This window comes from Centropristis striata, chromosome 5 (genome assembly GCF_030273125.1).
Source record: "Centropristis striata isolate RG_2023a ecotype Rhode Island chromosome 5, C.striata_1.0, whole genome shotgun sequence".
Classification (NCBI taxonomy): Eukaryota; Metazoa; Chordata; class Actinopteri; order Perciformes; family Serranidae; genus Centropristis; species Centropristis striata.
The window spans coordinates 23,497,721-23,641,899 of record NC_081521.1 but is presented as its reverse complement, the minus strand read 5'-3'; the positions used below and the strand labels follow the sequence as shown (position 1 = coordinate 23,641,899).

The 144,179-nt window shown below is 39.2% G+C and overlaps 3 protein-coding genes across 3 annotated transcripts; 2 read left to right on the top strand and 1 right to left on the bottom strand.

The window, feature by feature from the left end:
• Window positions 1–2,450: 2,450 nt before the first annotated feature.
• On the bottom strand, window positions 2,451–40,568 carry LOC131972015 (neural cell adhesion molecule L1-like protein). The gene is made up of 30 exons (XM_059333732.1): window positions 40,444–40,568; window positions 37,626–37,800; window positions 36,951–37,059; window positions 36,629–36,816; window positions 36,381–36,503; window positions 33,703–33,873; window positions 33,405–33,443; window positions 33,088–33,199; window positions 32,822–33,003; window positions 32,580–32,714; window positions 31,702–31,842; window positions 30,881–30,992; window positions 30,210–30,373; window positions 29,402–29,567; window positions 28,223–28,347; window positions 27,518–27,622; window positions 25,097–25,294; window positions 24,651–24,721; window positions 24,321–24,543; window positions 24,072–24,107; window positions 23,248–23,363; window positions 20,938–21,142; window positions 19,946–20,068; window positions 17,964–18,155; window positions 11,157–11,195; window positions 10,127–10,240; window positions 9,659–9,820; window positions 9,137–9,316; window positions 7,291–7,363; window positions 2,451–2,995 (listed from the first exon to the last, which is right to left on the bottom strand). Exons 2-30 carry the CDS (start codon window positions 37,705–37,707, stop codon window positions 2,788–2,790), a joined length of 3,894 nt encoding a protein of 1,297 aa, XP_059189715.1. The 5' UTR covers window positions 37,708–37,800; window positions 40,444–40,568; the 3' UTR covers window positions 2,451–2,787.
• Window positions 40,569–77,336: 36,768 nt separating this feature from the next.
• On the top strand, window positions 77,337–122,186 carry cntn3a.2 (contactin 3a, tandem duplicate 2). Its single transcript, XM_059333224.1, has 23 exons — window positions 77,337–77,729; window positions 80,239–80,376; window positions 80,986–81,121; window positions 84,834–85,009; window positions 87,289–87,384; window positions 89,365–89,568; window positions 90,439–90,541; window positions 91,227–91,411; window positions 94,158–94,294; window positions 96,973–97,102; window positions 97,636–97,786; window positions 98,143–98,270; window positions 100,585–100,754; window positions 102,119–102,236; window positions 110,602–110,760; window positions 114,427–114,576; window positions 114,709–114,779; window positions 115,449–115,683; window positions 116,193–116,302; window positions 118,513–118,699; window positions 118,907–119,019; window positions 119,202–119,370; window positions 121,181–122,186. The coding sequence occupies exons 2-23, from the start codon at window positions 80,322–80,324 to the stop codon at window positions 121,276–121,278; spliced, it is 3,081 nt and encodes a 1,026-aa protein (XP_059189207.1). The 5' UTR covers window positions 77,337–77,729; window positions 80,239–80,321; the 3' UTR covers window positions 121,279–122,186.
• Window positions 122,187–127,820: 5,634 nt separating this feature from the next.
• exosc10 (exosome component 10) lies at window positions 127,821–143,781 on the top strand. The gene is made up of 25 exons (XM_059334007.1): window positions 127,821–127,988; window positions 129,864–130,000; window positions 130,776–130,899; window positions 130,985–131,089; window positions 131,275–131,434; window positions 131,524–131,632; window positions 131,719–131,794; window positions 132,159–132,269; window positions 132,491–132,634; window positions 134,547–134,737; window positions 135,596–135,752; window positions 135,948–136,096; window positions 136,267–136,317; window positions 137,075–137,186; window positions 137,324–137,371; window positions 137,480–137,555; window positions 137,649–137,758; window positions 137,849–137,941; window positions 138,033–138,101; window positions 139,368–139,473; window positions 139,561–139,634; window positions 142,946–143,126; window positions 143,220–143,284; window positions 143,363–143,439; window positions 143,537–143,781. The coding sequence occupies exons 1-25, from the start codon at window positions 127,866–127,868 to the stop codon at window positions 143,565–143,567; spliced, it is 2,679 nt and encodes an 892-aa protein (XP_059189990.1). The 5' UTR covers window positions 127,821–127,865; the 3' UTR covers window positions 143,568–143,781.
• Window positions 143,782–144,179: the final 398 nt, after the last annotated feature.

The window sequence follows — 144,179 nt, the reverse complement described above, 5'->3', positions numbered from 1 at the left end:
GTTTCAGATAATTGGAGCCATGGGACCTGACTCCAATTATCTGAACCAAGTAATGGAAAAGAGATTGACTACAATGTTGACTATATTTCATAGCCAAGCTTTTTTCTGCATGACCACTTTAGTTCTTTTTGGTTTGAAGTAAAAAACTATTGTCGACTATTGTTTTCTCGTGCTCTTTACTCCGTGGGAGAATCTTCAAAGGAATTCATACAACATGTCGTTTGGTTATTAAAGTTTCTTGGGTTTGCCTTTTTTTAGACCAAATGTCCTCTTACATGTGTTCAAATATGAGTATAGTCCACTGTGATTTAACAAAGTTATACATCTAGCTGGTTTTGAAGAATCTTCTTTGTTTTTATAGAGCTGTTTGTTTCTTAAACAAGCTCAATGGTGAATCTTAAAAGATAAAAAAAAAGAAGCCTACGGCCATTAAAACATTTAGTACTTTGTAGCCAGCTCTGCTGCTGTATCCTGTTTTATTACTATTTAAGTAAGATTGTTGAATTGGACAAATTTCAACTTTACTTATATCCTTGATGAATATTTTAGCAACATGCATTATGCATGTGTGGATTCACTGCATGTATTCAGAGATAACGGGGGAACAGACGTTTGGGATTTGCAATGTATTTGACCTTTGAGAATATCAAGTTTGATTCAGCCATGTTTGTATCATTCTGATGTTGCTATGTGCTTAGTTAGTGAACAAAATTTGCTGTATAATTTTGTAAATAGCACCAAAGAAGGATATTTTTCTTTTAATGTATTCACATTCTACATTCAGTGGAAGGCCATCTCAGCTTGAAAGTGAACTTACCATATAAGTGGGTGCCTTTTAAATTGCAGAAAAGGAACACCACATAGAAACGAATGAATCGTTGCATCGAGTTAAAAAAAAAAAAAAAAAACTGGAAAGGAAGTACCCAACCTTAATAATTTCCAGATTTTAAAAGGCTGAGCTGCCTGATAATTTTAAAGAAATGTAGAGTGATTCATACCCTGATATCCAGCAGAATAAAGGCACATGATTAAAAAAGTCCAAACCAAATAGGAGTGTGACAAATTGCTTGAGGTTTAAAACTTCCTCTTCATTAGTGGGGTCTTTATGTAAAAACTTAATTTGGAGCTTTGACAAGTTCCTCAAATAAATGTACTCATGATTCCATTCCGGAGATAAATGCAGCAGTACACTTATTACTTTAACCTTCTTGCTAAACAACTTATTTATAGATTCTGTAAATACCTGTACCAACCGGGGAGATGGGTGAGGAAATTTTATACTTTAATTTATGCTTTTTTTGTTGTCCTCTCGAAGTTTGATATGATGATATGAAAGGTGCTGTGTGCATTTTAAAGATAAACAAATGATCAGCTTTCACACATTTGCATATTTACATGAATATTAAAGCAACTACAATGAACTTTCATTTTGTGATGAGCTTAACGGCCTGTGTGGACAAAGGCAAGTGCTTCCATGAGCACCAGACTCCCTTTAGAAAACCTCTAATTTTACCACAGTCAGCCCTGCTCAGTCCTGGTTCTGGTTTCTTCATGCTGTTTTTCTCTCAGCCTCCAGCAGCACCTTCCAGCATCCCAGGAAGTGGGTGGAGTGGCCGTGGGAAGCTCTGTGTCTGGCCGTGGGAGAGGCCGCTGCTGCTGGGCACAGCGCCCTCGATCTCCTGCTGGAGCGAGGCGTTGGAACTGCAGGTTGAAGGCGGCAGCAGAGCCTGATCTGGGTCTGTCTGCCACAGGCTGGTCACTGCAGGAGGCCAGAGGAGCTAAGAGAGATTTTGGTAAACTGTATGATTTCATTTGATTTCATCAGAATCTGACCTGGTGGCTCAGAAAAAAAAAAATAACTTTATAGAAATAGCCAATCTTCTCACTAATGGTCCTGTTTGCTTATGTAGGTCACATATTGCAGCTGGATTAAATTGAGACCGTCTCATAACCAGTTAAAAGTTCCTTGTAGTTGCTTTAACATAAGCAAGAAACATATACATGTAAATAAAAGACAAAATATATATATCTATAGAAAAATAAAACACCATGTAATAAATGAATGAACTCAGGCTGCATATGTAGTTCTACTGTATGTGTTATTTTCTTATCCACTGTGTAAAAAAAATACACATATGCTACATTTTCAGTATACAGTCATGGAAAAAATCATTGGACCACCCTTTTTCTTCAAGTTCTTGTTAATTTTGATGCCTGGTACAACTACAGGTACATTTGTTTGGACAAATATAATGATAACAACATCATAGCTCTTAAGTGTTTAATTTAAGAGCTGATTTCTAGCTGATTTCTAGCCATTTTTCATGGTTTTCTTGATAATAACCAAAATCAGGATCAAGAAAACCAATTAAACACATGCACCTTTAGTTGTTCAAGGCATTAAAATGAACAAGAAATTGAAAAAGGGTGGTCCAAAAATTTTCCCATGACTGTATATAACTGCCTGTTTTGAAAGAAGGCAGTCAATATACAAAGCTGAAGATTGTAGCTGATAGGTACAAAAACACTTTATTATCAATAATAAAATCTTGAAAAACTCAAATGATACAGGTCATTCTCTTATACAGTATGTACAAAGACTGATTTGAATGGTGGTTGGTGTTTTCTTTTCTTTCCGTTTCAGTTCCTGGCCAAGACTTCTGCACATTTGAGTCATTTTTATTCCCCTATATTTGGCTATTCAGGCTATATTTAATGCCAAGGAAGCTGAATTTAAAAAGTATCTTGAAAGGATTTGAAGTAGACTGTTTCAACTGGAGCCTGGCTTTATGCAGTGACTGGTTTGGGTCCGCTGGGCTCGCTAACAGAGCCTCCGCGCCTGCGATCGGAATATTCTCCGATAAATGAACCGTCCTCATTGAATTCTCCTCCACCGTCGGTGTAGTCGACCAGGCTGTCTCTGCTGATGCCGTCCCCCAGCGCGTCATTCAGGGAACACAGGCTGCTGCCCTTTAGTGGCTTCTCTTCGCTGTCACTGCCATCAACAACGACAGAGAAGGATAGTTAGGGTCAGTGGTGCAGTGCATATTTTCACAAGCAACACTCACGGCACTAAGAGGGTGACACATAAGCAAACATACCCACACAATGTACATACACAGAACATTGGCATACAGAGCCTGCTTATACTTTTAAATGCTAGGCTGCACTAACACACACACGCTCCCGGTCACAAAGCGAGTTCTTATGGTTTCGATACATCACTACGGGTGGTAAGCAGGGGTGGATGCGGCTGCACAGCAGGAAAGGGAGCACAAGGGAGGCGGGGAGGGCTTGCCACAATCACTTCACTAATTGCTAATTGCCAAGGCTTCAGGACCAAAGGCAATTTCAAATCTCTTTAGAACCAGCGATGGAAATTGCCAGAGTGCAGTGAGAAAGAAGACGAGTGGGAGGTGTGTGTGTATATGTGTGTGTGTGTGTGTGTGTGTATAAGGGGAGGTGGGGGGCCTGAGATTGAGAAAAGGAGAAGGGGAAGAGGTGGGGCATATGCAATCCCAGACAAACAGCCTGTCATTCCTGGTATTCCCGAGAGGCCCACACCCGGGCCGAGGAGATTAGATGCCAATTTAAGGCTGGGCAACTGGCCAACTCGCAGGTGTCTCACTACAAGACGCAGGGTCACCTCAAAACACTGAGGATATTTTTCCTCCCTGTCCTCTTTTCTAATTCCCTAAACCATCCATGTTTGGTTACACCCCCCTCTCTCCCTCCCCCCCGGTTTAGTATTCATAACACAGATTGTGTGTGTTCAGAGACGCCGCTCAGGTGGCTGGTATATGATAGCGCCATTTGAGGCGTACTGTAGTTGACACCTGTGTCAAATACAAGCTCAACATTTTCAGCAGCATTTTAGAGCAGTTCAAGAGATTACAAATCGGGTCTCCTCCACAGGGATTTTTTAATAACCAATCTTATCTATCCTATTTCATGAGGCAGTTTACCATGCAAGCCACATAAGGTCCGCATTTCAACTCTTATCAAACCTTCTTTCTCTGAAGACTCTAGAGCGCTGAAGATAAGTGGCTGTTATCTAAAAGCAGTGGAATGCTGTAGCCGCCGCCGCAGCCCGCCCACAGTGACTATGAATACGGTGACAAAATGGGGCTAAGGGGTTTGGAGCCCCAGCTCTCATTCAGGACCTTGGTCGGGCTTCAGCTCAGTCTCAGCTGTTGCTGTGAAAAGGCTTTCCTTAAGTCTCACAAACAGGTGAGAGACTGAGGCACATCACCAGGCAGAAGGTAATTAAATTTGTCTTGCCATTGACCCATGCTGACTTGGTTTCGGGGCAGCACATAAACGTCAGGTGGAAGGAGGATTTTTTTTTTTCTCCCTCTTTGCACCTGAAGTTATATTTATTCTAGTTTAAAGGTGTCTGGAGGAAAACTTTGCCACATCTTCTGCCATCTCCCTAATTGCACATGGAAATGAAGATGATCAAAAGAAGCATGGGTAAGAAAAATAAAATAAATAACACATAAACTAGCTGTAAAAATAAAAATAAAAAATCGCACCACACTGTTGGCTAACAGCATATTCCAGCTATGACACCTGCTGTTCTTGCAGTGGACAGAGGGGCAAGGCAGAGGAGGGCTGTCTCCAAAGAGAAATCGTCTGAAGCATAATTACCACTTGTCAGCTCCCCAGACTCGTGGCATACCAGTGGGTGGTCTATTGCCATCAGAGATTCAAAGGGCACAAGAGAGCCCTGAATCCAGCTTTAAAGCCAGCAAAACAACATCACAGTAAGGCTAAGGGCACTCTGGGGGGACAGTAGTCAGCCTCATGAAACTAACCATGAGAGGCATTCTAAACAGGTAGTTGCAGCCCAGCATCTGCATTGACTCACAAACTCAAATTAGCATAGCTTCTTCTGCCTCATGAGCTCTGATGTGAACTTGGCACCAGAGCTACAATCACTTTTTAGATATTTATTAATTTTGACAGCAGAATTTTGTGCTTTCCTAGGTCTTCCATCAGTGTTAAAATATATTTTAGCCACCCAAAAAAAGGCCCAACTAACAAAATCATCATCAGATGAAGTGTGTATTATTTTTAGAGTACTTTTACCACTTAAATTTGCTGCCTGACAGGCTTTTAAGACGGCAGCTAAAGTCATTATCTATGACCTCTTTAAGCACTCCAGACTCCATTGACAAAAACAGTAATTTTACCATTTAACACAAGAGTTGGTGGCCTACCACTGCGTTGACTACTGAGTTGTAGTTTTTTTGAGGTACTGTTAACACAAAAAAACTGACCAGTCGAGGCAGTGGTAGACTAGCAACTCTTGTGTTCTCTCACATTAAATTACTGTTTTTTGGTCTGGTGGTTTTGAAGAGAGTGCAGATGGATATAACAGCATCAGTTCCCGTCGGAAAGGGCCATCTGACAGCAAAGTAAAGCTGTGAAAATATTCTTAATATAACAAATTAATTATTTTTTTAGGTGGCTAAAATACTTTTTGCTGCTTCCCCATATCCACAACAGTACATTGCTGGTACTCCTGTCTGCTTCTACCAAAGTAGAGATAATATACTGATAAGTACCTTCAAACAACACAAATCATCTCTTTAAAGTGTGTTTGGAAACCACCCCAGTATCTGCACAGCAATCACTGAGGCGTTGATGTCAATCAACAACAGTCTCCATTCACAAAAAATAGTCATCTCAAGCTATACGACAATAAAAAGTACTTATTACATTTTGAGCTCCATAATATATAAACAGGGCTGTAGACGATGCATTCTTTCCTCTTCAAGAGAATTATAGTCTTGGCAAGAATTGCAGGAATACAATTGGCAGCAACCACGCAGTTGTGAGTAATCATGTTCTGAATAATATGATGACGAGCAGAATCAAAGCGGACAGAAGAGGCTATTTTAGGTGATTTTCTGTTGCGTGTGCACAAACAAACACACCATTGTCACACAGTTGCTGCAGTGCTGTCAAGCAAAATAGGTTTCGTCCAATTTTCCTTAAACTGTCACCGTAGCAGTTAAACAATGCAAACAATAGAAATTCAACAGCTATTATAAAGTACAACAGCTGTCTGCTTCAGGCTTAAAGGCTCTGTTTTCCCACCCATTTCCCATGCCTGTTTCACTGCATGAAAGATATTTTTCGATCAGCAATTACAATACAACTAGAATCAGCATGTCTGCACTGTAGGGTTTTAAGGCAATTAAAAACGTGGTTTGCATTGAAGACATTCCAAAGCATTCATCTTAATTCCGGGTTTAAAGGTAAATCTACATCTTACAGGACACCAGGTAAGCAGAGACACTGTAGGCAGCAGCTTTTCATGTTTCACTAACATCCAGGCTCTTCAAATACATCTTTCTACATTAGAGGTGTTTAAACCTTAATAGGTTCAGTAGACAGCTGATATAAGAGCTTAAATAATTAATAGCATTACAGCTGTTGTCTAAGAAACGTTTTGCAAAGCGAGGTCAAACTAACACCGCCCATCCTGCTGTGCACTTCAATGAAAAGCCCATGCAACACCTTAATATAAAGACAGGTTTTGATTTGGTGCAAGCTCCAGCCCCGCCAGGAAAGACTTGGACAATAAAGCTAGTAACAAAGTAACTAACTCACTAAACTTGCATGTCAAAGTTCATTTTTTTGTCAGTATTGACCTGCAAATGTAGCCACTTCTGAGCATGAAAGAGTTTCAAAATTGAGGGTAAAAAGTGGGGTATTAAGTGACATATTTTATGTGGTAGAGCAAAATTAATTTGTTAAGTTATTATCTGATTTAAAGTGTGCAGCACTATGTATTGGCTTGTCTTCCACACACACACACACACACACACACACACACACACACACACACACACACACAGCAACACAGCAACACACAAAATAAGCGACCGATGCCTACAGGATCAAGCTGACTCACACACTTGGATCAGAATCTCACAACAAAATAAAAGTACATAATTCCAACTAAAGGGGAGCAAAGCACAAGCTGTTTTTACCCACTACACCATGTTTACCATTACCTAGCCCAATAAATGACGAGAACAATGGCTTCTAGGTTGATCCTGGTAAAGCTCATGAATGCATGGTTTTCTTTGGGGATGGGAGAGAAAAGTATTACTGTGATACATGACAAATGAGTTTCCCGGACAGAAAATACTTAACATATGGTCTTTAGATTAATATTGCTACAACACAATGCATTGCAAGGAGATAAAAAACTGTCATTTCCTCAGCACACTTTGCCACTGCAGCTCTCCTCTGCAGAGCAGGAGCACAGCTCACCTGTATTCACAGAAGGTGTCATCATTCATTTCTTGTGACTCGACATCAGGGTGGAGGTCCTCCTTTTCTTTCACTGCAGCGGGGGCAGGACAGACATTTCAGCACCATTGTTAAAGAGCATCACAGATGCAGTCACATATTACTTGTGCTGCTGGGACCCATCATTATTTGTATTGCTTCAAATTCAGATAAAACTCAAGGATGGTGTCTATAACATTTTCTAAACGGAAATCACTCAAACAGAACATTCCTTCTTTTGTTAATTTTAATCATCCTCAGTGACTTTCTGTCAGACGATTCCTGGAAAGCACAGCAACAGCAAACTCAACATTAATGCTTCGTAAGTGTGCAGGAATAAATGATCTGAACTTTTACATCACAGTGTTTTTAGGAGTTGAATTTCAAAAAGCCTTGACCGAAAGCTTTTGAGAAGAACTAAATATGACGGTGTAAACATTCTATCAAGTCGGCACACTGAAAGCCTCTTTTCTGTTTGTCAGCCCAAAGTGCTACACAGCAGCTCTTTGTATAAATATGCTTTAAAAAATACCAGTTGCTTTCAAGAGAGACAAAAGAGGGGTTTCATGAAAAGAGCCGGATGGACAAAGGGGGAATCCAAAGGAGCTGATGAAATATTCAGTGCTTCATGTCAAAAGCTACTGCAGGCAAAGAGGTGGAATAGTGGGGAGAAGATGGGAAAACAGGTTGAGAGGAAAGAAACTGAGTGAGGAGACACTCTGCAGGTAGGTAACACGGTGAGATTGAATTTGGCTCTGATACAAGTCGGCACAAAGGTGCAGGAGGACAGCCAGGAAGGTCTGCACAGGTGAGGGGTGGGGAGGTGTGGAACAAAGCCAGCTGGTCCCCACACCAATGGCTTGACAAGATATGTAATCAGAAGTACCGAGCAGAACTAACAGGGCCAAACAAATTATTTCACAATGCAGTAAACCTACGGTAGCTGCATGCAGTCGGGGTTAATGATATTGGGCTTGGCAGGGGTAGCATGCATAGTTGTCCAACATGCATGCATAATGCATTTCCAAACAGGGAGTAAGGGTTGAGGCCCATTGCACATTTTCAGGCTTTCAGGATGTCAACCAAAATTGCATAAAAAGACAAATCAAAGCATTGTATTCTTGAACTGGTGATGTTTAAAGATTTTAGAGATCGTAAAACTGCTCATAACCAGCTCAGATTGGAGTCTCCTGTTTCAGGAATACTCAAACTTGAATTGCCCAAGTGCCACGTTTGGCTTAATAAACAAACACAAATAATATTTATCAGATCACTTGAATAAAATTAACTGACTTTTTAACTAAAAATTTAAATCTAAATCTAAAAATCTTGGCACAAGGATTGACACTACTCCATATCACAGATTAGATTAGATATTTTACTGCATATAATAGCTTCAACTGTATTTAAGTTGAAAACTAAAACTAAAGTGAAAAGTCTTCTGCCATGCAATCACTCAGATGTTTGAATGATTTATAAATATAAACCACAAACATAAGCCGCTCCTACCAGGGACAGAATAAATCGTATATTTATGCTCGTTTAGTGTGAAATTCGCATTTATTGGATCAGCAGTTTTTTTATGCACACTGGCACCTCATTATTTACATTAAAATGCCCCAAAAATTCCTGGTGTGAATCAATTTATTTTTATTGTGATTCAAAAATGGTCGGCATGCCACTCCGCACCCTATAACGGGCCAGATTTGGCCCACAGGCAATAAGATGAGTATCATTGTTCCTCCATATACTTTAATGAGTTGAATTCTGGTTCACTTCCTGAAGCGAGACGACAAGGGGACCCAACCCTGGTCAAAGACTAACTGACCTTTTTCCATGGAGAACATGTCTTGTCGCTGGGTCGGCGGCGGCGTACCTGCATACTTGCCACCTTTGTTTCGCCGCACAAAGCAGGCCATGAGTGCAACAAGGGTGAGGAGTGCCACAGCACACATGGTCCCAATGAACCAGCCCTGGGTTGAAAAGTCACTCCGCTTACTCACAGCACCTGCGAACAAAAGCAGCAGAGAGACACAAAGCTCAAGAATCCACTTCACATATTGGTCTATTTGAGTACAATGGTCCCCCCCAGGGGCTCAAACAACTTTATCATTGACTGAAAAATATGATGGATTTTAGCTTGAGAGGATGTTCTCACGTCGTATTTGACTCTCATTACCTTCAGCTATAACATTTTACCTCCTTTGAGAGAAAAAAAGAGAGGAAAAATAAAAAATGCACAGAAATGCAACAAAAGCACACGTTCACGACAGCCAATATCAAGTGTTATGGCAGGTTAGACCTCAAGTCACTAAACTCTATCGACTGCGACACCTTTCTCTCCTCTCACCTTTGGCTCGGGTCTCGATAACATCTTCGAAAATGCTAGCGTTATCAAGCAGCCTCTTGGCCATGAGGCGTACAGTGTACACCGTCCCAGGTTTGAGCCCATCAATTATGTGGAAACTTTGAGAAGCGTTTATGGCCTCTGAAATCCGCCAGTAACCATCACCTACACAGCCAAGCACAAGAAGTCCACAAGCAGCAAGACTTTTAGCATTCATGCTATGGGAAAGAAGATAGGATGAGCTATTGCCTAGTGAAATATTTGTTGTACTAAAATAACTTTAAATACATTTTAATACACTAATAGAAACGGAGGAAAATAATAGAAACGATGGATGTAGCCGTGCAGACACAAGGCTTATGAAACATTTTTAGATGTTTATTTAAAACATTCCTAGTTGCACCTACACATGATGCCACGTTAAAATTCCTATGAATACTTCTCAAGGCGGGGACAGGAAAAGTAGCTTACGGTTATTCATATAAGCCACATAAAGCTCCGAGTCCTGCTGCTCTTCTCTGGCAGTCCAGCTGATTTTGGCAAAGGTGTCACTCACATACGAGCTTATGTTCAACAGGGCTGGAACTGATAAAGAGAGAAGAAAAAGGAGGAGGAAAATAAGGAGGAAAGAAAACACAGACAGGCACAGAGAAAAGGAGAAAAGAAGGCAGGAAAAGAGGATTAGCAGAGGCAAATAGGTTCCCCCGCAGCTCAAGAACAGTGCAGCTAGCAGAAACCCTTCAAGACGACAGTTCAAAAGGCAATGCCGGGCTCCAGACTTAATTGAGTGGAGCTGGATTTTGGCTCATAAAGGGTAGATATAGAGATCGTGGGCGGGAGTGACATCTAGTCTTCACTCTCTTAAGCAAAGCTGACATTTCTTGACGCCTCCCTCCCCCACCATGAGCGAATATCAGAATAGATTGAAACGACACCATGTTTCGAATGCCATTGTTAGTTGAAAGTTGAAGGTACATCAAGATGAGATCACAGGGATATCATTGGCTGTACATGTGTGAGTGTGAGCTATATACCTAAAGGAGGATGAGTAGAATTGCTGGGGATAGAACGGGGAAAGGAGAGAGAGCAGTTGTGGCCTGAAATGAAAGAGAAGCCTCAGATGTTAGATTTGTGCAGCAACGCTGTCGGGACTAATACGATATATTGTGCAACAAGCGGGCTCTATAGACTACATGAAGGGAGGATTGTTAGAGCAACTGGGAAAACTGTATTAATGGAAGTAACTGCCGAGTGTAGTGCAACTGATAGTAAACACACCGTAACTGCAGTAGGGTTTGGGTCTACATAACAAATGCAAACTGCAAATGTTTGTCATAATGTCAGGAATTACCCAAACTATATCTGCACAACTATAAAGGACCAATCTTTACTGAGGCTATACGGCCAACTAATCGCTACAGCAACACAACTATAACCTTGTGCATCTCTACCGCTGTTTCTATGTTAGTGCGCTGCAGCGGCTGCAGGCAGTGATACATACTGCTCTGAACAGGGGCCACAGCTGGAGTCGGGGACAAATCTTCAGAGGGATAAAAAGAAAATGAAATACAGCAGAAGATTACAGATATATGGAAAGCCAGCTTTAAGGTTTATAGACCAGGCACAAACACACCACACACACACACATATGCATGGAAATCAACACACAAATACGTGGGCGGTGCATCCTCAAAACTGTACGCAGGTGGATGCCCACATGATGCCCGCTATCCGTTTGTTACCTCCGCCAAGGAATTCAAGTTTTCGGCTTGATTTGTTTGTTTGTTTGTTGGATTTTCAGCTGGAATATGGAATAACAACTGGTGCAATTTCCATGAAACTTGATGCAAAGGTGAAGCATAGGTCAATGAAGAAACCATACAATTTTGGAGCAGATCCAAGTCACGGGGGCGGATACACAAATAATTTTTTACTTTTGTTACCATTGCATTGGGTATTTGTGGGACCATTGAGGTGCCATCAGAATAATCAGAAAATAAATTCCTGACTGGGAAATTTGTTGTTCCGTCAAGCTGGAACAACAAGTTGTCAAAAGTTTTGGGACTTACCTGATCCACTTTGATCTTTGTTGTCACACAAACATTGGAAACTACTTTGAGTTACTTAAACACTGAGAAAAAAAAATACAAAAAAATGTCTATGTCATGCCCATATTGTTTCCACTAAAAGCTCAGAAAACGTTAAAAGAATGACTTCCAAACTCAGGAAATGGAACCATCCAAGGAGCACATGAATGCACCATTGAACCTTGGCGGAGGTGTTTTCGGATTTTGGACTGATGGAGAACTGAACTACCAGAGGGCACTTTGGAGACAGTAGATCACCACATTTTGGGTGTAAATTAAGAGATTGGTGAAAGTGAGCTACTACTTCTAAACAGCTGAAACGATTTAAAGCTCCAAAAGCAGAGTGGAAGTGCAGATTCAGGTAACTATTCTCTGTCCGTTCATCACTACGAGCAACCTCCTTTGTATCGTCACATTGTTTTCTCTTTTTTTAATACTTTATTGCAGTAGTTAAAATAAATTTGCATTTGTTTACATATCATGCTTTTCATACTTGAAGCATTCTAGCAAGTTTATATATTCTTATACTGAGTAACGTGCAATTGTAAAATTACAATCAACAATAAGATACATAAGTAGATAAATGAATAAAGAAAATCATAGTAAGGTTAAAAAAAAGTAGACTAGTATAATGATGTACGTAAATATATACACTTACTCTACATAGGCAAGACAATCCCATATATATACATACCTACATAAATCAAGATCTGCACACTGCATCTTAAAAAATTGAAATTTCAGGGCTATATACCGTAATATTATTTAATTATTATTCTCATATCAAATCCATTTATTCCATGGCTTCAAATATTATTTTTCAAATATATTGTTTTCTCTTTGTCATTTCAAACATTGCTATTATAAAAAATATTGATCATAGCAGCTTGAAATTAATATCCTGCTGCCAAACAGTACAACATGATTCCGCAGTAGTCATATTCAGATATGTACTTTAAGTAAAAACAGTTTGGAACCTTGTGAGTGAACATTGAATAATTTTGGTATTATTTTGGAATAGGTTTGGATTAGCTTATGGGAGTTTTGTCACATAGTTAATTGTTTAAGTTTTCAGTATGATGGAATTTGTCTGATAATTGGTTTTGGTATTATAATTACTGCTGTACATGGACACACTCTACCCTTCTCTGACTGTCCAATACTGAAGTGACTTCAGAGACGATGAATCAGCTCTTGATTATCATGTTTGTAACTAAGTTTTTTCAAACATTAAGTTCAAACCATTTGCAAATATGTCAACAATACCAATGTGTGTTCAAATGCTATACCAGGGAGCAAATAATTTAATCTCTGGAGGAGCTGGTTATTTTTGTGTGACTTAAGAGGTATACGCTCCTCTGTGCTTGTCATGTTTGCAGTCCACTTTATCTCTGCTGCTTTGTTATCTCATGAGACCTGATGGAGAAAAATAGATATTTTTCCTCTGTCTACCACAGTCTTCTGCTACGGCTATTAGCTGTTCCCTCTCAGTTTTCTCTGCTCCTCTTTCTCACAGATGCTTCACCCCATCCTTCTGTGGATTTTTTTTTCTCTTCTGTTTCTCACTTCAGCCACTCTCTTTTCATTACAAGCCTTTCAGAAACAGACACGTGGACACACATCTGCTGCTACTCCTGAATGTTTTTTGTTCTGGTATGTCAGTCTGTTTGTCCACACAATTTTAAGCGGCTGTTTATCCCGACTACATGGTCGTAAGCATTTAAAGCTCATTCAGTCACAAAGGTGAAATCTGAAAGGAGCACTTTACAGCCTGGGAGATGCATTAATTTTTTTCTCTGTCACTCCATCACTCCCCATCAACGACTCTAAATTCATGGAGCCCCTGCTCCGTGCTATTGGCATCTATAAATCTGCTCTGCTGCATTGTGACTAACATGCCCCGAGGACAGCGCTCCCAAACAGAACCATTTTCATCTCCCCACCGAGCCTCTACTCAAGCATATTTACAAACAATGCATCTAATGGCTCTCAGGCTGGACATCCACCTACAGCATGCAAAGCCTCTCAATGGAAGTATAAAAGCCAGAGAGGAATGAATAACTTTTATTAAAGAATTCAGAGAAAGTGGAAACACAAATTCTCATGCGACCGTTTTTCTTGCTTGCCAAGTACTCGAGGGAGGAGTTTGAAATTCAAGAAATCATATTCACCATTTTACTGAAAAACACCTGCAAAGCGCAGGTGTTGTCAATCTACATGTTAAAGTGTAAATTTATTGGAACAAACAAATAAAAGGGAGACCACATCTGCATGGCTGTGCTTTATGTAAGATACAAATTAAAGCCACTATGTGTGTAGAATTTGAACATTTTGGGCTTTGGCACCCCCTAGTGGTAGAATGCATAGGCTGAAAGCACCAGATACAGCAGACTGCACCATTTTTAACCAGGATTGTCTTATTTTTCTAGAAGAGAAGAGAATAAATGTGCCATTAAAGTTATTTAAATGATGGTATAATCACATAACCTTTGATACATATTAGCCTTATTAAAATTGATGTTCTAACAAAGAAGGATCTGTATGTAATGGCTCCAAACGGATGGTGAATCTGTCAGTGTAATCTACAACTTTTTACCATTCAGAATAGGATCACAGAGGCTACAGCAGAAGTTTTGTTCTCTGAACTTGTCAGCTCATTAATTCACTCAGCGAGACAGAGCCTTTGGTCGAAATGGATGACACCCTGAACAACAACCTGATGAACACTCAAGGTCTTTAAAGGGTTGTGTGACAGGACATCACCATGATTTATAAACTCTATTCAAGTGCTAAAGAGATCACGCAGAGCCACTGACAGGCAATGCAGAATAGCTAAACTGGATGTCAATGTTCGAACATGTGCTGCAATGTGTAATATATGGCCAGAATTTTAGTTTGAAACATTCAAAAAAATGAACTCAAAATCGAAACAGAATGTGGAAAAGTAACAGTTTTGAAACACAATGTTGGCTGCAGCTCTTGGCAAGCGATTGTTTTTCACAACCACCTGCTCGCTAGAAGGAACTACGTTTAGCTGCAAAGAAGAGAAGTGACATTAAAAAAAGCAAAACAAGAGTAAACATTGGCCTGGCTTTCCACCACTGGAAACAGCACTTGGGGAGTAGAGATGAGGGAGGAAGTGAAATGCTTCCCTTATTAGTTTGAGCATATGTCCAGGTGTTACACGATGCACCTTCAATTAATAAGAGCCCCAATCTACCTATACTAAAGCTGTATGCACTGAGAGTCTTTTTCTCAAAGATAATCAGAGAAAACAGTGGGAGATTTAAGTTTTTATTCTCTAATGTAGATCAGCTGTAAAACATTTTTTTTAAAAGATGGAAGTAAAGGTAGGTAAAGATTAGAGAAAGATCATGGTTTGGGCTATAATGAGATGCGATAATTTGAAATACTTACAGGCTAACATATTTATACTCATTATACCCGTCATAATTACTACAGCCACTAGAGGTCTCTGCCTTACGTAAATATGTGCCATAATAAGCCGCTTTCACAAATGACCTATACAGATGTTTTTTGGATTAGGAGGTTCTTTCTGCTGTTATATGGCTGTTGATCCAAACCCTGAACAATAAGGTTTTCAAGCAACTTCAAAAAGTTATTTCAAATTAACAGCTTTCTGAAATCAAATACATTGATACATTCATTTTGTGCATAAATCTCTGGGTGTAAATCTCTCCATAATCTCCCACCTCCATAGCTATGCATGTTGTTAAGCAAGAAGCACTTCTTTGATCTAATGCACAATCTTCACTTTTTATGCCTCCTTTAGGTGATGCATGTAATGTCAATATTCAAAGCTATGCAGATGACGCACGATAATACATATTGATAAGTCAAATAAACAAAATGTCTTAATCTCACTCGAATCCTGTCTTTCTGCAATCTAAAAACTAAATGATTAAAATAAAGAGCTCAAAGAGAGAACAAAAAAAAGAACTCCAACTAGGCCTTAAGGCTAAAGAGATGCACCATCCAAGGGTCTTGGATCTCTGGTTCCTTAGATTGAATCAGAAGTCATACTTTAAGCCTTTGTCTTTGAATCTGAACTAAGCTTTAAATCACACAGCAGCAGAATGGCCAAAATAACATTCTTTCATCTTATCAAGCTTACGTATCGGCTATCATCTCATACAAAGTGAGAAATGCTGCAGGGGGACAGGCACTCCTAAGCTAGCCAGATGCCACAAAGCTAATTCATGCTTTCATCTCAAACAGACTATTGTAACTTTTCACTGGTCCTCTTTAAAATGGTGTTTACTGGAAGATAAAAAATATTCACGATTCTGCTGCTCGACTTCAAAACAAAACTATAAAGAGAAAGCATAGCACTTCAGTTTTTAGATTGGCTTCACTAGCTCCTGGTATCTTTTAGAAAATATCTGAAAGAAAGTCCTTTGGCTTTTATACAGAGCTCTAAATGGCTCAGGCCCAGCCTAAACTGCAGACCCCCTGGTGTTTAATGTGACTTCAGTTTCACTTGGATCCTCTGCTGCCGGTCTGTTACACCTTCACAACCACTGTCTTATGAAAACTGGATATGCTTTTTATATGCAGACTGGAAAGTATTCAAAGGGATATTAGGAAGGCAATCTCACTGAGCATTTTAAAGCAACATCTTGAAATATAATTTATATATTTCAGTTAGTTCCTTTCTGTAATAGTGTCTTATCTAATTAGGGCTTGTTATTGTTTAGCCATTTTCTTGTTTCTATTCTCATTGGCTCCTCTCATTGTACGGCAATTAAAGCTTTATTTGTGTGAAGGGAATAATTGAAAGACTTGAAATATCATTTCAAGAAAACTGTTTTGTGCTTTTATCTGTTTTGACAAGTGGGAACTGCTGCAAAGACCAATCTCTTTACTTCAGATGACACTAGAATTACCACCTTGCAGTTGTGGGCCTCCAGCAATCAGCAAAGTTCCAGTTTACATCCATTTCTCTATAACAATAGACAATGTTTCAAATATATATACTGCTGCAAAGAAGCAAAAAGAAGCAACAAATTGTTAAATGTGGATGCTTCACACATATTCAACCCGGCAGCACTGAAGATCTTAACAATTACCACAATTCGATCCGACCAAATGTCGCCCCTTCTGGTTTAACATTATGAGCTCACAGTGAAGTTGATCTTTGACCTTTTGGATACAAAATTCCATAATTTTATCCTTTTAGACCTCTGCCTGAAATCTCGTCATAATTAGCCTATGAGTTATGCCAAAAATGTATTTTGTGAGACCACATGGATCTTGACCTTTGACTTTCAAAATCTGATCGGCTCACCCTCGGAGTCCAACTAGAGGTTTGCACCAAATTTGAAGAAATTCCCTCAAGGCTTTCTCAAGATATCGTTTTCACAAGAAATGGACATGTGAGGTCAGTGACCTTGACCTTTGACTTTTGTAAACCAAAATCTTATTGGTTCATCCTTGAGTAAAATGGAGGTTCGTGCTAAATCTGAAGAAATTCCCTTCAGATATCGCGTTCAGGAGAATGAGATGGACAACCTCGGAAAATAAAGACTTCGGTCACAGCTGTCCTCGCAAAAGCATTAACATATTCTGACTTTTTTCAATGCAGGTACTGGTCCTGCAGTTCCCACAATGCAGGTGAAAAGAGTATTTCCATTTAACCTTCTATGCCTTGTAAACACCCACTCCACGTCACAAGTTTTTCAAATGCTGATATAAAGGTCTTTTTATACATGGCAATCAATTATTAGTATAAGCTCTGTACGAATGAATATAACTACATTGTCTGTAGTGCGGGGTTACACGGTGGTGTAGTGGTTTGCCTCACAGCAACAGGGTTGCCGGTTCGACTCCGGCCTTCAGCTCTTCTGTGTGGAGTTTGTATGTCAGCGTGGGTTCTCACCGGGTACTCCGGCTTCCTCCCACAGTCCAAAAACATGCAGCTTAGGTTAAATTGGTGACTCTAAATTGCCCGTAGGAGTGAATGAGAGCGCGATTGTCTGTCTCTATGTGTAAGGCCTCTGATAGTCTGGAGACCTGTCCAGGGTGAAACCCGCCTCTCGCCCACTGTCAACTGGGATCGGCTCCAGCGTGCGGATAGGCGGTTAAGGATAATGAATGAATGAATGTCTGTAGTTCAAGTCAAAAAGTGGTGCGGCCAAAACCAATGCAAGTGTCTTTTTAGTAACACGACCATGACAGGAACACTGTTCTCATCCACTCACGTTCTGTGCGTCCATGGACCCTTGGACGGCTCTCCTGGGCCAATGGAGGTCCGCAACCTGCTCGAGTGCAGGCCTTGATGTCGAAGCGGTAGAGGCTGCCCTCCTGTAAGCCCTGAAGCTTCCACTGAGTAGTGTCAGCCCCAGTGATGTGAATCTCCTGAGAGTCAACCACCTCCAGTGTGGTCTCATTAACTATAGAGGAAGGAGAAAGATGTCAGGTCAGTTCACGAGGCATGAGTGAGCCTACGACGGTAGACACCAGAAAAAGTCATCACCACTGGCTCATGTTGCATGTTAATGGGACACAACTATAATGAGGGTCAATGGCTGAGGGAGGGGGAAGATGAAGAGATGTCATGCCAGCTCATGCAGAAAGTGAATGTAGCAGATACGTGTCGTGACAGGTGAGCTGAGGAGGAATACATTATGAAGAGATGAAAGAAGGAGATGGAGTGCTCAAGAGGAGCTGGAGGGGGGTGTGTAAACAAGTGGCAATGGATGAAAAGAGGAGGCGGAGGGAAGGAGAAAAAATATAGGCGGCGGAGGAAATGGAGGAGCTGTGATGGAGGAATAGAAGAAAGACACGTGTTAACGGATGAAAAAAAATTACAAGAGCAGTTGGGAATAAACAGAAAGAATATGAAGAGACAAAAGAAAAAAAATTAAACATAAGGCAGAAGCCGTGGAAGGAAATCAGAGGAGTGGCAATCACAAGCAGCATAATGTATCACCAAACTTGCATTATAGATCAAAGTACAGTATGTGTGCAGACTTAAGAATCAACACTTCTCCTGAAACCCCCCACGTAGATGTCATTACTATGCCAATGTTGAAATGCAGGTGAGAAACGAATATGTGCCAAGCCTGCAGCGCTGCTTTGGAAAATTATGCTTGTTTGCAGCACAGAAAACTGTATATTTAATGTGTTTGAGACCATCACAAATATTCTTTGACTAATTATACAGCGGTTTCATGACTCAACTGGATGTGTACGTATCATTATATGACATATACAAACTGAATCAGAAAACTAATTTTGAAAAATACGCTTAAGTTACATGGTGAATCAATTCAGCCGAAAAACCTTCAACACCCACGGGCTGCATTGTGTGGGAATATCTGTGTAAAGTCTGACATCTGATATTGGGAGGAAAAAAAAGCAGAGAGGAGAGGGGGACGAAGTGTATTGAAGAGCTGGCCAGACTCCGTGGGTGCTGGTGGAGGCGGCAAAGGGCTGTCTCTGCCTTCACATTTTACACAAAAGATTTCAGAAATGTCAGCCAACGAGAGTGTAGGCTTTGAAAGAAGAGAGCGTAATGAAAGCCCCTCACTCACTTCTTCACCATAACTCTTCTCGAAGCATAAAGGTGGGTTGTTTTTGTTACGGGATGAAATGCTTCTGAGTGATAAATGCCAAAGAAATGTGTATAGGAGGCACAAACAGCGCTGACTTAAATGATCTTATTTTGGAAAAGTATCTGCAGTCCAGGAGATAAGAAATAGTGAGGAAACTGTCAAACCATAATCTGAAGTGGCCTGCACATTCGGGATGTTGCACACCACTGTGGGGAGTTCAGTGTTAAACAGTGCAACCTAGTGTCTGGTATTATAAGACAAGAGGAGGGGAGAAAGGTGTGGATAACTGTGTGTATAGTATATCTTCAGGTTTATGAAATGCAAAGTAAATCTGCCAACTCAAAGACAAACTGTCGTATCATAGATCCACCCACTCCACACTTCCTCCCCTCCGACCTGATCTTTTCTCACCTACTCTCCCTGCAGCAACACTCCTGCTTTCACTTCGCCCACAGCACCTCACACTACAGACAAAGCACCGAGCTACAGCAGAAAGAAATCTATTAATGAAAAACCTCATATCGAGCCAAAGGTCCACACGGTGTAAGTCAATGAGTAATTAGTCAAACAACATTAGTGCATGCGTGTGTGTGTGTGTGTGTGTGTGTGTGTGTTTGTGTGCATACTGAGTTGGTACTGCAGGAGATAACCAGCGAGGATGCCGTTTGCCTCCAGCGGTGGACCCCATACCAGCAAAATGGAGTCTTCCTGGGCATTGGAGGCAGTCAGGATGGGTACTTGTGAAGGAACTATAAACATGACAGTGATGTTAATGCATTTGCTGTATAGACATGTTTCTCTATACAGCTTGTTGTCTAATTGGAGATGATTAAACATCACATCAAAGTGCCATCCTGATTTAGTGTTAAAAATATTTTTTCAGCCACGTCCAAACGAGTTAATGTTACCCTCACACATGTCAACAGTCTTTTCATGCTTGATATTTTTATGTGCTTTCTTTTTTTCTCTTTTCAGATGAGAAACACACTGATGGCGGCATCTTTGCCTTTTCACAAGGCTGTAACATTGAGTAGCCTTTAACAAGTATTATTTTGTACCTTGCATTATTTTATTAATTGCCTTTGAGGACTTTTTTTTGTCTGCTGTTCTTAAAGCTGATCATTGTATTGTAGCTACCTTATGTCAGACATAATTTGAAACATACACGGTCGCCCATAAAGTTGGAATTATTTTGTTTTCAGACATAATCCCCTGTTAATTATGGTTTCACTTTCATTGTGATATGTTTGGAAGAGATTATATATAGAATAAATATATCAGAGAAGATTCACACTTTATCTGTCAAGAATAAAACACATTGTCACAATCGTTTCATGGAAAGAGCTAAAAAAAAATGTATTCCAACTTTCTTAGCAGCTGTGTATAAAAAACAATTAAATGGCAATTTCGCTTATTAAAAATCCAGAAGATATGATATGAATATGTAAATGTTTTTGTTTTGAAGCATAATACAAACACATTTGCTCTTATTTTGTTAGTGCCCGATGTTTTCTTATTTTTGCTCAAAAAATGAGTTGCCGAGAGCTGTTACTTTGCAAAAACATTTATAAGTGTGTGAGGAGCATCCATACTGGATGTTGTGTGTTGTACAACTCACCTCCCTCTGGAGTGCTAAAGGTGACCGGGTCACTGTGGGGCCCATTGCCCTTCTTGTTGTAAACATTGACAGTGAGTCTGTACTCTGAAAAAGGTTCGAGGCCCGGCACGATCACGTGACTCCTCTTCCCAGGAAAAGTCATGGACTGGCGCTCATCTAAAGTCTTGTTTGGATTCATCCAACTCAGTCTCCTCAACCACTGAACCTGTGAGAGTGAAGTAATAGAAGAATGGTGGTGAGGAACAAGTCTGAACAGAGAGCACAAAGAGGAGGGAGGAAGAAGAAACACAGGGAGGAAGACAGAACAGTGGAATAGAAACTGTTTTGGAGCAGCACTTAAAGCCTGATTTCTATTTTAATGAGGCAGATATCTGAAATCAGACATCCTGAAGATGTAGTTTTTTTTAACACTGTGTGTGAGAAGGTAGCTACTTCACATTGTCCTTGTCATTCTATTAACGACCATAACGCCCTCATACCTTAACTGACAACACAGTGGAAAATGTGCATAAACCACATTTTTACAGGTACTTATCATATTAACACATTTGAGTGTACCTTTTATCTTAAGACTTGAAAAGTATTTAATTAAATTATACAGTCATGGAAAAAATAATTAGACTGCCCTTGTTTTCTTCAATTTCTTGTTCATTTTAATGCCTGGTATAATTAAAGGTACATTTGTTTGGACAAATATAATGATAACAACAAAAATAGCTCATAAGAGTTTAATTTGGAAACTGTGGAAAATGTCTAGATATCTGCTCTTAAATTAAACTCTTATGAGCTATTTTTGTTGTTATTATCATATTTGTCCAAACAAATGTATCTTTAGTTGTACCAGGCATTAAAATGAACAAGAAAATTGAAGAAAAGGGTGGTCTAATCATTTTTTTCCATGACTGTACATTAATAATTTACACAACAAATTAACGGGTCTCTGCAGGTTTCAACAAGTCAAATTTAAGACTTTTTTAGACTTTTAAAAGACATAATGAATACAACTTAAGACCCATTTCACATCCATATTGGCAAAAAAGACATAAAAGAAAAGGTACTTAGTTCTGTTTTGTAGTTATGTTATAGTGTCCTCAAAAATCGAAACATTTGAAAACGAGACTAAAGTTTATGCATTTGTTTTAAATAAAAGTATTAAAACCGTTTAAAATCTTTTTAATTTTAAATTTTATGAAATTTTAATATCATTTTAGACATTTTAAGGCCTGGTGTAATTCTTGAAATGTCCCTGTTGTGGGATTTATAAAGGAAATCTTAATCTCAATCTAAAATTATTGGATATTAGACATTTTAAGACCTTTTTAAGAGCCTGCCGCTACCCTGATTAAAGATAAAAGATCAAAAATATCTTTTTACATTCCTACAACTATTCATTTTAAACAGAGAAGCCTCTGAGATCACATGCAGATATCTGATGGTTGAGTTCATCAGGTGGTGCGCTGCTGTTTCTTAGCTAACTAATGGCAACCAGAAAAAGAAGCAGCATTTAGAAAAAGAGCCATTAAGGGAAAAACAGATAGTGAAATACATCTAGTTGGGTGAAACTCACAAAATGTTACACTTTCAGGGAAGATTTTTTCTCTGTGTGGTCATTACTGTAATGACTGTCTCACTACTAGATGTGAATTTGTCACATTTAACTGACACATGCCATTATTTTTAGAAAGCTGTGAGTTTTGTGCTTCACAAGCAATATCAATGTGTCACTGCGAATGCCCTGTTTGACTGTTTAATGAGTGTAACATAGTCACACTATTATGGAAGCTTTACTTTTAACATATCTTACACTATTGGGATTCAGCACCTAAAAACACACAATGAACATTTTTGATATTTTGCCATATCCTGCCTATTAAAACATTTATTTTCACTTACTATTGTATGGCAAACACAATTGCCCAATATATCAAATTATGACTTTGTAATGATAAATGTCGGGGTTGTCATAGCTGCCCAAATGATGCTCAGATTATGGAAAAGCACATCCTCTCTAGATATTAAAAGACAAAACAGTAAAAGTGAGTGGCTGAAGACTGATGAGTGAGGGGTAAAGACTGGAAATATCTATTGTAATGAGATCTAAAATAAAGATCTAACTGCAAAATGCGATCCGAGACTTTGACTCTAATTACCCCTTTGCATCTATCTCTAACCCTAACTCCAAGTAATTACTGTATCGCAAACTACTGCAAAGTGCTACGAAAGTAGTGCAGTTTAGAGTTCCTCTGTTGCCATTAAAAGTCTTCAGTTATAAAACGTAGTCTGAAAGATTGGAGGACCATGAAAACTTACATCGTAGCCTCCTAAATGACCTCTCACTGTGGCAGGTGGAGCCGGGGTCCAGCTAACTCTCAAAACAGTCGTGTTGATCACCTCCACTGCCACGTCCCGTGGTGCTGCAGTCGGGACTAAAGAACACATAGAGGAAGGTCACGAATACAAACATACTGCAAACAACAGGCTGCCTTGGCAGAAAATCTAACACTACCTCAAAACACGTGTAAAGAAAGAAAAAAAATGAAACAATGGTTGCAGGTAAAGCCATTGTAACAATACAATAACTCTTTTATACAAAAATAGCCTAATTTGAAGGTCTGAGCTGTTATGTTCAAGGCAGAACAGGTTATATTTTGGTTTGTGCTGTGCAGAAATGATCTGGTGCTGTCTTGCTGGGAGATTAGCTAAAATGTGCACAAATACATACACAGTTGGACACAAACTGAATGATGCAGCTTTTTTTTTGTTCTTCATTTCAGCAGGAATACATACAACACCAAACATGGAATTAAATCACTCTCAATATTTCTGCTCTACATTACTGAACTGGAAGTAGGAAAGGATAGAAGCACAGCAGCCACTAGAGAGAGAAGCAGTTATTGTGCTTCAGTAGGCCTACAGCAAAAAGTGTGTCGTGATCTGTCAAATCTCCCACAGCTTCTGAGACAGAAGTGGAAATTTGACATCCCTCTGCTCTACAAAGGTTATCTGCCACCTGCTGGATTTGGCAAAGGTGTTTTTTCTTTTTTTTTTTCACAGGGAAGGAAAAGTCACATCTACTGCACACCTGCGCGGGGGTTAAAAACCATGGGCAAGAGGAAAAAAGGAAAGAACTTAACCTGACACATTTTCCCGCAGACAATGCCAAAAGACGACTGAAGACAGGGTGGGATACGATAACACAAAAAGTTAACGGTAAGTCACAAGTAAAACAACAGCTACATGTGTTAGTTCAGCCTGAGGGTGTGTTTTAATGAAACAAGCACAGCTGCAATAAGGTTGCACACAGATGTATTGAAATGTACAATATATAAATGACTTTAATGTATACAGTTAAGAAGAAAGTGTGAATACAATTTGACACTCACCATCTTCTCCAGAGTACCCCGTAGCGATTTTAGGATCTGGTCCCCAACCATGGCTGTTCCTGCTCTGAATTTTTATCTCATAGGGGACAAAAGTGGACGTGTTCCTCACGACAAAAGAGTGCCTTTTGACCAGATGCTCCCTCCAGACATCTTCCACCTCCAGCTTTCTGTAGCTCACCTTGTATTCAAGGCCTGGGCCATTGTGTTCAATTGGCAGCAGTGGCTGCGATAGAAAAAATGTACGAATGACTTGGAAAGCTTCAAAATTGCTTCCATACTATAATGGTCTCTAGTGTACAATTTTATCGATCAACATGCTCTCTCTCTTACCTCCCAGCTAATGTCCATTTGATGAGGAAGATGGCCTTGAATTTTTATGTTTTCTGGGTTCCTCTCAGGAGCTTTGGAGAGAATATAACACAATTAACTGTAATCTTTCACTGTTTAAAATGCAAATGTATTTCCATACTGTTCAACTAAAAACAGATTATTTGGTAACTGCTGTACAACTATCCTTATTTCACACATAAAAATATTCAAATGAGAGCCACAATTAAGCAGCAACATGGGCTGGAGCTCATACTTGGCGACTTTGAGGGCTTCTGAGATACAAAAATATCTGCACCCCCTACTGCTTCAAAGTCCTGTGGCCAAAGTCTGGCTCTTCCACGCAACAACACACTGCACATTTCAAAAGAAATGTTAAAACTTTCATTGCTCCCACAATCAACAGATAACCGAAGCATAACATGTTAATTAAAGGGAGCCGGTCTCACCAGCAGGGGGTGTTTTGTATCTCTCAGTGGGCTCACTGGGGGGTCCAGGTCCAACAGTGTTCACAGCATACACTCTGAACTGGTAGTTAAGGTGTCCATGTAGTGCCAGCTCGGCTGTTGCCTGGTTACCGGGAACTTTCTGTAGCTCCTTCCACCTGCCGGGCTCCCATTGGTTCTCCTCGTACTCCACTATAAATTCTGTGCTCATAAAGGAGACAAGAGACACACACATTCAGTTATCACCGCACAACTGATAGTCATAAAAGAATGAATGGTTGTACGAATTGGTGTAAATATTCCTTAATGTTGTGAAAGTTTGCACACAGGCTTCTACTGTTAAAATTAATAATTAATAGTTTGTGATCTGTCACGATGGTCTTGCTGAACTGTTCATCTGTGTAACAGCAGCAGCCGTCATTAATGTTAAATAAGTTATTTTCCAGGTGCTGAGAAAGCATGAGACTCCTTTTATTTGTTTCGTGTTCTGCAGAGTCCACTATACATTATTGATCCACCGTAGACAGTGGAGAATGTTTTAACATTCTGATAAAAATGTTGCTTTCACAGGTTCGAGAGTCAGAGGTAAATCTGCTACAAAGAGGATGGTGGGCAGAATTTTAAAACGAATAAGGCCGACTGTTTCTCACTGCTTCCAGTATTTATGCTAAGCTAGGCTAATTTTCTGCTGACCCCAGCTTCATACTTTACATACAGATATGAGAATGGCATCGTCCTCATCAAACTCCTGAGAAAAAAAATACAAATCAAAGCTCTAAACTCACTTGTTTAGATGAGCCTTTTCTGTTTGACCTTGCCATCCTCACTTCTGCTCTGTTTGTTGTTTTTATGGAGTTGTTTGTTTTTATGTAACTGATTGTGTTCTTGTTTTTATTTAATGTTTTTTGCTGTGTTTGTAAGGTCACCTTGAATTTTTTAAAAAGCGAAACTCCTAAAATGTACAATTTCGATTCAACATGTAACTTAAAAATTCAATATTGGCTGTAAGTTTAAACAAACTACAACTACTGTTTGCCATAATTGCATTTAATGCAATTGTTCCTGAAATGGCAGATCTGTAAATCCATGATGCCACTACACCTTAGTTGAAAACTATGATTATTCCTAAGCGACAATCTCGATAAACAACTTGCTAGGAGTACCTGATGAATGTTTACCATGCAGGGAATAATAAATGAGTAAACAAGCAAGTGATTTCAGACACAGCCATAGCTTTTGGCAGCTTCCATGCCACGTTAGTTTAATGAAATTAAAATTTCGACACACACTTCCACCTGGTGCTGAGCCAAACTGATTCACGGATATCATTTAGGAGAGAGTTGGCTTCACAACTGATGTCTGTTGCGCTAGGATGTTTAATTAAACAAATAAAAGGAGTTCACATTTCAGCAAGACAAAGCTCCTTCTCCAGGCATGACTATTCTAATTTCTGTTCATAGATAACATATCTGAAAGCTAATAAACACTACAAGGATACGTTTATCAATTGATAGAAATTCTCATCAACGCTAAATTCCAAAAATAAATCCCTTTTTGAAGCATAAATGAGACACAAGCTTCCCTGCCAGGTACATCGCCACATCACAGCTATTTGCAGCCATTGCTTGTTAAGGAACTTTAGTTAGCACTCAGCAGTGATCATAGCAGCAGAATCTGTTAACTCTCAGAGAGGACATGACATGTTTTGTGATGTATAATAACTTGCATAAAAGAGCAATTCTAATCAAGTTTCGGCTGCAGTTTTTAGGTGATAAAGTTCAACTTATTTCTGTGTAAAAGATGTTTCACTAAACAAAGTCAGCTGAAAACCAGGTTCCTGAACAGTGTGTTTGCATGGAAATAGTTTGTTTATGAGCTATTATCCACATTATATTATGTTGTTTACAGAAAAAATCCCAATATTTGTTTATAATAACTTCCAGGTAGGAAACTACTGCGCAATATGGAGCAGAAGAAAACAGACATATTCTCAATTTTCATTCATTTGAAAATAGATGTTTGATGCTTTCATATGCCATTATAATAACAACACTTTCACAACTGCCAGTTGTCCAACCAGCTGTTGTGTGACATCACAGTGATTCAGGTGAAGAAAAACGTCCAGCTTCCATCTATTCTATTGTTTTATTAGATTTGTTCAGTCGGGGTGTGTCTTAGGGTTGGCCAGAGTTGGCAAAGGCCTACGCGCATAATTTCCTCACTGTTATTATATTGAAATAACACCATAATTACCTAGTAATTGTATCATTATGTAGGCTTTAAAATGTTGTTGTTGTTGTTTTAACACCTGACACAACGGTACACACAGTATGCACAGTTATTTCACTTTTTCATTTTTGAAAATTTGTTTGCTCCATAACCACTTATTTTCAGATTTCAGACTTCTTCTACATGAGCACGTACCTGTTACAGAGCTGTTGTGATCACTCCCGGGTACCCAAGACAGACGCACATTTCTTGGACTCTTGAGTTCAGATATTTTTAAATGAATTGGAGCATCTGGAACATCTGCAACACAAAATACATAAATTAGATGCTCAGTAGCAACATTTAAAGGTACAATGAGTAGGATTTGTCTGTTGCAGTATATGCAGATTTAAGCCCCTCCCACCCGGCTCAATAACTCAATTCACCAAAGTGTGATATCTGTGTTCTCTCCTGTCTTTTATTTTGTATTTTCATTTTGTCATTTCTGTTTGTACACACATTGTCCCTCGTTTCAAGTCTCTTCTTGCCCTCGTGTTTTTCCCGCCTCAAGCAATTTTCGGAGCTTCAGAGACTGATTACAGTGTCAACTGGGCCACACCCCAAAATTACACAAACAGCGAAATGAGAAAAGAGAAAATTTAGGTAGAGAGCAGGTCTCTGCAGATACTGACACTGCCACACAGGTATTGGTTGAGAATAATTATTTTTGTATGAGTCTATAAAAACATTTTTAATAGGAAAATCCTTTTCATCGTGCCTTTAGTATCAAAAACATATGGAGCTCTTAAACATGATAATGACGTAGTGCTACACGCTGTTTAAAATTGTTCACATAACTGTCTGTTTATTCTAAGTCATTTCAAATAATCCACACTTTTTTTATTTAGAAAGCCATCTTACCCAGCACGGTGAGTAGTGCAGTGGCGTTGTCCTCATCCAGGCTGGTTCTAGCAATGCATGTGTATAATCCCTGATCACTCAGGTTCACATTCATGATCTGCAGCATTTCATCATCCACAATGTATCTGAACATATAAACACATTAGTTAGTATATAGCTGTAATCAGTGGTGGGATGTAACTAAGTACAATTACTCAAGTACTGTACTTTTGAGGTATGTGTACTTTACTTGAGTATTACCATTTTATGTGACTTTGTACTTCTACTTTACTACATTTTGAGGCAAATATTGTACATATCACTCCACTACATTTAGCCGACATCTTTAGTTACATTTCAGGTCAAGATTTAACATTAAAAACATGGTCAGTTTAAAGTGATTAGACATTAAATTAAATTAAATTAAATTAAATTAAACCACATAGCCCTGGCTTGAGAAAATAAACCACTGCTTACATAATTGCATCAATAACAATAATCTAATAATATATTTGAAATATATTTGATAACCTGAGTGGGGCCATTCTGCATAATGAGTACTTACTACTATACTTTTGATACTTTAAGTACATTTTGATGCTGATACTTTTGTACTTTTACTTAAGTAAGTTTTGAGTGCAGGACTTTTACTTGTAGTGGAGTAATATCACATTGTAGTTTTAGTACTTTTACTCAAGTAAGGGATCTGAATACTTTTTCCACCACTGGCTGTAATATAAATTCAATCAATCAAGTACTCAGCGAGCAAAGTGAGCAAAACTGCACATCTCACAGGATCTTCATCAAAATGCACATCATGATAGACAATCATGGATTAAATGCACCAGATTTTTTTTTCATTCATGTAAGCACGGTAGTTTGTGCTATGGCCTAACTTTTTGACAACTGCTACTAAAACTGAAGCACTTTTGTAGATAACAAAGAATGTAATAACCAGGCAAACAAAATATAATCTCTTTGGCAGAGGTAATTAGTCAATTCATTAAGCAGACAAAGGATCAGCAAAATCCCCTGTCTTTGACCCTCTACTGAGCAGGATAAGGCACAACGCTTTAGGGACTTTTCATGCTTTTTTTCTGACCAAGCATTAGCATAGAGATAAAGACACTGATCGAAGCCATTTTAAGCAAAAACACACCTGACAACTAATGGAAACACTATCAAACCACACAAACCTACCTGGAATTTTCCTCAAGGGCAAGTGGGATCTCCTCACCATCCTTCCTCCATACCATGTCGAATGAGCCCTGCAGGCTTTTGTCATATTCTGCCTGACATGCCAGCTGGGCTGTGGTCCCGCTGACAATCTGCACATCCTGAGGTGGATGTACTATTTTTGTAGGGTCTGAAGATTAAAGAAAAAGGCCAGGGAGAAAAAGCACATACAAGAAAGGATAAGATAGTGATATTTGTCTTGTTACGCTGCAGTCAGACAAAATATATATCTTTAATTCCTGCATGCTTTAAATAATGTGTGAATATCTGAAGTCGAGCCAAATTACTTAATAAATGAGTCTCTCTCGCAGTAACTGCCTGTTTGATTTGTGCAATAAGTAATCTCAATGGAAATGTCTTGATTTTGCTCAGTAAATTTCCATGGTGATTTGCATTCACAAAATGTCCAGAAAAATATGTTTCTCAATATGTTTCACCACATTATTATTTATGCTGCATCTCTTTCTCACATCAATTGAAGATGAATATTAAATCAAGATGTTAAGAGTTTTATTGGCTTTTCAGTAAAAGCAAATAATCAATCACAGCAGAGTATGTTGGAAAAACTAAAGGATTCTACCTTCCAGATGTTAAACTTTTTACCAAACGGACAAAAAAAAACTTTTGCTCCACCCTTAGTCTGGCCAAGCAGATAAAAACATCTGAAAACTGTTGTCATGTGGGTGAGCTGGCCCTTGAATAATGAATGATTGTGTGCAGTGACTGCTATTATTCCTGCTTAAAGAAAGCACTAATCATGTTGCCGAGATACCTTTCACACCCAGCACAGCAGTGACAGCTGACTTGCCCTCCGTGTTAGAGGCGACACACACATATTCCCCACTGTCGTTTTTTTCTGCACTGATGATTTGCAAAGATCCGTTCAGAGGAAAGATACGTTCTGCATCAATGGTTTCTGGAGTCTCAACTTTGGCCCTAGGAGAGAAAGTTTTCATACCTCTATTAGAGCGCAAATCGTAAACACAGGTGCAACAATTTCTACCCAGATTTCAGCCTTGTAATCCATGTCTATTTCATTTTTATGTATTTATGTTTTTCCTTTCAATTTTTACTGTTGAAATGTTTAATATGATCCAAATAGAATCAGTTGAAGTATCCAGGATATTTGTAAAGTAGGAGTATTTTGTGAACTATTCACAGATTGAATTAGCCCATTTTCAAGGAATGGAAGAGGATTAATCATCAAATAAACAAAGTGTCAACATGTACGTCATACAGACACCTGAAGCAGTGTGGGATTACTAGCATGACTAACTGCAGGGTCACCATATGCTCTCTTGTTTATTCTTAAGCACAGTCTCTGTTGACTGTTACCTGAATAAAACATGTTAAATTAAGGTGTGAAATTCTTGTTTCTTAACACTTTGTGTGCGTCAAAATGTTCCAAGAGTTATGTACCTAGTCCTCATGTTAATCGCTTACCAGTAGATGGAGGGTGGCGGAGAGCCGAAAACACTGCAGTTCATGACGATGTCCCCTCCTAGTACTACAGCATACTCTTGGTGTTCCCTTGTCAGTATCCGAGGAGCCATATCTAAGAGCAAAGGGAGGGAGGAGAGATTACAGCTGCTCAAATGTCAAGTTATTGCCCTTGAGAATTTTTTCCCGGCAAGAAATGGAAACAGAAGACTGAAAACACAGATATGGTTCACAAGTATCACAGCTTTTGTAACACTTCGAAATATATAAGATTGCTTAAAGAGAGTTGAAGTGGTGGAGAAAAAAACCTTGTTCAAAGTCCCATAGACATTTGTACTGCAATTAGCTAAACATCTCTATATATAAACTGGCTCAACAGTACAGTATTTGATGGTTATATATAACTGATTGGACAAAACAACAACAATCCAAATATATAAACATGGAATCTAGTCAATTGTGATGGGCTTTTTTGCTTATTTATTTATTTTAACCACGAAAATTAGTTAAAATGAGTTACTCATCCATGAGGAGACACTTCCTTCTGCATGGTGATACTGTTAACATGTATAATAGTTCCTACATGAACCTGCTCACGACAAGATTATCTTGAATAACCAGGCCATGATTTCTGAAAGGAGACAGTGCTTCAATTTTTTTTTGTACTTTGAGTGCCATCTACTTCCAATACATTCAAGAGAAGTCAGACATCTCTATGGTTAATATCTCCAAAGGCCAGCTCGTTATTAAAAAGCTTTACAGGTAAGAGGGAAAATATGTATTTTGTGGTGAACTCTCCCTGTAAGTTTTGCTGTAAAACTCACTCATGACCATGATGTTACTGTTGGCCATTATAGTGCCATGACTGTTGGAGGCTTCACACTGGTAGACCCCGCTGTCCTCTGTTCTGGCGTTGTGGAGCACCACAATGTCATCAAGCACCTCCCTGTTGCTCTGCGGATCATCTGACAAAAAAACATGACATCAAAATCGTTTTAAGTACAACCAACATTTTTTTAGGCTTACACTGATTTAAAGAGTCATATAACTACTGTTACTGTTTACTTTAAGTGTTAGAAATGTCTTGTTCTGTGTTCACCTTGGGATAGTAAGAAACATAATTTCGATTCCTTTGCATGTCTGCTACATGTGAAGAAATTGACAATAAAGCTGACTTTGACTTTGATAAAAAAAAATGACAGCTGAAACAATAAGTTGATTGATCAGTTCAGCATATCAAAGAAAATTGACAGCAATTGTGATATCCAATCAATGGTATGACTCCTTTTTCGAGTAAAAATGAAAAACATTCTTTAAACGTGAGATGTACTCCTTTTCTCTAGAAAATGTTGTCAAATTCCCTGCACAGAAATGTAATAATAATTGTAATAAATCATTCTTATCCACACATTTCTGCAACAAGACATTGTAAAAAACAAAACAAAAATCCACATTCAAATGTATTTATAATCAGTAGAGCGAAGAAAACCATTATTTTTAAATCACAAGCATGTGCTTTGTGTAGTCTGTATTCGAAATTGTAAAAATGTACCAGTTATAAGCTTTGAAGGACACTTAGCAGAACAGCTGCATGTCGCCTTGAACTTGTGTGGTTGAAGTTTTGTGTAGCTGCACGCTGCACTGTCCTCCTGCCCGGTGGCAAAAGATGTATGAAACCACAGCAAGAAGTATTCCCACTCACCTCTGAAAAATTCTCCATTCCTCCTCCATGTTATGACCGGCGGTGGTGTTCCACTAACCGAGCACTTGATGTAAACATCAGTCCCAATCACAGTCAGCTGGCTCTGAGGAGGCTCTGTCTGCCACTTTGGCGGCTCTGGGAGATGTTAAGAAGACGCGTGTTTGAGTAAAAAAAAAAAAAACCTGCCACCTCTGTGAATCAAAAACAAAGCACCCACAAATACATGCATAATTAGTTCCTACCTTCCACTATTACATCAAAGTAGTGGACAGCCTTTCCAGCTGAGTTTTGGGCTTCGCATGTGTATCTCCCAGCATCCTTCTCATTTACAGCATGTATGGAAAACAGCTTTTCATAGTTGGTATATTTGGTCCGTGGAGGCAGCTTGTCTCCCATTTTCATCCATCTCATTTTCGGAGTGGGACTATGACATAAAACAACATGTTATGACCCGCAAAGGCAGATAAATATGCCATTATATAGAGTGATAATGTGATGATATACATACTATCCCTCTGGTATACACTCAAGGTGCAGATCCTCTCCCTTCAACAGCACCTTCACTGACTGAACACCAGAGGGCAGCAGCAGGCTGGGTATCCTCGCTGGGGGGGCTTCAGCTGTGGTGAACATAGAGAACGGTCTTATTCAGTCATATCTGTAATTATAATCAATTGTCCAAAAACAATCTACACACATAATTTATAGTCAAGCTGTTACCTGCAGCTTTTTGCAACCTGCAAACATATTATGCTGCCTGTTCGCATGTTGTGAAATGTGTTTTGATTTACACTATGGAGGCTTTGATGTGTGAATATTACTCACTGGCATTGCCGCTGTCAGCAGATCCATTGCCAGGTTTCACTGGAACAAAAACAAAATACTGTGAGAGTGATAATGGTGATGATGGCTTCTCTCGTATTGCTCAATTCAGTGTCATGACTTTCTTTGAACACAAGCGTGACAAGGCAAGCCCTGCTTCTTAGTAAAAACACAATTATATGTTTATATAAACATTTTCTTATCACTTCTCAGGGATTTGTCTTTGGTTTTATGATTTACAAGTGAGCTACAGTACTACAGCTGGCTGTATTTTTGGTTAAAGACACATTTTTAAACCTACATCTCTTGACCACGACAGCCATGGCGGTTTTCTGGACGATGGTGCGTATTCTGGAGAAGGAGGCAAAGCAACAGTAGTCCTCACGACTGTCACTCTGTAAGGCATTAGAGAAGTACAGGTTGCCATCAATGCCCATAGAAACCCTCTCATCCTGCTCAATGTGCTCGAGACCTGGAAAAGATTGGACAGAACATCTCAAATATATCCGTTGGTTACACAAGAGGGGCAGAACAAAAGGTCATAATTATCTCACGATAAGAAGACTCAGGTTACACGATAGTAAATTTCAACACAGTGCAGCCTCATATACACTAGACGTTAATGGAAATGCCCTGAAGAGTTTCCTTGTATGGAGCCGGTGGACTCATAAGTGCTCTGTGGCAGCATATTTGGTTTACACAGAGCCATTATTTAAGTCATGGGTCAGTGACGCTCTGTGTCACTCCTTGATCAGCCCATTCGCAGTACTTAACAGCTTTAAGTCATAGCCCTAAGTCATTGGTTGTTTAGTCAATGTTCGAGACAAAAAAAAAGATTGGTTTGGTTCTTTATTATTACATGGCACTTATAGGAAATGAACAATGTTTCCCACCACTGCATGCATGCAGAGAGCACACTGATTTGCTTGGAGTGCAGATGCACACCATCGCTCTTTGAGTTGTGTTTTTGATATTTCCGACATCAAAGACTCTTTTATCATGTGCTAAGTATCGATTGTTGTGTCATCCCTGTAAAATTAAATATATGCAGCTATGACTTAGAGTAAAACAACAAAGATTTTAAACAAAATTTAAGACCAGGATTGTTCACAAGTGTTTGCATTCACTCCGCTCCATGCCTCGAGGCCTTGAGCACCTTAAAAACTGTTTTTCATTTTGACATCAGTCAGTTTTGTTGGAGGCGTCTGAGGAGCTCTCAAGGGGTTGGACAGAAAACACAGCCCCTATTGACAAAGCACTTCAGACAGAACTGAGGTGACTTTTACACAGTAAATCACATTCTTTGGCAGTGGTGGGAAGAAACGTGTGGGCCTCAAGTGTGTACCTTTCCCTGACTGTCCTTCTAATTGTCACTGCTAAATTTTCTGATGGCCAGTAGAGGGTGAGGACAACCCATGTGCTGCTTCAAAAGCACAGGGTGTCACCAGTTATTTCTTTTCATCTGTGAGATACTTGAGGAAGGTGTGGCACAAACAAACCCTCACACGATCCACATTATCCCACTCGAGATCCCAGCATGGCGCTTGTGCAAAAAAAAAAAAAACCCTTTCAGACTGTGTCCGCATGTACAGTCATGGAAAAAACTATTAGACCACCCTTGTTTTCTCCTTGCTTTCTTTTTCATTTTAATGCCTGGTACAACTAAAGGTACATTTGTTTGGACGAATATAATGATAACAGCAAAAATAGCTCATAAGAGTTTAATTTAAGAGCTGATATCTAGACATTTTCCATGGTTTTCTTGATAATGATATTGGTTATTATCAAGAAAACCATAGAAAATAGCTAGATATCAGTTTTTAAATTAAACTCTTATGAGCTATTTTTGTTGAAAATAATTCGATTACTGTCGGACTCAAGTGAGAGGCGTGTTTCTGATGATACGTCACATATTTTCCGTCCTGCCGGCTCTGCAGGTTCAGATTGATCCCGCCTCGAATAGTCTTGCCAATTTTACTCCTCTGTTACTACCTCCGAAGGCGCACTTGACTCACTCAGATCACTTGATCCTCACATCACACCTCTGGTGCATTCAGAATGCAGGCGAAAAGCCACAGAGGTGTAAATATCATGTCTTGAAACGGCAATCTGAAAGACTGCATTGATAAACGAGTGTTTTGTCCCTTCCACCCCTGCACCACAAGTGTAATAAAAGTGAAACATAACTGAAAGCGATGCAGGGGCTAGAAGAGTCTTTATATATATACTTATATACTGGTCTCAATTGTGTTGTTTATTTATTTAATTCATTCATCCATCATTTGGTAATGATCAGATACATATTCATTCGACTTTTTAAGAATATTGGAAACAAAACACACTTTAAAACCTGCTCTCCTGTCAGTCTCTCTTTCACCTCATCTCATGACAGCTCCATGTCTGACTTTCCCTCAATCATTTTTAACACAATCTTTTTTGCCTCACTGCTCTGTTTCCTCAAGTATGGAAAATGGTTGAAAATGAGAAAAGTACAAACCGATGTCCCCCACAAAGGACAGGCTGTATTTTTGAAAGACTTAAAATGTATATACACTTCTAAAATCTTAATCTAATATCGCAAAGACTCATATAAATAAAAACAGCATTCTTATAAAGAACAGACACAATATATATTTTTATAAATGTCATCACTTCACCACCTTACTGCCATGAAATGTGGTTGCTGCAGTTCCCATTTTGAAAAGACAGAAGATGTTTTCAGCGGTTGCGCTACATTGTTAAATCACTAGAAAGCCTTGGATGGTCTTTTCACAGTACATTAAGAATCATGCAGAAAGGCTGAAGTGATGGTGTATGAAATAATGACCTCAGTGTTATGTCCCCCGAAGAGGTAATAAACGAACAGAGGATAGACTTTTATTTTAAGAAAACTGACGTTTGTCTGTCTTTTGGTTCAATCAATCAACAGACATATCCACTTCATACATTACAAGCATAAACAGTTGCTTCTTGGCTTACCAATAGACATCCAGTAGATCTGACGTGGGGCCACGCCTTCTGGTGGGTTACACTCCAGGATGATTGGCTCTCCCTCCTTCACAACAATGGGGAAATTGATCTCCTTGGGGAACTTGGGAACACCTAATCAAAAGCAGACATAAACAAAAAGAAATCCTTACGATGAAAACCTCAAAAGGAAATTCACCTATATCGTGAAAGTCAACCGGTTTACCAATAGATAAGCTTCTTCAGTAAAGGTAACTCACTGGGAACTATTAGTTCTATCTCCTCCGTCATGGCGGTTCCCAGCCTGTTGGAAGCGTAGCATCGGTATTTACCCTGAAACTGGACATGGTTCTTTTTGTAAAGCACAAAGGTGCCATCTTGGTGGTCTGTTCTGCTTGTCATTACATGGGGAGGGACAAATTCTTCTCCATCTTTTGTCCATCTGTATCTGTTGGAGCAAAATATACAGTAGGTTTCCATCAATCTATACATTATGTACAGAATGCTTTGATCTTTTGTCACACTTTATCTTTAGTCAGTGACTTTTGTTATTATGACAGAGATCCTGGTGATGTCACTTACTGTGGTGGTGGGTTGCCTCTGGCTTCACAACTGATAGCAATGTTGATGTCAAAAGGAAGGGCAATAATGGGACCAGGTGTGTGTTTTATTATGGTTGGAGGCTGCTCCACTATAACATGAAGACAGACACGCAAAATGAATACACACGTGTTCTCAACATTGGTGATTTAGTTTCTCTTCTGAGATCTCACTGCTATGCTAAATTACATCTGTTTTGTATCTTTCCCTACTGTTTCCTATACTTTCCTACTGCTCTGTATGAAGCAGAGAAGTTGTCAGCCAACTACACTATAATCTGGACAAATAAGGTGTCTTGGATAGAGACTGAACTAAAACAGCACACAGGGAGTGGATTGCAAAGCCTCCATAGCCCTAAATAAAGTAACCTCTGCTGCAACACTTGTGATTTAAACAATTTACTCTAAGTTGTTATTTGTTAGTCGTAATTTTGAAAAGCTGCAAACATTTACCCCTCAAGCAGGATGGGCTGCTAAATATATGAACACACACAAACACAGAAGCAAGAGAGAGTTTAAATGAAAGATGATTTAGCAACCAGTTCATTTTGCGGTTCAGATAATAATGATTTTGCCTTCCGTGTCAGTCAAACCCTGTAAATCAACTTGTATTTATTTACTTGAAGCATGACCTTTAATGGTATCATGGCACTCTTACCTTCCAGAGGGATGTTCAGGCCTGTGGATGTGGAGATCAAGGCCAAAAGCAGAACAAGCTGCAGGCTCCCCACCAACCTCATCACCCTCCACTGGTTAATGGAGACAGTAGAGATCAGGAGAATGTGTTGATGCAGATCAACTGGTGTCACTTGGATTTGTAAGGCACAGAGGACCTGAGGAGGAGGAGTGAGAATATGTTGTTTTTTTAGGCAAAAATAAAACCCACCTCAAGGAAGCGTTGAAAAGTTTTAACACAATTAATTACATTTAATCAAATTCAAAAAGGTACAAGAAGTAGATTAAATGAAGGAATAGGTAATTATAAAATAAAATAGTTCACAGGTACAAAAGTATTAATACTAGTAACATCAACAGGCAGAGGAAACGATAACTATCAATGGTGGCTAAGCAAGACCAAAGAGGAATTCAAACAGGTATTTCTTTTCAACGATATTCTATCACATTATCTCCAACAAGCATCTGTTCTAATGACAGAGACATGTGCCTTAAATGTCAAGTTTGTAGGGATTAGTGGCATCTAGCAGTGAGTGTGCAGATTGCAACCACCTGAATGGGCACCACCCCCCCTCCCTTTCCAAGCAGAACCACAGTGGCCTTCACATAATAAGCCTGTGTGGTTTGTGCATTCTGGGCTACTATTGAATCAAGGTGGTGCAAGATATGGAAGAGGACTCCCTATGTAGATATGAAGGGCTCATTCTAAGCTAATGAAAATACAAAAAAATCGTTTAACACAATAATGAAAACAAAATTGTGAATATTATTTTCCATTTCTGCCCATAGATCCCTCCTAGACACTGCTCCTTTAAGGCAGCATTGTTGAAAACAGAACACTTTATAGCGTGGCTGCCTGCCAAGTGAAAGTAAAGAACCAGGAGGCAAATACATAAAGATCCAACAACATAAAAACCTGTCAAACCCACATACTTTGCAGTGTTTTTTCTATAATAATCACAATTAAAAAATATTAAATATTCCTTCTTTTCTGTTTTGATAAGTTCCTTTCAAAGATGCTGTGCCTTAGGGTAAGAATAATGTTCATCATGATGTTTCACAAGTAAATGTAGAATACCTAAAGGGCATTATTGAATGGATTTGAAGGCTTAGTGCTTAAAGGCAGAACAAACACAAAGGAGTAGTGGAGAGCAATGGACTGAATAATTTAAATTAAACAATAAAAAACCCTTCTTTATTTTAACTTTAATTGGAATAAACAAACTACAGCAGTTTGCACATTAAAATTGTTTTCCTTGTAAAAAAAAAAAAATTGAAGAAACTTTAAATTCCGTAATTAGGCCCATTTAAAGAAACTGTGCCTGATGTATGCAAAACATCCCATTGAGGAGACTCGCTATTTAATGTAGGATGTCCTTCATTGTTTGATGTCGTAGCACAACACAGCACAGCACTTGTCTGGAGATTACCCTTTGAACTGTCAAGCCTGGCTGGTGGCATCGCATGCCATGCTTACAGTAAACCCGACTGGCACAAAGCTCCTGTCTGCTACGATCGCTAGATCCAAGATGGCAGACTATAAATTGGTTTAAGCCTGTCAGTATTTCACGGCTTAGTTCTCACAGTACTGAGACGGTGGCGGCGGCACTGGCAATGCCAAATGGGTTCACCCTCTAGCTAATCCTGCTATCAGGAGAATGAAGGCGGGGGCTCCAGCAGTCATACAGTACGCTGCTTAACAATGACTGAGTGCTACTCAGGGTTCTTCTAAGGACTCAAAGCTGCATGTGTTGTCCCTTCTTAGTGAGAAAGGTTAATGTGGTAATTGTTATAGACTAGATGCAGGATTAAGCTGCTTGACTTTAGAATCAATTAAACAAATTGAGAGATTGCGGCAGAGTATTATTTGCAATAAGGACTTTTTGTGATTATCTTCCACCGGATTGAGTAGTAAACAAAGCTGGTTAGATGTTTGTTCCAGTGGAGTAAACATACATTTTCATCTTGTAATAAAGCTGTAAGACACACACACATGCCCACATGTGCACGCCTGCACACACAGATACAGCTTTGCATTGGAAACCACCTACAGTACTCGTAAAACTTAAGTGACAGTGTTGTGATTTAAATCACAGACAGAAAAACAAATAAGCCTAGCGGAGCATGCAGAATCCTTGTTAGGTAGGAGGCCCACAGTCCACCAGTGACACGAGAAGTGGGACCTTTTATCTAGATTTGTATTGATCCTGGTAAACAGAAACAATCAAAAATGCAACTTTCATCCATGCGCAGCAAATCCACTGCCGGTTGCACACCCGAGGAACCTTGTGGGTGAGGCAGATTACTACGTTTTATATGCACGTGGAGATCAGCAAACCTGCCACTTTAATGATAACTCAAACAAAGGTGACAGAGTCCGTTTAAAAGGGCAAATCAATAGAGCGTAAAATTGGGTGGAGTCCCTATGTAAACAGACTACAAAGCATTTGTTTTGGGAGCAGAGGGATCTATTACCTGAACACATGGCAGATCACAGCCACAAATCCACAGGGATTGTGATCCTAAGCCAATACTTGGCCAGGGGACTAAAAGTGTGACTACTACATGACTAATCCTTGCCAACACACCCTGTATACAATGACCCCCTCCCTTTATTTGAACTCAAACTTAGTTCAACCTCCCTTAGACAGACCAGCACCCCTCCAGACTATAAATGTGTAGCAAGTCAAACCGCAAATTAATGTAGAAAGTATCTGTACACACGCTTTTCTACTTAAATTCATATAACTAGAAAAAGGGACTAATGACAGCAAACTTTTTCTAAAAGACCCAATACTTACAGTTTTTGTGAGTCATTCTACATCTTAAGTCCACCTCCAGCAGAGGCCCAAGGCAGCTGCACTACAAGTCCATAAAAAGGTACGGGACAGGACCATCAAGGGATCATTCCAACAACTCTCTCTGAACCAACATCTCTGACATGTCCTTCCCATTCAACCTCACGTTGTTCCCCTCCTGGTGCACAGGCACGCCTCCCTGCCCGCCCCTCCACTCAAGCGGCTAAAGGAGCGACAGGAGACTCACTGAAGTGACATATGTCGCCAAAGCCTCTCACTTGGCAAAGAGGCTCTCTAAGCCTGTGACAATGACCGGGACAAAGCCTGCACCGCGGGGCTACTCAGTGAGCATTAAAGAATGGGTGGAGAGGAAGTATAGGCATGTCTCTCCCTCTCTTTCTCTCACTCTTTTTCTCTCTCCCTTCGTTTTTCCCTGGATCCCTCCATCCTGCCTTCCACAAACTGAGCACGCCCATTTACACCCAGCTCCCTTTCAATGATTTTAATGCAATGTGTCTTAGCTCCATTGAAAAGAGAAGGAGTCATCTACTCTCAGAGGACCAGAGCTTTTGTGTACTTTCATTTCCACGCACTGCTCCGGGGTATTGATAGATAGAGGCAAGGGAGAACAAGCCTGAAATAGACATGTTGTTGTTGATAGCAGGCTATTAGGAATTTTATTTTGCTGATCCTTTCCATTTTCTTTCTTGTAAGGATTTTGATCGTGCAAGCAAAGTTTCTGGTTTAGTTTCATATTCAAACAAGTTCAATAACACTTTTAGCAGGTTTCTGGGTGTTATCTATCTGTAATTTTCTCAATAGGCCCATTTATATTCCAGTGGCTCAACAGACATCTTTCTGAGTTTAAAGTGCTTTTCAGATCTGCATTATATTTAGGAATAATGGAGATTGTATCTCTCGACATAATTCTTTTAAACCTAATGGAGACCTAATGACCGTACGAATAGAGTAAGCAATGCCCCCGTCGCCCTGCAGGGTAATCCAACCAGCAGGAAAATGAGTTGACATTCACAGCCCAGTACATTAAAGGCTGATATTCAGTAGTGCAAGCTCCCTTCTAGTTTAACCCTGAGATAAACTACTTTTAAGAGAAGAAAACTCTTTGATGAGCCGTTCTTCTTAAATGTATGTACTTTGCCTAAAAAAGATATTAAAAGTGTCTTCGAAAATCAAATTTTGCTTTATTGTTTATTTACTTGCTGATAAAAAACAAAACAACATTAACTAAGAACAGCCTTTACACTGTCCTAATTTTTTTTTAGACCAGTGACTGATTCAGACTTGCCTGCAATTCACTAAAGTCAAAGGCAGTGCTGAATAGTTGGACATAATTATGTAGTCCATTTGAGAGAGTTGTCATCACTTCAAATGGACCTCTTCCATTTTTAAGAGAGCACGGCTTCTGTAAACACAGACAAACTAACCTCAGAGGCAAAGCCTAACCAACTTGCATGTCCATTCAAAGCTTGACATGTGGTGTGTGTAGACATGGGAGCATGTGCACAAAAGATTAACATACATCTAAAGAGAATAGCTTTACCATGGTCAAACATGCATTTTCTAGTCTAAGTAGATATATGCAGAGACACCTGGCTGTATGTTGTGGGAACAAGTTAGTGCTGAATGGAAAGGATATTGAAAATACAACACAACAGATTGATGCTTCACTTATCTTTCTCAATATATATTTTATGATAACATACAGTATTTCACTCATTTTTTATATGATATAATATAATATAATAACCATATTAGGTGATTAATTGATCAGCTGATCAGCTGATCAGCAGACAACAGTTGTTTTTCAAAAACAAAAATGCTGAACCTTTGCTGGCCCTTACTTTTTCATATATAAGATTTTCTATTTTTGTCTGTTTAATGTAATTAAAAACATAATATTTTGCGGTGTTGGTGCAACAAAACAACACGTTTGAACATGCCCCCTTGTACTCTTGGGGAATGTGATAAAAAAAAATTTGATTTTTGCTTGGCTTTTCCTATGATATGTTCTATGTTTAGTCTTTGATATTTATTTACAAGAATTCTAATATCCGAAGATTTTTATTTAAATGAACCATTTTCCATCACCAAGAACTGATCGGTCAACCAAAAAAGGCAGGCGGAGCTCAGTCAACTGCAATTACTGCATATTACCATAGGGGTCGGCAAGGAAAACAAAATTAAGATTTCTTTTCGAGACTGTAACTTTAACCTTACAATACAGTACACAACATGACCAAGAGAAGCCATACCACATGTATCAGGGCCAAGTATTTAATATTTAATGGTGCTAATAAAACAGGTTTTAAAATATACATATAAAATACATATATTAACATATTTCAGATTCACAGTATCATCGTCCTAATTACGACTCACAGCTGACTGGTGACAATTACACTCACACAAGAAACTTAACAAGAGAGAATGAACAGGACTTTGCCAAGTGTTTTCAGGGTCTTTACTCATGACCAGTTTCATTGTTCTTGTTAAATAAACGTGAACATTAAAACAAACGAGACAACGTCATTTGTGAATTCCGAAAATTCACGTCTCCACCGAAATCTCAATCCCCTGTGGTGACTAACTGAAAAGGTTGCCCTGCCCCAGGCATTTGTCATGATGCATTTCCACAGTCCTTGCCTGTGGTGCTTCCTGCTAATTACATGTCTCTTGCTTCTGTTTGCAAAGCTGAAATACACACAGCAATTAGAAAATACCTTCCAAGAAAACTTACGAAAAGCTCAGCATACTGCAACATAAGATGACTGGGTGAAATATCTGTAAACAGGTATGTGCGTGCGTGTAATAAGTATAATCAAAGAAAGGACAGAAGATCACCGAGACACACCTAAGTATGTACTGTAAACCTATTACAACGGAAACTAAAGTTGTGACCCATTCATGACACTCAAACAATGTCTGGAGTTTGAATGGAAAAGATTTCTTTGAGTGTTTAACCACATAAACAAGATGTGTAGACACTCCAACACGCAGACATATGATTACCGACACAAAGGATATACATGGCGACAAGCTTTGCTGTCAACGAAGACAATGACTGACAAGGTTTCATACAGTAAAACCTGACTACCTGACAGAGAGAAACCCAGCCTTCAGACAAACTCATCTCATGAACAAATACTAGAGTATGAAAAAAACCTTCCCCTTGTTTACTTTCATTTTAGTAAAGTACACTATTTAAACTCAATGGGTTGGGCCACTTAAGGTCTTCCAGGATGCCAAACAAACGTGATAGTAAAGAAAGTGTAATGTGCACGTTTACCGGCTACCTCAGGAAACCTCTCACGCAGGTGGTTAATGCAACTGAGTCATGCAGTAAAAACTCGATCTACAGAAGAGCAAATGTCAGTGTTTGTGAATGTTTGTACCATTGATGTTGTCTGTATCTTTGCCAAATATTATATGAATGACACAAATCGTTACATCTCCGTAGATGTTTACCGATTCCTTTTCATGAGCCAAATGCCACGTCTTCATCTATGCTTGTTATCTAGGCTTCTTTGACAATGCTTTGTGATTGCCAGCTTATCAGTAGATGAAAGAAGTGTCACCTGCTTTAATCATATTTACACAAAGATTAACAACAATGGATGCACTGAACTAATGCAACATCAGACAAATTCCTGGAGTGCAGTTTGTACCTGAATGATTAGAAAACTGTCACTCTCATTCAGGACAGTAATCAGTTCTTTATCAGTATTTGTCTAGAACAAACAGAACCATTTCCACTGAACTTTTGACTGTTTAAAGAAATTCTCAAAACAAGTTTAATATATACAATATAAACCTCGCCGACATACCATCAACAGCTCAACAGCTTATAGCCATGTTTTCCTCTAAACACATCAAGGTTTTAAGCTCTTCAAGGTCATAAACAACACCTCCCCTCTCCTTACCTCCAGGTCACCGCGTCTTCATCATTAATGGTAACAGTCCCCCGAGCACTTCAACAAGCTAGTAATCATGTAAGTCTGGAATTCACACAAACAGCTCTCCGACACATCAAACACATCCACATCAAACCTGTGCTTCCAGTATTATGTAAAGAGCAGCAGCTCGACACTTTTACATTGTATACAAGCAAAACAGGTTTAAGAGAACGCGTGTCACAGCTCATGTTGCAAAACCTTAAAGACGCAACGACAAAAACATTGCAAACCACGTCGCACTGACCCTGCTGTAACTTTTTATTTCATAGTCCAAAACGCAAACTGGTTGATACTCGTTGATACCTGTGAGCAATCCCTACAGCAGATTTGGTTTGAAAATGCAAACACCACATACAGTCATGGGAAAAAATGCCTGGTACAACTAAAGGTACATTTGTTTGGACAAATATAATGAAACAACAAAAAAAATCCATTTTCTCTGGTTGTCTTGATAATGATTTTGGTTATTATTAAGAAAACCATGGAAAATGGCTAGATATTAAATTAAATTCTTATTATAGCTTTTTTGTTGTTGTTATCGTTAATTGTCCAAACAGGCATTAAAATGAAGAAGAAAGTGAAGAAAACAATGGTCTAATATTTTTTTCCATGACTGTAGGTTTTCAGGTCATTAAGCCATGCGAATTCAGCTCTCACCACTAATGTCAGAATAGGGGTTTCATTCACCCATCCGTGAATGTTACTGTTGCAGAACACATGTGCTGTGTGGAAGTTTGTTGAGGTGCGACGCTCATTTTAAGTGCCACTAAGCTTTAAGTGGCTTCTGTGCTGGCACATAGCACTTTGAGGAATGTCATGCAAAGCGTCTCCTACATCAACAGGAGCCAGTTTGGCACACAAACTGTTATTACAGCAGTAAATACCTGATAGCAAAACACAGATCATAGGTTGTGCATTTCCCGCACAAAGAAAGAATCCCTCCTCCTCTACTGTTTGAGCTGCTTCCGAAAAATACTCCCCACTCACAGTAAACACTGAAATATCAGCATGAATTATCACAAACAACTGAATTTTCATTGGAAAACAACAACATTCTATTGAGTGACACAAGCTAGGAAACAACATGAATCACTATAGAAACACGTCCCTAGAAGAAGTGAAGAGTGACAAAGAGCTGCATTCAGGAGCTTAATCAGTTTGCCACAGCTAGCAGCACAGGGAGAGACAGTGTGGAGACTACCAGTCACACTCAGTTTCCTCCCTTCAAACACTGAAGACCTCTTCACACCTTCCTTAACCCTGACACATTGTTCATCGCTGTTGCACGGAGCCAGATAAGGGTGCAGTGCTGTGCTCTATGGCCTGAACTAATCTGGTAATTAGTTTATGGGATAAACTTGAAGGCCTAAAGTGGTATTTAGTTGGGTTGGTGAAGTCTTTTTAGGTCCAGAAATATAGAAGAAATGTTGCTTTAAATCCTGTCCCTGTATAGTATGTACAGTTCCAATCCTTCAGTGTTTTGATCAAAGCTAAGGTTGGCCCTATCATTAGCATAATGCTACGGCTAAAATACCAGGAGGAGGAGGAGAAGCAAGGTGTTGCTGTTTTCAAAGAAATGGACTAACTACACTTACTATTTCTGAACTCTTAACACCCTACACATCAGTCCATACTTTGAGATCCTCGGGCAGAGGTCTCCTGAGGCTCTGGAATAGCCTGCCAGAGGAAATAAGGTTGGCTGAGTCAGTGATCTCTTTTAAGTCTCTTCTTAAAACATACTTTTATCTGACAGCCTTTCCTGATTTTACCTGAATTTAACTTCCCTTGAACTATCTTTTAATTGCATTACTTTTATCTATCTGTCTTTGTAACATGTGTTTGAAAAGTGCTCTATTAATAGGGATTATTATTTTTTTTATATTACTATTTTGATACGTCTGCTAGTCACAATTTTGGTTCAGAACAAGCTGTATGACTGAATCTCACCAGTGTTTCTTCTAGGAGGAAGGAAGGAGAAAATAGACCAGACACTAAAACTATTGCGTTCTACAGCCCAAATAAACACCGAAAGTAAGCGGGCAGCACTTACCGGCTTCTTCCTGCTCTCTGAACCTGGCATAACACTAACCACCTTGTTACACACTGCTCTGTCACTGGTCAACCTCGTACAAGAATATTTAAATGTGTTCACATTGTCACACAATGTGTCTTAGGGGAGGTTTGTTTTACCTTTTTTTTTTTTAACATTTTATGTGGGAAACCATGTTATAAAAGAGTATTTTAACATACTTTAAAATGTGTCAATCAACCCCATCTATAGACGAGTGGAATGACATCATCTAAAAAATCATGAAATATGGATCATAATGCCTATTATCATAACGGTGATGACTGTGTAATGTGCTATTGAAATGTGATTCCAAATAAAGACAAAATTTAAAAAACTTAAATTTAAAAAAAAAAAAAAACGTGTCAATCAGAAGACTTTAAAAGCTGTCATTGCTTTCAACTCCTGTGTTTTGAACTTTAATGGTGTGGAGACAAGGACTCTGTCTAAAATTTACTTTAACAATAATTCCTGTGTGTTTAGTTGCTCAGGGACGATGACCTATAAATACAGTGCTGGCACCATGTGTGTTTCTATTTATGTGCAGGATTAGCTCCAATGACACGAGACTCTAGAAGTTAGATTTCAGTTTTTCAACACAATGCATTCCTGAAATGTGTGTGAAGTTGTGTACATGTTTTTCATTCTTTAGCCATTTATTTTTTTGTTGCATGGATCAAGTGGGTGTAGCTCTGCTTGTGTGCGAATACATAAAGAAATTCTTGCATTCATTAATCATATATGCTAACCGCTCTACAGACATTGGTGAAGCTAAAACAATGTGTACAATGTAACAAGAAACAGTACATATCCACCCAGTACAAATTCTTGTCTCTATGTGTAATTGTAGTACATTCTTGTTTCCAGGTGAGACAAAGGACAGTGAATACACCTGTTGACACACTTAGCTCCTCTACTCTATAATTTAATTGATGGTAAAAAAGAAAAGAACTGACAATAAAAGCCACCCATGAAGCTTCAGAGATTTCCATGTACATAGTGACAAGTGATAAATGCATTTTTATGATGTTTAGAAATAACAGCTGTTGTTCCATCCTGGGGATTAGCCTTCATCTCCAAAAGCACTCAGACACAGAAAGTAATGAAGCCTCACCTCAGGGTGAGGCCTGCCTGGTCTTGTAGCATATATACACACTATTGTGAACACTCTCACTCTCCCACATGTCCTCTCCCACCCTTCCTTTTAAACACCGAAAACATTGTTTGTGGATGTCATTACTCAAGCTTTAGGTAGATTAACAGAAAAGGAAAAAAAGAAAAGAGCGATTTTCTTGTCATTTTCAAAACACGCATTTGGGCATTTCTTCAATCGTCTCGCACCTGCAGCTTAGTTTCGTCTCAAACTTTACAGAAAAGGATGGAAGCATTACTTCTCCATTAAGGTCTGTTTGTGTGGATAAGAAGAGTGTGAGCCAAAAATGCAATCCCATAAGTGTGTGTGGCATTAAGAGGTATCACATATAATCTGTGCAGATTTAAAATATGATATATATATATATATATATATATGGCATATGTGGTAGTGATAAAACACAATATAAAGCATTATATCATTGTACAAGAAATACATAAGAGTGAAATATTTTTAGACGTTTTGGCAGTTAACTCTCAGTTAAATTCTAACATTAATCACAAGCTTCTGGGAAAAGTTTAAAAAAAAAATCTGAAGTAAATTGCTTATCCACTTACTCATGATGTGCTGGCAGTCAATGAGTTATGAAGAGTTATGAGTTATCTGCTGCAACATGTCAAAAGGTTCACCTCCCCCAAGTGCCCCATTAAAGGTGTTCCTTAAACATCATTACAAATGAAGCAAGCTCTGACAAGGACTCAAACACATAGCAATCCAATAAGTACAGCCGTTTTTCAAAAATGAAATGTCATGAAGAATAATAGAGCACTGATCCTTGATGTGTGAGTCATATTATCTCAACCAGTGATTAAAGTCAACTAAAACACAATCAGGGACATTCTAATGAAAAAAAAGAGTGACCGATGGTGGATAAAATGGGCCACTATTACAGCACGAAAGGCAGCCGAGGCATCTCATGAGCTGTTTCTGAAATTTCCAATTTCAGCTTGTTTTAACCCTTTTTGCCCTTAATCTGTTACATCAATGCTCTGGCTCCGAGCCAGTGGCGCTTGAGGAGACTCATCAGCTTGATCGGCCTAAATTACTCTTGGGACAGGAAACATAGGAGTTGTACCTTGCATCACCCTGTGAGAGTGATAGCCTCACTGCTGTCTAACACAGGCCCATGACAGGGGTACCCCTGTGAAAGTGTCAGGCCCTTGCTTCATTAGCATTTCTGGAACACCATGAATGAAACTGTTTGTTCTTGTCTGCATGCTCAATTGAAAGGGTCCATTAAAGAGTGTTTTAGGGGTTCCACTGTGTTGGGACGGAAGTTTAGGAGCTGGTGTACGGAGGAAAGTGCCAGAGCAATGAAAAAATGTGAAGGACATGGTGGCCTGGATCAATCTGTATGCAGATGACACACTGCTTGATGTCTTTCAGCATGTGAACAGGTGGGCCACATAACAATATCTGTCAGGTTAATAAATACTTCACCACATACACAAAGCTTGTTGGCAGGTTGTGATTATGGAGGCTGGTCTCACATTCGGAGCCAAGTATCAACTGAATCCTGTTTACTGTAAGTCAGAGATTGCAACATCCCCCCTGGCAACTTTGCTGCTTAACAACTACCGAATGCCTTGTTTTCTCACACAAGGGTAGGCTAGGAGTAAGTAGGACATTGTACAGTTATAATGCACTGTAACAAACCAATGAAAAGGAAACATGCGTAAGGGCTGCACAATTCTTAAAGAATGGAAATTCTCTTTTGAAAACTTTGTCTGTAGTTGGCTTGTCACTAAACCGTGTCACTCTGAACCAACCGGATTGTCATTCTGCTTGACTGTCTGTGGTGCTCGATCCTTATAACTCTATGTACTGAGCTGGGTTTCCTTTATCAGGTAATAGCCAGTTTTTGTCCGGGAAATTCTGTTTACATCTGGTATATTTCAATCTCCCCAGTCAATGTCCGGTATAAATAATTCCCTCAGCTGGCACTTCATTACTGCAAGCATAACAAAGTAAAATGATATGAGCCAGTAATAGTTTATTATTAATGTCATTATTATGGTTTAAGGTTTTATTCTCCTTTATTTAACTCAGAAACGCTGCACACCGTGCTGTTATGAGCCAGATAGGCAGCTGGATAGTGGACCAGCACCCACGGAAACCCTGCTACTACGTTTGTTTGGTGTTTCACTGAACATCCAACATGCAACTGTTGGTTAAGGAGTTAATACTGAAATACTACAATAGTCAGAAATTCAAGTCATCTGCAAACAAATATTTATCTGACGTAATTTTCAAGCCTCATTTAATCATTGGAGAGAGCATTTCAGACAAGCAGGGAGATAGATGCTGATTTGCCTGAACCTCCACATGACCTGATGTCAATGTAGATGCATATTACCACCTGCAGTAGAGGTAGGACTGCATTGAAGAAACTTGTGTGAGATTACTGTGTGCAGGATTATAACCCTGCAAATGCATGTAAGTTAGTGAGCACAAGAGAGACAAGAACAGACAGAAAGCGAGAGGGGGGAGGCTGAGAGTTTTGGGAGTGATATCTACAGCACAGGAGAGAGAAATCCATGGGAATTCATCTAATTTGCATATGAATCAAATTCCAGCAGCAGGAAAAGACAGACATTCAGCACACAGCCCCTTGTTAGGAATAGCAGCAGTGGATGAGCAAAATCATTGGGCTGAAAGGTGCAAGGGTCAAAGTTAATCCTCCCATAGTGTGTTACAAAAGTAGAGCCTAGGATTTCAGAGGCCTGGGGAAAATATGATGAAGATAAAACAACATACGTATATCTCCATGACACACAAGCCTGTACAACACTTGCGCAACATGCTCACCACAGACATGAAACTGAGCATTTAGGAGGCTGCTGCTTCTAAAGGTTATAAAAGAAACTTAGAAGATAATAATTACAACAAAAAATGCATGACTTCCCTAACTGCTCTTTAGTTTGACAATCGGTCAAAAATGGCAAATATTTGCTTCTTACACCTTTTAAAATGTTGAAGATCTCATTAATGTGAAAATATAACAACGTGACTGGGATGGCTTGTAGCAATGAACCCACAGAGAATTATCTGTAGGTGTGCGTTATTGCAGATATAAGTCAACTTGGAGGTAATTGTCTTTTGAACAGCTATAGTTACTATTTACTCTGTAGATTAAAGCCCAATCCCCACTGGACACATTTTTAGAAGTGTTTCAAGTCTATCTTTGTTGGGTTTAGTGATGCATTTTTTTTGCATAGATAGCTGCTCAAATCACACATACTGTATATCCTGCTGTATATGTGTTTTCAATGTATAAACCTCATCTACGTTTGTTGATCAAGACTCCCAGTTTGTTTCTGTTCCTGTTTCACTACACGCAGAATCCCCTCACTTGCTACAGTGGATGGAGATATAAAAACAATCAGTCAAAACATACATACTGTACACACATTGTTGATTTCTTCCCATGAAGTCGACATGAAAACTCTTAGGTAAATCTTTAAATTTCAGCAAATTTCTTCTGTCAGTCAGTCTGGTAAAGGCAGGTTAGCCAGCTGCTGCAATTAGCTGTCTGTCTGCTGCTTACTGCCCAGTCAGGGGAAGCCCAGAGACAGACTTGATTAACCAGCGACTCCACTGGTTGCAAAAAGACATTACATTTTATAGATGTCTATGAGAAACTAACCCTACTTCTCGCTTGATTTATTACCTAAATAGACATTTTCCAAATGAGATTTTGGTCTCAAAAAATGTTTTGTGTCTTCTTCAATACAGCATAATGTTTACTTTTGAAATGATGGTTCCATTAAGAGTAACACAGATGATAGAGCAGGGTATGTTTTATGGTATCATAATGCTACTTTCACTTAGAGGTGGGCGATATATATCGTCTTCAATAATATTGTTAACGTTGTTTTGACGATATGCAATTTTACATTATCGAGTATTTATAATAGCTCAAAAAGAAAACAAACTGAAGTTAACCCATTTAAAATCCCCACATTGAAGTTTAACTGGGATTCTCTTTAATGCTTACGTTTAAAGACAATAAACAAGAGCTGTTGTTCTGAAACATTGTCTCCATCCAAAGATGTCCTGGTAAGCAAGAATAATTTTAACAGACTTTTTTTGGTAAAGAAATCCAATTTCAAAGGATATTAGGATTATTATTATTTAAAAAAATAATTGAGCTACAGCTCCATGTCGAAGTATCCTTGAGCAAGATACTGAACCCCAAATTGCTGCGTTCATCGGTGTGTGAATGAATGAATTCCCAATGGTGGCAGGTGGCACCAGTGTGCCCTGGTAGCCTTGGCCACCAGTATGAATGTGTGTGTGAATGGGTGAATGAGCGTAGTGTGTAGTGTAAAGCGCTTTGGATAAAAGAGCTATACAAGTGCACCCCCATTTACCCCATTTACCCCATATAAATATTTATTCCACAACTGTCCACTTTATATGTTACTGAAAACCAAAGAATGCACTGGAATGAAATGCTACGAGAAAAAATAAATGGACATGTTTTGAGCCTACTATTAGTCTCTCATCTGTTGTGACTCATGTAGATACTCCCCGCCTTAAAGCAGCGAAACATGTATGAACGTGAAACCTGTGCGTCATAGCTGAATGCTTCTCTCCTGTCAAACACAGAAGCCCTCCTGCCTTTATGTTTCTACGCACATATGCCTGCTGTAGAGCCAGATTTAGTGTTGATTGTGTGACATGTCTTGATTTTGAACAAGCCTATCTAAAGTTGCTCCCTCTCGACAGGTTCCAGGAGCAAAACAAAACAAAGTTTGCGATGATTCACTCAGAAATCTGCAGGAGGTGACCACACGCGGAGAGGATGTTTACTTCATAGTCTGGCAACGGGGACGCGCTGTCACTGTCAACAAGACGATGTGCTGTATATGTCACAACTTATTCATGTATTTCAATCTCAAAGTGAGCGTTTGTCTCGAAAGAGGGGTCTTAACAGAGAGGGCACTGTTCAAAAGCAAGAGTCCATATGAATGCCGTGAAGAGCGTTTCAAGTGCCAGCAAACCATGTTCCTCACTTGCTAGGAGGAATGCAGCCTATTGTCTATTGAAGTTGTACAAAAGCTCCTGAAAGTGCAGCATGGGGGGTAGAGGGAGGCTGAGGACAACATACGTGACTGCCCTCAGAGACAGATCATCCCCGTTCTCTTGTGCTCTCTGGAGAAACTTCAGTTGCTCCAATTCAGATGGGGTGCAAAGTTATTTGTGCCCCCTGTGTGAGGCGTTGATTTCACCAAACAGTTGTCGGCTGGAGCGGTCATGACCTTTGCTCTCGGTTGTTAGGAACTGCCAGAGCTGGGAGGCAGAAAGCCAGACACCATGGTAACAAGACTGCTGGTATCTACGCTGGAAAGATTTACTAAGAATTTTAAAGACATTTCCACACAAGATACAAGCTTAAACCTTTGACGGGGGAGAGTTTGATGCTCACAAAATCTGTCATTAAATGTGAAAAGGCAGACAGGATCAACAGGCTGAAGACACAATCAGTTTCTGACAGTGATCCCTCTATTTTAAACCACAGTGTTGACGGCCGCAGTTCCTGTGTCAGTGACTCCTGTAAATATTTCACAAGCATTCCAAATGTGGACTGGCCGTCCTCAGCGGAGGGCAATAAATTCCCTCACCGAATACACACATCAGTGCTCAACTCGGTTAGTTTCTCTTTCATGGTCATCTTCTAAATCAAAGCCAAAAAAGAATTCTTAAATCATTGAGCGAGGAGTGTGGAAGGATGTCCTTTTATGGCAGAGAAGCAGAGAGTTACTAGAAAATAATACTCACAGCAGAGCCACCTGCCATTCTTTATCAAATATAAAAACTGGCCTTGAGATTCTTTTTATGCATTAGTTTTGAATTGAGTGGCTGGTAGATGATGGATCGCACTGTGGCACTAAAGCCTGGACCTAATACAAAAAGACGCAGTTAAGCCAATTTCAATTTTGACTTCATAAAGATCAATTATGACACTATGTCTGTGACAGCTGTTATCTTACATTCTCAAGTACACAGCCTGCTAAATTTATTCATGTATGCAGCATTCTCAGATTATCTTCTTAAACAGTACTTAAACAGTTAATCCTCATGAACGCTTTCTCCGAGGCCATTGATATGTAAAATATGCGATTCTCTAGAAAAGCAAACACAATCACGTTTTCTTTCAAATTCCTTCATTGCGTCAGGAATGAGAGGTATTTTTGCTGCCTTAAAGCGCACTTTACATTTTGTTTTCCACAGACAATTTTGGTGAATTCATTACAGCAATAAATGAATAAAATGAAGGTGAAATTGGTCTGTCTTATTCAAAATATGTTCATTTACATTTCAATGTTGTTCGAACTGCAATTAGAGAGATTTATACACGGAGTAATTTAGTTTCTTATGCTGGTTTTAAGACTTTTATATTTTGAAGGGATGAGAAGCCTTTAATTGCTTTATACTAAGTGATTGTCTTGTGTGTTCACCTCCATTCCTATACTTTCTAATTAAGAAAACCCCCAACTGTGTCTGCCTCGTCAATAACGTTGCAACACAGAAATCAATTCCTAGTGTCTGTCAGAATTTAATAACAACAAACACGCACATTTAACCATCTGAAATCCCCCAGGAAGCCGTTTGCTGTCTAGACGGTTTATTCCATGACTAAATTAGATTATTGGGTTATGTTATATTCTGCATGTTGACAGCCCAGTGTTGTTGACTGGCATGGAGTTTTACTCTCTTTCCAGCACGTCACTGATTAAGTGGCTGAAAAACTCACCCCCTGCCTGGTAAGGCTCTTACTCCGCACTAGCAGCTACAAATGGATAACAATGAGCTGTTCAGATGCTGACAGCAGCTAAATATACTCTGTTCTGTCACGACACATTTGGCAGCATTTCAAACCCATTTGGTCCATTATAAGAGAATGTTGCGTTAATATGCTACACGCAGTATTTCATCATCAAACAATAATAATATCACAATTATGTCAGCAGATTTCATTTTTTTGTGTCCATTTATCCTTCCAGTAAAGCCAGGGATTTACCTTAAACTGCAGTACTGAGTACATATAGTAAAACGCCTCTGACAGGCTCCAATTATACAATTACAGAGGTTGCTGACAAGCTATTATCTCCTCTTTTTCTCTGGAAGGCAAAGTAGAAAGGTGGAGACAGCATGCCTAGCATGTGGCAACACATGCTGGACATACCTGTCTCAGGGTGACAGTGTGCACAACCTCTGAAAAAACACAGGAAGTAATTTACCGGGACACTTTAACATTTATGTTCTGTTATTGTTGCCACTGGGGAGCTATTTGCCTCAGAAAGTTTTGATTTCCATTTCACGGTGTCAAAGCATTATGACATTTCCAGCGTGAATCCCCTGTCAGTTTCCATTCAATTGCCTGCTCGGTAAGAAGTGCACTCAGACAAACCACTCACCATCTGACATTTAGAATTTATCGTCGTTTCTCTGCCTCTAATAAAGCAGAAAATGCTGGTGAGCCATGGATTTGGAAGGTTCAATTCATATTTGTAGAGAATCCTTTAGTCAAAACAGTGTTTCTTAGAGAGAAGGGTAAAAAATGTTAAATTGTTTACACTAAAGAAAGCAGCTAAAAATGTGTAAGTGGAATGTTGTTAGTAGAGCTGTAACATAAATTTAATCAGCAGCTATTTTGCAAAAAATGCCAAATGTTTTTCTGGTTCCAATTCCTCATGTATGAGGTTTTGATGCTTTTCTTTTTGGTTATTCACACTCAGGGAAACTGTGAGTGGCATTTTTCACATTTTCCCCCACATTTTACTGAAAAAATTGTGATTGCTCATAGGACTATCTATCTATCTATCTATCTATCTATCTATCTATCTATCGTTGTATTATATTAACAGTAAGAAGCTCAAACTGAAAGCTGTTGCTGTTTAGTCCTCTAATCATCTCTAATCTCTAATCTAGCTGAAGATAAAAAAAAATCTGTTGTCTGTTATCATGCGTACAGTTACATCTAAAGCTTAGCTGTAATATTAAGGTGCAGCTGAGGCTGATGGGAATTCTGTCCTGTCAGGAAGTATTAGATCCACAGGGGATTGTCAGGTACCGTTTTGTCGCCTCCAGTTGACATTTTGGCCACTGAAATCTTGGACATATATGGATTTAATTAGCTTTCAAGAACTGAAAACACACTATGAAAAGGTTTAAGGTTAAGATGAAAACACTGACGGGACTTGAACCGGACAACCCTATGGTAGCAACTTGTCATCAACCAGTTAGTTACGTCCTAATTTGTACTGTCCTTTATCGTCTTGTTGAGTCCAAATGGGAGCCAGTTTAATAAATGTCAGTCTGTATTGAACAAGACTAGCGATTGAGACCATATACTTGTTAGGAAAATGTGTACTGAGGTAATACATTAAGTAAGGAGTATAGCCATTCATCCCCTGCTGGCCATTGGAAAGCATGCAGGTTAGGCACTTCTGCATTGCCTTCATTTCTCAGGCCCGGAGCTTGCCCTTTGGTTAAACCTGTGGAAATTTCTGTGTGTTTGTGGCACTACAAGACCAACGGACCGACACCACATGACACAATCTGAGCGAGATCACACCATGCCTGAGTGAACAGATATCTGGATGTTTTTCAGCGCTGGCCTGTTTCTCATGCAACAACTTGTTGTACTGTAAACGAATTTATTGGCCCCGAATATCGCCGCAGGGAGTGAGGATCCCAGGATTCCCCAATTACCACATTTCAGTCAAGTTGGGTCACACAAAGAGAGCGAGGCTCGACCCATTTTGTTGCGACAAAGCTGCAGAGGCTTGAATGGGCTGGCTTCACAGGCCTGAGTGTGGCTGCTGCTCTGGAAGACTCACCCACCACGACTCCTCTTCAAGCTTTGAGTGGTCAAACAGAGGGACAGACACAGAGATGTGATCTCACCATGAACCATTTGCATTCATGTGAGGGATTGTGACTTTTTAAAGAGGTAGAACTCAAGTGAGCAAGTGAGTTTAACATGCCTGTTGTGCAGAATTATCCGTGTTTATTTAAATCCTTTAAAATCACACAAATCCAGAACTCTGCAGATGAGAATTCTCATTCTAATTAACACTCTAATTAAATCTGCTGTTGAGAACGTAGAGATAAATGTTGCTCAGCATAAGGGATGGGAATAAGACACAGCACAGTCGGCTACAAGAGTAAAGTGGTGCAAACTTTGTAATGTTCCTCACTTTCCAACTTAAGAAACCACTGCTCACAAAAACCAATAATCTTTGAATCACTGACTGAGGGGTGAAAATGATTTTGTTTAACTTTGAAGTTGATTCCAGTTGGGAAGCAGCTGGAATGGTTACGGAAGAAAAGTGAATGTAAAACATGTTAACAAGATCATAGATTATTTTTAAAGCAGAGCTCCGGTATATAAATATTAACAGGAGAATGTTTTTGCACAGTTGCAGGTACTAATGTCATAATCAAATAAAAATATAATTTGCATAATTTTGTATATAAAAACGCACATAGTGGTATCTCCAGCACAGACAAAAGAACTTGTTCAGGCTTTTTGTTTCTTACTTTTGATATTATTGCCTGCAAGAATTTACACTTTGGCTCCAACAACCTGCATGGTGCAGATTGTTTTGTCTCTGAGCTCCACGGGGATCAGACAGCTCTCTGGAAATGTCTTTACCTGAGAACTGCCCCTGATTTAAGCTGATAAACTAGACTTTCAACCTGCAGCGTGATGGTTTGATGGAGTGTGGTGACTTTCAGCTTACTAGTTCTGACTTTATGCTAACTTTAAAGTTATCACAATAGTATGCCTCATCGAATGCCATTTTCTGTCACAAACCTGAAGAAAATATTTTTGCAGCTTACCCAGGAGAGGAGCAGCTGGAGTGATGATAAGTCTTCTACCTATCGAGTCTTCAGGTCCCTCAGGAGCAGCTCGTCGTGTCCAAAAAGTTAAAAGTGATGACAACTTTTACTCCGCGGAGTGACAAACATCACAACTCCTGCTGCTTTGAGACGTAATTTTTTTCAACGTGTGAAACTCTCTGACTGACGGCCAAAACTGCACAGTCAACAACTGCAGCTATGACTCCACAAGGTCGTTTCTCTATTTTAGAAGCGACAGAGGTCAAAGGACACGCAGTGACTGTGAGGACGGTGCGCGCGGAATGACTGCTGTCATATACTATAACCAGCCGGCACCCATAGGCTTTGAGTAAAATATGCGCCTCTACAAAACGTGGGGAAATACTTCGTTGCGCGTGTGCGTGCGCGCGCGCGCGTCGAATGTCAATCAAAAGAGAAGGAGCAAGAGAGGCGTCATCACTCGTAGTTACCTGCCCAAGTTAAAAACATAATATGGGGAAGGGCTTGGCTTTTGAATAAGTATTAAGGAGGTAGGTTTTATGTCTTACACAACCCTGCTAATTATCTGATTGCCAAGTTTACTCACGCTAATATTTCCTGTGAAGGTAACACCAGTGGTAGTCTCAGGCTGTCTGAGGAGCAGGGGCACAAAAAAAGGAGGGGCACCAGCTGCATGCTGAGGGGCACCAACATATAGAAAGTTTTCCAACGTAAAGTGTACGTCATCAGATTTTCTCTCTTTTAGAAACTGGAAAGGCATCCTTTAGGCCATTTAATCACATTGTATTTACCATAGCTACTAAGTCTGTTTTTCTTTAAACCTTAAATATATTGTTTTTTACATATGATGATTTAGATAAATGCACTTTTGAGTACCGGATTAATTTTATTATTCTATATGCAAATGTTTTTATTTAACAACACAAATTTTCTACCTTTTCTTCTAGTACTGAACTTTCCTCTTAAATCACTCTCTCTCACACTTTATCTGACATAAAAAAAAAAGTAATAACTCTGAAAACTCTGACTGAATATGTTTATACTTGTTTTTTATACATTTGTCCTTATCATTACGCTATGATGCCTTTTTCTATGATTTGGTGCCACTTACACTTGATTCTGCATGTGCTGTTTTTGTTAACCTGATTTTTAAATTTTTTTATCCTTTTGACATTTGAAAAAATAGTGAAAAGAGTAGGTTACCTGCATACGATGCTACTTCTGCTGTGCAAGACCTCCAGTAGAGTCTCCTATTTAAAGCCAGTTACATTTCTTATTTCAAAGGTCAATAATAGCTTATTCATGCACATAATTGCACTTTTCCGATGTATAAAGAGAATGAATGTACTCTGAGTGGACTTTCCTTCTCTCATACTCGCTCTGCTGTATTGTGATGCAGCTAAAGTATAATGTATCATATCAACAGAAAAGTGCCACTTGACAACATATCTCTCACACACTTTTAAAAGAGGACGTGAAAACACATACAGCTGGTGTTTGTATAGAATGACACACCCACCTGAGTTCACTTAATGCTCCAGCTGCAGCAGAGTAGTATCAGTGTGAAGTGAACAAACAGAATTAATACTAACCAAGAAGGAAAAATGTTTTGTGTATTTTACTTTACCAGAGTTGAAACATCCTGTCACTTGAGGTGAGTGTTCACATGTCTGAAGTGTGAAGTGCAGGTATGTGGAGAGAGAGCTGTCTTGGAGGTGGAGAGAGACTTACACCGCGGAACTGAACTTTGTTCAGATGCACTTAGCTGTAAGTGTGAAACTTTCACGAGAATACTGTACATTATTTATTTATTTGATACAAATCCAGATCATTTAAGCACATCAGCAGTTTTAACTATGTGTGATGTGAAGGAAATAGTACACCTGAAACAATTAGTGAATTAATTGTCATAATCATATCAATCGTTTTTTTTGTTCACATTTTTTAAAGAAAAATCGGCAGCTATAGCTTCTCAAATGTTAAATATTTACTGAATGTATTTCCTTTCTTTGGTAGCCGAGTAACTTTTGGACTGTTTGTTGGACAAAGCAAACTGTTTGAATAAGAGCTGTCACTATTTCAGATTCTTTCACTACATAATAATAATAATAATATGCCAAAATAATTTGAATTTGAACAAAAAAAGTCTTATAAGGCTGTCAGAAATATACATATCTAAGTTTGTTTATTGTGCATTTAGTATTTTTTTTGTGAAAAAAATTACACTGAAAATAAAAGTGTACAAGCGTAGGGAGGTGGAGGGAGTCAAACCATAACTACATTACAGAAAAGAAACGGCAATGATTAATAGGTGCTTGATTATTTGCACAATATTATCGTGTATTATTAACACATCAATATTTCATTTTTAAACAGTTATCCTCAACACTGTATATATATTATAAACTTTACATTGCTTTATCAAGAAAATAATTGTCAGATCAATCAATAAGGAAAATAATAATTCATGGCAGGCCTATCTCTGGTATTAAAATTACAATGTTATTTACACAAGTTGTCCTTACTGATGCTGAAAAAATACCTCACGTGTTTGAGTTTATTTTGTGACACATGCACCTAAGCCAGATTTATTTATTCTCCATTATTATACAAACACAATACATTTCCTTTGTTGAATAGCTGTTCACCTAATACAGACTAAGTATTTCATTCCATATGCAGCATGTCCTTGTTGATGCTCAATGTGTCATCAAAGCACCAAATCACACAGTGAAGGGTGCACTCCTGTAAACTAAAGTCTTGTGTTAAAACCTTTGTTGACGAGAACTATTATTTGGACAATAAATTTCAGATCACAATCTCAAGGCATACTTTGCCAACCTTGGTTAATGTTAGACCTTTAAAAATGTACTTGTAGCAATGCCCTTCAATACACTGATGCTTTGTGTGGAGCAAAATTGCTGCAGAAAGAATTCAAAAGTATTTAAACGTTTGTTATTCAGTCTTCTAAAAATGTTTTTTTTTTATGCATTGGAAAATACACAAAAAACAATTTGGCTTCCATCTATACAAATAGCCTGCAGATGAAGCTCTTCACTCTGAAGTAGTCCATGCCATGCTCCATTCCCACAAGGTCCAAACTTAATCGTAAGGCTATAGAGAAAAAGCTTACATTCCAATTATCACTCGAACCAACAGTGAATACTGTGTCTTGAACCTTGACATTACCCTCCATAGAAAAGAGAGCACAGCTTGGAGATCACACATTTTCATCCATTATAAGGCCATTGTGCTGCGCTGACCTGTAATCTTGACCTCGAGTTGTGTTTCTCTTGAGCTACTTCACTGCAGATAAGTGACATCTGCTGCATAAATCCCTCTCCACATTTGAATTCCAGCCATGTGTATTAATAGAAGAAATGCTATAGTATATAGTGGAAAAAAGTATTCCAAACTGAAAACTCTTTTGTGTTGAGCCCTGACACCTTGTAGCAATTCAGTTTCATCAGTATATACAGTCCCAGAGGTAGCTCACATTGACCTCTGCCCAGTTTTTTTCCAACAGAGAAAACAAAATGTATTCCTCACAGAGAAGGTATGTAGAAGGTCTCGTTGCCATAGTAATAGATGTATATTTTATTGGTGGCAGGTCTTTCCTCCTGTGGTATAACAATGCCCCCTAGTGACACCTCTGATGGCCTTGCACACCAGGAAACCAACAGCACAATCAAAGAATAGTATTTTTACAGCCTTAGTCTAGCAGGCTCAGAAAGTTTGAAATAATTTAAATACGCTTTGATTGTAATTGTAGTAAATACTGGGCAAATATTACTCACTGATGTTATCTGATTTTAGAGAGGCTGGGGAATGAGATATATCAAAATGTTTGAAAGTTAAGATTGATGTCTAATTTGGGTATAACAGAAGATTATATGTGCACCATGCAATATCTATATGACAGTGTTAGTCTAATGCAATAAGTGTAGAGAGTCCATCTTTACTAAGGTGCATTTAAGCATGAAACATAACCAACTGCATCACACCTCCCTGTTTTTCTCTTGGCTGAACCTGAAAGATATCTGCAGATTTTTCAGTAGGTTAAGCAAAAAAATATTATTTTGGTGTTTCTACTGCTGGATCTTTTATGCATATATTTTATTTATTGGACTTAAACACTAGAGGGAGCTTCTGAGTACATTCCCCTGGGGTTTCCATACTGCTGTGATTTGACATGCAAGATATATAACATCAAATCTTCAAAGCAGATGCAGTAAAGGAATTACTATTCTCCGTGGTTTTTCAAGTTTTTATAAGGGAACCTATGAAGATAGGTTTCTGGTGGCAACCCACTTTATCAAACTTGTGGCACCCTTCGTGACCTTCAATTAACTTTATTTCTGTATGCATTATGTTGCAGCCTGACCAGAAAATAGAACTCTTGAAATATTCCCCAAATTGTGGCACTGACCTTCAGATAATTGTTAAGGGAGGTGAATGAAGCTGAATGCGAGGAAAAGAAAGTGAAAAGCAGAGAAAATACAGAAGAAAAGATTTTTTCTTTTCAATTTGAAGGGTTAGGGACACATTTAAGGTCTATCTTGTTACGATAAAATAACACTTTATTGACAGTTTACAGTGAATGTTGCATCAAAGGCAGTGGTAAATGGCAGATTTATATCAAATGTTCAGTTTCCAGTTTTGGTGCAATAAAAATGTTAACATGAGTGTAAGATTGTATTAATGTTTGCCAGTCTAGATGACAGATATATGGCTTGAATGCAAACTAAACGCACTTCATGGTCAGAAGAAATATGAATCTTAGATCTTATGTTTTATCAAGGTTTCTTCAGCCATATGAACCAAAATATCAGTGGAAATTTGTTCTGCCATCTGCTTTTGACTGATAGTCCCTTTGCCATTGCAAGGCTATCATTCAGAATGTGAATATTAGCAGCGCTTCAAGGATTATCCATAATACAAGGCTGAACTACTGCTCACTGTATGAAATCATCCAATCCAATTTTAAGTTTCTTTGTACTGAGGACCAGCATGTGGGCACAGTGACCTGAAGATGTCAGGGATCTTTCTCTCCACCCATTTCTTTCAGCACGATTTATAACATTTGGCTGTCACACAGAATGCAGGTGTTTTTGCAGCATTTGTCCAATGTGACCAACTTTACCTTAAAGTGTCAGAGTCATGAAAGAGTTCCAGAATGTAAGAAAGGGGTGTGGGAAGAAAGGAAGCGATGCTGTGCAGAGCAATGCTCTCTGTGGAAAAGAAATGCTTCAGAGAATACAGAACATGGAGGAGAATGCTTACGCTGCACGCTTTCTTTAATGGCTGATCGTATTGTCTTGACTACACTGGGAACATCAAAAGCCTTATGCAGAATTTCAGTTGTAGTGGCAGTGGTTTATCTCATATATGCTGCCCAACAAGATAACAGCGTTGCGATGGGTGCTAAATGGACATGCGCTGGGAATAAAATGTTGACTGATAAGAGCAATCAAAGCCAGCTGCATTCATTTCTTGACTCGGAGAGCCAGGGGTGTGAGCGTGTGAGAATGTGTGTTATATCAGTGTTGCAGTGGAATACGAGATGTTACATCATCACCACTTAACAGTATTACAGGCAGCCAGTGAGACTATTGGTGCCCAAAGGAAAATTTTAAATTGAAATGTTAAATGACTTTAATACACATGCATATTGGGAATTTGTGACTAAGGGTTGCATTTATGTTTTTTTGTGTTGGTCTGGGCTTTGCTTTGGATATAAATATATCTGTGTGTGTGTGTGTGTGTGTGTGTGTGTGTGTGTGTGTGTGTGTGTATTACTGAAGCCAAAGGGCCAGAAGTGCCCATAGGCCCCTTCTGGCCTTCACCTACAAAATATCACTCAAAGAGACACATACCAACCAGTAAGAGGCAACATGACCACAAAGAAACATAAAACAACTACAAGGAGATGCAAAAAACCCTTTACAGGGACCATATTAATAATAACTACGACTGCAAGCAGTACTGAACGGGCCCTCGAATTACACGCGGGTCGGGGCATGCTGCCGTCGGGGTCTGTGCGTTACAGGGGCCAGTCTATACCACCCCTGAATACCACCAATGAATTTCATTGCCTTAAGTGTTATAGTGTGGCCACGGTACCAAATATGAAATTAGACTGCCACCACAGTGCTACCTAGGGGCCGATCAATAAAACCTTAAAGGGTTATCCTCAGGAGGGCATTGACAATAATTGTATGGATGAGCTCCAGGGAAACGTCAGCTTTTTGAAGGACTTTAGGGACTGTTGTGTCCTGGCTTTCACAGAGACCTGGCTGACGGAGAACGATAAGGACAACGACTTGTCAATTAATGGATTCGGGGCACCTTACCGACTCGACCGTGAGGCAGAGGTAACGCGGAAATCCCAACAAACGATACAGCACCTCTGTGACTGTACACCAGATGTTGAAATTTTATCTGTATTGCTATGACCTTTTTACCTGCCCCGTGAGTTTCCACAACTTTTTCTACATTCACCCACTGTGTCGGCTTCCAACACCATCTTCGATGCCGTGCAGAAAATGCAATCGCTTTCACCCGAGGCACCAAATTTCATACTGGGCGATTTTAACCATGTATGTCTCAAGAAAACACTGACAAACTTTTACCAGTATGTCTCCTGTCCAGACGGGACAAAACCTCTGCTATGGATCTATAAAGGACGCTTACAAATCACTGCCATTGCCACCGCTGGGTTCAGCGGACCATAAGTGTCTGCACTTGTTGCCAATATATCAAACTGTCCTAAAAAGACAGAAAGATCAAACTAGAGAAATTAAAGACTGGACTGATGAATCTGTACTATGCTTACAAGACTGCTTTGACTGCACAGATTGGGAAATGTTTAAACAGTCCTGTGGTGATGATCTAAATGAATTGACTGATGTGACATGCTCATATATTGCTTTTTGTAGAGACATGATTGTTCCATGCAAACGGGTGGAAATCTATTCTAATAACAAGCCATGGATAACTAAAAATGTTAAGGATAGCTTACAGAAAAAAAAGTAACATCGCTGAACTGCAAATGGCAAAAAAGGATCTAAAAGTATAAATTCTCAAAGCAAAACGAGACTATTAAAATAAACTGAAGACCAAGATGGCAACAAACAACCTGGGATCAGCCTGGGACAGTATGAAAACCATAGCAGGCCTCCAGAATCTTTAGAGCAGCTGCCCAGTCACCCTGGATGGTTTCAGCTCAGACATCGAGCTGGCCAGTGCTCTTAACCAATTTTACAATCGTTTTAACACCTTTGATTTTAGTAATGAGATCTACAATTTGAGTAACCTGCTCATAGACGTTCACCACTTTAACATAAGACAAAAAGAAGTGCATAAAGCCTTCCTCTCCATAAGAGTTAACAAAAGTCATGGTCCAGACAACATCTGTGGGCGCATACTCAAAACCTGTGCAAAGCAATTAAGTCCTCCTTTCCATTACATTTTTAACAAATCTTTAGAGGCACAACTAGTACCTGAGGTGTGGAAGGATTCTGTGGTTGTCCCTGTTCCCAAATCCAACAGCCCCAAAACCCTCAATGATTTTAGACCAGTGGCACTCACATCAATTGTAATGAAAGCATTTGAAAAATTGGTGAGATCTGAAATATTAAGGGAAACAGAGCATTCACTTGACCCTCTGCAGTTTGCTTATAGACCCCGTAGGGGCGTGGAAGATGCCGCAGTCACTTTACTTAATTTACTTTTTAAGCATTTGGATAACAGTGGCTCCCATGCCAGACTCTTATTTGTTGACTTTTCCTCTGCTTTTAATACAATCCAACCCCATATTTTAACCACAAGGCTGCTAGAGCAGTTTGAGCTGAGCAATAATCTGGTAGGCTGGATCCTTAACTTTTTAACAAACAGGACGCGAGTGAGAGTGAACTGCAGTCTCTCTGACAAAGTCTGCTCATCAACCGGCTCCCCACAAGGATGCGTACTCTCACCTCTTCTTTACATCCTGTAAAGAGTTGATATCTAGCCATTTTCCATGGTTTTCTTGATATTAACCAAAATCATTATCAAGAAAACCATGGAAAAGATGGCTAGATATCAGCTCTTAAATTAAACTCTTATGAGCTATTTTTGTTGTTATCATTATATTTGTCCAAACAAATGTACCTTTAGTTGTACCAGGCATTAAAATGAACAATACATTGAAGAAAAAAAGGGTGGTCTAATATTTTTTCCATGACTGTATATACAAAAACAAAAATGTATGACAGAGAAGTGATTGCATTCCGTCCCAAATTGGTAATTGTGTTGGTAATTGTGGTTGTAGGAGGCCTTTCACATGCACATGTATGTATATGAGAGAGAGAGAGAGAGAGAGAGAGAGAGAGAGAGAGAGAGAGAGAGAAAAAACATGTGTAAGCATGTATGAACCATAGGTATGAATGCAAGAACACCTGCCTCACTTCATAAAGTGCACGAAAATACATGAATGTATTTGTATCTGCCATACAAATAGGACGAGCTTGATATAATGTTGCAGGATTGTGTGCAGGTCAAGCAGCCAGCATTTGAGTTTCTCTAAACTGGTACATGAAGCCCTTTCATTTTACACAGTTTTGGATGAGGAGCAGTATCAGCTCATAGAAAAAATGGGGGAAAAAATCACATAATAGACGCTTTTTCCAGATTGGTGCAAAGTCAAGGCCTAGTGTGTTGTTGCTTCAGTTTCTTTATCCGGCTGTTCAAATCCTTGTACAATAATAGCTGTGAGCAATGCAGAATTAATTATTTGTTATCTTTTTAAAAGACACAAGAAAAGCATTACAAAAAAGATGAAATAGTAATGTAGAGCACAATTTGTATATAATACATCTCAGTGAATATGGGGAATCACATCATTAGTTTAGTTTAGCTTTCTTTAGTTTACAGTAGTATATAGCAGTGTTGTATATAGTAGTCATATATTTGTAATTAATCAAGTGCAGTGCCAATAACATCAGGACACCATATTAACAAAAAGACACCATTAGTTTCCTTACATTGCACCAACAAAGTTTTATCTCTGTACACTTGTACTATAGATTTTCTGTTTCATGTACACTCATAAGTCAGCATGTTGACCATTAAGGGATCCTTTATGTTAATTAAGATGTTTGAATAATTCATGTATTTGACGTCCTTAATGCACAGCTAGGCAAAGACATCCGGAGACAGATGTGTCCACCCTTAACCAACTAATGATCATCCATGAAGATGAGAGCAAGCCAGTTTTACCACTGTTCACGGCAGCCATGAGAAAACGTTGCGATTTCACACTTTTTCTGCATCATTTGTCACCAAAAATGTGCAAGTTAACACTTGAGAAGTGCAGAGTAGTCGCCGTTACCAGCTGTTTGGGGTTGATTGTGTTTTTGCACTTTCTTGACAGTGCTGATGAGACCGTTTTGTGAGTACTGAGCACAGTGTGTTGACGCTGGTGTCTAATTGCAACCGAAGCACATCTTTAAACATCAGCCGTGATAATTTTTGTTTTAATACACAAGCTAATATGCTTGTGGCTTTAAATATATGCTAAGTGAAGGGGATCGTTTGTGTCATTGACAAGTAGAGAGTGAAAACATTCATTAGGAAGACACTATCTTACAGGAGGAAAATCCATACTGTGGTCTCACCTTGGACCAATACATATCTAAATCCCAGTCACCTAGGATGGATCTTTTCATTGAACACTTGAGAACAATGTGTGAAAGCAAATGCCAGCGGGCTGCAGGCTAGCTGCACATCCATGATGTGTGTTTATGTGCAGGACCTTCTCTGGAGAGGAGAAGTTTGGGAGAGAACCCATTCTGGGTGACATCCCCATTGTTTGTTCCGGTTTCCTGCAGGGTTCACACGCGTATAAGCCTCTAATGCTCTCAAAATGAAAGTAAACACAACTGCCAACTGCCTCCTTTTCTCATGAAGGAGGCAAACATTTAATTTAAAGAGGCACACTGCAGGGCCAGGCAGCACTTGTTGGGTTAAACGAGTTGGGTGAAACTGGAGAATTTTTCAGACACTTTTTCTCTCCTGGTAATAGATTACATTTGTTCTCCCATAGATGGGTTTTTATAGTTACTAGAGCTGTGTTTAATTCAAATAAGTCTCTTTGCAAGGTATTTCATATGCACACTCCAATCATTTGCATATAAGTTTATATTAAATAATAAATATTAATGCATTCATTCATTCGCCCAGTTCATTTCTTTTGAGTGAAATAAATATTAACAATAGTATCTTACTTTCCTGTCCATATCTAATCTTGCAAAAATATTAAAGAGAAAGAAAATGTCATTCTGCAGCCAACCAAAGTTGTGTGATTGTGTAGATTCATGCAGCTTCATGTGAGAGAAAAATTGCCAATCTCATGAGAGGTAGCCTGACCTTGTAGGTTCAATAGCTTTATTGATTGCAGATGTCGGGCAACCTAATATTGGGCAGCAAAATTGAACCCTGCAAACAACATACTCACATGCACACACACACACACACACACACACACACACACACACACACACACACACACACACACACACACACAAGATGAGTCAATGGAAAGCTGGTGAAATGAGAGCTAAAATATTTATAGGTAATGAATATTCAACTGAGAGTACTTTTGTATCAGCCCTCCCCCCCACAACAGTTTTACAGTTAAAACATTTATAGCTGCTTAAATAAATGGAACAACCACACAACCTAAACATTGGGGATGTCTTGTTGAGTATAAACACTCAAGTAAAGGCTTGAGGCTTTATGGATAAAAGAATTCACTTGTCTAAAAGCATGATATAAATCTGGAGTGTCTCCTTCATGCTGTCAAATAAAGTATCCCTGAATATGAGAGCAAGACAGACTTCCTGTCTGAGAATTCACAACACATGGCAAGTTGTTTCATTTTACAATCTCCCTTGCTTTCTTCTTTAGCACACTTAACACCTCCCCTCCCCCCTGCCGTCCCAACTGAAACGAAAGCATTTAAGCAATTTTGATTCGGTTATCACTTTAAGTGTTGCCATTGGCAGAATTTATAACCAAATGAGCTGCACTGAAAATGTCTGTTCGGATTGACATGAGGACGTGGGCAGTAATGTCTGCTGCCACCTGCTCCTTTGCCAATGTTTTTCTGCTCAGCAGTGCAAGGCCACAGGCACTGAGTCTAATTCTGTCTGCACTGCGAGTTCAAGATTTAGGGACCTTTTACCAGGGCCGTAAAGGCATCGGGAGATGATGATGTCAGTGCAATTTCATCTTGTCAAAACTTCAAGGTTGGCCCCAGAGGTGGAGATACTGACTATCAACAAACTAGTATAAGAAACTCTGTAGGGCTTATCCCTGGCTCTGGGTGAGGAGTGCAGGCCATTAAATTTTGCACACTATCAACTGCAAGATGGCTGTTGTTACAGACTACAAACACTGCTTAAGAGCCCTTGAGTAAGACACTAAACCCCAAATTACTGCAAGGGTGATGTACTGCTCCTAAGAGTAAGAGTAAGAGACTGTTTGGCCTCTTTGTGCACCTCTCAGCAGACTTATGCTGGCTTGAAAACTAACTGTGAAAACCGTGATTTTAAATTGATCTGGCTCATACTGCTGATTGGTATAGAAATGACTCACTTGTGTGAAGCTGCCCTTTTGTTTTAACAGTCATCGCTGCTGAAATTGTAGGTGCATCACTCTCTAACAAAGGGGACTTCTCAACAAACATGTTTCACACACAGGAAAGCTGCTCCAACAAAAAAAGAACCAGCGGTCATAAGTAGCCCCTCACTTACGCTGACAAAAAAACACTTAACAGGACACATTATGTTCTTGACACAGAGAGAGACACCTCAGTATGAAACAAAATATTATTCCAGTCTCACAATGAAAAACTTCAGCTGCGCCCTGCTAATAAATCACACATTAAGTTTATTTAATGGGGACAAAACCAATAATATTAAAATATATATAAAAGTTTTAATCATTAAATTTAGCAAATTGAGCAAGGCCAAGAAAGATGCATTTTAATGAATTATAATAGTCTAAATCCTTCCTAATACCTCTCACTTGAACTACAAATGTAACAAAATAATTTCAGAATAAACACATACAGATCCGTACCGCGGTTCTAATAACTTGATATAAATAAATTTCATAGATTTTGTATGTAACAAATCCCCTTTGTGCAAATATTAATACATCTGATGCAACTCCAGCTCTGCACTGAGGAAAAAGCGTCTAATTCCAAATTAAAGTGAACATTTAAGATGAAAGAATTCTCAAAGACTTCTCAATAAACATATTTCACACACAGGAAAGCTGCTCAAGCAAAAAAAGAACCAGTGGTCATAAGTAGCCCCTCACTAACTGACTAAAAAACACTTAACCAGACATGTGCTTAATAACACTACAAACCAGAGCCGCTGAATGACCATCGAGTTGAAGCAACACCTCTGGCACAACTGACTGTCATGAATTTCACCAATTTTCTCTGTATTTTGTTATTTTTCATGTTTTCACTTGGAGCTTCTGCTGTACATCAAGTTTGCCATTTTAATCAATTCATCACTATGTGGCATTTTTACTGCAATCAATATATGTCATTGTTGCAGTAAATTACTCGAGTTACTTTGATATCCTTAATGAAACTAGAGATAATTAGTAGTAGCCTCTTTCACACAGCAGATGTATTGTAAGTGCTGGTAAATTATGATCCGGATTATGACCACATTTCCAATAAACCATATTGCTTCCTGTTGCGAAGGAGAAGGCTACTGTTTACTCCCCCGGGCATCACTCTGCATGAGTTTGTTTAATAGAGTGAGATAATGCTGATAATGGATAGAGCTGCTTTTTCATCAGTCTTTCACTCTCACACGCCGCCATCTGTTGTTGCAAGAAAGCTTCTTTTTTTTTTTTACTTTATGTTTTATGAATACTGTCCTGTCTATTCTGTGTGACATAAACCAACCTCTTTGTGCAATAAATGCAGAGTGATACACAATTCATATAGCCAGTGACAATGTAAATCCAGTGAAAAGCATCCAGAGGGTGCCAATTTCTGTCTTTCTTTTCTTTTGTTCAGGTAATAATAATAATAATAATAATAATAATTTTAGTTTTTATGGCTCCTTTCATATAAGAAATGAAGCATATTGTGCTTTTCAATAAGGAAATTACATGACATAAAAAGACAGAAAGAACATAAAACCAGGGATAGACAGCCAAAATAAATGGAAAATAAGATGGGAAATAAAAACTCTCCTAATAATAGAAAAATAAGATGAACATAGAATATATAGATTGCATAACATAATAAGGGAAATTAAAGTCGAATAATAAAAATAATAGTAATCTTTTCTCTTGACATCAGTCACTTTTATGATGAAAATATTATATTGATTGGCACTTTGGTCTTTGAAGTTATAAATATGATAAAACCTATTTTTCCTGACAGATGGAGACTCAGTCTTGCTTATGCAGGTATCAATATATCAAACTATCTTTAGTAATAATTAATTAAAAGTGGAATGCTACATGCAGCACCTTTACTGTAATTTGTGAGAACTTACAAATTGATTATATCTACGTCTCATCAACGTAATGAAAAATAGGAGTTTCATTTAAGATATTTCATATCCAGCTGATGCTTACTAAGATAAATGAATTAATATAGATTAGAATAGCTCATCATTAGAATGATGATCCATGGATAGAGAGGGAGACTGATAGACAGATGGTGCATCTCCCTGCTGAATTTTCTGAACTCTACCCAGGTCAGACCTCACAAGCTGGTTTCTAATTGCAGGTCTCTTCTGTAGCCAAGCATTTTTTTTTTATTGACCTACAGGAGGATTTATCTCAAAGTGGATCTTTCCCGTCATTAGCCCCAAGCAAGACCTCCCTATCAGCAGCAGTAGAGAGTAAATTCTTGATCCTCCAAAGTAATGGACCTCTAGAGCCATGGAATCACAGTATGCAATAAAAGGTATGTTGGCCCATTAGTCTTCTATGCAAGGCTGTTGAAAACGGTCCGGCTAATGAACTAAGGCTACCAGAGATGTAAAGAAAAAGAAAGCAATGAGAGAAACCCACTGGCGTATTATGTGAGAGAGAGAAAGAGAGAGCATCAATATGAATGTGTGTGTGTTGTATATAAGTGAACGGCAGAAAAATAGTTTTAAATTGAAAATCACGTAGGCGAGGGATGTTTTTATGTTCAGGTGTATTATAGGGTAGAGCAAAGGGGTATGGAAAAGGAAGAAGGATTTATGGTTTCATGAAAAATGATTACAACAAAAGTGAAAGAGATGTAAGTTTACATATCTGAAGCAATAGCTAGCTGTTAAATTTTTCATGAAATAATAAAGTAGGCTATATAGTGTTTCCTCCAGTCCTGACAAATTGACAAATTGTCAAATTACTTTCCATTTACAAGTGACAAATTGCCTTCCATTTCTACCTGTGTGTGTGTGTTTGTGTGTGTGTGTGTGTGTGTGTGTGTGTGTGTGTGTGTGTGTGTGTGTGTGTGTGTGTGTGTGCGCGCGTGTTTGTGTGTGTGCGTGTGTGTCCTTTTCATATAATAAAATAAAAGCCTCCACTCTCCAGTCTTCCAGCTGCACGCATTTCCCCCCACAAAGCCTGAGGAATTTCTGTCAGGTGTGCAGTCAGGATTTGAGCAATGCTCTGTGATGAAGAAACATCATAATTAACATCTTAAATCCCATTTGAAGTGTGCGCATTCGAGATTTCCTCAACTACTTTGTGGGGGGAATTGCCGTGTTTCGCTGTCTGTTAACCAACCTGCAGAGTGAGCAAATTAAGCGGTGATGTTTTTCCTCTGCAAAAACTGGGTTAAACATGGGGGTCGCTGCATTGTGCGATAAGCGTAGATCTTGCAACCATTCGCACTTTTCTTTGTGTTCTCCCAAAATTAGACAAGCTAGTAATACAGGAGAATTTACATTGAGTCCTCTGAATGGTTGAGAAATAAGACCTAATGACTTTTGCAGCTTAACACACGCATTTAAGGCACACTGCTCCATTGCCATCCTACACACACACACACACACACACACACACACACACACACACAATGAAGGAAGTAATACCTTCTGGGGGTTGCTATTAAGATGGTTAATCCGGGGGCCTCGAGAGGAGCAGGATAAAATATTCCTGGAGGAAGCTTTTCACAACAAGCTCCTAGGATCAAGTGCATGAATAAATTACAGGCATAATTAAAGGAAATGTCAAATGGCTGCTGTATGGAGCATTATTAACGATGCCCTGGCCATGCTGAAGGAACCTGGGCCTGAAATGAGGATGATCAATGTAGTTTTAATGGGGCTTCATAGTAGACTGAGGGACTATGGGACCTACTAACATAAAGTTAGGCTTCACTGAGGCCCAGTACACATATTGACCTGGTGGTGATGTACACAAGGGTAATATGACTGACGTAGTAAAGAAGAGGGATTCACTGTTTGTGGCTGAGAGAAAGAGACAGGCACAATGAGGAACCGAAGGGCAGCTGAGAGAAAGTGTGAATGAGAGACGGAGGAAGGCAGTTGAAAGAGAGAGCAGTCTTGCCATGAGAAATACATCCTTTCACCATGAACCAAAGCTGTCAGCGGATGCTTATCAAAACCAGTGAAATGTCAGCCTTCTGCAACTCAGTAGCAACCCAATTTCTTTCAGCTGGCAAATGCAGTTTTGAATTACAGTCAAGACCAGTGAAATAAATTTTCTTTATAGAGCCCAAAATCACAAATCTGTCTCAAAGGGCTTTACAATCTCTCCAACATACAACACCATTTATTTATCCATCTACCCTGTTTGGTGAAGAAGAGGGCAACAAAATATAAACGAGGAAGAAAAAAAAGAAACGTCAGGGAGAGCAAAATGGGGAGGAATCTCTCAGATATGCAATAGCTGCCCTGTGGGCAACTTCCGGATCTGAAAAGTGAACCCATTGGGAAGTGCCTTAAACCTGCCGTCTTTCTAATGGCCAACAGGGGGGCAACTCTCCTGGGTGCAAAAAGGAGTTGTATAGAAGTCAATGAGCAATTGACGCTACTTCTCATTTGATTTATCACCTCCGTAAATATCCAAATGATTTTATGATTGTAAATTGCTATTTTCAAGTCTTCTTCAATACAGTACGATGTTCATTCTAAATGATGGTCCAGTAAAGAGTAAAATAGACACTAAAGCAGGGTATGCTATATGGCAGGGGTTTCAAACTAACCAATAAAAGGGCCGGTGGGGCTGCAATTTTTCGTTCCAACCAAGCAGGAGCCCACCAGCTCATTCAACAATCCCCTGATCTGTCTTCACTCAGCTGATTTGTTGTATCAGGTGTGTTTTTGCTCAATTGGAACAAAAACCTGCTGACACATGGCTCTTTTATGGATCAGTTGGGCATTCCTGCTTTAGGGCGTGGCTACATTGTCACTAATGGGTGATGACATCACAGTTGATGTGTCCACTTCTTTTATACAGTGGCTGACTTTTGTACAGAGTAGAAGCAGCAGTTTTAGCATTACAATGTACAGTCATGTACAAAAAATATTAGACCACCCTTGTTTTCTTCAATTTCTTATTCATTATAATGCCTGGTACAACTAAAGGTACATTTGTAATATAACACATAAGAGGTTAATTTAAGAGCTGATATCTAGCCATTTCCCATGGTTTTCTTGATAATGATTTTGGTTATTATAAAAAAAAACATGGAAAATGGCTAGATATCAGCTCTTAAATTAAACTCTTATGAGCTATTTTTGCTATTATTGTATTTGTCCAAACAAATGTAGCTTTAGTTGTACCAGGCATTAAAATGAATAAGAAATTGAAAGGAAAAAATGGTCTAATATTTTTTTCCATTACTGTATATCTAAAAAAAGAAAAAGAAAAAAGCAATGGCTATTTTAGGTAAATAATGTAAAGGTAGATGAATAAAGAATAGATAATTCAGTAATATTAACTGAGCTTCAGGTCAAATGTGAAGGTGTTTGGACTACTGTGGATCAGTTATACACAATGGCATAATTTTGGCTTGTCAAATGACGAAGGGCACAGGTCTTATTGATAAAATTCCTGTTGGCTCCATTTTATTCAATAACAGCATACTGAAACTGAAGCAGCTAAACTGACTTCAGTTGCCACTTACAATGACAGAAATCTCACCTATAATATTCTTGTCATCAATTTGTATTTATGGGTTTTAATTGCAGGTATCTGCTCCATTACATTTCCATAACAACCAGGTCCATTTTTGAGTGGCACAGTGGAAAACAGGTTCTATTGTAACCACAACACTTCAGTCTCCTCCAATCACAAAACTAGTTTGAGTGATGTCACTCAGCCCACATGCATGCCCTGCTTGCACACAAAGAAGAAGCCACACTCACACATTTTTTTTTAGTAATTTTAACACCCCACTCTGCAGCTCAATGTTTCCAGCCACTTGCAGCTCATTATATTGGTTGCCTGGTACATGTATGCTTCAGTCCGGATGGCTCTCACTGACCCCACATATTATAACTGGCAGCCATTCCTAGCTCATAAGCACACTCAAGCTGATGATTTTATGCTGTCTGTCTGGTGTGAAATGAACAGCTTGCTGAAGTAAACAAGTGACTGGCAAAGAAAGTAACCCAGGGCCACCTTTCTCAGCAGGAAACGTTATTCCCCCTAGTGGTCAGATATTTTAAAAAAGGAAGAAAAACAGCTTTTCCCCACAGAGTGCCACTGATGATTTAACTCATCAAATGAGACCAACCCCATGTGTCATTTGAACAGCAGCTTACTGTAATATGACCTATATTTACAGTTATTTTTAGGCAGTGCCCTCTAGTGGTCATAGTTATTATGACAGCTGCCAAGGCGGAAATGAGAAGGAAGAGTAAGTCAAGGCGAAAGTGAGGATACACTACAAAAGTTAATGTCGTTTTTTACTTCCTTGCATTAAATTAATGGGGCTTTTATTTCAGGAACCATGGATGCCTAAAATAGTTCCAGTTTGCAAATTTACTGCAGTGAGTGTGGAGAGCTCCGGGAGCTGACTCGCAATCACTCAAAATTAAAACACCACCACATTGCCTGAAAAGCAGTTGCAGCACAAATGACTGCCAGCCTTCTGTATTTATACACTACACAGTGAGCATGGTAGATCGCTGCTGGGCGCTGGGATGCCAGAACAATCAGGGACATGTGAAATGTTAAGCATTTTAGCAGAATCCTAAAAGACGAAAAAAATGGATTACTGCAGTAAAACAAGCTGGGCTCGCAGACAAGAAAACAGAGGAACCAAACCTCACAAGCAACTGACTGACTGTGAAGTGACCACTTCATATCAGTCCTGACCACGACCCATGATTCACCTGAATAAAAAAAACCAGGGCACTCATACATTGATGTTACACTACCTGTTGTCATGCTAACGTTCTCTGAAGAAACACTTATCCTTCTAGTGTCGACAAACCGTTTTAGCTGGTAGACTCCAAAGCTGAATATGCTTACGAATCCAGAGTTTGTCCATTTAAGCCCCTCCAGGCTTCTGTAGGTTTTAAGGGACTCTCCAGAGTAGGATGATGGAAAGTTGTTTAGGTAATTGTAGATATCTGGATACTGCAGGTCTGCAACATTGTCAGTTTGGGCTGTCGTTAATATCACCCAAAAAGGCCATATAAGGGCCAGTGATATTTTGTCCAACAAGTTCTGCAATATAGCGTTCAATGTTCTTTGACTCAAAGAGTGTACGCTGAGGGCTACTGCCATTATACTCACATTTCCTGCTAAAATGGGGGCATCAACAAAACGAGTCATGTGACATCCACAGGTCTAAAAAAAAGTATTTTCTCGCGAGATATAAAACAATTTTCATGTGACAGACACACAGGAGGGGAAAACAAACCATTGCTCTCCATTGACTTTGTGTTGAATGAAGGAGCAAACAAACGAAAAATACTTTAAAGCTGTTGTGTGGTCGAATGCAGTGCCAAAAGTGTAAATAACCCATTACTACGTTTTTACAGGCTGACGAATCGAAAAAACAAACTTTTAAGAGGACAACAGCGGATACAGACCTGAGACATGGCAGTTACATTGGGGAAGACTGTGCGAACTCAGTATATTTAACGTTAACATACGTGTGAAGTGCAATTAGTCACTATGTCATGTATAAATCAGATAGCTCTGCAGTATTACGTGTCTTAGCTTGCATACAACATATAGGTAACATTAGCTTGCTAACAGTCAACTAGATACACACATTTTGCCCATGGTTATATTGTGGCACCGATAGTTTTCCCCGGTGGGCGTGGTTTTCAGAGTATGACGCGTTCATGGACTGTAAAAAATAACCTGTGTCTCTATTCTGCTGTTTGTACAAAAAAAATTGCACAATTTCCGCGATTCTGTATAAAAAATCAGTTCATATTTTATTTTTATTTATCTTGACTAGAATTAAAATAAAGTTATGTTGGTCATAAACATACAGCCATGTGCACCTTGCCTTTGTAATTATGGACTGCAAGTACAACATTTTGAAATGATCTGCTTACTTTTTGCTATCTAAACCTGCGAGAAATATATCCATATACATAAAATACAAATTACTCGATTCTCCCTCAATAGTGAACCATGGAGGTTCACAGTTTCTTTGCAGTATCGTGGTGTGACGCAGGGGGGCGCAGTTCTCCGCCAGGTGCGTCTTCCACCCTCCCCGCACCTTCCCATCCCAGCGCTGCTGGTTCTGGCTGCTCCATCGCCTCCTCACCACCGTACAGCCCACTTCTTCTTCTTCGCAGGAGGAAGCGGACTTGATGCGCATAATAAATCATCTCTGCAAGATTCTCTTTCAAGCCCAATTTAAGACCTACGCGTGTTGGATTTGAGAGCGTAAAAACACAGGCGAGAGTCGAGCCTCTTAACTGGGGATGTTTCAAATGTGATTCAGCACGGCAAACAACGTGGGTGTTGCGTGTGTGTATGTGTGTGTATGTTTTTTTTAGTGGGGAGTGGAGGAGAAGAGCAGCGATATGAAACGCGTGTGTTTATGCCTCCTGCGTTATCTCTGACTGACCACTGGTTCATTTTTTCACCTGTATGAAAGACCTTGCGATTGTGACCAAAACATTTTCCTAAAAGGCTTTCCATGGAGGATCAATCTATCGCTTTTTCCGTGAGGGATGAATTTGGTTCCTGCTGGTCTCAAGATATTTCAAGATAAGAGGTAAGACAAAAAAAAACAGCTCATGGGCGCGCTTTGCAATTGTGAACGTGCACAAATACAGAAAGCTAAATTATTCACACAGTGATATTTATATGCTAAAATATTTATTCACTCTATCAGGCTCACATGTCGGCCCGTCTTGCTTCCTGTCCCGAATTGGCCCATCAATTCCTAATGCCATTTATTTGATAATAATTGTTGAGGCTGAAATAACGTGACGTGCCCTCCCAACTGCAGCCAATTCCTTCACACTAGTCTGATTTTGAGGTGCATGCATTCACACACAGTCACTTTGATATTTTGTTTTAAATAATGAGTTATTGTGTGGCTCTGCCGTGCCTTTCTTTGTCAAACTGATATCGAGATGCTGTTCCATCACTCACATAGTGGGATTTCAGCCTCTTAACTGCTCCTGTGGTTCCTACCTGGTGTGGTGTCACACTGCAGCCTTGCTTCACTTCACCTCACCCTCTGAAATGTGTTGCTACGGGCCAACACTAACACATTCTAGAGCTAGATCAGCCTTGGGTGGATTTAAATGTCTTTGTGCTTGTTTGCACAAAAGGATACCAACACTGTATTCAAATGTTATCAAGTCCCATTTTCCTCATATATAAATATGTAAGAATACATTCAGCAAACCTTGACAAGTGTCAAGGGAATGATTGGCTGTACGCCTCCTGAAATACAGTAAGTGTTAGAGGTGCTCACACGCACGCACCATTTCTACTCTGCAACATTCACCAGGTAATTGCATACTGGTATGCCACAATGTCAGCTGGTATTTCTTTGATGAATGCAGCGAAGGCCTTCAAAGTAAGTACACTCCCACTCTGCCAGCTGGGCTATTTGTTCAACCAGCGTGTTACTTGGATGCAGGCAGAGTGTGATGGAGGTGGTAGATATCGTGATTATACATTATTTACCAGCGGTGTCTTGGTTCAGGAAGGTACCTTCCGTGATTGAGAGTGATTCACCCTATAAAGCGTTCTCACCACCTTCTATCACCACCATCGTTAGCACCATTATCCACAAGTGCAAGCTGTGAGTGTGCATGTGTGGGTGCATGCGTGTGTGTTAAGCAGTATGTACATGAGAAAACCACTGAGTGATCCGCTTTGGTGTCATATCCCTGACATAATTCTTTAACTCAGTGTTTTGCATTTGTAAATGATTTATTAGATCTGCATAAAAAAAGGGAAGACATTGCATCAGCTGTTACACGGTGCCATCCCTGACAAAAAACCTATTACCAATGCAAACCATAACATGCAAAGTCGACAGTAGTGTAATACCCACTGTACCTTCCACACACACCAATCCTCAGTCCTGAGGTTTGCACACTGTGGGCCTATCACTGAGGTATGGCATGCAGGAGTCGTCTTGAGAAGAAGCGTACCAATCCAATTTTGCAGACTTTGGGGGAAGAAAAAAGGACTGAGCAAACATGAAAGGTAGGGAAGAGAATTCTGGCTGAGACCCCACGTGTCTGATTTGACATCCAGGCAGCTGACAAACAATTAGACCCTCCATAAGTAGCGCTCTGAACCAGGCTCGCCCCGGGATTAGGCCACAAATGAGCCGCACATCACGGCTTATGTCTTCTAAATGGAAAGCGAGTGTATGTGTGTGTGGAGGCAGGGTGTTATATGTGTTGTACGCGGTGAAAAAGCGAGTTTCGTGTGTAGGTGTATGTGGGTTGTGTGACATTTAGCAGATTGGTGTTATTATCTGTCTCTGCCCTTAATATAACTTGAACACCTCTTGAAGAAATTTGTGTTTCCGTGTGTGCAGACTTTCTTATTCATGTGCATGCTTTTATTCCGCTACGCCCAATTGTACACTGATCCTCGTACACTGCACTTTTTGAACGTGTATGTAACTGCTCGCTCAATTGCTGTGCTGTTGCTGGTTCTCCGTTGTGTGTATGTTTGACATTTCATAATTGCATCATTACTCGCTCAGTCTCCTCCTGCAAGAAACGAGTGCATCGCAATTTGCAGCACATGCTACAAGCAGACAGACACTTGCCCTTGATTATGGACCTGGGTGGAATGGCTTCCTCATCAGGCTGTCTTGATTCACCCCAGCATGTGGGGAGACACATGCTGCTGTGGGTGAATCTAATTGATTGGATGGCACCCAATTCCCAGGTCCAAGTCTCCTCAGGCAGCCAGAGTGAATCCGTCCAAGTGAAGGATGAGCTTAGGCGTTGGTCACCCCCCTAATAGATTGGCATGGGCTTCTTCCCATATGCCTCTGGTATCACCCTCAGATATCTCTGGGTGCAAGTTGGCCAAAGTAACAGCGCCTGGATTTTCGCTGATCAGAAATGTGAGAATGGGCAGAAATGACACACGTCCTGCACCAAACTCCACATCTAATCTCAGCATAGTTATCATTCCTCCCCCTGTCTTCCTCCTGATGGATGATTAAAAGACATAATGTTGGAAGTAGGCTAAAATTATTGGGGGTTGGTGCTTTACAACCAAATTTTTTGTTCCAACAGGTCAAGCCCCCCTCTCTCTGAGAACACGAGTGCCATTTCAAAGCTTATTGGATGAAAGTCTCATTTGCCCTTGGCTGCCAAAGATGACGTTGCCATGGAAACAGCTTCTACTGTTATCAATCATCGACTGTCTGGCAGGTAAACCACTTTTTTATATGAGTAATGATTCTCTCACGTTTGGACGTTTACAGTTGCAGGACGATGGCTGAGGAGGCGAAAATCATGTCAGTGTCAGAGATGATAGGATGGCCCGGGTTTAAAGGGACACTCCTCAGTATTGACTTCCATTCACAGCACAGGCACAAAGCTCTCAATCTTACTCTTCACCACTCTGTGATTGTAACCCAACGAAGAGGCAATTGCTGTTGTTTCCTTGTCTTTTATAACATTGTCTTAATTAACACAAAACACAGAAAATCGTATCACCTCTGTGACGAATTAGGGTTTATTTTCACTGTCATTTCATGTTGGAAAGCAATTGTTTTTAATTGCTGGAAAAACAGCTTTCAAATTCACATAGATGTCAGCCTGTAAATATTATTCAACTGATTCTTTCAGATGAATCTGCACTTTGCAACACCTCAATATATTATGAAAAGTATTGGGTGACTTCACATGTTTAGTAATGCCAACCTCCCATTTTGAAAGAGCCTCCCTATTAGACCCCAATATCCTATTTCCTCCAAAAAAACGCAGGTTACTTTTTTTTCTGTCATTTTGCTCAGACTGTCCCTGTTTCTCTGACAGATTGTCTGGACAGTGGATCATACCATGGTCCAAGATGGAGGATGGAGCCAGGTGACTTGTTTATTCCTGTTGACTCCATAGAAGAGGAAGCTACACTGACCTGTGATGCGAAGGGAACGCCACCTCCTCAGTATAGGTGAGAATAATAATAACACTAAAATCAAGGCATGTGTAAATATTTAGATAGAGGAGAGGCTCATTATTTGAAAATGTCAATTTATGTTTGCTTAACTATTTAACCAAGTGAATGAGTCAAAATAATCCCCAAATCTGTCTGAAAACTGGATTATATAATTAAATTGACCCAACATAAGCCCCGCCCTTCTTACTAAACTGTTGCTAGGTTGAACTGAGCCCCCAGGGAGAGTGCTGGGCTCTGCCACTGTCACGCCAAATGGTGGAATTACAGCTTCTGGGTTGGTCATGTGACACCATGGGGCCAAAATATTGTGAAAGAGACATCTTTAAACTTGCAGATACACTAAGAATTTAATTAATTTGGTCCAGTAACATTTAAACGGTCCAGAAGAGCTGTATGAATAAATCATTGTATCCAGCACAAGTTAGTACATAGTGTACTCAGTGTCCTAATGGAAGTTTCCAAATCCAGACTTATTATAGGTATAAACAGTGGAGCTGACTGAGGTTTTGGACTCAGTATTGATCAATTTTCACACAAAAATGCCCTAGTGTATTCAGTTGTAACCATCATCATTTATTAGTTTTCTTTGAACAAACTTAGAGGGATTCAAATACAAAATCAGCAGCACTTGCTCTTTGTGCTTATTCTTCTCTTCACTTTTAGTACTGAAAGCATTTTCTGAGCTGTCAATGTCATAAGAGGACCTTGTTTCAGGTAAAGTACTGTGATCAGTGCTGGGAACATAACTTTGGGTGCGTGGGGGACTATAACATCAGAGTGAAAACCTTTTAAAAAATAAAAATCTGAATATCCTTTGGTGCAAATCCATCCACATATCAGATATGTTCCTTATAATTCTGTCAGCTTCGTTTGAAAGCAAGCAGCCTTGCATTCATGTCAAGCCCATTTCACCTATTCACAGTACTGCAAATAAGGCTCTGAATAGGGATTTAAAAAGACTTTTCACATGGAATAAACAGGTGCTTGCTTCTCTTTCTATTTTCTCCAAATTAGACTGAAATGCACTCAGACGCTTTAAACAGCGGCGTCATTATGGCTTTACTAATTCATATTGACTAACACGCCGCCAATATGCCTCTTGTCTCGTCAGATATTATTTTAGCGACACACATGTAGCATCTTAATGCATCTTAAATCTCCTCTTCTAAACCGCTCTGAGACCAATGCAGGTTGCTAGACACCAGTTGGCACCAACATTGATTACAAGTGTCTTTGGCGTTCAACAGTGGAATTACCGCGGCGCAGCCAGCACAGACGAGCTGAATGAAAGTGGCGTGGAGTACGTACGCTCATTATTTCAGGCTTTTCACGTTCCCCGCCTAAGTCCAGGTATTTCCACAAACTGATTAAAGGTGAGATGAGCATGTTCAACGTGGTGTCTTGTCAAGCCGGCTGTGCAGGGCTCTGCAGGCCCTCGGCACCTCTCTGGCTCTTCTCTTGAAGTGTAAATAGGCTCACATTGCTCCTTCTCCCCCCTTCCTCTTTTTTCTCCTTTCCTCTGCCAGTCCTGTCACTCACAAAGAGACAAGATTTTTTCATAGTATGCACACTGTATCGGTATAATAACTCGAGTGAGAAAGCCACATCTTGTACAGGAAAGGCATCTTCGACACAGCAGGTCATAAAATTGATGCAGTTTTTATAAAATCTCAACAGAGTGACCTGCCTAACCTTTACTTGACCTGAGGTTTGAAGCCTGCGGCTCAAGGCTGCAGGATCGTCCAGAATACTCTAGTGTCTCTGTGGTCATATTGTCAGACAACATGTGTTCATAAAATGAGTCTCAAGCAGAGTAATTCAGTTTTGGACTTGCTATTCAATCACATGCCTAACAGTCAGAGCACCACTGAACAGCAGAGGCACTTCAGAGCAGGTCAAAAAGAGGTGACTCTTGGATAAAGAGCGGAATGCACTCGAGTGGACGCAAACACCTAAACACCCACATGCATACAGCGGAGCCAAGCCTTTAGGTATTCATTGTATCGTCTGTCTTTTAAACTTAATAGCCTGAAGGAGTAGGGTTAACCTCCGCACATACAGAAACACAGTATGGCAGCAAGTACTCATCGACACTAAACAGTGACTAGTGCTTTGGATGTTCTTTGAATTATATTGTAGGTTAAACTTGAAAGGTTTAGCAAAGTTAGCCGTTATGGCCTCCATATTTTTCATTTCCACTTAAGCAAAATAGAATAGAAGTATGTGGCTCAAGGATAGGAATTGTTATTTTCTATGCTTTGAGAAAAATGATGGAAAGTTCTTGAAAAGTGTTCCATCCTTGAACCCATCAATGCTCCATTTTTTAATGGCATTTATAAAGTGATGAGTGTCGTGGTGGCAGTGAAAGAAAGCCTTTGCTTGCTGAATAATGGGACTTGTTTAAATCGATAAATTAACGTCACGTTTTTAAGAGTTCTTTTAGGTGCTTCATTTATAGGATCGTGCCATCTCAACCTGCCGGGCAGAGTATTGTTTTTTTTTTTATTCCCACACCTGCTAAATGTGAGAAAGATGTAATGGAAGGTGAAAAGGAGTTTAAATAGCATCCTTTGTTACATCAGCCCACTGTTACCTCTTGCCAAGTGCTAATGTTTTGTCCTAATGAGAAGTCAAAGGTGGAATAAAGTCACATTATGTAAATATAATGTGACAGAAAAGAGGTGATTATGGTTGAGAGTGATGATAACATCTAGGATGGCTTCTAAAACCTTTATCTTCTGCTTTCCTTAAATAGCAGGAGACAGCTTTGTGTATGATACTCTAAGATTAAACTTTAATGATCCCTGCGGGGAAAACGGGATCGCTGCAGCAGCAAATAGTGGGAGAGCAAAATAAAGAAAAACAGAATAGAAACAGGGAAATACAATATAAATAATAAATGAGCATTTTAAGGGTTATATAAACACATAACCAATAACACTATAGCATCTTCTAGCATTGTGGGTTACAAAATTATTAGATTACAGGCACAAAACAATAAGCAACAATAACGAAACAGGTGCAGAACATTATAGTTAGAAGCATAAAATCATCATTAACTTGCAGTTAATAATAATGTGATTTGAATTTGAAGAATTTTGCACAAAACAGACAACAGAGGCCTTTATCAGTAGATATACTTTTGACCGATGGACGCATATTTATTGACTATCTTTATCTTTTTCCAAGTTACTTTTTATGCCTTTACAAAATACTAAAGTAGTAAAATGATTGAAGGTCCCACATTGTAAAAAGGAAGATTTCCACTTCTTAGAAACAGCAAACCAGTTCTGAAACCGAGACTGAAAAAACTGCGACACAGCATCCCCGGATCTCATGAAGCCATTCCAATTGCCGTGTTGCAGCAGCTGCACAGACATACTTCAGATGCAACTGTCACCGTATGATAAGTATGGGAAAAATAATGTGTTTTCTGAACATTAAAGCTCTTGTAGAAACCCGAAATGCAAGCATGAACATGAAAATGAGCATAATGACACAGTCAGAACCATAAAGTTCATGCGTCGACCTGCAGGCCTGTGAATTCCTCGACAGCAGCACAAAAGTACAGTATATTATTCTAACTTCAAGTGAGTTACTACAGTGAGTTGTGTTCTCTACTCACCTCCTGTCAGACCACCTTGGTTGGTAGAAAGGAATGGACAGTGCGATTTGCCAGGGACTGATGGTGTCTTTGCCCTCACAGATGGTCATTGAATGGGACTCTCATAAATCTGGGCCTGGATCGCCGGCGGCGTCTGTCTGGGGGCAACCTCATTATAAGCAGTCTGGACCGCTACCAGGATGTAGGAATGTACCAGTGCATGGCGTTCAACACTGTAGGAGCTATCCTCAGCAGGAGAGCCAGTCTGCAGTTTGCCTGTAAGTTGAAGTCAGTGTTTGTCACTTTTTTTTATTGGGAAATGGTATGGAAGTGTAACTGCACTTAGCAAAGAACGCACACTGAACTAGGTGGGCGATGTTTGCAATATTTATGAGTGCTGCAACTTTGCAGCAACATTAAATGCTGAAGTAACATGGGAGAAGTTTGAGTGTGACGACTGAGCTTTGCTTATGGTTGTACATGCAAACTAAGAATGACTACTTCCCTTTTCCTTGCTTGGCTCTATTAAAAGTCACTGGTGTTTTATTGGCTGTACTCTGGGGTAAAGTAGCCAACCATATATAAACGTAGTATATGAAGAAACGACTCAAACCAGCATTTACTTTGACTGGAACATAATATAGCGGTACTGTTAAAGTAATGCAAATGTAAAAAAAAGAAACAGGGTGCACATTGCTTTATTACAACAAAAATAAGACCGTATGCATGCTGTGATTTCCCTCAAATCTCATATCTTTGTTGTTGAAACCAGCCCACATAAATAAATAAATGAATACCTTCTATTTCCGTCCTATTCATTAAGCCTTCTATTCATGCAGATCACAACAAAACATCTTTTCACACCTTCTCTTGGCGGTATCTGGCCTTGCAGATATTTTTGGTTGTATTTGACAAGTTTTAAAGATATGCACCGCTGAGAGATAATGACATAAAAACTCGACAACAATGAGTGTTTGCAGAAATAATGTCTTGGTTACACTGAATAATCTACACACCTCACTGATAAGCGTTTTACCTATTTTCACCTTCAAATGGAAATTGTCCAAGTGAAAACTGTGAAACCGATGAAGCAAAGTCTGTTGATTACAGACGGGAACAGGAGATAACTGCATCGCTAAATACCACCAGGAGGAAGTGGGAAAGTATGTGTTTGTTTTTGTGATCTTGATCTTTTCACTGTTAATATGCACTGAAAAACGTAAACTAATACTGCTGTAATGTGGTTTTTAGGTTGTTTTATCTCTCATCTTTATTTGGATGTGATGTTATAGAATAATCAGAGGAAATAGGTACTTAAACATACTGAAGCTGACGAAGCTGATGACTTAAAGCTGGGGTAGGCAGTTTTTTTTCATCATTGGACAAGAATCCCATAACAACCTTTCAGCATTAGGCGATTCAGGTGGTCTGAGAAAAAACTAGACTCAGCACTTTCTCGTAGCTCAGGCTTTAGAAATTGTAGTCCTGACAGGAGACTTTTTTATTGGTGGGGGGAAAATTTCTGGTAATAAATGCCACAAAACACGTGTTTCGGACATGACAGAAAGATGTTGCTAATAGAGGTTGATGTGGCCAGCCAGAGTTTATAATCAGAGTATGTCATCTCAAAGTTTGCAAAGAAAACAAAACGCTCATTCTCAAAGAATTGCCACTATTAAACAGCATTAAGATCACAATCTTGATCAGGATGATTTGAATGAACTGTATGAAGTATGTGCAGGAGGATCACTGTATTATCAAATTCTGGTGTTTTTTTCCTTTCCAGAAAACTGCCTACCACAGCTTTAACTTCTCTAGCCATGGTCTATATCAACGGATGAAGTTTTGATTTTAAATACTTTAAAAAAAAAAAAATGTTTTTAACTTTTTCTTGTTGCCCAAATATCATGCCATGATATCAGACATGTAGACAACAGGAGGTATAACCTGTTATTACCAGCCTAGATCTTGTGTTGAAAAAATATAATTAATATCTCCTAAAGGTTCTGAGATTTAAAAATAATTCTGCACTGTATCTTTGTGGGGTTTTTTTGTGTTTTTGAGAGACAGATACAATATAAATAGACAAGTATCATAGTGTTCGCAGCAGATGTCTATTTGTAACACCCTCCATATAAGTGCTTGGAGGAGAAAAGAGGCAAAAACTGAATATTACATTAGAATCACAGCACAAGATACATTTTAAATGTACAGGTTTGTTGCTGTATTTACCAAGTTTTAGAAGCTTTGATAAAAGTGGTGAAGTTTGCAGAAAATTTCAATTTATCATCTAGCGAGTTCCAAGACTTTGTTCCTCTCACAGAATACATATGCACAAGCTCTTCTCTCTCTCTCTCTCTCTCTCTCTCTCTCTCTCTCTCTCTCTCTCTCTCTCTCTCTTTCTTTCTCTCTCTCAGGCATTGCTGAAGTTCAATTCCCATGACAGTTACCTTATGGGCTTGTGTCAGTGTTTCGCCAAGAGCCTCTGCTCAGCTCTGTTCCACTCTGATATGTGAGATCCTGCGGTGATCTTCCTTTTCATTTTTGTTTCCCTCAGACTTGGATCATTTCAAAGTCCACACCAGAAGCGCAGTGTCAGTCCGTGAGGGACAAGGAGTGGTGTTACTGTGTGGGACGCCCACTTCCTCAGGAGGTAAACTTTCATCTTAACCTCCAACAATGCAGATGAGATTTAGGTGTTTCAACAAGATTTTAGTATAATCTTGCACCCATTGATTAGCCTTTTTATGATTGCACTACATACTTAATCATATAAACTTAAAGACATTTAAACATGCAATATGTAATGTTCTGCCACTAGTGCTTTCTGAATCAAAACAGTAACAAAAGACTGAGAAATGCCATTGTTGCAGTCAGTTTCTTCAGGTTAGGATTCCTTCAGTGTTCATTGTTCAGGAGGTTTTTACCGGGAGCCGAATTATCCGCAGGTCTCGTTTACTCCAACACAAAAAGACCTACTGATTAAAGCTGGTAAGAAAAGCACTGAATAAAGCAGTTTCATTTTAAAAAACAGTGTTTCTCCAATGCTGTTTTTCTGGCATGTTGGAAGAGAGGAGATATCTGAGCTCGTGCTAACATTTGCTCGGCTTGCTTCTCTGATCATTTCCGATCTAGATGTTGAAGAGGTGGACCCTGTGATTTAAACCAGTATAAACACTGAGTAAAGCAGTTTCACGTTAAAAAAAATTGGTGTTTCTTCAATGCTGTTCGGCATGTTGGCAGAGGGGCTGTTAACTTCAGATGTCTGATATCTAAAATCCTTTATTAAGTTAAAATAAATAATTCACCAAGTTCCAGAAAGGTGTGTAGTAAAAATGTGGCTTAAAACTGGATTTAAAAAAAGTGAATTTATGACAGCGTTGCACAGCTGACACATGTGCAAAGGGGATAAGATATTTGCAGACTGTGTCCTTGAATGACAGATTTTCTCTGCATTTGTTGGAAACGTATGATATAATGTTGATATTACACAGCTCAACAAAATATCTAATATTGGTGCAGTGGTATAATGGAACTAAGTACATTTACTCAATACTGTACTTAAGTAAAATTTTTAGGTACTTGTACTTTTGTTGAGTATTTCCATTTTATTTAACTTTATACTTCCACTCCACTACATATAGCTGACAGCTTAAGTTACTTGTTACTTTTTGGGTCAATATTTAACATTAATAAACATGATCAATTTAAAGTGATTAGACATTTGTTTTTAAATGATACCTCATTACAATATATTAGGTAGTTAAAATGAGCCCTGTATTCACAAAATTAAAATGCTGCTTACATTAATGCATCAATACAAATAATGTAATAAAATATACATATTTTTGCATAACGAGTACTTTTACTTTTGATGCTTTAAGTACATTTTGATACTTTTGTATTTTACTTACAGTCATGGAAAAAAATATTAGACCACCCTTGTTTTCTTCAATTTTTTGTTAATTTTAATGCCTTGTACAACTAAAAGTACATCTGTTTGGACAAATATAATGAAAACAACAAAAATAGCTCATAAGAGTTTAATTTAAGAGCTGATATCTAGCCATTTTCCATGTTTTTTCTTGATAATGATTTTGGTTATTATCAAGAAAACCCTGGAAAATGGCTAGATATCAGCTCTTAAATTAAACTCTTATGAGCTATTTTTGTTGTTATCATTATATTTGTCCAAACAGAAGAAGAAAACAAGGGTGGTCCAATAGTTTTTTCCATGACTGGAAGTATTTATGTCTCGACTTGATGAGTCACAAAACTGTATTGTAATGATGCTCACAAGCCCCAGGTGCAGCTCGGTCAGATATGAATCATATCTGTGGGAACATTGGTATGGGTGCCTTTTAAAACTCTCATGAATAAGAGTATGTTTGTATGTGTTTATGTATCTGTTGTTTTTTGTATGTTGTATGTCTTGCCATTGGGTCTAGAGCCTGTAATAAAGTGTATATATATGTTTTGAATGCAGGACTTTTACTTGTAGTGGAGTAATTTGACAGTGTGGTATTAGTACAGGATACTTTGAATACTGAATACTTTTTCCACCACTGTATAGGTATAGTGCAGTAATGTAACATATACTTTTAATATCAAAGTATCCCTGTTTGTCTTCCAGACCTCACGTATGCCTGGGTCTTCAATGAGTACCCGTACTTTGTTCAACAAGACAATCGGCGTTTCGTCTCCCAGCAGACAGGAAACCTTTACATTGCAAAGGTGGAGCCCTCTGATGTAGGCAACTACACCTGCGTCGTGATGAACAGCATCACAAAAGGCAAAGTTCAGAGCTCGCCCACGTCTCTGATCCTCAGGACAGATGGTAAGACGCCGCTCACGGCCATGATGTGACAAGTGTGCCTTTCAGCCACGTATGAAGGACCTTTTCCTTTCAAGGTGGCTTTAATCATCGTACTTGCATGAGTGCTTTTCGTCCTGTCGAGCCTCGTTGTAGTTGAGTCACCAAGCGCTAATGCTTGTAAGTAAATAGTTGCTCCTCAATGTAGGCCAGCAAACAAAGCACCCAAATCTCTTCTTTGCTGACTTTGCTTTCTTATAATTCACATTCCCTTTAAAAGCTTTCGCTGGGCTTTCACATGAATTCTCAAGCCGGCTCTCTTTGGTCCGTTGTTCTATTCTCTGTTACGCCTTCATAGAAAGAGTGAATAAAGATTGCCTTTGAATGAATTAAACATAAGCCATACGTCACTGGACCATTACATTGAGTGTTCCGGTGGCTCAACCAGTTAGTTTCCACTCAGTGTACTGTACATGTAGCTGCATAAATTTAAATCTCATCGCATCACTTTTTCTGATCCCGGCCTTGACTGTCTTAAATACTGATACAAACAATAAAACACCAGGGGTTGGGTACTGCCCACTCAAGCTTTGAAATAATAGATAAACAGCCAGAATAAAAGCTGAAAAAACAAGATCTCAGATTCTACTCTGTCTGTTCCACCAAGAAGAGATTTAAATTATTCCTTGCTGGTATTTCACTGCACTCTGGCGACTGCACATTTAAGTGATGTACTACTTTGAGTTTACCCATGAGAGAATGTTTGCTCATGTGTCTTTTATTTCTCCTCTGTTGGTTTTACAGTGCTATTGTTTGGTCCGTAATGCATGCCATATTGCTTGTAAGTCATGAATAATGGAAGAGTGAGCAAGTTCTTGTGCTTGCTCTTCATAGGAGTGATGGGCGAATACGAGCCGAAAATAGAAGTTAATTTCGCAGACAATGTACCCGCCGCAAAAGGATCAACAGTTACGCTGGAGTGTTTCGCCCTTGGGAAGTAAGCTGGATTCCTTCAAGCATGTTTTCAATCTTCAGCTGTCTTTCATTTCAGACCTCCGGATTTCTATATATTAAAGTTACTGTGGCAATTATATTTCGTGGAGTGTGGCGGTGATGGATCTGAAAACCATGTGAGGCGGATTTTTTTTGTCATCGGATCGGGTTAAGTCTAGACCATTCATCCGTTAAAAAAAAAAAAAAAAAAACAGTGAATAGGCTTTTAAGCTCCATCAAACACTTTATTGCAGGATTATTACAGACACCTGAAACCTGAGTGACAATTTAAAAGGGAGAGTTCACCCCAAAATCAAAAATACATGATTTTCCCCTTACTTGTAGTACGGTTTATCAATATTCTTTCAGTGTTAGTGCCGAGTGGCAATGGGCTTGTGGTGCTCCAAGCACCAAAAAAATACAAAAAACACAAAACTTAACGTTACCTAGTTACTCAAGATAATCCACAGACCTTGTTGTGAGCAGTTTCATGCAGGAAGGATACCAGAAAGATAATAGTTCCTACATGAAACTGCTCACAACAAGGTCTGTGGATTATCAAAATAGCACTACAGGTAAGAGGAAAATTACTTGTTTTTCATCTGTTGGTGAACTTTTTTTCCCTTGAAAAACACAAAACAACTTGAATCACAATCACTGCTGAGCTTAACTTCCTCTATCTCTTCCAGCCCTGTTCCTGAAATCACTTGGAAGAGGGCTAACGGCGTTCCCTTCCCCAGCAAAGTCAAAATGAAGTACTCGAACGCTGTGCTGGAGATCCCCAGCTTCCAGCAGGATGATACAGGAGGATACGAGTGTGTGGCTGAGAATAAGATGGGCAAGAACACAGCTACCGGTCGACTGGCCTTCTACGGTAGTGAGACTTTTGTTTGGCTTGCTAAGAAAACACAAACATTGATTGTAAAATTGTTAATAATTGTGTAAGATCTTTGCTAGATTCCTGTTCTCTATTGCCTGTATGTCAAGTCCAGTCAAGTCAATTTTTTTTATATAGCTCAAAATCACAGATTTGCCTCAAAGGGCTTCACAGACTGTACACGATACGACACCCTCTGTCCTTAGACCCTCACAGCGGCCAGGGAAAAACTCCTCAAAAAACCCTTTTAACAAGGGAAAAAGAAAAAGAAACCTCAGGGAGAGCGAAAGAGAAAGGATCCATCTCCAAGGACGGACAGACGTGCAATAGATGTTGTTGTACAGGGCAGATCAACAGAGTAGAATAGAGTTGATTGAGGTTGAAGGGGGGAGGGAGGGAGGATAGGGAGGGAGACAGAGAGGAGCAGGAGTTCTGGGAGGAGCACAGCAGCAGGAGGTGAAGCGCCACCATTGGCCAGTAGTGATGATGAGTGTAGAGTGGACCAGGAGGTCCCATCTGGGGCCGAACAAGATCCACGGCAGTGAGACCAGCAGGAGTGATGCCGAGCAGGACCACAGCTCCACACCCTGTGAAAGAGAGAGCAAAGGAAAGCGAGGATACTACTAGTATGTGATGTCAAGGAGCGTTTAAATAATAATAATAATAATAATAATATAATACAGGTGCATCTCAATAAATTGGAATATCATAGAAAAGTTTATTTATGTAAGTAATCAAATTCAAAAAGTGGAAATAACACATTATATAGATCCATTACAGACAGAATGAAACATTTAATGTCTTATTTATTTAATTTCTTTTAATTATAATGATTATGGCTTACATTTAATGAAGATATAAAATTCAGTGTCTCAAAAAATTTTAATATTACAAAAGATACATTTTAAAAAAGTATGTTTAATATGGAAATGTTGGCCTCTGAAAAGTATGTCCATTTATATGCACTCAATACTTGGTTGGGGTTGTTTGACTTGAACTACTGGAAATTGACTTTTCCATGATATTCAAATTTATTGAGATGCACCTGTAATCTTTATTTATAAAGCACTTTTCAAAACACATGTTACAAAGTGCTTTACAAAGACAGGTTAAAAACACATAAAACAACAGTAAAAGTAATGACATCATTCTGTGCAATTAAAAGACAGTTCAAGGGAAGTTAAAATTCAGGTAAAATCAGGAAAGGCTTTAAGAAGAGACTTAAAAGAGATCACTGACTCGGACGACCTGATTTCCTCGGGCAGCTTGTTCCAGAGCCTCGGGGCCCTGACTGTGAACGATCTGTCCCTCTTAGTTTTCAGCCGGGCCTCTGGAATAGTCAGGTTTAAGTGGTTTAGGTTTGGACGATAGTTTGGATTTACTGAAGTGGGGTTCTATGAGGTTCATCCACAACTATTTACTAAAATAGCTTTGAGTTTGGAGAAGCAGGCAGGAGTTAAGCTCAGCAATGTATCGCAGTAAAGTGTATTTTAGCCAGATAAAAAAAGGTCCATCTAAAAAAAATCTTTCAGTTTAAGTGTATGCTATATTTAGAATACTTTCACTGCTTTATCTTGCCAACAGACAGCCCTGTTAAAATTTACATAGGGGGAAACTGAAGCCGTTATCTGTGCTCTCTTCAAACCACCAGACTCCATTGAAAAAAGCAGTAATTTTGACTTGTTTTATAGGGTTAATTAGGATTCACACAAAAACACAACAAACCAATCGACTGAGGGAACGGTAGACCAGTGTCTTGCATGTTCTGTAAAATTACTGTCTTTATCAATGGAGTCTGGTTGCTTTGAGTGCACAGAAAATCACTTCAGTTCCTCGCACATAAAATATATAGCATACACTTAAAATAATAGATTTTTTTAGGTGGCTAAAATATGTTTTGCTGCTGCCCGTGTGCAAACAGTGGCTGTGCATAGCACCATCTACTGCAGGTTATACACCGACTATGGAGACTTACCTCGTATAACCCCACTGCATAATATCAAAACGATTCCTTTAAGAGCTGTTATTTGGTAAAATCATAATTGTTATAATTTAAATAGCTCATTGTCATATACACAGCCGGAAAAAAAGTCATTACCTTCTTCTTGGATAATAAGCGCTGTTGGTTTTAATTTTACTGCAGCAGTTACATTTTTGGGTTCTTGGCTTAGTTCAGCCGCTGTGAATTTATGAGAGAGAGAAAATGACACCTGTGAAATTGGAATTGACGGTATGTAAAGTGCCTTCGAAGTGAGCTGTGCTTATTATGAGCACAACACTTTACCCATGAAAATTCCTGAAAAGCTGTGAATATGTAAAAGGTAAGAAGCTTGGGGAGTTGTGTGCTGGATGGAAAACAGGCAGAGGTGATGTTTATTATGCACAGAATTAAGGTGACAGGTTGGGGTGAGCGGAGATGTCGGGTGCACTTCAGCCGTCGTGAGAGCTTCCTGCTTTGTGGTGCAGTGTTTCACGCTAATCCTGAGTTGCCACAGGCTGCTGACACATTTAAGTGATGAAACTGAGTGATACCCTACATTCACTCCTCTTTCCTCTTTAAAGACAAACCCATTCTCCCAACGCTTTATGATTTCCACTTTTTTGAGCTGTCAATCTACGCATGCTTTTCCTTTGAACTATTTTGGAAGTGGCATATTTAGTGAGATAATTCTGCTCCTACAAAGTCTGTCCCGCTGCTTCTCGTCTGATTTTTTTTCACTTAAGCGTGTTCCCTTTCCCTCAGCCAAGCCTCAGTGGATGCAGGCCATGAAGGACACAGCCCTGGCCATAGAGGAGAGGCTATACTGGGAATGCCGAGCCAATGGCAAGCCCAAACCATCCTACACGTGGCTGAAGAACGGCCAACAGCTACTCTCAGAGGTAAATTACTGCCTGTCTTCTGCCACCTACCAATGTTTCATTTTAAAGACTTAATCCTCGGCTTCAGCTCATCCTTTCAGTTTTAGAGAGCCTGGCGTCAAACACGCGGCTGTTTTTTCCCAGTGCAATTCAGAGTGAGATGAGAGGAGAGTGTAAACATCTCGCTGAGGTGTGCCAGTGATGAGACATGGATGTAACTGTCTCTTATTCTGCTCTACCTTGGCAGATTACACAGTCTTAGAGAGTGGATCAGTGTAGTCCCTGGGAGATTGCTCCATTTCATCTGAATGGAGTCAGTGGTTGTTTTTCATTATTCATGGTGCATGTTTTAGCTCCTCCAGATTTAGGGACAATGGGTTTAATCCACTGTGAAATATACTGTATATAGCTGCAGAGCACACCTTACCCCGGGCCACCAGGGAAATGCACAGCTTTAAACTTCACTTAACTTGACTTTATTCTCTTTCTCTTCTCGTTTTCTTAATTGAAAGTTCTTTTTGGCTGTTTATTAAGCCTGAAATGACCTTCCTCCTCCATACATGAGATTTACTTTAATTTTATCCTCCGGCCAGATCACTCAGGTCCACCACTGCTTTACTTTGAAATGTTCCTCATGTGTTTCATAAAAGTACCAAAGAGAGTGCCTTCTGTTTTTTATGCACCTAAACTATTGGACACACTGCCCTTGGATATTAGAAAGGCGAGCTCTCTGGGGATTTTTAAAAGGAAATTAAAGACCTTTCTTTTTAATCAGGCTTTTAATTTGGACTAATGCAATAGCCTTGGTTTTTAAGTTTTAATCAATGGTTTTCACATAATTTTCTTCCCTGGTGTTTATATTATTTTAATGACTTCTATGTATTGATTGCTAATGTTTTATTGTTTCATTGTTATTGTTGTTTGTTTTTCTTTTAATTTTGCTCTGTGGAGCACTTTGGGCTACTGCATGTTTGTGTGAAAGCAGCTTGATAAAGAAAGTTGGAGTTAGTGCAGCATTTGATGATTCTCAGAGCAAGGCTTCTGCTATAATAGTCTGTCTGATTTTATTATTAAACATACCTTTTTTAAAATGTCATTCTTTATTTGATTTTAAGAATATATTACAAGTTTCAGTGCTAGAATTAAAATATGAAAAGGGCAGTATAGTCCATTTAAAAAAAATCATTTTTATCATGATAAGAATACCGTTATGTAAATGTTGGAACCCGACTGATATTAGCTTATCGCAGACATATAGTATCGGTACATATGTGCTGTTATTACAGAACATACAATCATGGAAAAAATTATGAAACCAGCCTTGTTTTCTTCAATTTCTTGTTCATGCCTGGTACAACTAAAGATACATTTGTTTAGACAAATATAATGATAACAACAAAAATAGCTCAAAAGGGTTTAATTTAAGAGCTGATATCTAGCCATTTCCCATGGTTTTCTTGAGAATGATTTTGGTTATTATCAAGAAAACCATGTAAAATGGCAAGATATCAGCTCTTAAATTAAACTCTGAGTTATTTTTGTTTTTATCATTATATTTGTCCAACCAAATGTACCTTTAGTTGTACATTAAAATGAACAAGAAATTGAAGAAAACAATGGTCTAATAATTTTTCCATGACTGTATGATCCAGGAAACGATGCTGGGGCCAATTTAAAAATGATGTTAGCTATTTAGATTATTTTTATTCAAATTATCAGCAACTGACACTAAAAACACAGCACCAATTTGTTATTTGTTTTCTCAGTTTTCATTTCCATAGTTAATATAAGTTATGTAACACATACAGCTTTGATTCCAAAGAAGTTAGGAGGCTGTCCAAAATGTAATTTAAAACTATGATAATTTGCCACTCCTCTGTGAAATATAGTAAGTTGAAAACTGCACAAAGACAGTATAGTTTATGTTTAACTTCTTTTTTTCAATTTGTATGAATTTTTGTATTTGAATAGCACCCCAACCACATTAAGGGTCAGGGTTTATTGTAAAATGTATTGTAATATTAAATACCCTTTAATAATTTAATTAAATCATTAAAGTGAGCAGCCTTCTGGCGACCTTTGTATAGTTCTATCGGTGCAAAAAACGTTTACAATCAACATGGAAAAGGTTCATTTTCATTCCAGCTCAAAATGCACTCTATCTGCTGTAGTAGTCAGAGAATGTTCTCCTCAAAATATTCAATATTTTTTATTGAAAGAGAGAGCTTAATCCTCACAGGCAAAACAGAAAGAATGTAAGCTTGGACTGTGATATTTCATGGATGGAGTTGTATAAGGCTTTTAATGCAAAAGCCTTATATGCAGCACCTCAAACAAGATCTATTCTGGATAAACCATTCATCGAAAATGTCTGGTGCATATGGGGAATAAAATTATATTTTATAACAGGACTGTTCATTTCGCCCTTCATGCACAAATCTTGCACGCTCGGTTTTCACTACAGGATATTGTTACAAGCTGCAAAGACTGGTTTACAAAACAAAAATATTTGGAAAGATGCGGTTTGTGCACAGTCTGATTCATTCACTGCAACATAATCCTGATTTGATCTACGCCCATTGACATTGCCTCTAACCCAATCCAATGCTTATTGAGCTTTGCCAGAGTGCGCTGAGCAAAGCAAAAGCTACCTTTAAGTCTTAAGCAATAATTGCTTTCTTTCATCCTTTTCTTCACAGGACAGAATCCATGTTGAGGACGGAGTCCTGTCAGTGTCAGTGCTGACACTATCTGACGCCGGCATGTACCAGTGTGTGGCTGAGAATAAACACGGCGTCATATATTTTGCTGCTGAACTGATGGTTTTAGGTAGGATGGCATTTATCTCTCCTTTAAATCCTCCAATCATCGTTGCCAAAGCACCTTAAAGGTCATCTTACTGTCATTCTTAAAGGTTGTCTGGATTAGCGGATAATAGGGTCAGCGAGAAAGGTTTTGAGGGGCCAAACACATTTAAAAAGTATTTTCCCTTTTATGATATCCTGATTTATTTTTGAGTTTAGGATGAGGATGGAGTGATGGATACTGAATTCCCAGTTGAAAAATAAAAATGATTTTTAAAGCCAATTAAAAGATACAAAATCTTTTGGTCAGATAGGCTTTCCTCTGTAATCCCATTTTCGGAAGAAAAAAAAAAGGGAAAAAATTGGATTATAAAAAAAAAAACACCAGTCATGATTTGATTTTATATTTATCTTTCCCCCCATCCCAAATGTTTCAAATGTCTGTCTCCATTACTTTACGATTTGATGATTTTCACAGATCAAACTAAAGCATGCTTCAAATGCCCTGTGAGATTTGCCGCAGTCTTGTACTGAAGTCAGTTTACTGTTTCCCATCAGCCTCTCCTCCAGACTTCACAGGGAACGTCCTCAGAGCTTTGCTCAAAGCCAAGGCAGGAACTACAGTGACTTTAGAGTGTAAACCCCAGGCCTATCCCATCGCCAGCATTTTGTGGAAGAAAGGAAACCTGCCTATCCACACCAATGACAGGTGATGACCGAACTCAAAGTTACTGTATGTGTTCTGAAGCCACTTTTATGATGCCATAGCCAAAGAACGATGGCTTTCAGAGTCGTGATAGTAATGTATGAACGGTATCTTTTTCTGTTCAGATATCAGAGCAGTTGCATTATTCATCCCACCTGCGCTCTTTTTGAGCCTCGTTTGGTCTAATTGATTAATATTCAATGCACATACACAAACTGCTCGCTGCCTATTATGATGTCTATGAACACTGACATGCACACAAATCCAGAATCAGACTTTATCTAATGATGAGATGGTTTTTTCTCTTCTTCTTGGAAGCTGGATTGCAAACTGCTGTCTTTGTTTGTACACTCCTATAGGATCACTCTCTCCCCAGATGGAACATTGAGGCTTGCCAACGTGAGCAAGTCTGATGCAGGCAGCTATACGTGCTTCGCTAGGAATAGATTTGGCATGTCGAGTACAACTGGAAGGCTCCTTGTTACTGGTAAGCTCCGCTGTGGAATAGCAGAATGTTTATGCATCGCACTTAGTAAGCAGAATTTATCGCTCAGTATGGATTAACGTAAGAGAGATCTCCTGCACCAGGAGGACTTTAATCATTAACCAGTGGGTAGAAACATAAACAAACATTAGGTTTTGCTCTGATGAGCATGTCAAAACTTGAGATTTTGCATAATTAGGTAACAGCCTTAAAAGGACAGTCCACCCACAATCAATAAAATCCATGTTTTTCCTTTCACCTGTAGTGCTATTTATTAGGCCCGTCACGATTTCCATGTGTGTTTAGTGATATATTGATACATGGTTCAAGAAAAAACTGCAGTAAACAACATTATTATTTTGAGACAATTTAATACTAATATAATACTAATTTGATAATATAAGAACATAATATTGCAAGTATTCTCTTTGAAAGAGCAATGAACTTTTAATTGTGTGGGTCCATGGAGGAGCTGCCTGAGCCACGCCTACGGTAAAACTCCAACACAAAGCAGAGAGGACAGAAGTATCACAAACGTAAACTATGGCAAAACTTGTTGGTCTATGACGGGGTAGGCAACCTGTGGCTCCGAAACCACATGGCTCTTCAGGCCATCTGCAGTGGCTCCCTGTGGCTGTGGAAAAAAAATTACACGTAATGAAACGATTATTTCTTTGCATTTTCATTGTCATTAATCATTTGTGTAGGCCCAAAACAATTTGTAATACGAAAGTCTACCGCACTGAACCGTACCCTCTCATCTTCAAGTCTAGTTTTGAATTTCGCTAGCTAGGCTATCTTTTATAATTTTTTCAGTCCAGCCTCTCATTTGCAACTGGGCTCTCGCTGCATTCTGTCAAAATCATGGTAATAAATGCTCATTAAGACCTGTTACTAATGTTGAAAGGCTAATTTAAACTTTATAGGCTGTTCATTAAAAGGTTAAAAAAAACGTGCAGCTCCATTCTGACATTTTTTCTCTCTTTTTGGGCCTACAATGGCTCTTTTGTCAGTAAAGGTTGCAGACCTCTGGTCTATTGGGATTGCCTCACTTTTGGAGGCAGCGAAGTGGCGATTTGAGGAACTTCAGTTTTTGCCACTTCCGTGTTAGCTTCATTGTTTAAAGGTTGTCGATTTTTTGGGCATTTTGAGCATCACAAGAGTGCCATCTGGTCACATACTGTCTGACAGTATATTTGATTCCGGGTGAACTGTCCCTTTTAATGTTTTTAGATTATTCTCTAAATGTCAGTTGTGTTTACTTATCTATTTGAGGGGGTGTGATGGTTACCTAATCTCAACTGCAACTTGAAAAAAAAACCTCTTGTCTTTCAGCTGAATTCTATTGAGTTGTTTTGTGCGGCTGCATTCTGCAGCGGCTGCAATAACGCACTTGGAAGGTGTTTGAGAAAATACTCTATCATTGTTTTCCTCAAAGCAGTTGAAACAACCAATTTGCCGCAACAAATGTAAGTGCCCTGAGTGGAGGCAATGAAAGCGTTAGTGAGGAGGTGTTACAGATGCTGTTATTGTTGAGCGTGTGTTTCCAGTGGAGTGATAGTTGAGTGTTCTCTTATTGGTTTTATTAATGTGCTGAACGCTATTGTCTGCCGCTGTAACTGCCAAGGCCAGTTATTTTTATAAAAGACTGGGGTATTTTTCGAGGCCATAATGCAGTCAGCGACACAGAGCCGCGACCCAGACATTGATTATTACCAGCTTAAGAACTGAGGGGACACTTTTTGCATGTGATTTTCTCATCCCTTGACAGTCTATATAAGGTAAGATGTAAGAGTGCAAATCCTCTTCCTTTGTGCTGCACATTCTTTATTTGATTCCAGGAGAATCATTATCTTGACTTTTGAAGCACAGCAGACTTAGCCAAATGATTGCTGTTGTAGGCTTTGAAGCAGTGCCCTTAATTTTTGTTCTGGATGCACAGAGCGGTCCATTACATGAAGTTTTATCTGATCCGCAGTGTATTGTAATTGCTATCAGGATTTCAGAAGATTATTCGAGCTGTGTCAGACTGGAGTATTAGGCCATTTTAGTAGTGGCAGGCTGCGTGTTATCACATTATGGCACTAAGACTTTCATGAGACCTTCCTTTATATAGATAATACTCTGCCTGTTAGTGTATTACGGAGCATGTTCTGCGAAGTGTTCAAGCCTCTTTTTCTGGAAATCAACAAAACACTGCTCATCTTGTTTCATCTTGCACTCAAATGTCTCATTTTCTGTGTGAGATTGGCAGCCGCCCCATCAGAAATGACTCTTTCTCAGTATCTTTTTTTCTTTTTTCTTTTTTCGGGGGCAGATCCAACCAGAATCACCCAGGGGCCGGTGGACATGGAGATCATTGTGGGCGAGAGCATCGTGTTACCCTGTCAGGTCACCAGTGACCCTGTCCTTGACGTTTCTTTCTCCTGGGCCTTCAACGGACAGCTCATCGCCAAGGGAGACGGTCACTTTGAGCTAGTGGGTGGGGTGAGTGACCCGCAGTCATACTTCTTCAGAACGTGTGAATGGCCAGTTGGCACCTCTTTCCATCTTGCTTCACTTCATCCCTGCCATTAGTTACAAGAGACAGCTTGAGGTTTGACATCATGCTATTTCTTGGAGAGATTTACTGTGGCTACTTTTGCTGCAATGGGTGTGATACGATCCTTTTTTTGCTATTCTAAAAGTCTCCTTCGAGGCATAATAAGCAGTGGGATTGAGAAAATCTTTGGATGGAAGCACTGTTCGACCATTCAGCCCCTTTAAAGCATCCAATTGTACTTCTGTGAATGGAAACGCTGCTATGCTATGTCAAAATACACTTCCTACATAAAAACCATCATGTAGGTAAAGGGTTAGTTGTGCAGCCATTGTGACAGGTTGTCATCTCTCTGAGTACCCTTCTCCTACTTGAGCTCAGCCTTCTGAAGTAATCTGTTTTTTTAATACTGTTTCTGGTCTTAAATTCTTTTCAAATCCTACTCTGACATAGCCTGCTGCACAGCTCCTCATAACAGAAAGGGGATACACATCATTAGAGGTGTCTTGGCAGAGCCCCAAATGACAAAACACTCTCAGAACACCCTCACACCCTCCGAGATTAACCATTCTTCCTGTGTGTGTTTGACTGACAATGTTCTTATCTGAAAAAAGACTTCCCCAGAAATGCTAGAATGTCCCCAGTCCAAAGAGATTATCAACTTAACTTTGCTGCTTCAAGGAATTTAATTTCCATAATTAAACCACGTTGGCTCCGCCGCCACATTTCCCTGCCAATACCAAGAGAATGATTTCACCACTAATTTACCATTTGCTGCTTACGGGTGTCCTCTCAGATGAGAATCTAGAGGGGCTTTTTTCCCTCTCCAATCGAGCACAAACTGACTGAACTCAATAGTAATAGCTTATTTGTGTAGTTTGCTCGCGACCCGTCTTGAAGGTCACGATGACGACCTGTGTAAATAGACGAGGCCTTGTCAGACACAAAACTTCCATTTGCTGCGTACAATTTCTTTGAATTTTGGCCTTGATCCTTTTCATGCAAGCTCGTCTTGGACAGAAGTAGGTGGCTAAAAGGTTCTGTCACATTCAGGAATTTTTCATTTTGTTTGCTTTTATGATTTTGACTTCCAAGAACTGTCAAGACATATGTGTAAAATATCTTCGGTATGAAATATCTTTTGGCCTGATTTTCCTCTTTAGAGTCCGAGCTCAATGACTGCAGGATCTGCAAACGTTTTTTGGCAGCGCTATTTACTGCACCTTATATATGCTTCACTACATTCTTTAATAAGCTGTCACAAGGTCTGTTATCTTTCATGCTACATAAAGCTTCCTTTCCTCCTTGGTAGAGAACAGCAGGAGATCTGATGATCAGGAACATTCAGCTTTACCATGCTGGCAAATATATCTGTGTGGTGGACACGGACGTGGAGAGCCTGTCAGCCGTGGCTGTATTGATTGTGAAAGGTAAGAAAACCTCCTCCTCGCTCTGCAGGCACTAATTAAAGGTCTCGCAGCCAGGATTGTTTTGGGGTTTCTCTTTTTAAAAAGTCTAGCTTTAACTGTAAATGCGAGATGGTAAATGGACTGCATTTGCTGCTTTTCTACCACAACGGACAAAACGCTTAACAATTTGCCGCTCATTCACCCATTCACACACACACACAAACCAATGGCAGTGGAGCTGCAGTGCAAGGCTCTGGCCCGTCCTTGGGGAGCAACTTGGAGTTCAGTGTCTTACTCAAGGACACTTGGACATGTAATAGCTGTAAAGTGGGTGATAAATGTAGCCAACAGGACATAATAAAAAACATGTCTGCACTCCGTAACGGTTACCAAATAGAGCAGTGTTGCAAAAAAATAAAGGAAAAATATTGGTTTATTTATATGAACTTACAGTAATGGAAAAAATTATAAGACCACCCTTGTTTTCTTCAGGTCATTGTTCATTTTAATGCTTAGTACAACTAAAGGTACATTTATTTGGACAAATACAATGATAACAACTAAAATAGCTTAAGAACTGATATCTAGCCAATTTCCATGGTTTTCTTGATAATGATTTTGGTTATTATCAAGGAAACCATGGAAAATGGCTAGAGTTCGCAGTTAGAGCAGCCCAGATTATTATGAGATGCATTCAAATGTAGCAGATTCGTCAGCTAAACATTTGTTCTGTGAACTCTACTCCAGCGTAGTATAACAAAAATAGCTTTTAACTTTAGTAATTCTGTTCACGCCTATGTTCCTATGTGTTGCAAATTCCAAATTGTAACAGCAGACAGTTTTTGCTTCTTTGTAGGTGGCAGGAGTGAAAATTAGTCATCTTCAACATTTGTTGTGTTATTGTTTCAGAACAGTTGGATACAAAGTAGTATGTGGGCTCTGCAGGACTTTTTTTTCTTGGCAATTGTCATGTTTTTCCCAAATTATGTACAGATTGTAAGCCATTCTGTTCTTCCAAATGGCTTGAACAATAGTGCATGTAGCTGCTGTTAATGCCCCTCGTCCCCTGGACCCTCATAGGTTTGGGCTGAGCCCTGAATGTTTACAGTGTCTGGCTCCGCCTCTGTTGCTGAGGACCTGAGGCAGTGCAGTGTCGAATGCTAGCTCTTGTGATCTACAGGACATATTTATTTTTTATTTAAGTTATACTGTTGACACTGTGTGGTGTATTGAGAGGGGAGCACTAACTGTTACACAGCCAAGCACCATGCTGGGTACAGCTTGCTCTCGGTCTGTTGCTACAGTACATTCAGGAACAGATGAAGAAGGAAAGACTGGAGATGTTATATTGGAGCAAAATCAAACACTTCAAGCAACAATGTAACTTTCAAACTTTTATTCCTGGAACTAGCCTTGTCCCATATGACTAACTGTTAGCAAGACAATAGAGCTGTGGGGGATTATCATCTTACATGTTAACCTATAGGCACTGACACATCTGCACTGAGAAACAACCCCCAGATTTTTTTAATGTAATACGTTTGTTATATTCATACCTATGAGTAGAAGTTATTAATAGGCAAAAATACTTATTATAAGTCAATCTCTCAATCCAACATCTATGGTAAAAATAACCCTAATTACATATCACTCAGCTCATTAATGTTACGTTAATAATGGTTAATCAAGGGACATCCAAATAAACAACTTCTAGCTAAAGTAAAATTAAATTAGAGTTCAGGTTAACTTGTTTTCCTCATGACATGTAAGTATCAGCAAACGTTATGCTCATTCAAGGTAACACTGGCAACAATACTGCAAGTCTCCACAAAATCAGTATTTCAAATTACCCTACTTATATATTTACAACAAGTTGAAGCTGCTGTGGTAAAGTTTTAGAGCAACTCACTGTGAGTTAAGCAATGTAAGCCGGGACAGAACACCACGGCAGTGTTAGTCCGTAAGCCGGCCAGCTGCTATTCGTCCCAGTTTAGCATGTAGCCTAGCTTGTTTGCCTCGGTAGCCTCCGCTAGCTTGGTAGGTTGGAGCTAGTTGGGTGTGTTTTGGCCGCCTCAGCTGCAGCTCTGTGCCCATTTTTGGAGTTGGGCGGAGTCAGCTTTGCTATGGTGACTGTGGGAACTGCCCAAAAGACTTAATTTGTGCTCTGCAGAACCCTATGTGTGACGTCATGGAGGCTATGTCCATATTTTATACAGTTTATGGTGCACTCCTGCATTGCTAGGTGACGCAACTATTTCATGACAGGTGTATATCTGGAGCCCAAGCAGCCGGTCCTTTCTGAACAGGCAGATTTTGAATGCACTAGTATAAAGAATTCTTAACTGCCAGGGCGTGTAATGTTCACTAGGCTTTTAAACTCAAATGGGTTTTGTCTCAGCCAGTGATTGCAGTGCAACCAAAATGCCAATATCCTCATGAAAATGATCCTGGATGTCATCAGAGAGTCTACAGTTTTTATGCCCTGCTTATTTCTTGTAGCAGTCGCTTGATTACATCAAATAGAGCAGGCCTGCTTTGGTTTTATATTTTTATATTAAAACCGTGAGAAAATGTGTTCTTTCTCTCTTTTTAATGACCAATTTTCAATACTGTTGCAATGTACTTGACAGTGGAATGTTTAGATGCCTGTCTGTGCTCACTCATGCAGTATGTATAACTCCGGAGAGACTCGATTGTCAAGAGCTACATCGGGCAGAACAAAATAGAACAACTTTTGTTATGTGCTTCGGGGAGAGGCAGATCTTTCTTGCCTGCAGAGTGAGAGGAGGGATGTTTCCAGCATTGATCAATACATCAAATAGCCCAGCCAATTGACTTTACGCAAATATGTTAAATGTCAGATGAGGTGAGGGATGATATTGGTGTCAAGATTTGAAATGGTTGGATCCATATCTTTATCTTGTAAGGATACCCACCAGTGATTCAGCTCGGCATGTTAAAGATCTTCTAGGCAAATGGCATTAATAAGCACTCCTTTCCAATTGGCTGAGGACTAAGTGGAAGTAAGCCTGTTTCTCAGGCAGAAGCAATATCAAGGCCATGGAAATGGATTGGCCTAGTATTGACTGGAGAGAAACTTGTCTGTGATTCAGATTGTGCATTATTTACACTTCCTGCTCACGGCAGCTGTCATGGTTGCCTCATTGCTTGGATCGAACGGCTCCAAATGTTGGGCGACAAAGCATGAAGCTGGATAGAAAACTAGTCATGGAGGGCAAAGAATGGCTTTGCTTGATCACTGAACTGCAGACCTCCAACAAACTGACAGCGGTCACATGTGAAGTCATTAATCTGTGGAAAGCCACACCACCTCTTATACCCATGAGCCATGAAGGACACAAGTAACACTTTCAGATAGTGTGTAGCACAATAAGAAGCACATACAATATACTGTATGAGCCACACAAGACACAAGTGGTGGTCACGTTTTCTCACTCACCTCCAGTGGAGTCTAGCCATGCAGGTTTTTACATATCCAACTCTTACATGACAGCTACTGTCACAGTGGGAAAAAAAAGTGGTGGGAAAATTACTCAGGTCTACGGAAGAGGATTGGGGCCAGGTAGGAGGAGGATTTTTTTTTTCATTTTGCAGTTTGAGAAATGATGCAGTGTGGTATGCGGGTGGATTAACACCTCAAGGAACTAAGCATCCTTGCCTTGCATAGCTTGTCGAGTTGTCAGCAACTAAACCGTCAACCCCATCAGGTTTAACTTGATGAGGAGGGTGACGAAAAAATAAGAGCTGTCAAAGGGCGGATGAGCTCATCAAGAGTCAATGGCCATCCACTTCTAGAGAGGAGATGGACACCACCACACATCCACATAACGGATCGGTCACGGACTGGGTTTACAACGACCGCGCCCTCCAGGATGGAATCAAAAAACTGGCCCTTGAATATTGTTGGACGAATATGACACCGTATAATGCAACAAGAACAGAAGACCGATCAAAATGGAAAGAACTGGTGAAAAACACCATAGTGCACATACGGCCACCTGGCTACAGATTATGATGATAAAGTTGGAGGAAAAAAGTAGAAATGATGAGAATAAAGTCAATTTTTTGTGTTTGGTAAAGTTGGAAAAATATTCAGAGATTTTCATTAATGGCATAAAATGAGCAATAACCACAATATTTAAAGGTGTAGTAGAACTAAAATCCCCCTACACATAAATGAGTCATTATTGGTAGTAGGCTACTACAACTATTGTTTTGGGAAAATCTGCTTTTATGTAATTTATGTGAATTTTTTAGACATATATTATTGAGGAAAATCAGGTTGTAGCTTGCAGTCTACCTTACCAAACTCAAAAAGTTGACTTTATTCTTGTCATTTTGACTTTTTTCTCGACATTATGTTTCGACTTTATTCTTTGCATTTCGACTTTTTGTGCATAATTAATTTTTTTAAATGAAAATCATGATTTTTTTTCTCCTACCTGGCCCTTATCCTCATCCACACAGGTCATTTAATTCATTTTGATCTTGATTTTGGCACCCACTGTGGACAGTTTATCTTTAAAACACACTTTTTTTGCATAGCTCATAAGAGTTTAATTTAAGAGCTGATATCTAGCCATTTTCCATGGTTTTCTTAATAATAACCAAAATGATTATCAATCAATTATCTTTTGAGCTATTTTGGTTGTTATCATTATATTTTTCCAACAAATGTACCTTTAGTTGTGCCAGGCATTAATCTAATAAGTCTAATATTTTTTTCCATGACTGTATTTGTGGTTGTGTACGATTAATAACTGTAATATGACAATGGTGAAACAATGTTGTTTTAGCCACCAACATAAATTGATGTAAGATGATGTAATTGATTTGAATGGCTTCTACCCAAGTGATGCATTGTATTACTTGGAAAAACATACTAACATAGTAACTTCCTACCACAGACAGTAGCACAAATTTTATATGAAAAAAAGTGCTGCTGTCTGTTTTCATTGAAACTATTTTCTACCAGAAAAATAGTCCTGTGTTGTGTGTATTATCCAGAGCAATTGAGACACTGAATCTGGAAAGAGATGTTACTGTTGATTTTTTTTTAAATGTCATTTTTCAGAGCAGGGAGCACCGTAAAAAAAAAAAGTCCATTCACCCTCATTTATTTTGGGGTGGAGGCAGACATCTCAGAGATGGATAGCTCAAATAGCTTGACAAATAAAACCCAAACTATCCTCGTGGCTATATTTACTGGGAGGGGTAGGTGAGAAAACACTCAGGCAGACTTTCTTTGGTGGCTGCATTTACATGTACTAAAAAGAAAAATGCATTTTTAATGTTAAGACAACAATATGAATTATGCAGAAGTCATTTAACTGTGACTACAATTCACTTTGTCATTGTGCTTGTGAAGTTTGCACAAGTGAGATCACAGCAAGATATAACTACTTTTATGACCCCATGCTCACAGTAATGCTGATTATTGGTGTTATTGGCAATATTGCTATCATGTAATATTATCCAATGAGTCAGTGGAAAGTATTTTTACTCAAATACTGTACTTGCTTACCATACAAATTTGAGATATTTGTACTTTGCTTGAGTATTGCCATTTTATTGTTCTTTATACTTCTACTCTGCTACATCTCAAAGGAAAATATAACTTTTACTGCACCACATCTATCTGACAGCTTGAGTTACTTTTCAGATTACAGCTTTTCATCCCCTGCCTGTGGAGTGAAAACGATGTATCTCCAGTGTCTCCTAATGTGTTCAGAAAATCCTCTACCTAAATCCTAAATAAACTCTCAGATGGAAAATGCATCGTCACAAAGCAGAAAACAGGGCTGATTTTCTAACCACATGACAAGTTGACTTTTTGAGAAATACTTCGTTCTCAGAGGACTTGTGAGCAATTAGCTATTTCATAGAATATGATGCATTGCTGTAGATTAAACTACCCAACAATATTAAATACATCTACATCTACTGCAGTAAAATGCAACAAAGTAGAGCAAAACCAGAGTAGAATAATAGGTAACGCTTTATAATAAGGTCCTTAATAACCATTAATTAACAAGTAATAAGGCATTGTTCTCGCTTTAGATCCGGTAGTTGCAAAAAGCATAGTTAACTTATAGTTAACTTATAATAGATGAGCAATAAAGTATATTTTAATATCAATAAGCAAACAAAATAAGATTAATAAAGGCATGGCAAAGACATAATGGGTGGGTCATGGGTGTTTGTAATGACATTATTAACACTTATATAAGCTTATAAACACACAATAATGTTAATAAGCATCTTGTAAGGACTTACAAGGGCCTTATTACTTGTTAATTAATGGTGATTACAAAGACCTTAATATAAAGCGTTACCGAATAATATTTCAGGCACCACAGCAGCATATTTGCCTTATCATGATACATTCACATTACAATAGGCAAAAAAATTGGTCCCATGACTTTTTAAAGTTCTCATTTTCATTATGTACTCATAAGACAGTATTTCTGACATAAGATCCAGCCATTGCCTAAATTTTTTCGGGGGAACCCACTTTTCCATAGCCTAAGAATCAATCAGGCGGCTTTTATCAACCCAGTCTTTATTACGGCAAGGTCACACTTTGAGGCCCTCGGCAACATTGTGTGGTCCCCTAATGTGATTTATTCTTGACAGATAAAGTGTATCTTCTCAAAACTGTATTAATCAATATTTTCCAAACATGTCAAAATGAAAATGAAACCACAATTAACAGAGGATTGTGTCTGAAAGCAAAATTGTTCCAACTTTTGTAGCAACCGTGTATTTTCAAAGTGAGATATTTGTACTTAAGGATCTGAATACGCCTTCCTCCACTGGTGATAGCAGCTCAGTAGCAGGGTGCTATTTCAGATGCCGTCTCACTCCACTCCTCTCGCCGCACTGAAGGTCAATGATAATCGCTCTTGACACAGAGACTCTTGAGTGATCATCTAGATTCTTGTTTTTCACAATGACAATGGGAAATGTGTTCTATGCCACTCCATGACACCTCACAACACTCCATACGCCGGGTGGTGGTTATGGAGAAGGTCATGTAATACGGATAACATCACACTCATTAGCATTCACACCACTTGACGCACATTTTGACAGTTGCATCCTCATCATCATCATCATCATCATCATCCTGGAAGACAGTGCTCAGGGAAACACAGTTACTATACGACAGTACATCACAATGAGCTTCATCATTATTATTGCATCACTTTAATAACATACTATTATTCTTATTCACTTCTGACACGTGATGGCGTATATTACAAATTTGGGTAATATTCAGCTCAGATGAAAATAATATCACCGTGTCTGTAAGTATTCATAATAGAGTCAGATATTAATTTGCCCTGTGCCAAGTTCACAATAAAAGCCCAGACAGTCTGTCCATATTAATATCAGATTATTTGAACACCCTCAAGACACTGACAGCACCCTCTTGCCTCAACCAATGAAATATAATTAAGAGGATAAGGAATTGATCCTTGATTGTGTCTTCCATTAATATGTATTACTGAAGCCAGTGTATTAAAGGTTTTTTTTTAATCAGGAGCTGCTAATGAGTTTTGCAAAGATCAATATCTCTAAAGCCGGGGCTTTAAGGCCAAACGTATGTGAGCAGCACGTTCAAGGCTTCTGTAAACAGAAAAAAATGTAGTTCAGCAGTTACTTGTTTAGCATACACGCCACCCGTACATACCACATGAAGCATTGATTGTGTATTAAAATAATCATTTAACGCTTTAATAATTAGAATATTTTACTCCAGATTAGAAACCCCTTCAGAGGCGCTGAGGAGTGTGAGCAGAGCTAGGGGCGTTATTATTCTGCGGTCTGTCTCACAGCTCTCTAGTGGTCTATTATTTCTGATGAGCCGACACGTTCATTAGAACAGGAAGCTGTAGATGATGCTAAAGTAAAACATCACACCGCTTAATTGGTGGGATAATGAAAATAAATGATAAAACTCTGGTTCTTCAGGGCTATGAGGCTCTTTTTCATCTTTTACCTTTTAATTTGACTCCCTGCATCCACTTACGTCTGCTGTTTCATCGATCAATTAGCGGGAGGACCATGAAAGGAAAGGATTACAAGTTGGTTGAATATTGGAGGATAAATCTTGAATTAACTTTTAATTCCTTGTGAAGGGCACTCAAACTCAAAGCTTTTTAAAAATGTGTTTCTTCTTGCAAATGTTATATAAAAGCATAATAATCTGTTGTAGCAATACAGTTTCAGTGGAGTCTTGCTGTTGATGTTTTCCCCGCAGTGCGTTTGACCACACACATTTACACGCACATTCTGCAGTCTCGTCTGTGCCTCTGCATGAGCGAGTACCTCACAGTGTCTGTTCCTGTGATTGAGCCAGGCCCCCCCAGTCCTCCAGACTCTGTGACGGTGGAGGAGGTGACAGACAGCACAGCCCAGCTGGCCTGGAGTCCCGGCAGAGACAACGGCAGCCCCATCACCAATTACCTCATCCAGACCAGGACTCCCTTCACTGTGGGCTGGCAGAGGGTTAACACAGGTAGGCAGCACTTATACCACATGTGATGTTATTCAGATAATTTATGGAAACCCCGCAGGGAAATTCCCTTACTTCTCTTCCCACTTGTGCTGGGAGGTCAGAGTGTCGGGTCAGCAGCAGGCCGGAGGCTCTGGAGATGGTAGGGATTCAGGGTCTTACTCAGGAGAACTGGAGGTCATTGTTGCCGCTTTTACATGATCTCATTTAAACCACTTGGATGACCTTTATACCTTCCTTGGTCAGAAGCGAAATCCTTTTCATCTGTTTTAGTCAAGTCTTGTCTATGTGCGTGACGTCTAGATCTTGCTCCTATGGAGGCTGAATTCAAGCTGCTTTGGATTAAAGCATCTGCCAAATGAATGTAATGTAATGAAATACATTTTCATTTAATTCATTTATTTGACATACACAGTGCTCGCTCATCAATAGAAAACTGTGAATGAACCACACTTAACCCAAAAGGAAACTATGCATTTCTTTTCCTTCAATCTACATTAAAAAGGCACTTAACAAATAGCAGTAAGCAACATCTTTATATCTTATGATATTCAAATACACAACATTAATGAATGCACAAACGAGTACTGTGCTCATCCAGCAACAACTAATGCCCCAGTATAACATGCAGTAGTTAGCTACAATCACTGAGAAACAAGAAATTAAGAGGGAAAAAAGCTGCTATAATCAATATTTTTATCTTGACAAGGGATCAAATGACTTTGTGTAGGCTAATGTGTGAGGGGTTGCATTGATGAACCAAAGGTAATTATCAACCAGCTCTGCACTTCCCTGCAGTGCTACAGAGCCTCTTGGATCTTTCGGCTGTAGACAGTAGATACGAAGTGGAAATGGCCAACATGATGTCGCCTGTTGGTTTGTGGACTATGATTTTGAAGCCTCGAGTTAGGAGTTCTGGCTGTCACTAGAGCTAGGAATCAACAGAGGCCCCACGATATGATTTTAGCCCAATTCTTGAGTCACAAAACAATATTATTGCGATTTTAAGCACTTTGCGATATGGTGAGTGTTGCGATACAACAAATTGCGATTAAACTGTTTGAAATAGCCTAATTTTGCAGTGTTTTTTTTGTTTTGTGTTTATTTCACGACATGATATCCTGACTTACTTGGTGCCTGTGGATTCCTTAACTCTGGTTTCATATGTCACCAGTATCTCCAGTTTAAAAAAAGTGAGCCTGCTAGCCTCCGGAACAGCGAAAACGGCAGGCCGTCGAAACACTAAATATCGATAATTGGCGGCAATGAATCGATAGAATATTGCCACGCAAAATATCGAAATACTATGCTGTATCAATTTTTTCCCCCCACCTGTAGATATCACCATTGTGAGTTTGTTGAACCAGAAGTGTTCATACCTAGCTAAATACTTTTGAAGCTAGGTTATCAGCAAACTCCTTTGAGTGTCCTTTAGTACAACTGAACGCTGTCCAAGACATCTTTAGGCAACCAGAATGTTGCAATTAACTTTCATGAACTAAAGACACATTGTGAAATGGTCAAAGTTCTACAAATGGTGCAACGTGGTAGCCACGCACTAAAGCAGGGTGTCAAAAGGCGCGTTTCCATTAGTTACTTTTCCCTCTAGTAAGCCGCTGTGGGTGTAGCTTGGGAGAGAGGATCCGCCCAAGATCCGCTCAACTTCACCGGTTAGTGGCTCAGGTAACGCCTCGGGTAGGTTCTTTTCTGAGCCGCTACTCACTAGTTGATACTGATTGGATACAGTTGAGGCGGGATATGACGTGAGTGGAACTCCACACAACCACAACATAACAACACCATTTTTAAAAGAAGTTAGCAGAGCAGACTGAGACAAGAGAATCGAGAACAAGAAACCATCTCATCTCCTTCCATGTTGATGTCTCGACTGTTTGGACTTGCCACATTGGTCTGTTGTCAGTGTCAGGTCCCTGACGTCACGGTCAAAACTGTATAATATGAATAATCACATAAGTGACTTATAATCACATAAGTGACTTATTTACGCCACATTCAAACTCCATTGGTTAGCCACTACCAAAAGTACCTGTATGGGAACAGAGGCCGAGGAGAAATAACTAGTGGGCGTAGCCAAAACATTCGGCCGCTTACCAAAATATACTCAAAAAGTACTCAGTGGAAACACGCCTAAACTGAGCAATTAAAGGGCCGGTGTGGCTGCAGGTTTTTCTTCCAACCAAGCAAGAGCACACCTGATACAACAAATCAACTGAGTTAAAACAGTTTAGGTGATTTAAAAGAGTTGGGTCATGTGGTTTTAGAACGAAAAGCTGCAGCCACACCGGCCCTTTCATGGATCAGTTTGACACTCCTGCCCTCAAAGCTTACCGTGCTTTATCCTCTATTTTACTCTTAATGGGACCATAATTAACTAAACGAACATTGTGAGACCATAAACTCATTAGGTAAATGTTTACTGAGGTAATAAATCAAGTGAGAAGTAGGGTCATTTTCTCATAGACATCTATACAGACTTACTGCTGCAACCAGTGAAATCATTATCAAGAATGCAGGTTTAAGCCCAGAGGTTGTTGTTTTCTTTCAGCTCACTGATTGTTTTTTGCTCAACTTTCAATTCATGTTCAGCCCACAGTAGTCAGGTGATTTCAGCTAAAAAAAAAAATCTAAAACTAATTGCTGAACATAGTGGAGCATTTAGCAACTGAAGAGCCAGACATATTTCCTTGGGAGTTGGTAGAGATCTTATAGAGCCCTACCTGACATTTGTCCTCTACATTTCACCCATCCTTAGTATTAAGGAGCAGTTAGTATGAGTAGCCACATTGCAGCCTGCTCTCCTGAGGTCATCTCTTGACATCTCATCTCTTGTAGCATCTTCACACTTGCATGTCAGTTTAAGAGTTTACTGTAAGGTTTTGCTGCACAACGCAGGGAAAGGAAAGCAAGGTCAGTTTTCTAGCTGAGCTATGGCAGACCTTTGACAGTCTACACTCTAAACCAGCTCACTTGTTTGATTTATTTTTTTAATGTGGAACCTTGCTATTTTTTATGCTTTTGTATGCAGTGGTGGAATGTGGCTAAGTACATTTTTTGAGGTAAAAAATGTGCTTTCTACTGCCATTTTTCTCATTGACTTTAGCACTTTTATGTCTCAATTAAAACATTTTAAAAAAATTGCAAATTAAAAACATATTTATTTATTCAAGTACTGTACTTGAGTAACATTTTTTAGGTATTTCCATTTTAATGTTAATTCATACTTCTACTCTGCTACATTTTGAGGCAAATATTGTTCTTTTTTACTACACTACATTTAGCTCACAGTTTTAGTTACTTTGCAGATCAAAATTTAACATAAAAACATGATCAATTAAAAGTGATTAGACATTGTTTTAAATTAAACCTATTACAATGCTGCTTACATAAATGCATCAATAATAATCCAATTATGTTTATTTAGAATATATAAAACAATCTGAGTGGGTCCATTCTGCATAACGAGTACTTTTGATACTTTAAGTACATTTTGATGCTGATACTTTTGTCCTTTTACTGAAGTAAGTTTTGGACGCAGGACTTTTACTTGTAGTGGAATAATTAGTACTTTTACTTAAGTAAGGGATCTAAATACTTCTTCCACCACTGTATGTATGTTTAAAACTGTATATTGTCTTTTTTTTCCCCCAGTCCCTGAGATCATCGATGGGAACACACTGACAGCCACTGTGGTGGACCTCAATGCCTGGGTGGAGTATGAGTTTCGGGTTTTGGCCAAAAACAGTGTTGGTGTTGGAGAACCCAGCCCCGTGTCAGTCAAGACCAGGACTGAGGATGCAGGTACAGTGAATGCAAAAATAGAACAAATTGTTCCGAACTTTACTACCACAATCTCTTTTTTTAAAAACTTTTCTCAAGTCTAAAGTGTTTTTTATATGGAGGTGTAAGTGAACAAGATCTGTGTTGTGTTAGTTCCTGATGCAGCGCCAGGTGACGTGGGTGGAGGAGGTGGAAGCAGATCGGAACTGGTCATCACATGGGAGGTAAGTCATCAGTCTTATGTTCTAGTCTGTTATTCAAAGTGCCTGCAGTTAATCTTTTTCATCCTTTAGCGAAGTGCTTAATATTTCTCGCTAAATCAAACCCCTTGCTCTGTTTAGCTCGTGGGTGTCATAAATTTTGGATCAATTGAAGTCTGGCGCTGCAGTCCTTGTAATTTGTTAGTTAAGAGTCTGCATGTAAGACAGCAACAATGTATACACGAGCAGAACACTTAATCTGACAGTTATTGTCATTTATGAGGCTTCGATCGGTGGTGAATTACTGTTCAGTCAGATCTGCAGTGATCAAATCAAGCACTGAAGTAAACCAGTCAGGTAGTTGAAAAATAATAGAATAATGTGGATATTGAAAAAGTCATTAGTTGGCTAAAGCTATCTCATTATTTGAGTTTTCTTATTTCATTAAATGCAGAAATAACTTTTCATTTTAAAGGCTGCACGGACGTTTTGTAATGAGCTTAGATTTTTTTTTTAAATGGCATTTTACTGCTCATTTCTTTTCATCAGGTGGGTCACAAAAGCAATTTGTGGGTCACACACTTCTTTTGGCACCATGAGAGTGGGTGGTGATTGTGTCAGCCCAGCGGAGGGATGAACGTGAGTGGCTTGTATATGTTTTAATATCACTATAGTTTTGTGTTTCACTCTCAGCCTGTCCCCGAAGAACTGCAGAATGGTGAGAGCTTTGGTTACATCATTGCTTTCCGTGCTTTCGGAGAAGTTAGCTGGACCCACGTGGCCACCTCTGCCCCCGGTGCATCCCGCTATGTGTACCGCAACGACAGCATCGCGCCCTTCTCTCCATTTCATGTCAAGGTCGGCACTTACAACAGCAAAGGACAGGGTCCCTTCAGTCCAGTGGTCACCATCTACTCTGCAGAGATAGGTAAGGGAATGGACGTGAGTGGGTTTTTTTGCAAAGCTACAAAGCTTTCTCTGTGTTTGAAAAGGACAAAGATCATGAAAACGGTTTTATTGCATCTGCTGGGCTGAAAGCGCTTGATAGATAAAGAGATCTCTGCGAGGGAAAAATGTCTGTTGAATTTCTTTTTACACATTAAAAAGGGTAGAATAAATGGGGGAAAAATGCAACACGTTTATGTAAGGATAGTCAGATTGCCTCCAAATATCAGCACTCTTTTGAATGGCTATTCTGAAGTGAAAACCAGTTGGCATTTAGATCTATGCTACCTCTCAGCATGCTGAAAGAGGGTCAGTCTGTAGTGTACTGTTGGTCTATTTACCAGCAGCACCTGTGTGTGATGATTCATCCAAGTAGAGATCAACGGGAACGCAGCGCAGTCATAAATGTAAAAATTGATGAGATTTGTTGTGTTTGTCTCTGCACTGTTGGAAGAAGGCAGCAATGCTCAGTCTCCTGTCGTCTGTTTTCAGAGCCAAGCGGGATGCCAGCGGGAGTTTGGGCCAGAAGTGTCTCAGCCTCTGAGATTGAGGTGAATTGGCAGGCTCTCTCCTTCACCCCTGAAAGGGTTCTGGGCTATGAGGTACATTTTACCCTTTTAAATGGAAATAGAAATCACACACACACACAACACAATTCAAATGCTTGCCATCACCCCTGTTGCACCTCAAAAGCCATCACTTCCAAACTCTGCGTCGCCATGGAAATGGCTGTTTCAGTCGAGGGACTGTAACAGCCAAAATTATACAGTTCTTTGTACAGACACGACAGGAAAACATGTCAGAGCGTTTTCAAGAGAACAAAAGAAAATTGCCTGTCCACATGCCTTTTCAAGTTGCTGTCAGTTACGGGGTATCATGATACAAAACTCCTGATAGTCTGCGCTGCAATATCAGACCTCATGTCAGCACACCAAGAAAAGCCATCATACCACACCAAGACTGTGTGATGATACTGAAAAACTGTCTTTCTTTATTTAATTCTCTTTTTAAAATAAAGTGCAATAAAGTAATTACAGAGGAAACATAAACAGCCAAAATGTGAAAATCCCTGGTACAAATTAAGGCAAATGACAAAAACAAACTATAAAACAAACAAACTGAGGAATATAAAACACGTTTAAACTGATGGAAATGCAATAAGCATGAGGAAAAAACAGCAAAAGAAGACAATCCCATCAAGATGACACCAGGAAGAGTGTGTGTGTGTGTGTGTGTGATCAGGATGGTGGCTGTGTGTGGGGGGGGTGTTAACTGAGGCTAGGTGGTACGATACATACATATCTACACATATATACACCTCTCTGTCTAGCTCTGTGTGTGTATGTGTGTGTGTGTGTGTGTGTGTGTGTGTGTGTGTGTGTGTGTGTGTTTGTGTGTGATCAGGATGATGGCTGTGTGTGTGGGAGGGGTTAACGATACATACATATCTACACACATATAATACACCTCTCTCTGACTAGATATATATACGTGTGTGTGTGTGTGTGTGTGTGTGTGTGTGTGTGTGTGTGTGTATTCACACACACAGACATACAAGGATAAACACCCCCTCCTTTTTATGTGTAAAGGAGAGAAATTTTTACAAAGAAAAGAGTGAAATAATAATAATAATAAGTCTTCTGCTGTTTGTTCTTGCACTGTCATACAGCAGCACTTTGGGAATCGATCTTCAGTCTTGCCATTGTTCACTAAATAAAATAGGAATATTAAAGAATTGCACTTTAAAGCCAAACAAGTTGCAATCTATTTTACCTTCTGAAACTGGGACAGCCTGATTGCCTTGTGTCTGCATCATTGCGCTGATCAAAGGGCTTTATTATAAGATGTTGTTGTTATTCTTTTGCTCAATAAAATCAAAGTCGCTTCAATATTTCCATCCAGGAAAGCTTCTGAGCTACCCGGTGATGTCAGCAAACATTGAATAAAGATGACAGATAGATAGGTTGCTGGTGCAATTGATGTAATTTTGTGATAATATATCTTCAGTTTGATGGTTAAAATAGTCACTTATTTCATAAACTGTAACTTTAGTTGGTATTTGAGCTGTAATGTTTTCATTTAAATGCATATCATAATTAGCTAGATTTTCATTAGTGGAAAAATAAATATTACATGCCACATTACGCAACCCAGATTGATGTATTGTGGCGCTGAAACGACTACACAATAAATCCATTAGTCGAGCAACAAAGAAATCTTGATTTTTAATTTTGATAATTGATGAATCGTTTCAGTCATTTAGCAGAAATGCAGAGCTGGTCCCACTTCTCACATGCGAGCATATGATGCTTCTATATTTAATTTGATTGCTTATTAAATATCTTTGTGTTTTCAAGTGCTGGATGGAAAAAATAGGACTTTTAAGGCATCACCTTGGGCTTTAGGAAATGATTAATTGGCAGCTTCTTTTTGGATGCATGATATTTAATGATTAAGTCATTTATTTATTACTCAAAAAAACTCACACATTTCTTTATTTCTTGCCTATTTTCCTACTCAGTTATATCTGATAGTGAAGAATCGTAAAAGTACATTAACAAAGGCTTTGTAATGTCAGAACAAATCTCCTGCTGGAAAGGTAAAAGAAAATTGCGATCTCGCTTAAGAGGATACACCCAGAGGCAATCACTTAACAACACCACATTTCTCTCAAGACATCAAATACAAGGGCAAATACTTTGTTGTGCTGTATGTGATTAAATATGCATGCTACTGATGTATGCAGTTTGCTCTAATCCAAAGCAATACATGACGGTTCAATCCCATGTGACACCCTCTCTTTCTCTAACAGGTGGTGTACTGGGAAGACGACACTAAACCGGAGACCATGGGGAAGGTTAGGGTGCCTTGGAACCAAACTTCGGTCACAGTGAGCGGCTTGGCAGGGAACACGCAGTATTTTTTAACAGTCAGCGCTTTCAACACAGCGGGCACCGGCCCCTTCCTCCCCGCAATCAATGTCACCACAAAAAAGCCACGTAAGTTGCAGCACCCAAGACGCCCTGCTGCTGAGCAGTTTGATTTTCTATCACACTGGTTATAATCCAAGAAACAATATACACTCCTAATGTCTTTCTTTGAAGCAGTATATCTCATCTCACAGAAGAGAAATGTGATCATTCTTTTAGAATGATGTGACAGTAATATGATTCTGCGCTCACTAGAATTATTTTTATATCGCGCAGCACCAGCGCAGCCACCGCTGAATGTCGAATGGACCCTAATTGGCTCTCAGCTGTCTCTTTACTGGGAACCTGTGGTGGCAATGGAATCAGAGTCAGAAGTTACAGGCTACCAAGTGAGTTTTACCTTCTCGGTATGCTGCACAGTTACGTGTTTATTCCTTATTATGCATCAGACTGAGGAAAAGTGTGGACCTTACCTGTGTGGTGGTGGCTCACTCTGAAGCTGTCAGGCTGTAAAAGTACATGTTTACAATGCGGCGCCCACCTTGTTTTTCTCTCTCCCTCCCTCATTCAGCTGTCATACAGGAGACAGAGGCACAAAGAGGGAAACACACTCATAACAGCAAATTCAACAGCCGAGCTGACCCTCCCCGAGGACAATGACGAATACATTATCCTCATCCAGACGCTGAGTGAAGGAGGGCTGGGCCCGGCCTCGGATCCCATACGAATCCATCAACTAAGTAAGTTTGTTGTCGTGTGGTTAACACTTAAACAGACTGATGGGACGTTGGGGGTAAAGAGTGAGTTAAATTATAATCATAGGAGGATTAAATGGAGGTAGATCAATTATTTATGGTAAACTGCGATAAAATTTTACTCAACGGTTTTGACTGGGGCAGAGCATATAAAGTGCTTTTATGAGGTTCTTTTTTTGTATTATTCACAGCATTTATAGGGTTTGTGCAAAGTCTTTAAAGTTTGGAAAATGCTTCAATTTGACCGTTATGTTTCCAAGATTAGGAATGTGATTAAATTATAATATATATTCCTTGAGAAATGTTTGATTTTCATCAGAATCTGTTATTTCAGATACACAATCATGTAAACTGAAAATCTTTGGATGTTTTTAAAAATCCTTTTTCATAATTTTATTTATGTCACACTTTAGATGTGATGATAAAGGCTTTGAGAGTCTGGAATTTTGGGGTTTGGATAAAAGAATTTTACTCTTAAAAAGCTGTACAAAACCATTTATTTTTTGGGGTCTTTTTTTAAATGTATGCACATTTATTATACTCATAGAGCTACTTTAGTGACTAGATTTAGATGTGTTATATGCATGGTGAACATAATATTTTAGTTACTTGTTTTCAGGATGTCACGTCTCCTCCTTAATGAATGTAAAAGGGGAAAAAATAAATAAACCGACAAATATTTTTGTCACAAAACCTTGAAAGTTCATGGAATAGTTCAGCCGGAGGGAAAAAAACTGCTCAGTATGCAGCTGTAGCACTGAAATATGCTGATGCCAACATGTTCTGGAGAAACACAACAGAATGGCAACATCTGACATATGGATTCACCGGGACCTCAGAACTTCTAGTGTTTGTTATTTACCCACTCTTGTAAATGAATTCACTTAGCACTTTTTAAACCTGACAGGGTTGTTTTGTCCTCCGTTGACTCACCATTACTCGTGTCCCCAGCCTCCCTTGTCGGGCTCTTCCAGCCTTATATTTTGCTGAAATATGCAGCGCCATCCATCTCTGTCGCAGAGGTTGACTTCCTCTTTTACTAGATGCTATTACTGTCCTGTGGGACTCCAGGGGGGCTCTTCTTCTGCTCTAAATGCTAATTTGCATTGTTGATATTCTGTGTTGAATCCCTGAAAACAGCACTTGAGAGAGATAGAATTCCATGCTGGCTTTTTCTTTTAAATTTCATTTGAAAAAAAGGCAACTTTTTTTTTTGCCGGAGATTCTTTGGATAGTGCAAAGAAAAGGATGTGGGCAAAACACATTAGCAGGCAAAACAGAGTGCTGTGTTTATAGAAACTAGAAGCTCTGAAACATCAGAAGCGGTTCAGGAGGTTTCTTTTGCATAAATAATATATATTTTTGCCAGGAAAGGGATGTCATTACAGGAAAATAGTCAGTGATCCATAAGAGCTAATTGACTCACTTAAATCATACATGAGAAAGTAGTGATGAGAGAAAACTGCGTCAGGCTGCCGGTCCCTTTACACCCAATTCCCTTCATACATTTTTTACCTACCATTGCAGTCATTAGCCAGGACATAAATACTTTTTTCCCACATTTTAAGTACCCCTTTGAAACATCGCTATGCATGTTTTATGATTTGAAATTTAAGTATCTAATTTTCAGTTTTGGCCAAGCTGTATCTACAGGAAACACAGCAGAGCTCAAACTCAAGATAAAAAACGAAATAAATGTCCTGAAGCTGCTGCAGCTGCCAAGCATCCGCTTCCTGCAGCAGGTTTTCACATCAGTCTATCCTGTCTTTTTTTTCTTCTTTTTTGTGTGTTCCAGGTATGAGCGCCCGCGGCTCGAGAGCCTGGAGTGCGGACATCCTCCCCGTCTCCCTGCTCCTCGCCATTGCAATATCAACATTCAGGTCAACGTCGTGACACAATGACAAACTCTGCTCTGTTTTTCAACCTTCTTATTGGTAATTTTTTTTCTTTCTTGAATTTGTGAAAGTTGTTTTTTTTCTCTCTTTTTCGGAGGTGACCACATACTATTTTGCAGTGTAGATTGCGGGTATGAGGCAGCACAAGAGTGGAGCGTGCTGTCAGGCACTAAAATAACAGTAAATGCTTGAGCTTTTTTTCTACGTAGGTCTGACGTTTTTGCCGGTTGGAACAATGCCCCATTTCAACTCTTTTTTCGACTCTAGATTGATACAGATGCCTTACTTCCATCCATGTGCCAAAGTAGTTTCTTCTTCTTGTTATTGCTACTATACCTACATGCTTTCCTCAACATTTTATTCCTCACAGTTTCTTATCATTGGAGGTCTCAGTGTACCTTGCGGAGGGCCATGATGAGAGGTTGTATTTTGTATTTTTTTTTTTTACTATTTCAGTTTTCCTCTCCACATCTGAATTGGCGAGTAGTAACATGTTCATTCACCCGTGCCCGTGCCTTTGGAGATTCTTGTAACGCCGTCACTTACAGACACTAGTCAGTGATGCTTAGTGTTTGAGAACATACTGCAGCCGCCTTCATCTTTACGTGCTCCATTGAAAGTTGTCCCAGCTGAAGCTCATAAAACCACTCAGTGTTAGCCATTTACCTTTTATCATTTGACTGTGGAGAGCTGAATGTGTAACAAGAGGCCTCCTACAGGTTTTAATGCCTCAGTCCAGTTATTGTGATGGCCCGCTCATTGATGGATCGGACTTTACTCTGCATTCTCCGAGATTACATCCGTCTGTATAGAGCAGCAGGGGAGAGGTGTACGGCTGCCAGTGTATTTCCTTCAGCACTAATGCTGAAACAATCAGTCAATCGACAGAAAATAATCAACAACAAGTCATTTAACTCATTTATCAAGGAAAAAATGCCAAACACACCCAACAAGGTGTGCGTTCGATTGCAATCCATTTGCCTCAACAGAATCCAACTCAGAGGGCATTATCCCACTTTATACCGTGGCCACATGCCAACAAGCTGCTATATGTCTTCAAAAGAAACATATCAATCGTTAACTTTTCTGTTTTTACAGTGATGATAAGAAATATCCTTGTAATAAAAGTGGCAATCCTTAAGTTTTCCTTCATTCATTCAAGTCAAGTCAATTTTATTTATATAGCCCAAAATCACAAATCACAGATTTGCCTCAAAGGGCTTTACAGACTGTACATGGTACGACACCCTCTGTCCTTAGACAGAACCCCCTTTAACAAGGGAAAAAGAAGAAGAAACCTCAGGGAGAGCGGCAGAGGAGGGATCCATCTCCCAGGACGGACAGACATCAATAGATGTTGTTGTACAGGGCAGATCAACAGAGTAGAATAGAGTAAATAGAGGTTGAAGGGAGAGAGGGTGGGAGGATAGAGAGGAAGATTAAGGGGGGGAGAGGGACAGAGAGGAGCAGGAGTTCTGGGAGGGGCACAGCAGCAGGTGACCCAATACTCAATTCATTCATTATCCTTAACCTTAACCGGGTTGTGGGGGGCTGGAGCTGATCCTAGCTGACACTGGGCGAGAGGCGGGGTACACCCTGGACAGGTCGCCAGACTATCGCATATCACAAAGAGACAGACAATCATGCTCTCGTTCACACCTACGGGCAATTATAGAGTCACCAACTAAACCTAAGCTGCATGTTTTTGGACTCTGGGAAGAAGTCGGAGTACCCGGAGAGAACCCACGCTGACACGAGGAGAACATGCAAACTCCACATAGAAGAGCTGAATTGGCGACCCTCTTGCTGTGAGGCAGGAGTGCTAACCACTACACCACCGTGTAGCCCCCTTAATTTTTCAGTCCTGGTTGATTTGGTGACACTTTATTTACTGGTGGCAACAGCAGATGAGGTTTAATACTGCATGTCCCAGAATTCTTGGGGCAGCAAAACAAACACTTTAATAAAGAAGCCAGGCAATAATTGGCCTTTTTCCATCATTCTGTGAGCAACTGGATGTGATTTTATGCTGTGCACGGCACTGTCTGCCAACATTGGAAGTGGAAGTAGCTGGTTACCTTGCTGAGAAGTTTCTAGGTGTGCAGCCTGTCGCCTGCAGCGCTTCATCTAACGGCTCACTGTGGCTGCTCCTTCTTGTTCCATTACCCGCTGTAATATATCAAGCTGATCGAAAAATGACAGCTGTCTTGTTTTGTAGATGCATTTCTGATGAACGATATAGTGGTCAGTGTCAAGCCGTGACTACTTAATTAAAGTCGTCCAGGCTTTTGCCAGTTAAATGCTTTTATTGTGAAGCTGCAGCAGAAGAAAATATTCAGTTAGCATTCACAAAAACTTAATGCCATATTTGTTTAGTTATGTCGACACAGAAATAAATGTGGCATAACTTTAAAAGGGCCATAGGCTCAATCACTGTGTTACGTAGAAAGTGATTTAAATTTATTTAAATGGAAATCTTTGTGATTGCCACTTTTAAACAATTATCGCCTCTCACACCTCGCCTGCAAACTGCTATAAACACTTTCACATTCCGACGTAAGCATATTTCCCAAAATGTCACATAATTTTCACAGATTGCACTCAAATCATGAAGTCAAGCTTTAATAGAGAAAGAGATTAATACTTGATTATACTGTCCCGTTACCAGATGGACCAGCCAATCAGGATCCAGAATTCTCCGTGGCCATGGTATTTGTGGTATGCTATCTTTGGGTTTTGGACTGTTGAAAACAGCACCTTTTGGCTCTGGGAAATCGTTCTGTGCATTTTTCCGTAACTTTTTTTGACATTTTAAAGACTCATTGATTAATATATAATCACTAGTTGGAGCCTAGTAGTCTACATCCATCTGGGCAACACACAGTAGTCGTGCCAGTCAACGTGCATCATTGCAGTCGAGACGAGGGGTTTAAAGTGCTGCCAATTGTGCCAGTCTGATAATTGAAATCTAGCCACCAGCTTAGACAATTTTTGGCAAAATGTATGGTCAGCTGTGTTTTAATACTTTGTGAATCTGTCCTTTCTTGTCAATTGTATTTTCTCTCTTTTTCTTTTTCTTTTTTTTTAATGTGGTATGTGTTGTCATTGTTTATTTATGTATTTCAGTGAATCCCCACTGCTCAGGTATTCAGACCTGCTTCTCACTCCCTTTCAATAGCCCTAAAGTGGCAGGAGCAGATAGATGAGTAATCTGTCAGCACACAACACAAGGGTCTATTTAACAGTCTGACTTGACGAATGGAAAGCCTGATATCCGCCATGATTTAGCAGACATTAAAACATCTTAATGAATTAGAGCAGCCCTGAGGGGCTTCTGTGAGAAAGGGCATAGGAGTAATGGTACTAATGACACCCACACAAGAATAATGTATCAGGAGTTAGGGAGGACTAAATCAGGACAATCCCATCTAGATGACAGCAGGAAGAGTGTGTGTGCGTGTGTGTGTGCATGTGTGTGTGCATGTGTGTGTGTGTGTGTGTGTGTGTGTGTGTGGTTATTACCTTACCTGTTTGGGGAAAAAATAGTTTAAACTCATTTCGTGTACTTAAACGTGGTTCAGGGCTTTGGGCAACTGAAGCATCACAGACATTCAAATTGAGTAATCCAAGGTCAATATGGGGGGTAGAGAAAAACGAGTTTAACCCAGGGAGGAGTTGAAATGTTTTTCTATCAAATTACCATGGATTGCAAGCGCAAAAGGAACAAGTGAAAACAAGCTTGTGGATCCAAGGCCAGGTCAGATTCAAGTTTGTATTAAATGTGAAACAAAAAGGCTTCGTCCCACGATGTGTGTTAATAACTTTCTGAAAGCGGTCTTTGAATCCTGTTTTGTTGTTTTCGTGGCTTTCTGTGTGGTTAATCTGTACACATTCTTTCATCACAGAATGTCATTGTTAAGCTAACAAATGTTTACACAGGAAATGCATCTCTCTGGCTGATTTATTGATTATATGAACTGAAAAAAGACAGCATTACGCAGTTTATGAACATGTGTCTTGGGTACATAGAAGCATTGCCAACCTCTTTGTTTTTGTAACGTATCAGTACTGTGGAGATGTTTTTCTGATTTTGACTTTCTCCTTTATTTTAATGTTTGATATGGTTCCTGATTGTTTTTATTTTCATTTTATTTCCTCCAAAAATTCTGCACAAAGGTCAAGTGTTGCTTTAAAATAACAATTAAGAGCCAGTGCGATGAGATAGATCTCTCTTGCCTTCATACAGTAAACTGTACATACTGTATGTGTTTGGTTGTGATTTGAGGCAACGCCCCCAACTGGGAGACCAAACTGTGGTGTCCTACTTCCAATTGTAATTCTCTGTCAAACCCAGAATCTGAAAAATACATGAGCGGGGAGAAACATTTCTGAGCAGCTGCTATCACACTCAGCCTTTTGGTGCAGTGACACAAACACTACCTGTTACAAGGTAGTCGGCCAGTGCACAGCAGATAATACATGGAGTATTATCTGCTCATACTTTTTGTCTTTTTATACCAATATAACTTTACAATTTTCTTGCTTTTTTCAAGATCAGAAAAGGCAGAACTAAATCGGAAATAAACCAGTTACCCCCCCCCAAAAAGAAAGTGTACTTCAATACCGATTGATAAAGAAATACAATTACAGCTCTGGGTGACAACGCTTGGCCTTTCTGTTGTGACTCCTCAGTATTTTGATGTCCAGGTGATCTCTGTGAGATCGTGGCAAGTAACGTTTTCACATTGAAAAGTCATCAGCTGATCTTGATATGCTGAAGCTGTGCATGTACGATATTGTTTGGTGCATTTGTGTTTTCTAAATGAGGGAGTTAATAAAAACAATTCACTGAGGATTTTTCTCTTGCGTTTTTTTGAATTATGTGTGGCACGGTGTCATTTTCAGCATCAGCAGTTTTGGTGTCTTTTACTGCAGGAAGAATTTGAGTGGTGCCTTGGGGCGCCATCAAAGCTATAAAATGCATAATATTATTAAAAAGCATTTAAATGAGAGTAAATGGCAGCAGTAATGTCCTATTCAGTGGATAAAGAACGCATTTGCAAAGTTTTGCTGCATAGTATCCTAATTGTTTATTATATAATGATAATAATAATCACAGTGAATCTAGGGTTTCACATCCATCAAAAAGAATACACAAGGTAAAACTAACATCAAGGAGTTGGCTTTGCGCAGCAGCTTTTGCAAAGAATACTGAGTCATTTCTTTGGATTATTAGTGCATATATCTATTGAAGTTCAGATGCCTTCCTCTAAAACAAGGGAATGACATGGAAAGCTACTGTGAAATATTGATTGAGCCAGTGTTGCAGAGATGCTTTTAAGATAATAAGAGGGAGAGGACCCTGTGAAGAGATCAATAGGAAGGGGAAGTGAAGAAAAGAGAGGTTCTCCCTACACACCACAGATCATCCATAATGAGCTGCAGTGTCAATACTTCGGCAATGGCTCTTCACGTGCTATTGACCACTGAATTACAACACTAGGCTACAGTAACTTCTTTTTACCCCAGACGCAAAGGGGGAAGGTATTTATGTCTGATTAGTATACCCACAGCATCTCCTCTATTGCTGAAAACTGCAAAATGCAGATATTCATAAATGGTTGCGATAGCTCTTACAGAGACATTGGCTTAGACATGATTGGTGTGTATGACTTCTCCCTACAGCCACTAACACAGTGCAGATGCTTTGGTTTAGTTGCTGCAGATTGCAAATGTCAATACTGCCCCCTCGTGGTACAAGGATCCTGGTGATGCACTCTGGTGAGGTTGGATGGGTGAGCCAGTACAGGGGAGCTAAGTCTGCAGTGTCACTGCACGGAACGGGTACATCGAGGACCAGAGACTGGCAATGCAGTGGAATAATGACAAGATTCATGGCCAGTCTTTATTTGGATCACAATCTGAGAGGTTGTCATCAACAAAACATTGAAACACTCATTTCTTACTTATCCAGGCAAGACTGTGGGAGGATGAGTAAATCAACCCTGCCAATTTCTCAAAGCCCTTGCTTATGATCTAATACTTAGCACTCTTAAGCACTATAACTGGTTGCCTTGTGCTATTATTGCTGTTATTTTATTCTATTTTACATTAAATTGAATTATTATTATTTTATTATTATTATTAATAATAATAATAATGATGATAATAATAATAATGATATAATTGCTTTTTTTAATTAAGTTAATTTATCTTTATTCTATTTTTTTCTGCTGTTGCTTGACTGTCTTTGTTTATTTGGCTTTATTGGAAGCATGATGTTTATTTACAGAATGAATGAATTAATTAATTAAAACAAATATTACCAAAATGTTACAGGTATGTGACATAGCATTTGAAAAGTCAGGAAGAAAATATTTTACATGTGGTCATGTTGCATTATTTCTCGTAAATTCCCAATAAAATTGCAGAAAATACAGCCCGTTATGTCGCAGCCCGTCCCCTCCGCGCAGTTAGGTGGCGCTGTCTCCCGCTCCGCTCACTAACCCTCAGCTCAGAAGAAAACATTGAGGAAAAGAAGCAGCTTCCTGTGGCTCACACATGTACACAGCACCAAACTAAACGATGGCTTCTTCAAAGAGTAATACCTCCACAAACAGTGGCGTTCAAGACGACAATTCAGACACTACCGACGAGGAGAAAAACGAGCTGTGTCCCGGGTTCAAAGACGCGGACGCTTTTGTTAAAGTAGGTGAACAAACGAAGCTGGACGTGTGAGAATTCAGGCTAACGTGCAGGGAGGCAACGTGGATAAGCCTGTAGAAAACATGCGTATATGACATAATATCTGATTTGATTTCTATCTATAGAACGTCACACTGTTAAAATAATCGCCTAAGCCATTTTTTGTCAAAAAAAATTTTTTTTTGTCTAAATCATCTCCTCATGACCCCAGCCACCTATGGTAAAATCGCCTACATCCTCAGTTGATCAGATCATGTGATTTTACCCCTTTAAGATAATCACCTATGTCAAGTGTGTGACTTAAGCAAGATATGGTAACACTTTATTTTGAAGGTGTCTACATAAGAGTGAAATGAGCGTGTCATAAACTTGACATGGGATGTATCATGGACATTAATGACACTTTGAAGTAACATTAATGCTCATGATACTTGTCATGTCATGTTTCTGACAGGCTTGTGTGACTCTTATGTAGACGCCTTCAAAATAAAGTGTTAAAGTGCTAAATCACAAAGGCATGTTCAAAAAGTTGCTAAAGTCATTTATTTGTCTTTAGTTACATAATTTACACACAGTGTTACTACTATGCCAATTATAGCCACCCTTTGTTACAGCCTTTTTGAGTGAAATGATCAATAAATGTCATATGTTACACTTTAGGTGAAGTTTTTTGTGTTTCATGCAAAACTTCAAAAAATGAGTTAGGCGATTATTTTAACAGGGTGATGATAAGTAATTGGTAAGATAATGGATGGGAGTGGAACCTCTCTGATGTGCTAGTTAGCGTAACACATGCCTGTCCCGAGGGAAATGTTGTCATGTAACATTTAATGTGGAGCTGCAAATAATTTCGCTCATTCGACTAATCTGTTGATTGTGTCAATTATTGGTTTTGTCGAAAAATTGCTAACATGGGACTAATTTTGAGTTTAGGTCAATGCTATGCTTACCATAGCTAGATAAAGTGAAAGTTACTAAATGTAGGCATGCAAACAAATGTGCAAATTTAAGAAGTTATTTATAACACCATTGATACTTAATTTCGCAATCATACTTCATTTAGATTTTTTCTAACAACTTGAGGGAGTAGTAAACAGTGTAAATATATGTTATTGTAAACCTTAATTCTTTTTTTTTTTTTATATCTCTAGTATTTCTTCTTTGGACATTTTATTTATTTTTGTTAATATGTAAATATATATATATATATTTATATGCCTGTTTGTAAATTGGCAATAAGTAGTACAGCTGTCTTGAATTTTAATTTTAATGTTCCTTTTAACCTGAGGTTTTTTGCTGTCACCAGAAGATAGTTGTTGTTTTGAAAAAATAAATAACGTTAAAATTCATTATAGAAATAAGATAAGATATGACTTTATTTATCCTGCAGTGGGGAAACTTAGTTGTCACAGCAGCTCAAGATACAGACACATAGATATAGAAAACAGAATAATGAATATAAAGAATAAGACATATACATACATTCTATACACATTATATACATACATTTCTGCTATTCTGCATTTATTATTAATATATATTTTTTGTATTTGTTGTTTCCTGAACTTTGCAGAGAAAATATGTTTTAGCATGTTAAATAGGTTAAATAGGTTGTGGCATGTGGTAGTATGAACATCGATGAATAAATATATTTAAATATATGCAGAGATATAAAAAAAAAAAGTAAAGTAATTGATACATTTTCAGCCACTCCACAAGTAAAAATTTTGAGTCATTTAAATACTGCATGTAACTGCCACAGTTCATTGTATAGGACATTAGCCATTAAACTAAAAGTTAGTATTCCTTCCCTCTGTTTTTAGTTTTACTACATGTTATGATATTAGTATTGACTCACAGCCTGTCTCTACTCTGCAGTATGGATTGGGTGCTGTATTATCCGCCACCAAGGCTTCCGCCGGTTTACCTCAAAGTGGAGATGAATATGATTTCTATCGGAGCTTCCCGGGCTTCCAGGAGTTCTGTGAGAGTCAAGGAGATGGGCTCCTGCTCTGGTAAGTTTATTATGTGTATTATGCACCTGCTCCTCCTCTTTTTCACTTACATTAAAATCCATGCAGCCGAAAAATTAAAGAATGTGTTTTTTCTTGTCGTGAGCCATGCATGTTTGGCACATTTGCAGATCTTTGGACGTAGACATGTGAATCTGATCTGCACAGCTGGTCAAGTTGTTTTCATGTGTCCTGCCTGTGAAAATGGTGGGGAGAATTGATTCTAGTGGTGTCATCATTACGCCAGTTTGTACATTAACACACCACATACTGCTGCATCACTCTCATAGTCCATTTAAAGTCAACGTGTACTCCGCTCAATGGGTCTGCAGCATTATTACGCCGTGTTGCACACAAGACTCTACATTAACAACTGTGTTTCCTATAACAAACAGCAGAGCAGCCAGTGGGTGATGGTTTCATTCCCTTCAGTCAGTGACGCAGTAAAACTCAATCACTTTGACATATCAATGCTTTATTTAAGGTGACGCCTCCTCCTGGCGGGTAAATGTTTCCCTTTTCAGAGACATGCTCCTCCCTCGCAACTCATCCTCACTTCTCACTATATCGGGCCCCAGCTGTGTGAAAAGGAGTGCACCCAATATTTCCTGATTGCTTTTGTTAGACCGCTGACATCACATCCTAGTGCGAGACACTTTTTCCATACTGAAATAGAGTCTGACTGAGCCTTAGACATGTGAACAGAAGAGTGGGTTTGCTGAGAAATCTGTCATTTGCTGTTTCTTAATTAATTCTTTTCACTGTGTCCATGTGTCAGCATGAGTCAGTTGATGCAGCACCACGGCTGCAGATCTCACATCAGAGACCGGAACAAGCTGACGGGGTTGGAGGAGAGGTTCGACTTGGTTGTGGATTCGAACGATGTCATCCTCGAGAGAGTGGTATGACCAACGGCTTTGGTGTTGTACAAGTTTCTTCATGAACAAGCCTTTGCAAACCAACGGAGCTCTTGTATCTGATTTCCAGGGGATTCTTCTAGATGAAGCTGATGGGGTGAACAGGAGCCAGCAGCCTGTCATGCCTGCAGGGTTTCAGCCTCCCAAGATTGTTGTTTCCAGCTGGAATCGCAAGGTTGGCTAATTAACCTCTCAGCTCTTATTCTGCAGCTATTTGGGTTGCGTTCGAGCTTAAAAATTAAGTGCCAATCCTGGCATGGAAGCATTTAAAACACTAGAACGTTTGTCTTTTTGTAACACGTGATGAATATTCATAGCAATGCTCACACCTTTTTGCTAAAGAATGCTTTCATTGATCAGGGCTCGAGCTCTGGCAATCGTTCTGAGACGTTCCGACTGCTCCACGCCAAGAATATTACCAGGCCGCAGCTGAAATTCAAGGAAAAAGTTGACAACAGCAACACACCGTTTATTCCCAAGATCTTCATCAAGCCTAACGCAATAAAGCCTCTTCCTACTTGTGAGATACTTTTCACTCTCATGCTCTTCCCATCTGTTGTTATTCATAAGCATTTGTAACATATGTACTCTCTTGTTCTCTAATCGTAGATTTCACCAACAAACAAATCCGTAAAGAGAGACCCGAGGACCTTGATGTCCCGGCTGCTCTGGCCGACTTCATTCACCAGCAGAGAACTCAGGAACATGTTGAAGACATGTAAGACTCTCTGTCTCTTTTGTGATAATAACATTTCGTGTTTTCCTAATTCTCTTTGTCCATCTAAACTTGTGATTCTCATGTAGGTTTGCACACCCATACCAGTATGAACTGGATCATTTTACAGTACCAGATAGCCTTCTGTCTAAGCCAGAACCACAGGTAAGTTACAGTCATGGAAAAAACTCTAAGACCACCCATTGTTTTCTTCAATTTCTTGTTCATTTTAATACCTGGTACAACTAAAGGTACATTTGTTTAGACAAATATAATGCTAACAACAAAAATAGCTCATAAGAGTTTAATTTAAGCGCTGATATCTAGCCATTTTCCATGGTTTTCTTGACCATAACCAAAATCATTATCAACCTTTAGTTGTACCAGGCATTAAAATGAACAAGAAACTGAATAAAACAATGGTCTAATAATTTGTTCCATGACAGTATAATGATTCTACAGGATTATCCTTTTACCTGCATTGTTGGTTAGGCAACAACTTGATCTGTTGTTTGTGGAATGTTTTTAGATGTACAAACCACTGGATGAGACCAAATGCTCCCACATTGATGCACTGGAGGACCTGGTGGCTCTGAATGAGAAGCTTTGCAAACTGTCTGAATTTGCAGTGGACCTTGAGGTACGAGATTAGAAAAAGTTCTTGGATGTACAGGGGGTGGGCACGATGTAGTATATACATATATAATATGATTTAATGTTATCCAATACCACGGCTATGCGAAAGATTTACTTTGTGAGGTTTATAATGCTGACATTTTGCACCAGGAAGGCACAGATTCAAGTCTGCACCTAATTGCAATTTGTAGGTTCTTGTGTTTAACACTCTGTTCTCCTTCGTAGCACCACTCATACAGGAGTTTCCTCGGCATCACCTGTCTGATGCAGATCTCCACCAGAGAGGAGGACTTCATCATTGACACTCTAGAGCTCCGCAACGAATTATACATCCTCAACGAGGCATTCACTGACCCGACTATTGTCAAGGTAATACAGTGCTCTTCATGTGATTAGTTTCTGTATCTTGTTTATATATATATATATATATATATATATATATATATATATATATATATATATATATATATATATATATATATATACTAGCGCTCAAAAGTTTGGGGCCACTTAGAAAATGTATATTGTTTTCCATGAAAAGTTATCAAGTTTTATTCATGAAATGAAAAACAAAATCAATCGAAAATATAGTAAAGACGTTGACAAGGGTAGAAATATTCATTTTAACCTGTATAGATCTTCAACTTTACCTCTAGATACTCAACCAGCCTGAGGAAGGATCATTTTATTGCTTCTAAAGTCATTAAAAAAAACTGTTCCAGCTGTGCTAACATAATGCACAGGTGTTTTAATGATCAGTCAGCCTTTCAACACTATGGACATGGATTAACACAATGTGCCACTGGAACACAGGATTGATGGTTGCTGACAATATATAATAGATATTTCATAAGAAAATCAGCCTTTTCCAGCTTTAATAGTCATTTACCACATTTACAATGTCTAGACTGTCTGTCATTTAAATAGAATAAAAAAAGTTATTTTATTTCAAAAATAAGGACATTTCTAAGTGACTCCCAACTTTTAATATCTAGTGTATGTATGATTATATATTTTATATTTGTTTTCAGAATGGGAAACTGCACTGTATGAATCAAGATTTGACTCTTCTAGAGGTTCACACAAAACATAGAAACATATCAACATATAAAACACTTGCAAACAGAAGACCTAAATGACAAGTCATAAAACTCACAATAGTTTCTTGCATACATGTCAATATAAATATTCTTATTCATATTATTATATTATTTCTTATATTATACACCTAATCCAAAAGCAACAAATAAACATAAGTGATATATTGCAGCATATTCCTGTACATCATAAATCAATGAATAAAGTGCTTAACAATATCTGTTTTTAACAGAAATGTTATTTCTTTACTTTATTTTCGTTGTTCAGCCTTAGTTTTGTCAGTTTCTGTTATGAATTAACCATTTAGTCAGCAGCTTTATCATTAAAATCTGATGACATGGTAACTCTGTTAGACATAGCTATATAGATCCACAGACCAACCACACCACTGATACATTTAAATAAACACACATCAATAAATAAAACACTTGTTTGAAGCTGAAAATAAAGATGGCTGCTGAAGTTTAAACGGTCAAAATTCATTTGATCTTGCAGGAGGAGTTTTAAAATGCAATGGACAGTTGGCAGATATTTCTGGTGCATTCTTCCATTACTTCCAAATAAGTGGTTTAGATAATTAAACCGAGGATTTTAGGAGGCCGTGTTGGTCTCCGTTATAAAGCTGCATCTGGCTTTGTCGTCCCATTCCCAAATCTCAGCAATTAAAATGGCCTCAAGGGAATATTATTTTTTAAGCAGATGAAATTGAAGATGGCTCAGACTACGTTATGAACTGGTTGCATCTGAACTGTCTAATCATCTCCTATTGCAATAAGATAGTATCCCGCAGAGGAAAATCTCCGCCAGTGTGGTAATGATAAGTTTGTATAGATTTAATCATAAAAAACTTCTGAGCTTGAATCTCTGTGAGCTATCTCCGAGCCCCAAAGTTTTCAAACATGTTTGATGAAGTTGGCGGGTGTCCTGTGGTGTGTGGGAGCCAATGTGACTCACACACTGTAGGATACCTGTGAAAATGTGTGTTGCGTGGGCTTGAGCTGCTGAGAGATCTGTGAAAATAATCCAAATGGGAAAATGTCACATGGTGTGTCCCCAGTTTTTAATATTTTTGGTTCAAATGTTTTCTCTATCTAAGCAGCGTTTTTCTTCTTTTTTTTTAATAACTTGGTACCTCTCCAGAGCAGTTTTTTTCAGTCCAGTGTGCTTTCTCTCCTGTTCTCAGGTGTTTCACGGCGCTGACTCTGACATTGAGTGGCTCCAGAGGGACTTCGGCTTATATGTCGTCAACCTGTTTGACACGCATCAGGCCAGCCGAGCTCTGAACCTGGCCAGACATTCACTCGACCACCTGCTCAAACACTTCTGCAACGTGGACTCAGACAAGCGCTACCAGCTGGCTGACTGGAGGGTCCGGTATGAAAAATAACACGGCCATTTGATGCCTCATTTTTCTAGTTATTATTAGGTTTAAAGTGAAACTTTGCCGCTTTCTAACCGGCTCTGTGTCACTGCAGCGTTACCAGTAAATGCAGATGGACAGCAGCTGCCTCCATCCGAGCAATGTTAATTTACTATGAAGAAATATGCTCGTTAATCACCTTTTTTTTTCTACCTAAGATGAGACAACAGTTTGATTGTAATCTTTACTGAGATCTCTTTTTATTTTCATCACCTTCCACCTTCTTCTCCTTCCCCCTCTGTGCTCTTTCTCTCTCAAACACACACACACACACACATACAGCACTGGTGGCGCTTCACTCGGCCCACCTGTGTCCTTTTCTCAGTCCTCAGTCATGACAATTGTGCTGCTATAAATAAGATTTCGCCTTGTGGGCAGGTTTGGTTCAGGTGGTTGATTAAAGCTTATCTTTGCATATTGGATGGTACTGGTTGGCTCCTATTAAGAGTCGGGTGGGTGTGGCTCAACCACGTAGTCACACAGTCAGGAGGAGTAACTGTTAAGCTGCATTCTTATCATTCAGCCTGTGTTTTTCCATCAGATAGTGATAAGAAGGTGCCTTGCTCTAGACCAACCTTTTTCTTCAATTTCTTGTTCATTTTAAAGCCTGGTACAACTAAAGGCACATTTGTTTGGACCAATATAATGATAACAACAAAAATAGCTCATAAGAGTTTAATTTAAGAGTTGATATCTAGACTTTTTCCATGGTTTTCTTGATAACAACCAAAATCATTATCAATGAACAATAAACTGAGGAAAATAAAGGTGGTCTAATAATTTTTTCCATGACTGTAAACTTGTTGCTGCAGCCCTTTGCCAGATGAGATGATGCAGTACGCCCAGGCAGACACCCATTACCTCCTTTACATCTACGACCGTGTGCGGGCGCAGCTGATGGACTTTAACCACGGGCAGCCCGGCCTGCTGCAGTGTGTCTGGACCAAAAGCAACAGCATAGCTCAAAAGGTGCGTGCAAATCTCACTTCATACACCATTAAATTAACACTTTAATATCAGCGTTTATTCTCCTGTTCCACTTTTCTCTCTCCAGTAGATGCATTTTTTTTTTATTGGTCATAATTTTTCAAAATTTCCACACCATAATCTCCTACATTTTTCTGACATTTGTCATGATTCAATGTGCGCCTTATTTCCATACAGAAATATGTGAAGCCTATATACACAGAGGAGTCATATTTGGAGCTGCAGAGGAAGCAGAAAAGGTCTTTCAACACCCAGCAGCTCACTGCCTTCAGACTGCTGTTTGCCTGGAGGGACAAGCTGGCCAGGCAGGAAGATGAAAGCACCGGGTAGGCTGTTTGGAAATGGATGGACTCGCTGTTCTGGAAATCTGCTCGAGCTCTTTTCCTATTTATAGTTCGTGGCCAGCCAGATTTTTGCTACCTTCATTTTTCTTGTCAGTCTCCCTGCTTTTAAAGTAAATTGTAGTCTTTTAATATAATGCTATTTTTGTGTTTAGATTCATCCTGCCCACTCACATGATGACCAAGATATCTGAGGAGCTGCCCAAGTAAGTTGATTAGATTTCCCACAAAAAACATTGTCTATTCAGTTATTGGTCAATTTTGGAACATTCTGCTTCCAGAACGTGTCTTCTTTCAGACAAGTGGAAAGCAAAGAACCAAAATACACATTTAGGTGTTAATATTACTTAGATTTCCTCCTCAACTGACCAAAACTGAGCATTGGATTATGCTTCATTTGCATATTTATATACAGCATGCCATACAAATTACCTTAATGTAAGTACTCAACTAAAATTTTATGATTTAGTTTTTTTTAACCGTATTCAGCTGTTTTCTTAAAATTAGTTGGGGGTTTTTTCGAACACTGAGCCAGAAATCTCTGCTTCAGTAGCATTTATACACCAAACGTGTTTATAAATCATTCAAAGACTGATTTAGGTAACCTTTTATTCCTTGTGCAAATGTTTATTTTATTTATTCATTTATTAATGGCCCTATTTTCTGAGGTGTCAAAAATTCCAAGCGCAAAAAACTTTGACTGTATAAAAACCTTTTAATGTATGCAAATTAGCACATATTAAAATTAAATTGTACCTCATTTTCATATTTAATCATGCAACTTGTTCTACAAAAAAAATTATGTAAGTTATCAACTGGTGTACTTTCATCGTGATATCTATTACCTAAAATTTAACCTTCACCTGTAGTGTTCCATTTCTTTTTTGTGTTTATCTTTAGTGCAGGCGAATTTAGTGTTTTATTCGTAACCTTCAGTACAGTATTTTGTCTTTATCCACTCAGAGAGCCTCAGGGCATTATTGCCTGCTGTAACCCTGTACCCCCACTGGTGAGGCAGCAGGTCAATGAGCTCCATTTGTTAGTGCAGCAGGCCAGAGAAATGCCTCTCCTTAAGGTAAGAAAAGACGAGTGGCAGCAGGGGGAATGTTTTCTGTTGCTGTAATTTCAGTCGGTGTTTGTGTTGTTAAGTCACTAGTCAAGAAAGGTACCTAAATCAATCAAACATGGCAATGTTTTCTACACTCCACACAGGCTGAGATTGCAGCTCAGAAGAAGAAAGGACTCACACCCATAAAAAAGGTTGGTTAAAAGCTAATAAAACCAGAAGGAATTTTGTTTTGCAGTCAGTATTTGCTGAAGGAACCATGACAGGGGGTGAAATTAATGTGGTTTTGTATCATTTTCCAGCCGGAGGTCACGTTGTTTGGTCCTCATGATGCATCCAGAGATTCTGAGACCGATCTCCCTCACTGTCCTGCTGATGGTAAGCTTGATAGTCATCCATGTTGTGCATTATCCTCATGATTGAAAATTTTAGCACCCTAGGCCTCAAACTAATTAAAGTATTTATTTTCAGAACTGCCCGTCAAACAAGGGACGCTCTTCTCCGAGGATGAGCACAAAACAGATGTTGATGTACAGAAAACAAGTGGTCTCATGGCAAAAGCTATAATCACACAGTTTGAGGTAAAGATCTTCTTTTAGTTGACTTTACTGATCTAGTTGATTATCAAGCAACCGTGATACTAAATGTCTGAACTCTGGCCTTTTTTGAAGGAGCTGGAAACACAGAATGACCAAGAGTCCCTCTCTGTGGCTCACATGAAAGCCAAACGCATCATTGAGTCTTTTGAAAATCCTTTCAGAATGGTAAGAGATGACCAGTGATTAACATTAAGTATTTTCATTTCATTTAACCGGACACGCACTATGTATTCACTCATCTTCTTTGTGATTTCAGTACTTGCCCTCCAGTGATGTGCACATCAGCAAGAATGCCAAGTTCGACCCATCTTCAAAAATATTTGAGGTATTCAAAGAGCTCCATACATTCAACCACATTGTGTTCACCTCTTAAAGGTTCAGTACGTAACTGTGTCATTATTCTGACAGTAGTACATGAGAGTAGGCCTGGGCGATTATATGATTGCAATTAGTGATTGCGAGAAATTTTAGGTCGTTTACGGTGATCAGCTGTGAGCATATTTACTCGATCAAACATGTCAGAAATGTGCGTTACAACAGCCAATCAGTCGACCTTTTCCTGCTCCGTTTGTAAGTAAAGAGAAAGACCAAACGTGGAGCTAAAAGCTGAGGGCAGCGAAATAGATGTAAGCAACAAACGAGTGAGGTACAGGTGAATGTTGGGAAAGAGAAAAGGAAATTATAATCTATCCGCCGCTGTGTTGAGAGAAATGAACATTCACAGCACAGCAATTCGCACACAGGTACAGTGCATTCAATAGCACCAGAACATATTTTTCTACATTTGTTGTACTGTTGAGTAAAAATAGTTTTTATATTTTTCTATGTTCATCTTATTTAATTTGCTTTGTTATGTACTCTGTATCTTCATACAATATTGAACTGATCTCTAGTTAATTTAAGTTTTCAGTACAGATGCTTTAAAGCTGACAGTTTAAAAATAATATGAAAAATTGTGATAATAACCGAAATCGTACGATTGGAAAAAATGTATTGTGATCATTATATTTGCCATATTGACCAGCCCTACATGAGAGAGATAATCTGTCCTCTGCCTCCTCCTAGTTCTTAGTGACATTTAAAAGAATCCACTGCGCTGATCAAATATGAATCAAGATTGATTTACTGCATTGCCTAATTTATCGCCTCATATGTAGCTCCAGCTGGTAGGCAGGTGTTGGTTTGAGCTCGAGTGTTTACAGCATGGCAGGCAGATCACAAACTTTCTCATTTTACAGCTAAACATTACACTAAAATATGTTACTGAAAACATTTGAGGCGAGAAAGGCAGGAACAGAATCTGATTCATATTTGATCTGTGCTGCCTCATTTGGCAGTGATTCAACACTGTCTGAGACATTACTCCGCTCTGATTGGTTGTTTTCCTGTGGTAGCGGTGGACTCTTGCAAACGCCATAAGGAGCACTAGGAGGAGCCAAAGTAACACTGTTGTTCCACAGATTATCTTTCTCGTGTATCAGGATAAGGAACAGTTTGAGCAAATATTACACACATTTTTTGATAAAAGTTACATGCTGAACCTTTTAATCCATGTTTGAATGTTCATAGCTGTGACATCTCACATTTACAGATTAGTAAACGATGGAAACTGCAGAGTATTGAACAGCAGCAGAAGGAGTTGGAAGCCAAGAGGAAAGCCAAGGAAGAAGCAAAGGAACACACAAAGAAAGTGGCAGGTAATGAGGTTGAATTTGCTCTAAACCTAAGCTCTTAATTTGCACTTCATTGCATCCCTCATTGTGTTTTAATGTGTATTTCAACAGAGGAAAGAAACAAGACTAAGCAGAGCTACCAGGAGTCTCTCCAGAACGTCGCCACTGTTCGCCAGCAAGCAGCGGTGAGTCATTTGCTCTCTTGTCCTCCCATTTCCTCCGCTTCCCTTCAGATAGGATATGCACTGTCAACTTCACATTTGATGTCCCAGCTGGGAAGGTACATATCTATGAGAAACACCAGTGTTATATTCACCCAGGAGCCTGGCACAGTATATTAAAGAAGTTGCTGTAATAGGCAGTTTAACCCTCTGCAGTGCCCCCCATTTTCTGGAGACATGGCTGGTATTTCTGCACATAAATACGGTGAGTCACAAGCGAGCAAACCACTGCTGCCAGTCCGCAGCGCCGGCGTGTCAGTGGCCTTTTAATATTTATATCTGTCACATGGTGTGCCTGGGGAAGAGAACACGCAGCGTGGGATTGCAGCATTAGAGACATGTCCTCTTCTCATCAAATGCTTTTCTTGCCTCCCGGGGAGCAACAATAGCTGCTTTCCGCCCAAAAGCCCACTTCCTGCGTGCTCCGTCTGTCTGGGGTGTTGCTTGGCACCCTACCGTTCGGTTAGTTCTACGTGCTCTTGCCACCATATGGTGTTGCCTCCATTTGCACTCAAAAGTGTCAGAACGTCAACTTCTGTCCAAGGTGCTGGACAACAGAAAGGATGGTCACTGTGTTTGAGGCTGGTCTCTGACCTCGCTGGAGGCACCACCTCCCCTCTGCCTTTCACTGTGAGCTCTGAGTCATCACTCGCTCACAGTCACACCGACCACCGCAGCGATCCATTGTGTGCCGGTGGCTTAAGTGAAAAGTTTCTTCTAAGCTGAGACTGCGCCTTCATATAAGCATGTTGGCAGTGTCTGGCAGCATGCATTATAGTCAGAAATGTTGGCAGCAGCACTCAAAGTAACACTCGTCAACCTGCCAACTGCAGCAAATATTGGCTCTGCTGGCTAACTGTCAGCTTCAGCCGGCATTTTGGCAGTGAAGTTTTCTTGTCTGCTTTCAGATAGAAAGAAAGGTTTCTAAAGCTTCTATTGCACTATATTATCATTATCATAAAGGGTGTGTGCTGTGATTGCCTTCAACACCACTGGCTTTCTCTTTTGCTTGCGTCCAGTGGTCCCAGAAGATGGTATCTTAAGAAAACAAGATTTATGTCTCACTGTGAAAAAATGTTCAGCAAATGAATATTGTTGCTGTAAATACAAATTTGTGACATAATCTAATGAATATAAGGATGGTAAACACTGCTGTTTGTTATTATGCATGCTTTATTTGGTAGTGACAGATAGAATGGAAGGGAGAGACAGATGGGAAGACATGACCCCCCAACACTGCTGTTTTAAAAAAAAATCTCAGTCTCAGTTGTTTACATCTTATGCTGTGATTATAGTTCTGTGATGTGAAGCTGTTTTGACTCACCCCGCCTTGAGGAAAACCTTTCTTCATGGATTAAACAACAGGCTGTGCCGACTTGTGCAACCAGAGTAAAGGGGGGGCTTTGTTTAAACAAATATAAGGATTAATGGTAAAGTATGGGATGTTGGCATGAAGCTATATGCTGCATAACTGTATTTTAACTTAAGGGGACAGTTCATCCCATAAACCAATGTTCATGTTTTTCCCCCTTACCTGTACCGCTCTTTATCTATCTGGATTATTTTGGTGTGAGTTGCTGAGTGTTGAAAATATTTCTTTGTTATAATGGGAATATATGGCACTTGGCTTGTAGTGCTCAAAGCGCCAACATTTGACAAACTCAACAACAATGTCTCTTTGCTCACAACAAGAGCAGCGGATTATCCCAAGAAAAATTTGCTAGATCTGTTACTAGTCTCTTTTTATAGAAGAAGTCGCTAGAGGGGTCTGAAAAGTTGCTAAATATAGCGACAAAGTCGCTACGTTGACAACACTGCTTGCCGCGTCAGTCTGTTGTCACATTCTCACTCCGTTGGTGCGCCACTACTAAAGTACCTGTATGGGAACAGAGGCAGAGGGGAACTAACTAGTGGGTGTAGCCAAATCACTCAGCCGCTTTCCAAAAAGTACTCAATGGAAACACGCCTATAGCGTGGTACGAAGAAACATTTTTAAGTAACTGGATCATGATATCTGGGAAGAGACATTGCTGTTGAGTTTTTTTTAATGATTTTTTTTGGTGTTTTAAGCACCACAAGCCGAGCATCTTCTAATTCCATTATATTCAAGAGAAGACTCACATCTCTATAGCTGATATCTCCAACACTCTTGGGGTGAACTCTGCCTTTAGCGAAGCACAGTCAGCTGATGACACCACACAGTGATCTTTGCTGGGTTCAGTCAAAATAGACACAATTTAAGTTTGCAGAGCGTGAAGCAAAATGCAAATTTCTACTTTAAGATGACCGCAAAAGCTGGATTTCCAACTTCAGACTGCTAATCAGTCAATATACAGTGGCTTGCAAAAGTATTCAATTCAAGTATTAAATCATGGTCAATATCATTTGGCATTTTTAAAAAGAATTTGCAGATTTAAACACATGCCATACTGCTTCCCATTCTTAATGATGGATTTAACTGAACTCTGTGGGATGTCCAGTTAGCTGGATATTTTTGTGTAGCCATCTCCTGACTTATACTTTTCAATGATCTTTTCTCTGAGTTACTAAAAGTGTTCTTTTGTCTTCATGGTACAATTGTAACAGGAATAGTGATGAACCAGAGACTGGACCTCCCAGACACATGTTTTTTTTATACTATGATCACTTGACACACATCAACTGCACTCAGGTGATCTCCACTTCACTAACTGTGACACTGCTGCATCAACCAGCTGGAACTCTGTTGAAATCAAATTCTTTTTAAAAAGGCCAAATTATATCGACCGTGATTTCATGTGTAAAAGCAACAAAAGGGTGAAACATCCAAAGGGGATGAATACTTTTGCAAGCCATTGTAATGCTGACATTAGAAGGTCATAATGATGTTGGTTATTATCAAGAAAACCATGTAAAGTGTGTAGATATCAGCTCTTAAATTAAACTCTTATGAGCTTTTTCGTTGTTATCATTAGATTTGTCCAAACAAATGTACCTTTAGTTGTACCAGGCATTAAAATGAACAGAAAACTGAAGAAAACAAGAGTGGTCTAATATTTTTTTCCATGACTGTAAGTAAAATAATTTTTTTAATGACTATGGATAAACCCCAGAATGTTAAATATCAACAATAAAAATAATAAAGAAAAAGAGAGACAGACAAAATGGCACCTGCAGACTATTTGCTCCATCCAACACATTCATTATCTTGTTAGTTTTAACAAAATACATCCATTTAAGAATACATAAATAAAACATTTAAGTGTACAGAATGTAATGCTGGCCATTTTCATCAGGAATCTGCAAAAGCCGGTGGAAAGAAAAGAGAGCGTGTTCCTAGTGAGGTTGGAGAGTCGACTCCCAAACCGAGTAAGAAGCTGATGAAGTCTGCAGAGAAGCCCAAGAAGACCGATCCGCCTCCCCAGGACGGCTTCAAGCCTTTCGACTACAGCCAGTCAGACCTCAAAGTCTTTGCTGGTATGCATATCACATCACATCACATCACTATTTACATTTTATTACATTATGAAAATGAATTCCTCACAGTGCACCTGCTTTGTTTTTTTACAGGTAACAAAGCAAAGGACAACACACAGTTTGATCCAAACCGGCAATCCCATGAATTTAAGAAAAAGGTATTGGTTTCTTAATTAATTTGTTCATTGAGCAATGTGTATTTTAAGTGTGACAAATATTAATCTTTTATCTAACAGAGGGGCAACAAGGGACAAAAACCCAATAATGGTCCTGGAAACAGAAGTATGTCATACCTGGCTGGAAGATCTGACAGGTAAACTTTGTACAATAAACAGTTTGTTTTGTTTGCCTCCGCAAATTCAAACATCTCATGTTTAATAACCGTTCTGGTCTTTTTTTCTTCTCTACAGAGGATTCCGGCATAATTGGCCCAAAAGATGAACTCTCTTTGATGCCATTCTCCCTTTCTCATTTTTAAAACTATTTTTTTTTCATCTTGCAGAATCAATGTACCTTTTTTTCCCCCCAAGTGAAATTCAGTATTTCAATATTTAATGAATTTCAAAGTGTATTTTCTTCCATCTGTGGAACAGTTTACCCTGTAAATATGTGGAAGCACAGACCTCTTTATTAAAGATGTTTTTAGAGGAAAAAGTTCTTGCCTATGTTTTTTTTTTTTTTTTTATCAAACAAAAAAACCTTTTTCTTAGTGGAGCAGGAGCATCGTGATCAGACCTTTCTTTAGAACTATCACCACTGATATTAATTTGAAAGTAAAACCAGCGGGGAAGCTTAAACTTAGCATATCCAAGTTTGATTAGTTTTCATGCCTTTTCGTTTACTTTATCCTCTGGATATAACATTTCTCTGTTATGCAGACTAAAACAAACTTTCACATTGGGAACAAAACTGTAAATGAAGCGCTTCTAGGCAAGACCCCTTTATAAAAAGACATTATGGAATATAACAATGCAAATATAATCTGTCCTCACTCACATACCATTCAGAACTGCGCATGTGAGTTTCTGGTGTGAATAATGCTGAATCAGCTTG

What these genes read in the sequence shown, in the direction of transcription:
- cntn3a.2 (XM_059333224.1), top strand. Translation starts at nt 80,322, where the DNA reads ATGACGTTGCCATGGAAACAGCTTCTACTGTTATCAATCATCGACTGT. An exon ending in AGCCAGTCTGCAGTTTGCCT is followed by an intron (nt 85,010 to 87,288) that starts GTAAGTTGAAGT and finishes TGTTTCCCTCAG; the next exon opens with ACTTGGATCATTTCAAAGTC. An exon ending in ACTTTGAGCTAGTGGGTGGG is followed by an intron (nt 100,755 to 102,118) that starts GTGAGTGACCCG and finishes CCTCCTTGGTAG; the next exon opens with AGAACAGCAGGAGATCTGAT.
- exosc10 (XM_059334007.1), top strand. Translation starts at nt 127,866, where the DNA reads ATGGCTTCTTCAAAGAGTAATACCTCCACAAACAGTGGCGTTCAAGAC. An exon ending in ACGCGGACGCTTTTGTTAAA is followed by an intron (nt 127,989 to 129,863) that starts GTAGGTGAACAA and finishes TCTACTCTGCAG; the next exon opens with TATGGATTGGGTGCTGTATT. An exon ending in GGAGATGGGCTCCTGCTCTG is followed by an intron (nt 130,001 to 130,775) that starts GTAAGTTTATTA and finishes TCCATGTGTCAG; the next exon opens with CATGAGTCAGTTGATGCAGC.
- LOC131972015 (XM_059333732.1), bottom strand. Translation starts at nt 37,707, where the DNA reads ATGAGGTTGGTGGGGAGCCTGCAGCTTGTTCTGCTTTTGGCCTTGATC. An exon ending in AGAGGCAACCCACCACCACA is followed by an intron (nt 36,817 to 36,950) that starts GTAAGTGACATC and finishes TTGCTCCAACAG; the next exon opens with ATACAGATGGACAAAAGATG. An exon ending in GGTCCATGGACGCACAGAAC is followed by an intron (nt 11,196 to 17,963) that starts GTGAGTGGATGA and finishes ATCCCTCTGAAG; the next exon opens with ATTTGTCCCCGACTCCAGCT.